Genomic DNA, 136,028 nt, shown 5'->3' on the forward strand with positions numbered 1-136,028 from the left:
TCCATCCTTCCATCCCTCCATCCCTCCATCCTCCATCCCTCCACCCCTCCACCCCTCCACCCCTCCATCCCTCCATCCTCCATCCCTCCACCCCTCCACCCCTCCATCCCTCCATCCTCCATCCTCCATCCGTCCATTGCCCCCATCCCTCCACCCCTCCATCCCTCCACCCCTCCATTGCCCCCAACCCTCCATCCCTCGACCCCTCCATCCTCCATCCCTCCACCCCTCCATCCCTCCACCCCTCCATTGCCCCCACCCCGCCATACCTCCACCCCTCCATCCCTCCATCCACAAACACACACACAACCAGATGTGAGGATTTGACAGGTGAAGCTATGAAGCTTTTGTGTGTGTGTGTGTGTGTGTGTGTGTGTGTGTGTGTGTGTGGCCCAGACCCCACAGCCAGTGTGTTTTTGGGTGTGGGAGTTGAGTTAATAACCCGCGACGTATAAATAAAGGCTCTTCTCTGCTTTCCATCACAGATTGCTACAGCAGAATAAACCCCTCCATGAACGCTTTTATGTCTGCTCTTCCAAACACCTGGGGCTCTATCGCTGTGAATCAGTGGCGCGGCGCAGGATGACGGGGTGCGGCGGGTGATTTGTGGTAATTTTGGTGGCCTGAGGAGCAGTGTAACTGCTGCGGCGCTGCAAACAGCGTGGGATTAGTCAGAATACATTAACAGCTGGTGAGCTGATGACCAGTCCCCCCCCCCCGTCCCCCGCTGTAAAAGCAGGGCTCTCTGGGAGGAGCGGCCACGTGTCGGATACTTGGCAGCGTGGAGAGTCGGTGTCCTTGTGCAGATTTGCCACGACACTTTAAATGAATTATCTTTTGATGAGACAATGCATCTAGCTGGCGTTACAGTGTAGTCACCGAGAGCCGCCGCTAAACGCAGCAAATGGGGATTAATTGAGGATGAGGTCAGTGTTTGAGCGCCGCTGCATTACAGCACAGCCTGGCAGGAGCTCCATCCGCCTGACTGCTGTCGGGCGTAGATCTAGCTCCATCCGTCTCTCTGTGCACTGAGGAATCCCCTCTTCAGCTCCACGGAGTGAATGCCTGAAAACCCTTGGCCACGCAGTCAGGGTGACATGAGGAATCGAACCGCCAGCCTTCCCCATGCTATTAGCGCCCCAGAGAGGGGCCCGTCCTGCCTCAGTCCGGAGCACTCCAACATGTCATGAACCACTGATATTCCAGCCTTCATGTCACATTTCTGTGAGTGTGTGTGTGTGTGTGTGTGTGTGTGTGTGTGTGAAGCTGGTGAGGTGTTCAGTGCTCTATTCCACAGCTGGCATTATTACCTCCACTCAGAAGAAACTCTCCAAGCCTGCTTATCTCTGTGACCGCGGTGTCTCTCGTTCTTTGACTGTTATCTCCAACACACATATTTCTCACACACGGCCAGCGTTCGAGTCCGCAGACAGAACGCTGTTTGACCTGAGCGCCGTGTGCTTTGGCAGCTGGTTCCTCCCCACCACACACAGGGTGTGTGTTCCTCTGCCCCACAGCCCCACGTCGGCTCCTCAGAGCTTCAGGTTCCTCCAGCGCTGCTTGTCTCTCTGGCTCCGCTCACATTTTACGGTGATCAGCTGTTTTCTGGAGCTCAGGATTCCTCCTCCAGTCTCCTGCCGGGACTCCTGCTCCTGCCACTGGAAACATCAGCCTCCATCAGCTGCTCCTGCTCCAAACACGACATCCTGTCTTCATTACAGCCCATCATGTGACTGAACTCAGCCCGGACTCTGAAGAGGCCACATGATATCTGAACTAAAGCCACAGGAAGAGACTGACTCCTCAGAAGTAACGAAACTGTTGCAAAGTGAACAGTCAGAGTGTTCAGCCTGAATGTGGCCACATCAGCTCAGTCTCCTGCAGTGTTGGGAGGGTTACTTTTATAATGTATTCCCCTACAGATTACTGGTTATATGTTCTCAAATGTAATCTATAGCATATTCCCCCTGGATTACTCAAGTAAAGTAATATTCTAAATAATTTTGGATTACTTTGAGCTTAATTCACATTAGTCTAGTGTGGTGGTTCCAATCGGTTTGTGTCAAAGGAAGATCAGAGGACCAGTAGGAATCTTAAGACACACTTTATGCCAAACAGCCTTTAACACCTGTTGTCACTCGTATCATGTAAAATATCTGTGAACTTGCAAGTGACTGACTAATGCCAACTAAAATCTGACAAAGACAACTATATTACTCATGAAGCATTTATTAATGAGATATTTTAAAATTTTAATCAGACCATCACCAAAGCAGCAACTGCAGCATTGAAACACAACCGGTCATTAAATTAACAAAGGCAAAGAAAATTCAGCACAAACCGCCGTCAGCGCAGGGAACCTGCACTGTCCATGGTCCTGAACTGCAAACTGTCAAGGGAACGTTTTGGAGCAGCAATGAAACTTGTGCTATTGTGAATATTTTCTCTGATTCATTTTTTTTTCTAACCAAATACAATTATTTTTCCGTGACTGTTTAGTGTAAACCCTCTAATGAGGAGACATCCTGAAGTCCAAGTGGAAGAGTCCCCTGTAGACAGTGTCTTTTTAGAGGGACAGGCTGTGAGGACTAAATGGAGGACATGTTTAAAACGCAAGAGTCGGAGCTCATTGCTGAAAATGGTCAAAATCCCAGTGGAGACATGAAACAAGCTGCTCAGTGATCAGAGGAAGAGTTTGATTGCTGTAATAGCTGAAGCCTTTTCTATTAATTATTGATAAGGGTGCAAATAATTCTGGACGTTCCACTTTTTGTTTAAATGTAAACAGAATAGAAATATTTTTTCCACAATGGTGCATCTTGTACATCATCTTTTTAGTTTTTGGTAAATACCTGTATCATATCTGGTAAATAAAATTAAGAAAAAGAAAAAGCCTTTTGTTTGAATAAAAGTAACTTTGATTCCTAAATTTGCCTGGAGTAGGAATCATTTGGAGCCTCAGTGTGTCTGCCTCCACAGGACATCATGAAAGCTCATATGCCAGGCCTTTAGGTGGCGCTGTAGCTCTGTAACTCTGCTAAAATACACCAGAGAAGAAGACCTGGAGCTGAGTTCACTCTGCTGCAGGCAGAGCCAGAAGCCGTCGCTGTGTTCAGCCCGTCAGGAGCTCCACTGCACTCTGGCAGACGGACTTGAAACGCTCCCGTCTTTGGCTGCGTTTGGCTCGGTTTACTGCCGTAAAGTAATCCCTAACAGTAATCCCTCTTTGGGGAAGTAACTGTTACAGTTACTCTTTCTTTGCATTCTGTATACGTGACGCCGTTACATGTAATCCGATACTTCCCAGTCCTGGTCTCATGTCTCTGAACCAAACTGTGTGAAACACACTGCCACGCTCCGAGGACGCTCATTTGACCTTTCACCTCTTCAGCAGTGTTTTCAGTCAGAACTCTGTTCACTGGCCGTTTCCTCATCTCTGCTTCGGGTCTCAGACCAGGGCCAGGGCTGGGGCCGGGGCCGGGGCCGGGGCCGGGGCCGGGGCCGGGCCCGGGGCCAGGGCCGGGGCCGGGGCCGGGGCCGGGGCCGGGGCCGGGGCCGGGGCCGGGGCCGGGGTCGGGGTCGGGGTCGGGGCCGGGGCCCGGGCCGGGGCCGGGGCCGGGGCCGGGGCCGGGGCCGGGGCCGGGGCCGGGGTCGGGGTCGGGGCCGGGGCCGGGGCCGGGGCCGGGGCCGGGGTCGGGGCCGGGGCCGGGGTCGGGGCCGGGGCCGGGGTCGGGGCCGGGGTCGGGGTCGGGGCCGGGGCCGGGGCCGGGGCCGCAAACCTCCATCCCGTTCGGTTCATTCACACCACAACCACTGCAGAGCCACTTTTTAAAAAACAGTCTGAAACTTCTGCAACGCTGCTCCTGGTCCTGGTCTTGGTCCTGGTCCAGAGTCTCCTGGTCTTTGTAGTTCTAGGGGTGACAGTCACCACAATAACAATCCAACCTTTAAACACAAAACTCTTCTGAAGCGCCAGACTGCAGCGCTGTGGTGTGGAATGCAGTGTGAACGGGACTGAAGACTGTCAGCTGAAAGTTTCATTGGTCTTAACAGACTGAATCAAAACACCTGCATGGACTGAACTTAACAAACCTGCTCCCACATTCTTATGATGAAGGAAATAATTTGTTCTTTAAAAGTGACAAAATCCTCCATTTAAAAAAAAAATAAATAAATAAAGTGTTTTAAGAAAGAGTGAATTAATGTGACCGATCAGAAGTCCCTACAAGTACAGGAACATCTCCACACTGCTGCCAGTGTGTGTGTGTGTGTGTGTGTGTGTGTGTGTGTGTGTGTGTGTGTGTGTGTGTGTGTGTGTGTGTGTGTGTGTGTGTGTGTGTGTGTGTGTGTGTTTGTTTTCCTTTGTGCCAACATGAAATGAGTTTTTCGATATGAGTGTGTTTCCATCAGTCCCACACTGACAGGCTCTATTAAAAACACCCTTGGACTCATTCTCGTCACAGTGTGACAGGAGTAATTCCCTCTGCAGGCAGGATGACGAGCTGGAGAGCAGACAGGAGTTAACACAGATCCAATTTTAATGTCCTTCTCCCTTAGCTTGATTTGTTTAGTACATGTGTCCGGCCCGGCCGTGGAGTGTGGAGCTGCAGGACCGGGCCTCCCTGCTCTGACTCGTCCCCCTCAGCTGGACGCAGAGACGCTGAGGGGGACGCTGGATCGCCCCCCTCAGCGTCTCGCTGCATCAGGCCGTTTGTTGAGCTGCAATCTGTCCTGTACTTAAAACCGGCGCCTGAAGGAAAATCAATCTGCCTGTAAAGTCGATTCAAATTACAACAACAGCGCATGTCGCTGGCGTGCGTGGTTATGTATGTGCATGCTGATGAGCGCCGCCATATGCGCCGCCGCGCAGGTTTCAGTCTGCTGGCAGCGGTCTGATCAATGCAGCCTTCTGCAGACGCACGCCGGTGTTGTCTCCGCCGCCGTCCGTCTGCATGCGCCGCGTGAGGCCTCACATGTTCCCAGCAACAGTTAGCGGAGCTGCCACTCGTCACTCTGACGGCGTTCAGCACAATCACCCCGGATCTGCCAGCTTCTGGAGAAACAGAGAAACGGGCTGTGACGATCCGGAAGACGCTCTCCAGACATCAAGTTGCCTTCAGTGCTCATAAAAAGCAATGAAAGCAGCAGGATTTAGCGCCGTGGCCTGTTGTGCAGTATTTATTGACACACACTCTCAATTAACAGACTTCTGGTGGCGTCGGGACAGCTATTATCTCTGAACGAAGAAACAACATTAAAGCAAAGAGAAGAATCTGAGTTGGCGGCTCTCTGATCTGTTTTCTACTGCAGCTATTCTAACGTTCAACCGAGGAAGCGAGTCTAATTGTAGCTTTAACTCCATCAGCAGTGATGATTATTTAAACCTCCTGTAAACACACACATCCCATTTTGACCTGATTATGATGATTGTTTAATCAGAAACAGTGAATTCTTTCAAGGAGCTCACAAACAATGACGGATGGTATTAATGGACACCGTCCTCATTAAAACTAATGTCTCATTCATCACATTTATTGTTCCTATGCTCAGTAACAACACAGAATGGACTGTTTGGCACTGATGGGGAAATCCAGTAGTTCTCTTGAATACCAGGCGGAGCCAGCTTTGACGCACATCTCTTACAAATGCGTTAAAATTTATGGATGAATGGGCCGATGTGGAGCCAGGCATCAGGATGGCACGTGCTCATCCAACACATCCAACTGCTGCTCCATTGAATTGATTTTGGTGAACTTGGAGGTCATAGTCTCAAACTGGTTAGTGTGTGTCTTGAGTTATTTCGGTTGGTTGGATGCTTCATCCTGTGGGAAAAAAATCCATCCTTTATTTTATTTATTTATTTAAATTTATTTAATATTTATTCAAACAGATAATAAATGAGCAGCAATGTGGCCGAAAGTAAGATTATTATACACCACTACACACAATGAAGATCAAAAAGTTCACCTGAAGAATGTACTTCAAAGCATCTTTGTTTTGTTTTCCACAATGCAGTGGTCTATGTGGTTCTTCAGCCAGTCTGTAGCGACTCTACATCTCTATAGTGGCTCTACATCTCTATAATGACTCTACATCTCTATAGCGACTCTACATCTCTATTGTGACTCTACATCTCTATAGTGACTCTACATCTCTATAATGACTCTACATCTCTATAGCGACTCTACATCTCTATAGTGACTCTACATCTCTATAATGACTCTACATCTCTATAGCGACTCTACATCTCTATAGTGACTCTACATCTCTATAGTGACTCTACATCTCTATAATGACTCTACATCTCTATAGCGACTCTACATCTCTATTGTGACTCTACATCTCTATAATGACTCTACATCTCTATAGCGACTCTACATCTCTATAGTGACTCTACATCTCCTCTATAGTGACTCTACATTTCCTCTATAGTGACTCTAGATCAGGGGTCTCCAAACCGGTCCAGAAAGGGCCGGTGTGGCTGCTGGTTCTTGCTCCAACCAAACAGGAACACATCAGACTCCACCCATTTCCTCAAGTGAGTCCACCTGTAGACTTGGTGAAATAAGTGGAGTCTAGCGGCCCTTTCTGGACCAGTTTGGAGACTCCTGCTCTTGATGAATCAAAAGGGTCCAGAACAGCTAAAAGCAGCTAAAAACAAAGAAAAAAAAATCAATAAAATGTCACTTTTAGAATATAGATCACATCTGGGCCTTCCTTATCTCCATTGGTAAAAAACTTTGTCTCCCAGTGAGAGGGGTGCAGGTTTGAGTCCCCACCTCCACCAGTCCACATGTCTGCAGCACCCTGCAGAGCAGCAGAGTGTGTGGATGTGAAGGTCTTCACACTCTGACCGGAGGAGTGATCCTTCAGAGCGGAGCTGCTCCCTCCCCTGCTCTGGTCCTCTGGTCCTGGTCCTCTGGTCCTCTGGTCCTCTGGTCCTCTGATCCTCTGGTCCTGGTCCTCTGGTCCTCTGGTCCTCTGATCCTGGTCCTCTGGTCCTCTGATCCTGGTCCTCTGGTCCTCTGGTCCTCTGATCCTGGTCCTCTGGTCCTCTGATCCTGGTCCTCTGGTCCTCTGATCCTGGTCCTCTGGTCCTCTGGTCCTCTGATCCTGGTCCTCTGGTCCTCTGATCCTGGTCCTCTGGTCCTCTGATCCTGGTCCTCTGGTCCTCTGGTCCTCTGGTCCTCTGGTGGTGGCCCAGACCCAGGATCAGCATCCTGCCTGGTCTGCAGCTCACAGCCTGAAGCTCGGAGAACTGATCTGTCGCTCACTGCTTGACTTTTGATGAGCACTGACCACTGCAGACCGTCTCGCCATCAGTTTTTCAATTTCCTCTTTCTTTCAGGTACACAAAATACAAACTGATTCAGCAAAGGAAAACAGATAAACAAGGACAAACATTTACAAATAATATCAGATAAAATAAAATAAATGTTGAAGTTTCGCCCAGCAGGTTGGAGCCAAAGCAGCGCTCCCTCCTGCTCTCCTCAACCCAAACCCTGAGACGCCGTTCAGTCCTCGTGGTCTTCAGGTCTGGTTCAGAGAACTCACAGCATTGTCCAGGCTGTGCTGAAGGGTCCATGTGCTCCTGGAGGAGGCTGGTCTCCCTCTGGACTGAAGGATTATGGATCCTGCTGTGGCCTCAAGACGTCAGGGACCATCAGGTCTACTGACACAATGTTCTCCTGCTCTTTAAATACTCCACCCGTGAGACAGAAGACAATTAAAAAGTGACTTTCTTTAACATGCTGTAAAAAGATTTCTCCTCTCTTGCTCATTGTCAAAACCTGCATGATTCTTCCAGCTAAATACAAAAAAGCCAAAAGTAAAGAAAAAGAAGGAACGTTAAAGTGTTTTGAACCAGAAAACCTTCAGGCTCAGTTCGCTGCTAATCACTCAGATCCAGTCATCCTATTTAGAAACTTCTGCTTTTCTCCTCTTCATTTTCTCCCTTCATGTCAATCATGTAGTAGATTAAAATGTTAAAAAGCTTCGGTTTGCTCCAGAAAAGTTTTATTTTTCTTCCTTCTAACGTGTTCAACTTTCAACTCGTGACATCTTTTTACAGATAAATGTCATGCAGGGTTTCAAACATACAGTATTATTCATTTCATTATACTGTCAGACGCTTCCTCGCAGACTGGACGAGTCCAGACAGACAGAGACGTTTACCTGGTCTTCTGTCCACATTGCCTCAGCAACATGGAGGTGGCATCATCATTAATGAAGGGCTGCTGGAGACTGAGGGACCTGAGGGGTCTGGGATCAGCTGAGTGGCTGTGAGCTGAGGGTCCTTCAGGAAGGGTTTGAATCCGTGGCTCAGCACTCAGTCAGTCCACTGGTGCACAGCAGGGGTGACTGATGCTCCACTTCACATGACAAATGCTCTTCCTCCACTGCTGTTTGTACTTTCAGCCACGAACAAGGCTCAGGAAGAACATGCAGCCAGACTGCAGAGCAGCTGAGCAGACCCTGAGGCTGTGTGGCTCTGCAGGACGGCGGCGGCCTGAACACATCAGACTGACTCCTCCTTCAAACCAAACAGTTTATTCAAAGCTTTACTCCTGAGATGACAAGTTGAACAGGATTTTTCAAACTATCCCAAAGCAGAAACCTGCTTGATGTCTGAGTGAAGATGGCTGTTTGCTTCCAGGTACTCGTTTCATATGTGCTGCATTCGGTCATTAAAATCTGTCGCTCCGACTTGTCAGATGTTTTTATTGCAGACTTTTTGATACATGGGCAATATGCTCTTGAAATATAGGCCTGTTTTTTACTCCCCTCCCTTCAATTCCTAATGCCTCATAACTCTAAAATTTGGATTTGCGTCAGACATGCACCTCTTTGCTCTGAAATCACATTAACTTGAGTGTCATATTTTAAAATTGTGCAGAGCTGCTGTGATTCATCTGGAAGGTATAGAGCTTCAAAGCATGAAACAGTTTCCCCTTTCTGTAGTTTTTAGCACGGCATAACGTAGCAAATATGCAACCAATTTAAAAGTTAAAGACGTGAGCGAGTGGAGAACAATCCCTGAAAATCCTAAATATCCAGCACGAAAAAAATAAAGTCCAAAGCAATCACTCACACAGCCGAGACATTTCTCAGCAGCACAGCTTTAATGTTCCCTTCTTAAAGCCTCCATATATCAGAGAGTAAAGAACATGCAAGAGCTGAACACCATCCATCCATCCATCCATCCATCCATTTTCTACTGTTTATCCAGGACCGGGTTGCGGGGCCTCAGCAGGGATTCCCAGACTTCCTGTCTCCAGACTCTTCCTCCAGCTCTTCCAGGAGGATCCCAAGGCGTTCCCAGGCCAGTCCAGAGATATAGTCTCTCCACATAGTCTCTCCAGCGTGTCCTAGGTCTTCCCCGGGGTCTCCTCCCGGTGGGACATGCCTGGAACTCCTCCCCAGGGAGGTGTCCAGGAGGCGTCCTAAAGAGGAGCTGAGCCTCCTCACTGCTCCTCTGGATGTGGAGGAGTAGCGGCTCTACTCCGAGCTCCTCCCTGGTGACTGAGCTCCTCCCCCTGTCTCTGAAGCCCATTTCAAACTGGCCAAAAAGCCCGTTTAAACCCGCTAATAATTAGCTCCTCATGGCAGTGTGAAAGGGTTTGAACGGCATTTGGATCCGGGTCATTCAACCCTGCAATCGACCCGGGTTTTTAATCGACTCGGCTTTTAGTGGGAGGGACACATCCGGGATGATGCCAATGCAGCGTGGCTACGTTAGCACGCTAGTCGTTGTTTCTGGACACAGCGTGAGATTTCCTTCGTCAACATGACCCAGCATTGGCAGGATAGCGAGACCGGATGATGTCATCAATGTGGAACACCATCAGCGTGGGAAAACACAGCCTGCAGGTGTTTAAGACCCAGGTCTGCAGGCAGCAGTGGGCAAGGACTCAAATGCTGATTGTTAGCGGGTCGACCCCTGTTAAAACACACGGGTCAACACGTTGGGTGCCGTGGGAAAGGGGTATAAGGGAGCGCCCAGCCACCCTACGAGGAAGCTCATTTCAGCCACTTGTATCCAGATCCTGTCCTTTCGGTCATGACCCAAAGCTCATGACCATAGGTGAGGGTGGGAATGTAGACTGACCGGTAAATCGAGAGCTTCGCCTTTCACCACGATGGCCCGATACAATGACCACATCACTGCAGCCGCTGCACCGATCCGCCTGTCAATCTCACCTCCATCCGTCCCTCACTCGTGAACAAGACCCCAAGATACTTAAACTCCTCCACTTGGGCCAGAGTCTCTCCACCAACCTGGAGAGGGCAAGCCACCTTCTTCCGATCGAGGACCATGGCCTCAGATTTGGAGGTGCTGATCCTGATCCCTGTCGCTTCACACTTGGCTGCGAACCACCCCAGTGCATGCTGTAGGTCCAGGTTCGATGAAGCCAACAGGACAACATCATCTGCAAAAAGCAGAGATGAAATCCTGTGGTCCCCGAACCGGACCCCCTCCGGCCCCTGTATGCACCTAGAAATTCTGTCCATAAAAATGATGAACAGAACCGGTGACAAAGGGCAGCCCTGTCGGAGTCCAACATGCACCGGGAACAGGTCCGACTTACTGCCAGCAATGTGGACCAGACTCCTACTCCGGTCATACAAAGACCGGACGGCCCTTAACAAGGGGCCCCGGACTCTGTATTCCCGGAGCACCCCCCCACAAGACACCACGGGGGACGCGATCGAACACCTTCTCCAAATCCACAAAACACGTAAACTGGTTGGGTGAACTCCCACGAACCCTCGAGCCCCTATGGAGGGTCAAGAGCTGGTCCACCGTTCCACGACCAGGACGAAAACCGCATTGTTCCTCCTGAATCCGAGGTTCGGCTATCGGTGGAATCCTCCTCTCCAGTACCCTGGAATAGACTTTCCCAGGGAGGCTGAGGAGTGTGATCCCCCTATAGTTGGAGCACACCCTCCGGTCCCCCTTTTTAAACAGAGGGACCACCACCCCGGTCTGCCAATCCAGAGGCACCATCCCCGACCGCCATGCGATGTTGCAGAGACGTGTCAACCAAGACAGTCCCTGCACATCCAGAGACTTAAGGTACTCGGGGCGAATCTCGTCCACCCCCGGTGCCTTGCCACCGAGGAGCTTGCCAACCACCTCGGCGACTTCAGCTTGGGTGATGGACGAGTCCACCTCTGAGACCTCAGTCTCTGCTTCCTCCACGGAAGACGTGGCGAAGACGTGTTGAACACCGATTAATGAATTATACCAATCAGAACAGGGCCGGTCACCTGGGAGGCGACAGCAGGAAGGCTCTGGTGCTCAGACTGACCAGGAAAATACCTTGCTCTGACAGACCCAGCCACCAAGTGCATCATGGGAGACTTTCTGCTTCATGAGACGTTGTTGTCTTGCTTTTAGTGTTTCATGATAATTAGCTGGAATGTGTCCGGGCCCTTCAGTTCCTCTTATGCAATAACAAGATGCCCTCATAATTTATGCTTTGTTTAAACTTTAAAATGCAGTTTTGTCGACTTCCCCTGCTCTTATTCATGTGAACTGGTCCATAATGTAGTACTCTTCTGATTAATAAAGCTCTTCCAATGGCAAAGCCTTCCAAAACTGAACTTTCCAGGAGAGCCTTCCAGAGGATTTAGTGCTTCCTCCGCCCTGTGCAGCGTGGGCAGCAGGAACATCAAATAAAACCCGCAGTGACACTTTAACCTCAGCGGTTCACTCCAAGTCCAATACTTACAGTTCTGGAACAAAAAGATATGCAAATCTGCGGCGAGCCATCAGAGAAGAACAGACACGGTGGAAGTCGCTTTAAGGAAATGTCAGCTTGTACATTTATTTTATTATTCACAGGAGAACACAGCAGAGGCATGGAGTTTCTCATAACCCCTCGGGGCACATTCAGCGGGGCAAAACGTCACCGAATGATCAGAAATAGAAATAGATTTCATGCGGGGCCACATGTATGCCCCCCAGAGATATTTATGTTTTTCACCAATACAGTTTAGAACCAATCAACCACTGATCTCTACGGCCTGGACTCAATGATCACTTCTTCATGTTGTTTTTTTATTTTTTTTTCCTTGTGTGCAGGAGGTTCAACAAACCAACAGTCAGGACAGGAAGGAAAGCGGGGGAGCGAGGAGGAGCGTCGTGATGGAGCAACACACTGGAATGGGAGATCAGGGAGGAACACCTCCAGCAGTGAAGCCCCTCCGTCAAGGTTCTGCCACTGTACACCGCACGCCTCACCCTGGGGGGCGGGGAGGGAAGCGCTTCCCAGAGACGCTCCATCGCTCTCAGCCGCGGCGGAGTCGGTCCTGCGCTCTGAAAACCCGCCTCCTTCCCCCGTCTGCGGCGGTGAGCGCCATCGCCTCAATCTCCATGGCGATGACGGCCCCATTCAGCCGGGCAGCCACCCACCGGGAGGGGCGGAGGCTCAGTCAGTCAGTCAAGCAACAGGCGGAGGAGGGGGCGGGGGCGGGGGGGGGGGGGGGGGGGGGGGGGGGCAGCAAGAAGAAAAAAGCAAGGGAATAAAAATGGCTGCCTTGTGGTGGCCAGGTGTCGGCGTTCTGAAAGGGAATCCAGACTTCCGCAGATCATTCAGCTCCATTTACCTTTTGGAGCCACCCAGGGCGCAGCAGCCCGAGGTGAGACCGGCGTTACCGTGGCAACGCATTTACCCACTGTGACGAGATTGAGCACATCTGTTGCCGACTCGTTGACGGATGAAAAGAAAAAAAAAAAACAAGACACTGAACTGAAGAGACTGAAACACTTATCAGGAACACTTTTCAAAGATCAGCTCATGTGCAGAGCAGGAACCGGGTCCGTCAGAGTCCAGGAGGTTCCCGCTGGTCCATGAGGGCTGTCTGGAGGTCCACAGTGTCCCGAACACTTGGTTTACCACGTATTTACCCGAACAGCGACGATCCCAGGCAGAGTACAGGAGAGACAGGCAGGCGACTGGGAGCTCAATCAGCAGCAGGAATGTTCTCATGAAGGGAACCAGAACAACACAGAACGACGCTAATGAGCCGTCACACCTGCAGCACGGCTCAGATCCCCCGTCACACACACCGTGACGTCTCCCATCAGCCCACAGCAGGGTGAGGAGGAGGAGGAGCCGTCCCGCCTCTACAGAACAGCTCCACGGCCTTCTGCTGGTTTGGCTAGCTGGACTCCACATTAGCATCTCTTCCTCAACCGCCTCAGAGATGTTTACTTGGAGGAGGCTAATCGGTTTAATCATTTACTGCAGACAGAAGAATTAAACCGACACTACCACCAGCTCCTGGACACCACTGCTGAAGCCTTCTTATGGTCATTTAGTTACATTTCAAGTGGAATCGGACTCTTATGGCTAAAAGCTGCAGTACCACTGGCAGCCACGGGGGGCAGGGTTCAGATACGAAGCAAATACATGGTGTGATGGAGCCATTTTCTCTCTTCCTGTCTCCACCAGCACAGTGATGGCTGACTTCTGGTCAGGGTGTGATAGAGTGACAGATGTTGAACACATCGGACTGTTTAAAGCTCATGTACAGCTCACACAGCATGAAGCAGGATTAATGAGAAATAAAGCAGTTTTTAAAATCTGATTTATCAGCACCACACCACAGTTCCCCCTGAAGTCTGAACTTGTTGCCCTTTGTCCAGAAACTCTTCCCGGCAGTGAGCCTGGACTCGTCTGCCGGCTCCACCGCAGAGCGCCGGACTCATTGACCTTCAGCTGACGTGACGGAGGGGAGCCGTCCGTCCCACAGTGACGTTACCCGGAGCTGCTGGTGGAGATAACACAGCTCACACACTCTGTACAGTCAGACACACCGGACACATGTTGAACGTGTCCAGCGCTGAAGCCAGCTCAGACGGCTGCTGTCTGTCGTCTTATCTATCATTCTAAAGAGCCACTTCGGGACTGCTCTGGCTCTGTGTGTGAGAAACAGCCATGTGTTTATGGTGCATGCTGAAAGCTGTAATGTTCTGCTGGAACACAGAGAGGGGAAGTTCCTCTGGAGGAGAGAGGGGCCGATGGACGGATCAGTCCACAGACCAAGCCAGGATCCGTCTGAGGACCAGAGTGAAGCACAGCACACCGCCAGCGCTGGACGGCCCGCAGCGCCACACTCAGCAGAGCTCTTAAAACATTTAAACATGTGGTTTGAGGGCCAACGGTGGCCCCACAAATGGTCCAGTTAGAAAAAATAATGAGGGAGCAATTCATTTGTTGCATTTTTACCTGCAGCAAAACTGAAAACTAAGATAAAACTTTGAAAAACTGAAGCTGCTGTGAAGGAAAACTTCATGTTCCACAAGTCTTCGAATGTTCCACAAACTCCGAGTGATGGAGGTGTCGCAGCGGTCACTGTGTGTGTGTGTGTGTGTGTGTGTGTGTGTGTGTGTGTGTGTGTGTGTTTGTTTGTTGTGACTGAAGCTTGAGACTCCCTGCTCCATTTCACACTCTGTAGGCCCCGACATGTCCATGCTCTCTCTCTCTCTCTCTCTCTCTCTCTCTCTCTCTCTCTCTCACACACGCAAACACACACACACACACACACACACACACACACACTCACTGGGTTCTCAGCCCATCACTTGCACCTCAGCCTGTTTCTTCATTTCTCTCCCTCCCTCCCTCTATCTCTGGTCTCTGCTCCGTTCTGCTGCTTTATCTGGGCGGATAAAGCTCTCCCTGCTGCGGAGTGTGTTTTCGCGGCTCGGCCTTTATCTGCCGTCTGGATGCCGTGTGTGTGCAGCGGCTCGGAGAGAGAGACGTCGGCGGCGGGAGACAGCTTCCCCGTGTCAGGCCAATGATGGATTAGAATACTAAAATACTGGAGAGAGAAAGCAGACGCACGAGATGCTCAAATCTGACATGGTGCGTGTGTGTGTGTGTGTGTGTGTGTGTGTGTGTGTGTGTGTGCGTGCACGTGAGTGCTGGGTAATAGAACAATAAAAGAAGCACACACATCCAGCTCCTCACCCTGAAGGCTCCTCTCTCTCCGACTTGATTTAACGCATGACTTCCCGGCTTGTTTATTCCGGTCCGTATTAATGTAAATCACCGGAGTCCGGTCTCTGGCCTCCGTCCGCCTCCGTCCGCCTCCGTCCCTCCATCCCTCCGTCCCCCTCCATCCCCCTCCTTCCCTCCGTCCCCCTCCTTCCCTCCTTCCCTCCATCCCCCTCCTGCCCTCCGTCCCCCTCCGTCCCTCCGTCCATCCCTCTTGTCGTCCTGCCACCGGGCGTCGGCCCCGGCGACAAACGGCCCAGACAACAATTAAAAAGAACAACGGGCCCGGCAGTAAAGCGCCGCCGCCCGGGCCCCCGCCGCCATGTCAATCAGACGCCGCCCTCCCCCCGCTGATCTCAATTAACCCCCGCCACCGGCCGGCGGAGGGGGGGCGGAGGAGGACCGGCCTCATCCTGGGTGGGGTGGAGGGGGGCGGAGGGAGCCATCGGCAGGTCACAGCGAATCGCTCCGGCTGATTCCAGCAGCTCGCTCCCCACCCGCTCTCGCTTTGTCAGATTCAAAGGAAGAACTCGGACCTGTGCGATCCCCGACGGCAGTCTGCCCCTGAGCAAGGCAGCCATGCTCACATGCAGCGTGTAGTGTCACTTCACTGCCTTGGTACATCCTGCAGCACTGAGCAACTCAGACACTTCTGTCTGTTGCTCCTGCAAGTGAAGACCCTGTCCAGGACACAGTCCAAACAAACAAACAAACAAACAAACAAACAACCAGCCAACTAAACCAACCAGCCGACCAACTAAGGGACCTCCTCAGGCTGACCCATGGTGTCATGGCGTTCAGACTGCTGCCATGAGAGACCGTCTCCGGCTCACCTGCAGGTGTCTCAGCTGGAGACCCTGACCTGGTGCTGAACCTGGATCATCTGTGTCTCCGGAGTTTCTGGATCAGCTCTGCTGGATTCATCAGAATCCTGAACTCAGTTTGGAAATGTTCTCAGCAGGAATCAAAACGCTCACATGAGAGGCTACATTTCACAGCTACGTCACACTGGTCCGTTCACACACACACACACACACACACACACACACACACACACACACACCGTGGCGAGCTGGGGGAAGGCTGATGGAGACATCAGCAGTCTGGGCAGCGGCCGGCGTCTCATTGTAATCAGAGTCCTCTCTCAGGTCCTGATTGCTGTTTATGAGAGTGACTTCCCGCTGCCGCCGCCGCCGCCGCCGCCGGCTCCGCGGCTCCGCGGCTCCGGATCAGGTGAGCCGCTCTTATCTGGCCGGCTGAGTGACGGGCGCTTTGTGTGAGGGGTGTGTTGCTCCGACAGCCTCTCACTCCGACTGCAGCCCTGTCACCTCTCTCCTCTCATCCCCTTCACCCCCGCGCCTCACTCTCTGCCCTCCGCCACGGCGGGCGCCCCTGCAGACGGAAGTTAATTTTACACGTTTCCAAGAAATGGGAAAAGAAAAAAAAATTAGTGTCAGCAAAAGATTTATAAGACACAGAAAATCAGGAGCCGGCGATTCTCTGCTGTTTGTGCTTCAGGGTTCTTCCTGCTCCGCTATGGCAAACTATTTCTATCACACACACACACACACACACACACACACACACACACACACACACACACACACACTCCAGGAGCCTGTCAGATGATAAAGAGATGTTGTGAGGGACTGATTATCAGCGTCCCAACTAAAAACAAGTAAAACATCAAACAGTCACAGACCACACCGGGACCTGGCCTTATTTCTTTCTTAATTTCTCCTCCTCCCTCCCCCTCCCCCTCGTCCTCCCCCTCTGCTCCTCATTTTGTCTGTCTGTGTCAGGAGTAGCATGTCTCTCTCTCTCTCTCTCTCTCTCTCTCTCTCCGCCTGCCGGGGAGCTGTTTGATTTGTTCTGCCGTTTTAGAGCTCATATTGTTTCTGGAGTCTTGTTTTTATTATGACGGCTTTATTCATATCGGAGCCTGTGGCGCTCGGTCCCAGTCCTGAGTCACGAGGGGAGGGGGGGGGGCAGCAAAGCAAGAAAGAGCTGCATCGGCTCAGTGTGTGTGTGTGTGTGTGTGTGTGTGTGTGTGTGTGTGTGTGAGGCCGTGCTGACGTGGGTGGGAACGATGGAGTGCAAGATTAGAAATTACAACAAAAAGCGCGATTATTTCACCCGATCTGCACACATCTCACACTCGGCACTTTCCCCTCGCCGGGCGAAGAGGGACGAGGCTCTGAGTGAGGACGAGGACGGCTGTCCCCTCCATCCGTCGGCCGTCAGGACGGCAGGACGGGAGTCCCGGTGGGGACGCTCCTGCTGTCCTGTCTCTTCACTCTCTCATGACTGACAAACTGGCAGCCTCCAGGCAGACCCGCCGCTGTCTTTATCTTCCTTCAGTTATCAGCAGAATATCTGTTAATTCTTCAAAAAATAAGTCATATTCTGGCAGAAGAGTTGATGTGTCTGGAGTGACGATGGTCCGGGAGTTCACTGAAGAGCTGAACTGAAGCTCTTCTTCCTCGGTTTGGCTCCGTCTGAAGCGACAGTGTGGCGGAGGAGCAGGGAGAGGTTAACTTGTGCTTTGTAAAGTCCTGTTCATCCTCCACTGCTCTGTAATTCTGAGGATACTCGTGGTAACTAGTTACCAGAGCTCAGATGATTACTCTCTTCCTGGCCGTTAGAAAGGCCACTGGTCGGCTCTGCGGTGGGTTTGTGCATCATGAAGGGAATACCGGCCGGATCCGCAGCACAGCGTGTTCAAATAAAATGGCCTGAAGAACGAAAACAGATGAATGCTGCCTGCTAATGGCAGACCATCACAATGAACCGTTTAGGGAGGCTCTGTTAAATCTGGACTTTGTAAAATACACACTATTAATCAAAAAGAACATCTGAATGTATAATGCTATGCCTGCTAATTCATCACATCCTTTTTAGAGATGTTAGTTAAATTAGTTGTGTTGTCTTGTCAGAAAACACCATTTATGCAGTGTAGTTATTCAGGGAAGCTAGCTGGCTACAGCAGTGGACATTTTTAATATTTCATGTCATTCCTGTTAAGGAGCCGGGAACAGTGGCGCCGTACAGGATATTAAAGTGTAGCTCCTCTGATTCTCAGGATTCCTGCTTTAACATTTTGTATATTTTTCAGAAGAGGTTTTCATTCTGTTCCAGACTCTAATCCAAGGCTGTTTTCATGATGCCACCTGTTCCGAGCCGTATGTAAGACTAATCCCATACGACAGTAAAGAGTTGACCTTTGGTGAAGCCCCGCCCCCAAAAGCAGTCGAACCAATAGCATTCAACTACCGGCTGCTCAAACTAGCAAGAACATTCTGAGTGGAGACCATCGGCGCTGACGGCTCCGTTTCTCTATGAATGGCTTCCCGGGGCCGAGCCAGAGGTCAAGGGTCAGTGGCGTGAAGGAAAAGAAACCCGCCATGTTGAAAGCAATCTAGTGGAAAGATGAGGTGATTCTCCGTGTGTCCGCTGAGGTGCGGACTGGATGCAGCGTCAGACGCCGTCTCCCCGATGTGTCCGAGCTGAGCTGAATGAGGACACACTGTCCAAACGCCAGACCGCTGTGTGGACCGAGGACAGGGACGGAGTGAGCTCCACCCACCTCACCACACCGGGGGGACGGGGGACGGGGGACGGGGGACGGGGGACGGAGCAGGGACAGGGGACAGCAGTCCCGGGATGGACGGATGCTACTGACAACAGGAAGTCCAGTTCTTCACTGCGCGTCTCTTCATCTGACACCGATCAGTCCAGGAGTGTTAGAAGGTCCACTATATGCAACTGAGTGTGAGTGTGTGTGTGTGTGTGTGTGTGTGTGTGTGTGTGTGTGTGTGTGTGTGTGTGTCCTAGCCCCAGGCGGCGGCCAGCAGCAGCAGCAGCAGCAGCAGGGGTCGGGCGGGGCGGGCGTTGAGGGCGCAGGCCCCCCCGGTTCCAGTGGAGCCCAGGTTGGAGACGGTGGCCCTCTCGGAGTACAGCGAGATGACGTCGAACTGGTCGCTCTCGCTGTCCTCCAGCCCCACCTCCGTCTGAGCCCCGTGGTCCTCCTCCTCCTCCTCGCTCTCCACCACCTGCAGGGACGAGACAGTCCGTCAGGGAGGGGGGGAGGGGGGGCGTCCAACACCTGATGACCTTTAACCTTCTGATGAATTCAGGTGACTATCAGAGTTTTAGTCACGAGGAATGAAGAAGAGGAAAACTCAACCTGCAAATCACCACACAGCGTCTGAAGAGAGACATTCAGCCTGTCACCGCGGCCACAAGACACCCAACACCGAGCACAGGCTTCAGGATGGAGGGATGAAGGCAGACAATGGAGCGGCGTGTCCAGAGCGGTGGCTGGGTCCGGCGTTGGGACTGGTTCTGGTGGAGACCGGTCCGCAGCGTCCCGGTCGGTTCTGCAGACCGGTCCAGCTGCTGGTCTCCAGTGAGGGGGTCTAACATCTGGAGCGGGCCGGGCCCGGCAGGCTGCTGAGCCGATGCTGAGAGCCGGCCTCTTACCGGGCGTCGCCGGGCTCATTTGGAACTTTTCCCGGAGGGGTGCGACGGCGGCGGCGGCGGCGGGGGTAAACGGCGCCGTTAACCCGGGGTGGCGGGAACGCTTCACAGCCAGGCTCAGGAGGGAACGGCCCAGACGTGTGAGGGAAGCCAGCCGAGGAGACAGGGAAGCGTCTGCTGTCCTCCTGCTGTCCTCCTGCTGTCCTCCTGCTGAGCGCTGGACGTCCTCCTTCCCGCCGCTCCGCTCCAGCTGGGCGGCGAGGGACAGAAAGCGCCCGGAGAACATTCTTCATTTTTCGTTGAAGATAATCGAAGTGCAGGCTTCTTTCATGAGGACCTCCGTCCGTCCAGCTCTGCAGCGGTGCTCTCAGGAGGACGGATTCCCACAGCTGAGGAGTTTCTGGACAGAGGCTGTCCTCAGCAGACACAGCGGACACAGCCGTGACCTCCAGGAGGTCAGCGCCGGCGGCAGAAGGTCAGGAGGTCGTTGCTGCCTGCGTCCTCTAACAGTAACAGTCAAATCTGTCTTCCGCCACTGGCGGCCCAGAGGTCGGAGAAGTGGACTTGAGATCTGAGGTTTGCCGGTTTGAATCCCACCGTCTGGCTCAATGAATGAATTCCTCGGGTGGGATCGATGAAGCGGTGAATTCCTGCTGAACATGACTGCCACTGCTCACGCTGTAACACTGAAGCGAGGTTCCAGCTGGGCGCTGATAAAACTTCACGTGGCGGCGTGTGTTCAAACCCCGCCCCGCCACACGTTCCACTGCCCGTCTGTGGAACGGGAACGTTTAAAACAAAGAGCAGTCATCTGCGCCTCTGAATGGGATGTTTCTCTTTCTGCTCCTGCCGGCGCCGATACTCCGCTGTTTGAAGTGAAACCTTTCAAACTGCGGAAAAATCACTTTAGAGAAACAAGCGAGAGCTCGGCGGAGAGGCGAGCGAGCGGCTGAGTGACAGCCGGATGAGATGAGGAGCAGGTATGGATTTGGGGCTGGGTGGGGCGATGGAGCGAGGACAGAACAGAAAGACAAGGATGAAGACGTGGAAGAAAACAAAGAGGGATGGAGGAAGTGAGGAAAGGACAGAGGGATAAAGAAGAGCGAGAGAGAGAGGAGGGGGGATTTGGGGGAAGAGAGAGAGAGACGGGGGGAGACATATGGGCATGAATAAATTCATAGTAATGAAGCCTGACTGATGCACTGCTTCCAACCAACACCTCATCTAATCCGCTCACTGGGAGAGAGACTCAGACGGACACAGAGGAGAGCGAGCAGCGAGCGGAGGAGGGCAGCTGAAGATGAGAGCGAGCGACAGAGAGAGAGAGAGAGTTGGAATCCCCTCTTGTCTGCCGGCCCAGATTATCTCTGGCAGCGAGGCATGCTGGGAGGCGGGAGCCGCACACTGTGGTCCGGCCAGGGTTCCAGTTAGCCAGGACCGCGATCCGATTGGACCGCGCTTAACGGCCGGCGCCGGGCAAGGGCGGCCAGGAGCCGGCGCTCCCAAACATATGTGTTTCCAGCACATTTCAGCATGTCTGTGAGTGTGTGTGTGTGTGTGTGTGTGTGTGTGTGTGTGTGTGTGTGTGTGTGTGTGTGTGTGTGCACATTACTGGGCTGGCACACTGAGACAGGATCCAACAGGACTGAAATGAAAAGACTTGGGGCCAGGACTTGTCAGAGTGCCACACACTGTGTGAGGGCTGATTGGCTGGGAGAGAGGAATTAAAGGGCCGCCGTCAGGACGCCATCAGGACGCCGTCAGGACGCCGCGGGGCTTTTGTTGGTGTGCAGCGGAGGTCTGATCCTGATGGCTTCACCTTCCACCTGATAGCTGCGGAGCAGGACACGTGTTGATTAGGAACTCAGGGAGCACTCCACCGTCGCCGCCTTGATTATTTCCACCGTGTGCCGGGAACGCTTTAATCCAGCAGTGTGGAACGCCGCCGCCTCGGAGGAGAATCACTGATTCAGTCACCTGAAGGTTTATTTCACATCGACTGTCATCAGTGAAGGAACGCTACAGCCAAGACACTGGAGAGGCAGACGACTGAGTCCCACCCATCCTCTATCATTAATCCATCCATCATCCATCCATCCATCATCCATCCATCCAACCATCCAACCATCATCCATCCATCCATCATCCATCCATCATCCATCCATCCATCATCCATCCATCCATCCAACCATCAATCCATCATCCATCCTCTATCATTAATCCATCCATCATCCATCCATCCATCATCCATCCATCATCCATCCATCCATCCATCCAACCATCAATCCATCATCCATCCTCTATCATTAATCCATCCATCATCCATCATCCATCCATCCATCCAACCATCAATCCATCCATCCATCCTCTATCATTAATCCATCCATCATCCATCCATCCATCAATCCAACCATCAATCCATCCATCCATCCTCTATCATTAATCCATCCATCATCCATCCATCATCCATCCATCCATCCAACCATCAATCCATCCATCCATCCTCTATCATTAATCCATCCATCATCCATCCATCATCCATCCATCATCCATCCATCCATCCTCTATCATTAATTCATCTATCATCCATCCGTCCATCATCCATCCATCCATCCAACCATCCATCCATCCATCCATCCTCTATCATTAATCCATCCATCCATCCATCCATCAATCCATCATCCATCATCCATCCATCATCCATCCATCCATCATTCATCCATCATCCATGCATCCATCATCCATCCATCCATCATCCATCCATGCATTCAAAATAGCTCTGTTACTTTTGTTACATCCATCGACCACGCTGTACTTTTCACCAATTTAAAGTATGCAGTGGTCTCGACCCCAAACCTTGCTTATTTTACACACACACACACACACACACACACACACACACACACACACACACACACACACACACAAATATATACCAAAAGACTGCTTCACAAGAAAGCAAGAAAGATAAAAACACAAAGAGGTAAAACAAAAAGAAGCCAGTAAACGTAGTCGAACATTAAACTCTATGCTGGACAGTTGAACAGAGGTGTTTTCAAGCGGGGTTTGAGTGTGTGCAGGTCAAGGCGGAGTCGGACGGGGATGAAGTCTCACAACTTTTCTCTGAATGTCTCCACTATTGTTACACTGATCTCCAGACAGCGACAGATTGCTCCGTCGCCTCCAAGCGAGTTACGGCAGTCTGGTCTCTGAACTTGATGAAACCACTGAGTCCACAGGTTACTGGTGGAAGGTGGAGAGCAGAGACTCATCCTGAGCCCGGAGCAAAGTAACCTTCACTTCATCTCGTCTGCTGTTTGCATCAGCTCTGTTCCTGTCCCTGATCTGCCAGAGCCTTACAGTGAAGCCAAACGCCGGAGCACAGACTGACTTCCACCAGCATACATATGTAGGAGCCGTCAAAATCACGTCTCTGGAGTTCCTCCAGCGGCGTCCCAGAGCCTCCAGGGGAACTGCTGCTCCACACCCGGTTCTGCCTCTGAGCAGAAGGCAGGCTAAAGTATCCCGATCACAGACGGGCTGCTCAATCATCCATTCATCCTCAGGAACGCGGTGGAGTCACCGGCACGTCTCGGCATTGTGGGAGGAAGCAGGAGCACCTGGCAGGTTCAGGATGGAACATCAAACGTAACAATCTGCGTGCTCTCTGATATTCTCTTTAATATCAGGTGTGCTTACATTTTAATGCCTTGCTCATCTGTCAGCAGTGAAAAAACAGTTCACAACTTGTCATCTGCTGTCAGGTCTGCACTCATCCTATCCTCAGGTTGGGGTGATGAATAAATAAATGATGGCGGTTCTTTGGTAAAGACACCTACTCATAACAGCTTCATGCATCTGGCAACGCAGCCGCAGAGCTCAGCGCTTCAGAGCATAAAACTCTCTAAACAGCCCACCAGTGAGGAGGAGAACTTCATGTGGGTAGATTTCATGCTCTGAAGCATCAGTCCAAACTTCTGTCCATCTCTGTGAGTTTTTCAGTGCTGCTGTGCGACGGTCAGGGCGTCTTATCTGTGATTGGACAGTTCTGCTATGGAAGTCAAAATGAATGAATTGTAAATGAACACGTTTGCTTGGACTAGTTACTGTTCAGAGAAGAAGCCAACGTCTTGTCCTGGATCTCAGAGTAGAAGTTCAATAAGACCAGAGGGTCTCCAGTGAGAGGTGGGGGGTCAAGGTCTGAGCTCACCTGGACTGGAGTCTGGTTCTGCAGGAAGTCTCCTCTGAGCCTGGTTCTACAGAAAGTCTCTGAGCCTGGTTCTACAGGAAGTCTCCTCTGAGTCTGGTTCTGCAGGAAGTCTCCTCTGGGTCTGGTTCTGCAGGTTTCTCTGTTAGAGGCAGTGTCTCCTCTACTTGCTTGTGTTGAACTGTTGGTTCTGTCTCAGTCTCAGCCAGTCTTCAGATCACTGTCGTATTTGAAGCAATAGAAATAAAACTGGACTGAATGCAGAAGTCGAGTCTCTCTCGCGCCAGAAAACGACTCCTGTTGGGTTTGTGGTTTGTCATACTTCAGTCTTTGTGCAAGTCCTGGTTGCATCAGTAGCCAGTGTGTGCTGTTGCTCTGCCCTGATTGCTGCCACCTGTGTTCAGTGTTCTTCCCTCCCTGATGTGCTGCTCAGCATCCCGGAGCCTTCTTGTGTCTGACCCGGCTCTGTCTCTCCCCTGCTTTTGCTTGTGTGATTTTTGGTGACAATAGTCAAACCTGCTTGTTCAGATCTTACATCAGTTTCTACACTGTTATTGGAACAAACAGAACCTGTTGCTGCTCTACGGTCAGCACCGTTATAAATCACACTGTCATAATTAACAGACCAGGAACTCTGGCGGTGGCTGCTGTATCAGTCATTTCAGATGGAAGATGTTCAGTCGTAGTGATATCTGCTCCTGTGGCTTTAAATCTGTGTGACGGCTCATAAACTTCCCCACACACCAACAAGCTGGAAACACCAGCCAGGATGGAGCAGTCAAAGGTCAAACCACACACACTGACAGGGTGTAACTGAGGTGACACACTGAATGAAGCGTTTTGGGATTCTGAAAGAGTTCAGCTTCACTCAGTCATATCAGATGGCATCATTCGGTTCTGACTCCACGTGACGCCATGACAGTTACTGAACTGGAGTATTGATGAATGGCACAGCCAGCCTCACTGTGTGTTTCAGAACCAATGGATCAGTCAGCAAGGACACTCTGCAGTGGTCAGTGTGTTGTGACCAGGCCAGCTGACAGTTTTGCCTGGGTCCGGGACAAGATCGTGTTAGATGGGAACCCCACTTAATGCCTTAATTTAAGGAGGGCCTGGTACCTCAGTGTGAATGTGAGTGTGTGTCGTCGTCTGTGTGTTTGTGCTGAGATGGACCAGACACTGGGATGGTTTGACATGATTTAAACTCCGTAACGCCTGTCCAGGGAGGACCCCGTCCTCCCCTGTCCTCTCCTGTCCTCTCCTGTCCTCTCCTGTCCTCTCCCGTCCTCTCCTGTCCTCTCCCGTCCTCTCCTGTCCTCTCCTGTCCATAAATGATTTTCTCTCTATCTGAAAAGAGAGAACCCAGAACCCAGATCAGGGATGGAGCTGGGACGTCTGGTTCTCCTGGATGAATGAATCCTACTTCAGAGCCACAGACTCCTGGTCTGGTGCCCTGGGCCTGTGTGTGTCAGTCTATCACCATCGGCATCGTTAAGCTTTTACAAAATACAATACATTGATTTCTTCAGTATGTTGTTGTAGTTTATTTATTTGTGACCATATTGACTCATACTGTCTGGTCCTGATGTTTCCTCCGTGTCATAAACTGGCCCCTGAGCTAAATGGACCCAGTTCTGCACAGCTCCAGGAGCTGGTTCCACTGCACCGCCAGTGGAACCAGAGTTCTCAAGGTAGCATTTCCAGCGGCTCGGAGCTCCGTTGTGGTGGAACCCAACCCCTAAAACACAATGAAGGTTTCCTGTTTTCACTGGAAGCGGTTGTGGTGCGGACGGCCCGCTGCTCCGGTTCTGGTCCAGAATGCACCCAGCAGAACTTTCAGGCTCAGGCTGTCTCACTGCCGGTTCAGAGGCTGGTTTTTAGCTTAATGTGATATCACCAAAATCACCAGCTCCCCGTCTGGACGTCATTAGGCTGCAGCAGGAGGAAATCCTGCGCCGCTTGTTGAAAGTGCAGCTTGCAGGATGGAGCCTGAGCCCTGCGGAGGTCTCTGATGCTGCTCTTCCTGAGCACATCCAGCGCTATCGCAGCCCCACATCTGTCTGCAGCTGGGAGGAGTCCGCCTGCCTCATCACCTGGAGTTCAGGCTGAAAACACGCCGCGCCTGTTGATCACACACTCCGGAGAGTCTTTTGAAGGCTTGCCAGGGTGCTTTGATGCGTTTTGCCCCGGAGCCGCTGCTCTGATCTTCACATCATGCTGACTCACTGCTGTGTTTCAGCGGCGGAGCGGCCGGCGGGGCTCTGACCTTCCCCTGAGGACGGCCGGCCGACGGCTTCACCTGCCAGGTGGAGGCGTGGCCTGTGGGAGCTGCCCGGACCCGAGAACCGACTCAGTGAACAGCTGGGATCCTCTTTATTAATGTGTGATTAACCAGAGTAAAAGTCTCTCATGTTTCCCTCAAACTGCCACTTAGCATGCGACTGAAGTCTGTTCATGTGGCGGGAATATTCCTCAGAGAGCTTCTCCGCCAGGAGTGAGAGTAAACTGATCATGAGATTGGATTTTATTAAGTTACAGGCTAAATGAGCTGCTTTTCTAAGCCCTTCTGTTTGGGAACCGCGGAACAAAATGACTTCAATCCACTGCTTCTGTTACTCAGAGAGCAATTCCATTGATGTCATTTTTAAAAATTCTTTAAAGTAAAAGTGTTCCACAAAATTCCATAAAGGACTGTAGGAGACAAAGTGAGCAACGAGCCGCCAAAACACTGCTCCCAAAACTGCCAAAAGAATCCAACCCATGCCATGGATGAGCTGTAGAAATCATAAACTCTATTAAAATATCTTTTTCAAGTTTCCGTCCTGTTTCCTCCACACTGTCATCAATGTTCAGAAATGATTTCAGCAGTATCCTCTATAAAAAATAACAGAGTTCAGAGCAAGAACAGCTCACATCATTCCAATCAGTTTTAGATTCATTCAAATTCAAAATGAGTTTTAAGGTAAATTCTGCTGCAGATACAATGCAGTGGAGTCATATTCACAAAAAGACAAAATGGACAAAATATATCATTCAACATACAATAAGAGATAATATTGGCAAGACGAAGACTACAACAAGATTTTAACAAAGAAGGTCAAAAATCGAATAGACCAATTTGGTGATTGTTATTTATTTATATTCCTGATTTAACCAGCTTAAAAAAATCCTCTGATTGAAAATGTATTTTCCAAGAGGGAACCGGCATGACAGCGGCAGGCAAATGAATATTAATATTTAATACATTTAATATCTAGCTCTTTCTATCTATCTATCTATTTCTCTCTCTCTCTAATATACATATATATATATATATATATATATATATAAATTTAGTAATTGAAGGCTGTGAGTGTTTTGTGACTGTAAGCTGCTACCACATTGTGTTTTTCACCTCAAGCAAATCATTAAAAAAAACACTGCAAATACATAAATGCATGAATTTATTCTTTAATAACTATGTTTCTGTTGAAGATCAGTTCAGTATCATTTATTTATGTATTTATTCATTTATTTAATTTTAATTACTATTTACTGGCCCTCTGCTCTCTGAAATACTTTGCTTTATATTTCCTGAAGTACCATCACTGAAGCAGGCTCAAATTCATGTTTTAATTAATCAAAGTGATTAAATTGTCCATGTAACCAGAATCCAAATGTTGTCAAAACCAACAATTATATAAAAAAAGGATTTTTTTTCTGATAAATGAAAGAAAAGTAGATTTTTTTTTAATTCAGTTCACAAAATTGAAAGGTTTTATTTAAGTTTGAAATATTTGAATCTGAAATTACTTCATAGCAGGTGACAAAAACCAGAAGCAGAAAAATTGCAAAAAAAACCTAACAAACAAATAGTGAAGAAACTGCTTCGAGGGAAACTTGTGCGGTGATGTAGAGTGATGTGGTTTGATGTGGGGTCGGGTGATGTGAGGTGATGTAGAGTGACGTGGGGTGATGTAGAGTGATGTGGGGTGATGTAGAGTGATGTGGGGTGATACAGGGTGATGTGGAGTGATGTAGAGTGATGCGGGGTGATGTGGAGTGATGTGGGGTGATGTGGAGTGATGTAGAGTGATGTGGGGTGATGTGGGGTGATACATGGTGATGTGGGGTGATACAGGGTGATATGGGGAGATACAGGGTGATGTGGGGTGATGTAGAGTGACGTGGGGTGATACAGGGTGATGTGGAGTGATGTGGGGTGATACATGGTGATGTGGGGTGATACAGGGTGATATGGGGAGATACAGGGTGATGTGGGGTGATGTAGAGTGATGTGGGGTGATGTGGAGTGATGTGGGGTGATACATGGTGATGTGGGGTGATACATGGTGATATGGGTTGATACAGGGTGATGTGGGGTGATGCAGAGTGACGTGGGGTGATACAGGGTGATACGGGGTGATGTGGGGTGATGTAGAGTAATGTACAGTGATGTGGGGTGATACAGGGTGATACGGGGTGATACAGGGTGATACGGGGTGATGTGTTGTGATGTAGAGTGATGTGTTGTGATGTAGAGTGATGTGGGGTGATGTAGAGTGATGTGGGGTGATACAGGGTGATGTGGGGTGATACAGGGTGATGTGGGGTGATGTGGGGTGATGTAGAGTGATGTGGGGTGATACAGGGTGATACAGGGTGATACAGGGTGCTGTGGGGTGATGTGGGGATCAGCGTCATGTTTGCAGGCTGTAGTCTGAGAATCAAAACGAGCCGCAGCAGATAAATAAACACAACCGGACAAAGATACTGGAACGAGCCTCAGGATGGAGGCAAGACTGGAGGCCCTGTGTGTGTGTGTGTGTGTGTGCGTGTGTGTGTGTGTGTGTGTGTGTGTGTGTGTGTGTGTGCGTGCACTCACGATGTTGTTGTGCTCGGGCAGGTGGTTGCTGCTCAGCAGGTGGTCCTCCTGGACCAGCGGGGACGGCCGGGGAGCCGGGGGCTGGGTGATGTCTGCAGGCAGGGAGGCGGGGCTTCCCATCCAGCTGATGGAGTTACCTGCAGGAGACACAGCCTCATCACTGCCGTGCGTGTGTATGAGTGTGTGTGTGTGTGTGTGTGTGTGTGTGTGTGTGTGTGTGTGTGTGTGTGTGTGTGTGTGTGTGTGTGTGTGTGTGTGTGTGTGTGTGTGTGAACCAGCAGATCTATCTGGCAGTTTTATTGTGGGCGCTGTCGGCAGCCTGATAAATCAGGCGGGTTTATGGGAAGAGCGCTGACGCATCGATCAGGGCTTTAGTGTTTGGACATACAGGCGGCGGCCATATTGACAGCTGCTGTGATTGAGCGACAGCTTGAGGGCTCCGCCCTCCTCCTCCTCCTCTCCTGGAGGCGTGCACGGCGTGCACGGCGGGCCGTGCGGGTCGCCGCCGTGTGAGGAGGCAGAGCTGGCTTCCTGCTGTGAGCGCCGCGGCGGGGGGCGGCCACCCAGACAGCAGTGACACCTTCCCTCCATCTCTGCCCTGCCATCCCTGATGGTCTACAGAAATCTGGTACATTATTTAAAACAGGCTTTAAAAAAAACTCAATCACTCCTTTAACTGTGACTGTGTGGCCCTCACTCAAGAACGACTTGACCGGAGAGTCGAGGGACAAAGACCAAGTGGAGCAACATGGAGACGAGCGGCGGACCGCAGCGAGAAATCAGACTTTACCAAGAATTTAACAATGAAACATGACTGTAGCAGGAAAACGTTTGACACTGTGAGATCCTGAACCACACTGAAGGGAAACCTTTAAAAACCTGGGCCCACTGAACAACAGCCCAGAGGAACGCCGCGGTGGAGCCGGTCACTCACGCAGGCAGGCGTTGTGGGTGAAGAGGCGCTGCAGCCGCTGGCAGTCCTGCCACTGGTTCCCGCTGCCCTCGCAGCTGCACCACAGCGACACGTCTGCGGAGCTGTTGCTGACGTAGTTGGGGGTCATGATGGTTCCTGCAGACCGGGGGAGACGGGGTCGGTCAGGTGGGAGGAAGTTCTGCTCCTCGATTGGACAGAGTCCTCAACGTGAGAAAGTTATCAAACACTTCAACGTTACAGATGATAAAAGATGCTGTTTAGGAGGCGATGGGTCAGAAAGCTTGAGGAACAGCGGAGAAAACAACTTCGTAAAGTCTACAAGTAAAAACGACAGCGAGCCAGCGGAGAGCAGAGCTCCAGCCCCTCTCTGCAGAGCGCTGTGGTGTGGCGCTGTGGAGTTTCAGCCTTGAAGCCATTTCTCAGCGGGATGAGCTGTTCCTCGGTCTTTGTGGTGGGCTGCCGAGCCGTCTGAACGGTCTGACTCGCTCTGCTGCCCTGGCCATGAACAACAAACATAAATGAGGAGAAGACAGACTTCTGGAGTCGTGTGCAGTTTCAGATCAGGGGAGTGATCAGGAGAGTTTAAGACCTGGACGATGAGCAGAGCAGCTGAGGGACAAACGTCCTTCACTGCAACACGAGTGGACCAGCAGGAAGAGGTTTCGGGCTGCGTGTCTGTCCTGGTGTGAAGGCGTCCTGCTCACAGAGGCTTAACGTCCGACTCAGCATCGTCCATCACTGCCACTGAGAGACACTCGGCACGTCTCTGCTGTCTCCTGTCAGCCGTCCTCTGTCCTCGTCCCGGAGCTTCCTCTGCTCTGACACTCTCTCGTCGCTTCACTGCTCTTACTCTTCCCCCGATGGATCTCTTAAAGTGTAAACTGATACTGATCACACAGCCGTCTGAGTCCTGCTGCAGCTGGTGGGGTGGACGTCCTGAACACACACCCGAGACAGACTCAGAGGAGATGGCAGGACCTGTTACACAAACCCAAGATCAGGGTGCTGGGATGGCCTCAGCTCCTCCAGGGTTAGAGGGTTTACCCACTGAGGGAGAGGAGAGGCTTCCTCCTCTTCTGAGGCCTCATCCCAGCTGTGGGGACGCAGGTTCAGAAACCACCAGAAAGAGAATTCCGGACCTTTGGAGCCTGCTGGCCAACATTTACAGTCTCACATCGGGACGCCCCGATTCCACCTGCTGCTCATGCTTAAAGACAGACCCATGTTTCTGTGGTGGGGGGTGTGGCCAGGCCTGGATGCATGGCAGAGCGGGGGAGAGAGGAGGTGCTGGAGCAACTGGAGGAGGAGAGCAGGGGCAGGCGATGGCTCTCAGGGGTGGGGAGTTGGTCATCTCTCCCTACTCACTCATGACGCTATTCTCAAGAAGACACCTGCAACATCCTGATGTGTTGAGGACACTTACAGACCGAGGTCAGCTCTCAGGAGCAACTTTTCACAGCAAATTCTACGATTTCTAGATTAAATACAGAAAGTCTATAAGTTTTTAGATAAAAGATATCAGCTGAATGTCTGATAAATCAGAGGAATCATTCACAGCGTGGCTATAAGTCCTGAAGTGGTGCACGTGTCCCCGGAACAACAACCACTGCACCGATTCTGTCTGGACGGGGCTGAAAGCAGGCTCAGAGCGAAGAGACAGGCTGTGATCGGATGAGAGGATGGCTCTAGAGGGGTCTGCTGGTACCTATGAGTCCGGCGTAGGCCCGCAGGCAGAGGCCGGCCGAGTCCTTCAGACAGCCGCTGGCCGTCACGTGGGAGGGCTGGCAGTTGTTGAGGAAATCAGCCAGTCTGGACCTGCAGGACACACACACACACACACACAGCTCAACACCAACAGCCGGCACGCACGTGTGTGTGTGTGTGTGTGTGTGTGTGTGTGTGTGTGTGTGTGTGTGTGTGTGCGTTCTTGTATTTCTATCCTTGTCGGGGCCAAATGTCCCCACAAGGATAGCAAAACGTGGAACGACGTGCCTTGTGGGGACCTTTTTCCGGTCCTAAGTAGGAGAAACAGTGTTTTCTTGACCATGTTGTTGTTACTGAAAAAAGTAAAAGTGCAAAAACATTTCTTTAGGGTTAGGCTTTGTTGTGGTGTGGGTTAGGGTTAGGGTAAGGGTCAGGGTTAGGGGCTAGACATGAATGGGAGTCAATGGACGGTCCCCACAAGGATAGAAATACAAGACTGAGCGTGTGTGTGTGTGTGTGTGTGTGTGTACTCGTTCTCTCATTTTTAATCGCAGCTCTGATGTTTTTAATTCATCTTCTTGATATTTTCAATTTGCTTCTTTCAGGTCAGGATTGAATTTCTGCCAGTTTTTTTCTTCATTTACTGAATTCATCATTATCAAATGGAAAAAGTGTCTTTAGTGACACACACACACTCACACACACACAGTCAGAGAGTGAATCCCGTGAAGCTGGTCTGAAGTCATGTTCCTTCCTTCATAAAGTTATGTAACCTTGCCGGCAAGCTGAATTCTCACACACCACAAGAATCCATCTTGGACCGCTCGGGCCGATGTGCTCCGGCTCAGATTTTTTTCGGTCGGACCAATCATGCGTCGTTTCGGGCGGGACATGAAGCTTTGACGGAAGCAGGAAGTGATGGACTGCTAATAATACTAGCATGGCTAGCGAAAACAGTGGATGTCCCGACAGCGATTAAATCTGTTTTGGATGAATCCTCTACTGCGTCCTTGAAAAACGATCAGCAAGAGGTTTTTTGTTTGCAGTGATTGGCTGAAGCCAAACATGGTCAGGCGGCGCACTGTGTCCTTCCGTCCAATGAACGCAAAGAGTTCTACAGCAAGTCCCTCCTTCCCCGAATGGATTCACCGAGTGAAATCCCAGATGGACATGTGAAGCAGTTCGTTGCTGCTCATGTCAACATGGTTTTTGTCAGGTTAAAAGTTATGATCCCATCTGGGGAAATAGTCCTATAAAAACAATCATTTCGCCCTGAAAACACCTGAATTTGCTCCAACCACAAGCCGACCCGAGCCCCCCCGTGGCCGCCGCCTCACCTGCAGAGGCGGTGGCTCACCTGCAGAGCCGGTGGCTCACCTGCAGAGGCGGTGGCTCACCTGCAGAGGCGGTGGCTCACCTGCAGAGGCGGTGGCTCACCTGCAGAGGCGGTGGCTCACCTGCAGAGGTCGTCGCGGCGGCAGAAGCTCTGCTGGTGGAGGCAGTTGGGCGGCAGGCCGTCCGGGTCGCGGTAGGAGCAGGACGGCACGATGGTCTTCCTGCGCCGCTCGCCGCACAGCGTGTTGCTGCAGGGGCAGAACAGCACGCCCAGGCTGTACTCCTCCGGCACCCGCTCCAGGAAGCGGCGCAGGGCGCGGTGGCACTTGTGCTGGTTGCACCGGGCGGTCCCGGCCACCCGCTTGGTGCAGGCCAGGACGTACTCCGACCGCAGCGAGCCGCACTTCTCGTACAGGCCGCAGTCCTGCGCCGCCTTCAGGCACTGGTTCTCTCCGTCCAGCTGCATGAAGGACGAGGCTGGAAGGTCAGAGGGCACAGGGGGTCAGAGGGGTCAGAGGGGTCAGAGGTCACCCCGGTCCAGTCACGTCACTGGAGAGCTGGAGGAGGACGAATCAACAGGAAGCGGCTGTGAAGGCAGCGGTAGGAAGAACACAGCGGCGAGAGAAATAGCACTGATTCTGATAGGACATTCCAAAGCAGTGTGTGTGTGTGTGTGTGTGTGTGTGTGTGTGTGTGTGTGTGTGTGTGTGTTACCTGCCACTAAAGAGGCCATGCGAGTGTCCAGTGTGTCGTCATACGGAGAGATTTCCATCTCGTCGTCCTCTGGAGAAGGAAGCAAACAGACGTCATCGTTCCGGTCAGACGGGAGGAGACGTCACAGGGCCGAGGACGGCGTCCCAGGAAGAGCAACATGGCCTCCACAACCTCACCGGGCAATGAGTACTGAATGCCCAGAAACTACAGGAACTACAACATCAAGGCTTTTTACAGTGTGAATGTCAAACGTCACTCATTCTAATAAATACATGTTTTAGTCAAGATGAAAATAATCCGCTCTCCAGTCAGAAGCAAACCCTGAGGAACGCCACAACATCTCCTGAGACGTCACAGCTCAGATTAATGTCAGCCGAGCGTGGAGCGAAGAACTTCCTCATCATCAGACGGAAGCCGTACAATGTGACTTGATGTTCATAACATCTGATGTGGCGCGGCGGCCATGTTGACACCCATCGGATTTATGTCCACATCCCAGAGAGGCCCGTGTCTCTCAGCATGCTGGACGTCTCCTGCTCACACCGTCCCAAAGCGTCTGACTCACAGAAATCCCAACTGGGTTACCAGGTGCTAATGGAAAAACAGGAAAACTCCACAATCACTCAGAATCTGATAAAGAAGAAGTGAGGAAGAAGCAGGAGTAGAAAATACTTGACTGATCGGAGGGACACTCCTCCTCTCAGCACACTGCTCCACACCAACATCAATCCTTATACAGCATTAAAGTAACAGTGAAAACACGGGTGAAGAAGCAGGCACGACTCAGAATACACACAGTCACAGCAATGCTAACGCTAATGCTAACGCTAATGCTAATGCTAATGCAGGTTTCATGCTGCTATCAGAAGGAACGAGTGAATTCAGGAGTCTCTTTTTTTCTTTGCCACCACTGGTGTGTGAATGTGTGTGTGAATGGGTGAATGTGATAATGCAGTGTAAAGCGCTCTGGGCTCTGTCAGTGCAGGGTAAAAGTGCTATATGAGTGTAGTCCATTTACCATTTACCATTCAACAGACCATAACACGAACACAGAGAGACAGCAGCTCTTTCCTTGTTGTGAAAAGTTTCCACTGCGTCACTGATTTGATCAAAGTGGTCGGTCGCGACCGCCTCGCCGCCTCGCTGCATTATTCCCAGTTTCCATCCCCCGGTCCTGCCTGGAGGAGTTACCGTTCAGTAATGCTAATGAAGTCATGAATGAGAGTTCAATTCCACTGGATCTGAAAACATGAACTAATTTCTAAACAGATTATTATCACAGCAGCAGATGGATCCCAGCAGCAAACTAAAGCTGAAAAAACACCTTTTATGTGAATGTGAATCAATGAACCGGTCGCTTCCGTACAAATCTCTAATCCAGGTAATCAGGTGGGATCGTGACGTTATACTATAATTTAATAATCAGTATCTGTTTTTGACAATAAATTTGAATTTATTTAGGAAAAAAACTCAAATAAATTGTTAGTAAAAAATTAAGAAATTAAAAAATGAGGAATTTTAAAAAAAGATTAAATAGCAAAACGACAACTGAAGACAAAAAATAAATAAAGTGTAACATCAACCAGTGAACAAGATGTGAAGTGTGTGAGAAAGCTTTGGTTTATTGACTCAGACAGTAAAATGTAGAATAAAGAGGAAATAAACAAGATGCAGACAATGAAAACAACTTCTCCAACACATCGTATGGAACGAGGAACTGTTTGGACGATTCTAAAGAGCGGTTCACAAGCGTGAAAGTGAATAATGAGACTGGATGAAGGTGTAATCCTGTCAGAAGCGGTTTAGAGGAGGAAGCTGAAGTTCAGCTTCAGCTTTAATCTGCCGGCGGGTGTCCTTCATCCTGCGGCTTCAGAGCAGCACACGGGGCTGAGGCTGGCTTTATTGGCGGCGATAACACACTTCCTTTGTTTGGTCTCCATTGCTACAGACGGGTAATCTTTATGATTCCTGTAATGTGCATCCAGCCACCTCGGAGGAGGCGCGAGCGCGAGAACAGGAAGAGCTGCAACAAGGCTCCAAATGAATGGAAAGTTCCACGGCAGATAATGAGGCAGCAGTTATCAGCCAATAACACATCCCTCCGTCATTCAACTCTCATTACGGTGGACAAAACGCAGGATAAGATAAGAGGAGACGCAGCTTTTGTCCGATTGTGGAAGCCATTAGCGGCGCTCTGATTGACTCGCGGGCCGCACGTTTGTTCCTGCAAATTATTTAAGCACACTCCAAAGTACAAACTCAATCAAGAATGTAATGGCATGTAAAGTGTTTATGTATGTAAATCCTATTCCGGGCTATATATTTATGGTAATGACACGCTAGAGCAGCCTAGCAGCGGCGGGACTGAAGAGTGTGTAATTACACTAATGCTCCACTGACTAATAGGCCACAGGGGAGGAGGAGCCGTCCGCTGGCTACTGCCAGGGCGCGCGCGCGCGCGCGCGTGTGTGTGTGTGTGTGTGTGTGTGTGTGTGTGTGTGTGTGTGTGTGTGTGTGTGTGTGTGTGTGTGAGACAGGACTGCTGCTGCATGTGACTGATTTGGGATTCTGAACCAGGACTGTGATGTGTGTTCAAACAGCTCCTTCCTGGTTGATTGTTACATTCTTCAGACACTTCTACCTACCAGTTGCTTTTGCAGATAGAATGTTAAACACACAACATGTGATCAGTTGGTAAAACATCTTTATCGCCACCATTAGAGGAGAAACAATCCCATCTGCTCTCTGCGTGGCGTCCAGCGCAGCAAGACTGCTGCATCAGGAGCAACACAACTTTAAATACTCTCCAGAGCCTCCACAGCCAGGCCGGCAACCTACTGCTGCTGCTTCTACTGCTTCTACTGCTTCTACCACTTCTACCGCTTTACTGCTTCTACAGCTTCCACGGCTTCTAACGCTTCTACCGCTTTGCCGCTTCTACCGCTTCTACTGTTCTAACCCTGCATTCAATGTGTTCACTGCTTCTAGTGTTCTCGCTGATTTCAGTTTTTACTGCTTTCAGTGCGTTCACTGTGTTCACTGCTTTCACTGCTGCCACTGCATATTAATCATTAAAGAGCCCGACTAACTCATGATACCATCTTGTGGTAATAGGTGGTACTGCACGTGAAGCCGGGCTCAGTAGGAACAACAGGGAGGATCAAAGAGACTGACTCATCGTCTCTATGTCTCTGTTGAGAGTGAAACGTCTTCACAATGACAGCTGTTGTCGCAGGGCGAATCCTGAAGCTCCTCATTAGTCCGATCATCTGGACTGAGGCCCGGACCATGATGTGTCTGCTAGGAGCTCTGAACTGGCTGGCTCTTCTGAGTGGCTCCATCCCTGAAGACACTGGAGAACATGGACGTGAGGCTTCACTGTCCCTGAGTCATGGATGGAAGGCTGTCTTTTACCAGCAGACTCTAATGAGGTGGGAGTGAATCCGACGCCACAGTTTGACCAAACATAAACTAGTATTTTTACTTTCTCAGCACATCAACATTAAAAAATCTCAGAGCTGGAGACCACTGAAACCCTGACGTCTCCGGGGGGAAAACTGTATTTGATCTATTCTTTTGAAAAATTCATCACTAAAAACTTAATCAGAATATTTTTATTGTGATTTTTTTTTATGTTTGCTTTAAGTCCTCAGAAAGTAAACCATTTCTGATTATTGTTAAAAACCATTTCAAAGCAGCGTTTTCTCAGTTTAAACACTCATTGGCCGGGCATGAGGGGGCGGGGCTTGAGTCAGTTCTGCTCATGCTCAGTAGAGGAACAGCCAGAACAGGGTTTTCCTCCAGAGTGCCAGGAGTCCCAGTCCAGGTTCTCCTGGTCCTGGTCCATATTGTCCTGTCCTGGTCCTAGTCCTAGTCCTGGTCTTGGTAGTTTTAGAGTTGACAGTCTCTGTAATAACAGTCGTCCTTGTTGGTGTGTGGTGACGGAAATGACGACAATAAGATAAACGGCGTTATTGTTTCCAGTCGCAGGTAATAATTAACACTTCCATCATGAGAACGAAACGACCTGCAGCATGGAGAGTCCACGGCATTCAGAGCTCAAGGCGGCAGCATGGCCACGGCTTCAACGTCCACATGGAGTGTATCGGTGTATTTTGGTGGAAAAGGTTTGAACACATGTTGAGTATATTTCATAACAAGTTTTGAGCTCTTGTAAAAGCCACATTTGTAGCTGTGTAACATGATTTCTTTTCTCTTCACAAATAAAACACCAAACTTACTCATTCACGAATCCTTCATACAGGTGTTCAAATCCCATTTTACAAGTCACAGACTGAAAAACTTACTGACTCACATTTTTTCTGCCATTGCTGCAGTAAATTTGGTGAAAAAAAACCCTTTTGGGCTCCTGAATCAATGTGTTTGTCTATAAACAAACTGAGACCACCACTATAGACACACTGAGACCACCTCTCTCACACACACACACACACACACACACACACACACACACACACACACGCGCTGACCTGGCAGCAGGCGGACCCTCCAGTAGATGCGCAGACACTGCTCCTCCCGGCGGAAGCCGCGGTGACACTTGCAGGCCAGCAGGGCGGGGTGCTTGCTGAGCAGGGCGTCCCTCCTCTCCAGGCACTCGGACGCCGCCTGCTCGCCCAGCGGGGCGGCCGCCGCCTCGGCCGCGCACAGCTCCAGGCCGCGGTACAGCGCCTCGCACTGGGAGTCGGTGGAGCAGTCGCGGTGGGCCTCCACGCAGTCGGCGGGGGCCGGAGGGAAGGGGAAGATGGAGGCGGATGGACACACCCCTGAGAGGACGACATGGAGGACAGGACGGCAGAATGAAACCATCACCAGCTGGCCAGGTCTGAGAAACCAGCTGGTGGATTTTAACCAGTTACAAACCGAATCTGGTAACTTTTCTCTCAGTTTCATCCAAACCAGTCATAGCAAAAAGAATCCAGAAATAACTGGTTCATTTCCAGTTTGAAGTCATTTTGATTCCTTTTAAAAGCAGGCGACGTCTACAGTCAAGGCCGGAGGTCAGATTTTATTTCATCTCACATTTTATGTTCGGTAACAGTCTATATTTTGGGATAAGCTCAATAAATCAGTCCAACAAGCTGTTCTTATTTCTGACTGCCTTCAGATTCTCCCAAGCAGCCTGCAGCAGAACTCTGATTATCGATGGCTGATCAGACTGTAATGTCAGCCCCCAACACGTTCCCGGATCCTTATCTTTCCATTGTTTCAGTACACACTGCTCTCTCTGAGTTTAAACGGCTTTAAATAAAACAAGAAAAAGAAAAAATACCACTGGACTAGTTTGAATTTAAAATTCTACACCTTCTTATTTCATTATTTCACCTTAAATCTCAAAATATTTACAAACAAGAGGTGTAAATCTGTGAAAGCCTGGAAAGAGGAGCCGGGCTGTCTCTCTGAGCAGTGCCTCGTCCCGGAGCTCTCATTGATTCTGGGTTTTGTCGCTGTGCACTGATTGAAGGCTCTCTTGTTTCCTGTGTGAGAACGCTGTTGAGCTGCGGTTCTCTCTGAATGAAACCAGGGTGAGGGTTGTGGTGAACACATTAACCCTGATCCTCTGACTGGGCTTTGTCCTGCCGGAGGGCAGTCATGAACACCTGCAGGTCAGAGACTGATCCACACTGGGGGGTATCATCAGGCCCCGCTCCAGGACTCATCCATTCCCAACAATCAACAGGAGAAATGTATTTCCAATATTACCATATTTTCAGAATTAAATGTGATGTGAGTGTGATAAAGCAGGGGAGACCGGTCGATACATGAAGAGCCACTCGGTGAATTCCCATTTTAAGGAGGCAGGTTAATCTGTTCAACTGTTCAGACCCCAGGCAGCTCACAGTGCTTCACAAGGCCAGTGAAATACAGGAAATCACAATAAAATCACAGCAATGAAACAAACACGATATTAAGAAAATAAAAGCACATTTAAAACACCGAAGGCAGTTCAAACTGGAGAACATATAGATAAGAATTAAAAAAGAAGCTGAGGAAGTTTGTTTCAAAGTGAGGAGCATAAAAACTAGCAGCTGCTTGGCTTTGTTTGGTTCTGGCTCTGGTTCTGGCTCTGGTTCTGGCTCTGGTTCTGGTTCTGGCAGTAGACCTGTCCCAGATCACCTGAGACCTCTAAAGAGCCATTTTGCAATCATGTGGATTATTACTGATGGATTCCAACAATGAATTAGGAGGGTTTCCCTTCCCTGACTGGATGTTCCTCTGCTGCACGATCAATGAATCTGAAAGCGGAACGCTGACCAGAGCACATCCTAGACCTAGAGGACGTCCCAGAGGACATCCCAGAGGAAGTCCCAGAGGAAGTTTCAGAGGAAGTCCCAGAGGAAGTTTCAGAGGAAGTCCCAGAGGAAGTCTCAGAGGAAGTCCCAGAGGAAGTTTCAGAGGAAGTCTCAGAGGAAGTCTCAGAGGAAGTCTCAGAGGAAGTCTCAGAGGAAGTTTCAGAGGAAGTCCCAGAGGAAGTCTCAGAGGAAGTTTCAGAGGAAGTCTCAGAGGAAGTCTCAGAGGAAGTCTCAGAGGAAGTCTCAGAGGAAGTAGCACTATTTCCTGTGTTAACTGATTTGTAAAACATCACAGAAGGAAACAGAGCAGAATGTGAGCTAATAGAAAATGGATTTCACTTAAAACCACTGATTTATCAGCTCATAAATCTTCATTCACCCACTGACAGCCGCCATGCCAGGAGCTCACACGTCCATTGACAGCAGTTCAGTGTCTTGCTCAAAAACACCAGACAGATAACTGAACCTGCAACCTTCCGACTGCGAGACGACATACAGCTACTTTAACCATCAGCCTTCCACAGAGCCAGAGCAGACGTCCCTGGAGTTTAACTCCAGCTTCTCCACAGATGATATCAGCAGCATCCCTCCAGCCCCCCGTGGGCGGCTCTCCTCACTGGGGGGCCGGTGGTCCAAACCCAGCCGGACTCAGGACCCTCACAACATCCTGGCAGCCTCACCGTTTCAACACGAGGCAGAAATCGAACCGCCTGACTCCCTCAGCGATGGTCGTCTGCGGCCGGATGTTCAAACGCCGTCCCTGTCACGTCAGGTTGCCGTTAGAGCAGTGAGCATATCGACTGTGAGCCGTCCAGAGGCCAGTGCAGGGAATGGAAGAGACTGCTGAGATCCGGCCTTTAATGGAGGAGCTGAAGCTTCTCTGACCGAACACTTGACACCTGGGAGGGCGTGACACTGGCCTGGACTTCTCCACATGCCTGGAACAAATACTGTCATTGTACAGAGAACTACTGTGAAGAACGTTCTGCTCCAAAGTCTTTATTTCCAGACATGTTGAGGTTTGAAAATTATTCACAGTTTAGTAAAAGAAAAAAAAAAAAGTGCTGTTTAAATATATATTCCAACAGTTAAACCTTCAACTATTAACAGAGAAGTTTTTCAAAGTTTGTGCTGAGTTCATGTGGAACAGAGGAGCTTTGGTGAACACTGTCAGAAAGAAGGTCCATAAATCGCCTCTGTTTGAGTCCAACGCTCGCTCTGGGCGGCCATCATCTACATGATGGAGGAATTATTACATTCTGACTTAAAACCAGAATAAACCAGCCACTTTATTCAGAATTAAGTTTAATTAAGTAAAGTAATTTTCCTTCAAGATAAAATCTTTAGACAGCAGTAAAGGGTTAAATAAAACTCATGTAGAAGTGGAAGCTCAGCCCCCTCATGTTTACATGCGAGCAAATATCATTCAGTCTGAGTTTTCTGTGCTATGATACCTTGATGATTGCCCAGATGGTTGTTTCATGTGATGAAATAACAACAATTCCACTTTTATGAACTTTTCTCCACATCTTAATGTGATGGGAAGGAACCAGCCATCAGTACCTCAAACTGTGGTGGACTCTCAGAAAGCAGCAGCTCCAGGACGCTGCAGACTTTATGGAAGTGGCTGTGTAGCTCAATGTTGTAACATCCTTACACTAATACTCTGTAAATGTGCTCACATAAAAAAGTCCATAAAAAGTCCCCATTCCGCGGTGTGTTTCAGAGGGCCTGGACGGGAGCGCTGCCTCGGCAGATTGACTGCGAACATCATGGTGTTTTATCGGAATGACTGTGCTGCCGGCGACTTCCCTCGTTTGAACCTTTACAGCTTCTTCAGAGGGAAGCATTGCCGTGCGACTGGTCCGTTCAGTCTCACTGCGCCTCGACGTCTCCACCCAGAGAGCGACTTCATTATGTCAAAATTCCGCCGCAGTTAGAGCCAACGCACAGAGACGAGGAGGAAGTACAACTGAAGAACACTTCAGCACAACATGAGAGTCACCTCCTGACTGAGGGTTTATTTAGAGTGGTTTTAAAAATTCAAGTGTTTTAATGAACAACTTTATAGGTTGATCCAGAGACAATCAGCAATGGCTTCTGAAATGTCCACCATGGTTTGACTTCTTCCACCTATATAAGCTCTGAGACCACCTCTACAGACTCTGAGACCACCTCTACAGACTCTGAGACCACCTCTATAGACTCTGAGACCACCTCTACAGACTCTGAGACCACCTCTAAAGTTCAAGTGAGTTCTAAAGAGTTCAGGTGAGTTCTTTTTCATCCCTACTGCTCTGAAGTACTGAATGTTCCCTTCGTGCATGCACAGTTTGAGTATGCTGTGGCGTCTCTGGCTGAGGGATTTGTTCTTAGCCTCCTGACAGATGTAAGGTTGCTGAATCTCTTCTCTTTGAGACAGCAGCCTTGCTCTCCTCCTCCAGCAGAGGAGACGCCGCTCATGTGCCCATCATTTAGCTTATTGATACCATCCTGGCTGTTTAGCAGCACGACTAGTGTTTGCTTAGCCATTGCTTGTGAAGCCATGTTGTGCTGTTTCCCCCGGCTTCCTGGGCCCCACTGTAGCCGTTAACCTCGTGACCACAACCATCTCCTGGCTTATTGGTACCAAGCCCGACCGTTAGCGACACAGTTTGTGATAGCTCTAGCCTTTGTTGGTAAAGATTGTGTTGTGCACTTCTCGAGTTTGTTGAAGCCAACTGCGACTGTTAGCTGCACGGCTCCTGTTAGCTTAGCCGCTGTTGATGACGGCTGATGGACGCTCCCTTCTTCCGGCTTATTGATGCCAAACCTGTGTGTTGGTGACACGGTTAGCGATACTTTGTGACCAGTGAAGGCTGCGGTGGCGCCGGCGCTCCCGGCACGTGGCGTCTCTGGCGAAAGGGCAAGAGGAAGAGCCGCCATGCAGCTGTTTGCTCTCCTGAGCGTAGCTCCACCTAGACCTTATGGGTCCTGTGGTCTTACGTCTGCCGAGTAGGCAGCAAATGCTTCCCTCCTTCAGCTTATCGCACCGACAAGGGAACATTCAGTGCTTGTAGCAACCGGCTTCTGGCAGTCATCCAGATTCATAGAACCGTAGTTACATTTGTAACTATGGTTTTAAAGAGTCCAGGTGAGTTTTCATGTCGAGCTGCTCCAGGCTTTAAACTTAAGTGACTGTGTTCACAGCTATTCTACAGATATCCGGAGCAGAAAAGAGCATGGTGATGAGTAACTCTGCCCCTGTGGCAGATCAACAGCAGTCACGTTGACATGTAGTTAATCTGGATGATTTCAAATCTGAAGCATCTCTTCCTCTGTTAGAGCCTGTCAGACACAAGCCTCACATTGGCTGCATGTATAAGCAATGAAATGATCAAAAACTGTACAAAACGAGGGAATTTGTCTATATTTTTGGAGTGCTATCACTCCACAGTTGTATCTTTCCCCCTTGAGTTGCCAATAGCAGATGGTGAGGCTGCTTTTATTTGATGTTATGTTCACATATCACTTATTGACTAAGAAAGCAAAGCCTTCAAAAGGAAAAACAATGTGCCGTTCCAATGGTTTGCTCTATACTGAATTCATTTCATGCATCAGAACAACAGTAAGCGACAGCATCATACCCCAAAACTACCAGAAGCTCTCAAAACTTTTCCTTTGTGCAAAATAAAAAGTTCATATATAATCTTTACACAGCGAAATACCTACAAATTCAGTTTTCTTTTAGTGCTAAAGCTGTTTAAGACTTTTTACAAGTCAGTATAAAAGACAATATATTAAATATTAAATCACCAAATGCACAAAAAATATGACCAAATTAATTGAATCAAATTCCCACTGAAATCCTAAGAAAGCCATTCAGACTGAGTTTTCTTCTTGTATGCAGCTCACTACTAGTGTCCTAAAATGCAGAAATGTTTCATCATTGTCAATAAATCAGAAAGATTAACTGAAAAGAAAAAAGGAAATTGACCACTGGTCGTTACTTGCACCCTCCGGGGCTAATTCAGTCCCACCTGTACAGTGTGGTCACAGTGATGGAGTTAGAAACACACTGCCTCTGCAGCTTTGCAATGTGTTGATACACAAACTCAAAGAATGGCTTCTATGTAGATGCTCGTTCTTTAGCAACGGTCAGCTCACTGCATGGTTCATTTTAGTGTTTCTTCTACAACTCCAGAAACGGTGGCCCCCCCAGTGGAGGAACCCAGAACAGCAGGTACTTCAGTCTTTTACTGGTAAGCCACTGCGCTGAGTTCGTGGCAGGCTGTGATACGTGGTGGCCTGCCCATTGGTCCTGGACCTCAGGTTGAGAACCATGGACTCCTGTAACTGTCTGAAAGCCACGGAGCTTCCTCCGTTACATTCCCTCCAGGTTGAAGATGACGTGATGAAGATGTGTGCATTAGCAGCTCCTCAGGTGGAGCCTCTGGTCACTGAGACCTGAAATCAGTCGACTTTTGAAGGTTCGAGACTCGACTCGGACTCGGAAGGTAAAGACTGGGACTGGACATGACTTGAGACACGATGACTTGAATTGTTGAGTGCTGTTGATGTCATGTTTTCAGTTTTGTGATAAATATAAATTCAACATCAAATATCATCCAATGTGAGCACAGCCTGAGGACGGTGTTGGCAGTGGTGGGGCAAGGGTCCCTGGGGGCTCCAAGCAAGAAATTCATCGGGCCCCCACCCCATCCGTGCACACCGAAAAAAATAGTTTTTTGCACACAATTTGCACCTAGCGGGGGCCCTATGAGCCGGGCCCCAGGCAAATGCCTGGTTTGCCTGTTGGCAAGCCCCGCCTCTGCGTGTTGGTTCAATTGGATTAATACCCCACAGCCAATCAGAGGAGAGCAGCTTTAGTCCATCAAGGGAGAGAGAAATTAGCAACAGCTTGTTTTGAAAATGTCAGCACATCCACAATATCTGAAAAGGAGCATCCCTATAGGATAGAATCCCTGACGTAAACACAGAGGACAGCTTTAGATGAGGCCCACAGGATCACCTCAACAGCTGGAACTCTCCTCAAGCCTCCACGGAGCGAGCAGCAGTCCATCTTCTGCCTTGGTTTCCCATCAGACGTCGGCTTGTGTGCAAGCAGCCTCCGTCCATCGGATTGCAGCAATCAGGCTTTTTACCAAATCACCTTCATTGTCAGAGTTGTCCAAGAGACGGCGGCTCGGAGCGCTTTACCTGAACCGTGGTGAGGCTGGGAGCAGCAGCAGCAGCAGGGCATCGCCATGAAGTCCTGACCCTCTCTTATCCCAGTGGGTTGAGCTGCAGCTGGGAGGAGAGCCACTCCACCACCCTGAGGAACACAGCAGCCGTCTACAGAGCACAATCGGCCCTGTGACCTCTGACCTTTCACTCCTCTGTTGGCATTTTGGTTCAGGTGGTGGTTCTGACCTTTGCTGGAGCAAACAGCAGATCTGCACATGCTCAGTAGAAAGACATCCAATGTCATGAGTCCCAGTCCAGACTCTCCTGGTCCTGGTCCCGGTCCAGACTCTCCTGGTCCTGGTCCCGGTCCAGACTCTCCTGGTCCTGGTCCCGGTCCAGACTCTCCTGGTCCTGGTCCCGGTCCAGACTCTCCTGGTCCTGGTCCCAGTCCAGACTCTCCTGGGCCTGGTCCCTGTCCAGATTCTCCTGGTCCTGGTCCCAGTCCAGACTCTCCTGGGCCTGGTCCCTGTCCAGATTCTCCTGGTCCTGGTCCTTATCCCAGTCTACTCTCTCCTGGTCCTGGTCCTGGTCCTTGGCCTGGTTCCAATCCAGATTCTCCTGGACTTTGTAGTTTAGAGTTGACAGTCACAGTACTAACAATCCACTCCATCATTTTTAAGCGTTTCCATGGAAGACGACATTGTTTCCAAAATGTTGCCCTGTAACTTTGGAACTTCTTGAGAAATGAAACTCAAAAATTATGTTTTTTTTCCTTTCCTTGAGCCATCTCCATGTTGAAAGGGGTCTTAGTTCATTTCTGAATTCTGAGTTTTGGATTTTTTTTCCATCAAAAACTCTCTTCAAGAAATATTTTTAAAATCAATGAAGGTTTTATTGATGCGTGTTACTGATTTAAAGTATCTCTGTTAATGTTGCTTCCATTTCTTAAGCTTTCAGATCTCTGGACAACCTCAAATTTACTTCACTTTCCCATTTTGCCACAACATTGGAAGACTTCACTTCACAGCCCGGGAATGACCCCTGCCACCCTGCCTCTGAGTGGCCCGTCAGCCCTCATGCTCCCAGTAAACATCATCAACCAATCACATCAGTGATGCAGCCAGCACGAGCCATCGGAGGCAGAGTGGGACGGTCACGTCTTCATCGGCCGTCACGGGGGATTAGGACGTGACTGTACCGATCGCCTCTCCACCTCTTCCACCCCAGCTGTGTGCTGCGGCTCAGACTGTCTAAAGCATGTTGAATGTTGTTAACTTGACATCTGTGTTATTTATTTTTCATTTATTTAGCCAGGAAATTCCCATTGAGATTAAAAACCTCTTTTTCAAGGAAGTCCTGAGGGAAGTTAAAGTACACAATCTAATACTCCAAAACGTAGTAATCCTACACCTCATGAATTCCACTTTACTGCTGTTTTGTGTCTGCAAACCAGCATTTCACTGTAATGACAATAAACTGGTCTGTAATCTAATAATCTCAGAAAAAATACATTGTATTATACATGCATCGCAGATAACATGCATCAAGTGCATTTTTACATCTTTTTCCAGGAAGAGATCATTATTACGTTGATGTTTTTCTCTTTTTGTGCATACATGTTTAAAGGTAAATGGTAACTTAACGGTTTCTTCTGTCGGTGGACGTGACTCCCCAATGGACGGGGACAGTTTCCAGAACCATTTCAGGAGGAATACTCTCACCTATGAATGTCTTCATACCAGTAACAGTGGAGTCACGGGACGCCAAACTCAGCTCACGTGAGTGAGAAGTAAGAAAAACCTTCATCTTTTCCCAGAAAACATCGTGTTAGAGCACTTCATGAGCCGCCGTTGGTCTGGATCACGGTTCAGATCAATGAATTCAACGTCTGCAAATGATAATTAAAGGAACTGCTCTAAATTCTTCTAAGACTTTTGACTGTGTCACACCGTGCTCATCTGACTTCATTTCAATCATTATCCCATGTTGGCGCTCCGGCGCAGTTCAGAAAACACGGATTCTGCTGGTTCCTGTCAGTTCCTGTCGGTTCCTGTCGGGTTCTGTCAGTTCCTACCGGTTCCTAGCGGTCCTGTCAGTTGGTACTCCTTCCTGCCGGTTAGTGCCGGTCCCTGCTGTGTGTAAAGCGTTCATCTGGACGCTGCTGCAGAGGCTCGGCCTCCTTCAGACAAACCGGCCTGATGACTGAAGCGGCGCTCGGCTCCGACGGCGCGTCAGGCGGCGGCAGACTGAGCCTGCCGAGGCGCTCCTGTTCAAGGATTCTCTGTGAGGCTGTGTGGTCCACATCAGTGGGCCAGGCGGCCCGCCAGCTGTCAGAGACCAGCCACACAGGCTGCTTCCACTCATCCAACTTTCAATGGGCGGCTCTGCGGCGCCGCCGTCCGCCGGCTCGGCCTCTCTTCTCTCTCCTCTGTGGAGCCGGCTACAGAAGACGCTCTTCACTGCGGATATTCACAGCTGGCAGGCACTGATGATGTTCTGAGCCACTTTCCATTCATGTCTTATTTCCAGGCAGAGTTGGGATTGCGTGAAACCAACAACCTTCTCCAAGAGGAGCTGCTGTTTGTCTGTAGTGCGGCTGCTTCGATTTGCAAAGGAGAGGCTCCCCTGGTAAAATCCAATCGCTGCCGCGCACGAGGGAAGAGCAGAGAAGCTGTCTGAGGACAGCAGAAATGTCATACGGGGAGGAGAAATAGGGGAACGGATAGATAGATGGAAAAAGGGAGAGGTGGGAGCGGCGGAGAGGGCGAGCGAGGTAGAGGCAGAGTGAGAGAGCGAGCGGGCCAATGTGGACCTTGATGGGTTGGACACGCGCACAGTATGAAGCACAATCAGCATGCACCGCCGAAAATGATGTTCTTAGAATCACACAAAGACACACACCCACACCCACACCCACACACCACACACACACCACACCACATGCTGTCACAGGGAAAGACAACACAGAGACGCGTGCACGCATGGCCGCGCTCAGAAGGACCCTTTAATGTGTGTGTCCTGCTGGGAGGGAGACTGGGAGGCACAGAACCCATCATTATTACCACAACACAATACTGCACAGCCGCGGGGGGGGGGGGGCAAAGCAATCTGTCCACGACACACACACACACACACACACACACACACACACACTCCTCCAGTGTCAGAATGAAGTGGCTGAGAGAGCATAAACAGCTTAACATTCAGTGCCGGATCAGTAGACAGTATGTAAATTGAATACTGAGCGTGCTGATGAAAGACTAACCACATACATAAAACATTGCAGGTTGAACAAACAGCCTTTGTGGAGCCGCGCTTCCCCCGACGCCCCCGCAACGCACTCTGTCCACACGCCGGCCTCCATCAGTGGACTGGGGGCGCCTCCGCCCTGCACCTCCACTTCCTGCTGCTGGAGCGGTGAAACACCCGGAGCTCCCCAGGGTCACGGAGCTGCTCTGGTTAATCTACGCTACGATTTCATAACTTGCAGCAACGTCGGAGGCTGAAAAGCTTTTATAATAGTCAGTCTTTTTTCAGATTTTGGAAAAGCTTACCTAAGTAGCTCTGACAATAAGTCAAAGGAAACTATTAAAACAGTATTCCAGTCCTCTGAATCTGCTCTGCCCTCACTCGCCTGCTGTGGAGACTCAGAGGCGTCCACAACAGAAAAGGGTGAAACCGGCATTCACCTCAAACCAGGAGCTGTGAGCGGGAGCACTGAGAGGGACCGTCCCCCCAGGACAGCAGCTGAAGTGTCCTGTTCAGCCTCAGGCTGCATTACAAATGCAGTCCAGGTGTCAGTTCGTTCTCTTTTCTGATGCTCCAGACTGAAGAGGAGTAAAACGCATTTCCACAGCTCAGTCCCAAATCTCACCGCTATACTTTGGGACCAAAATAAGAAAACAGATGGCGAGCTGGCTGCTTCCAACACATATGCAAAATGAAACTCTCACACGTCCGTCAGTCTGCGCAGTGCTGGATTAGACAGTCCGAGCTCCGGAGCCCATCTTCCTGAGGCTCAGCAGCAGCAGCAGAGGCTCTGGAACCCGACACGTCTGGCCATCGGTCCGTCAGCTTCCACACTCCAAACTGAAACACGCTTCATATGGAGGGCTGCTCATGTCTGCTGCACACCAACTTCAGTCCAGGCTTCAGTCAAGACTTCAGTCCAGACTTCAGTCAAGACTTCAGTCAAGACTTCAGTCCAGACTTCAGACCAGGTTTCAGTCCAGACTTCAGTCCAGGTTTCAGTCCAGACTTCAGTCCAGGCTTCAGACCAGGTTTCAGTCCAGGCTTAAGACCAGGCTTCAGTCAAGACTTCAGTCAAGACTTCAGTCCAGGCTTCAGACCAGGTTTCAGTCCAGACTTCAGTCCAGGCTTCAGTCCAGGCTTCAGTCCAGACTTCAGTCCAGGCTTCAGTCCAGGCTTAAGACCAGGCTTCAGTCAAGACTTCAGTCCAGACTTCAGTCCAGGCTTCAGTGAAGACTTCAGTCCAGACTTCAGTCCAGACTTCAGTCCAGGCTTCAGACCAGACTTCAGTCCAGGCTTCAGTCCAGACTTCAGTCCAGGCTTCAGACCAGGCTTCAGTCAAGACTTCAGACCAGGTTTCAGTCCAGGCTTCAGTATAATAAAGTGAGAAGAAAGTCGCTTCACATTCACGTCTCTGGTTTACAGCTCCAAGCCTTCAGAGAATTCTGAAAACAAATCCAAAGGTGGGACTTGTTGAAAACACTCCAAGCCCATCTCTGTGAAAATAGTCCTGGTCCTGGTCCCAGTCCAGATTCTTCTGGTCCTGGTCCTGGTCCCAGTCCAGATTCTTCTGGTCCTGGTCCTGGTTCCAGTCCAGATTCTCCTGGACTTGGTAGCTTTAGAGTTGACAGTCTCTATAATATCCAACTTGGTGGTCTGTCCAAACGAATGTCTGTGGACCAGCATGACAGCAGCACTGTTTTCAGTTTCTATGGAAACAAAAGGGACCAGTGGACTTGGTGGACTGGACCGAGACACTTGGTGGACTGGACTAAATCATGTGACGTGTTCTACATTCATCTGCAGCTCCAGCAGAATCCTATTCAGATCTTAAGATTCCTTTAATGACCTTGAGTGGCTCCAGCTCGCCAGCATGATGCTGCCTCCGCCGTGCTTTAAGCTTGTCTTTCTGCCTAAACAAACTGAGGTACCGTCCTGTATTCAGCTGTGAAGAGGAAACTCTGAACGGCTTGATGACGGTGAAACCGCCGCGGCTTCAGTCCAGGTGAGTCTGCTTTCAACATGAATCTTATCAGCAGCAGCTTTTATGACGTATTTTACTCAACAGAACAGCTGTGGGAGGACAGCACTTCCCGATCTTTGAATCATTTAATATAATTAGAAAGAAATACTTTAACCAGTGCAAAACTGATTTATTTGCATTGCTTTGTGAGATTAAAATGATTAAAGTGAAGGGAAGAGGACTCTACTGATGTTATATTAACAAACTTCCACCAGATGTGGCGTCCACACAGCCAGCAGTGGAAAAACAAAGCAGCAACTGAAAACTGCATTTCTGGCACTCAGATAAGAAGATAAGAACCCGGGCCGCAAAAAAAGAGATTATGCAATCTTTTCTTTTTTTCTTTATCGTGACTCAACTGGAAAAGGCTTTATGCAGGCAGAGCTCTCCACTTCACAAACCTGTCTGCTGCCCTTTACTTCAAACACGCCCAGGAAACTGCTGAAGGTTCCCGCTTCGCCACACGGAGCAACGCTGAAACGGGGAGCTCAGCTTCAGCCTGGCCCTGGTCCTGGACCTGGTCCTGGTCCTGGCCCTGGACCTGGACCTGGTCCTGGACCTGGCCCTGGCCCTGGACCTGGTCCTGGACCTGGTCCTGGCCCTGGCCCTGGTCCTGGACCTGGTCCTGGCCCTGGCCCTGGCCCTGGTCCTGGCCCGGGCCCTGGTCCTGGTCCTGGCCCTGGTCCTGGTCCTGGTCCTGGCCCTGGTCCTGGTCCTGGTCCTGGCCCTGGCCCTGGTCCTGGTCTTGGCCCTGGCCCTGGTCCTGGTCCTGGTCCTGGCCCTGGTCCTGGTCCTGGTCCTGGCCCTGGTCCTGGTCCTGGGCCTGGCTCTAGACCTGGCCCTGGTCCTGGCCCTAACCCTGGTCCTGGCCCTGGCCCTGGCCCTGGCCCTGGTCCTGGCCCTGGCCCTGGTCCTGGCCCTGGCCCTGGTCCTGGTCCTGGCCCTGGTCCTAGCCCTGGCCCTGGTCCTGGCCCTGTGGCCCTGTCCTGGTCCTGGCCCTGGTCCTAGCCCTGGCCCTGGTCCTGGCCCTGCCTGACTCAGGTGTGTGTGTGGAGTGTGTGAGCCGCTGGCCCCCTGCGGAGCGGCCCGCCGGCGGCGGCAGCAGAGCCGAGAGCAGCAGCAGCTCCAGCTGTGAAAGATAATGTGGAAAACAGGAGCAACATGACGGAACGCAGCGTGTGTGTGTGGTGTGGTGTGTGTGTTTGTGTGGTGTGTGTGTGTGTGTGTGTTGTGTGTGTGTGTGTGTGTGTGTGTGTGTGTGTGCAGGAGCAGCTCCTCTCTGGTGGATGTGGGGGGTTTGTGGAGAAGCTCCTTCAGCTCTGCCCGCCATTCCTTCCTGCTTCACTTCAAGTTCAGCATTTTTTTCAAACGACTGTTTCCAGCTCTGGTGCAGGACAGCAGAGAGCAGCGAGGCGGCCCCGTCCAGCAGACCACACTCAGCCCCACACCGAGCTCTGGCCTCGGGACAGCAGCCGGTCAGGCCTCATCAGCCTTTCTGATCAGCACTAAGTTCATTTTCACTTCCTTTGAGGAGAGAAAATACTCTGTGTGTGTGTGTGTGTGTGTGTGTGTGTGTGTGTGTGTGTGTGTGTGTGTGTGTGTGTTGTTGGTTGTTCGTCATACACAGCGTTCAGATGGTTTAGTAACTGAAGCTACATCAGCAGGTTTTCTACTAACAGGTCACTATCCTTCTGAAAAGGAAATAAAAATATAATAAAAATAAAATATACACCCTCCCTAAAAAGAAGTTTGAAAACCAACTATGGATTAGTAAACCTCTGCAGGTTAATCATAAACTGGGGCCGTCTGAGCTAATGACATTAACTGTGATTGATCAATTAATGCAGGTCTGTCAGAAGATTATTTTTTAATCATAAAACCTGAGACGTTTTTTTCAATTTCAAAACTGTATTTGCAGCAGACACGGTATTAAGTTGGTCTGCATGGAACTTTATTCTGAAAGAAAATACAAAAAGAACAAAAGAAATTTGATTCCTAACTATAAAACACTCTGGAAGCTGCAAAGCTTTACTCTAAACGTGTCCAGCCCTGGTGACCTCTGCCTGACCTCTGCCTGACCTCTGCCTGACCTCTGCCTGACCTCTGCCTGACCTCTGCCTGACCTTGCAGTTCTGTCAGCTGGTGGTGATGGACAGAGACAGCACTGCAGCTTCCTGCTGGACAGATGAATGAATGCTTTATATTACTGGATTCAAACTGCCCTGAAATTCAAAACAGCCGAATTTAAAACATTCAATTCAAAGTGTGATTAATTCTGATTAACTATGGAAGCCATGTGATTAATCACAATTAGGGAAAATAATCTTCTGGCAGCTCTAATGTAAATATAATTAAAACAGAAATAAACAGGAAAACACTGACAGAAGGAGAAAAGATCAAATGTAAACACACAAGTATAAAATGATCATTTATGAGTGGCCTGCTGTGATCGACTGATCACATTGAGGATCACTACTGAAGCCTGATCAGGAGGCTGGAGGGCGGGACGCTCTGCAGAGCCGCTCGGAACACACACCGAGTTGTGAGCACAGCTTCTGAAATGACAGCGACGGTTCCTCAGTGACGGTTCCGCTGCAGCAGAACCAGGCTCTGATCATCACTGCAGTGGAGAGCACCGCCGCCTCACCGCCACATGATCCCGGTGCCTCTCGCTCAGAACCATCAGACACGCTCTTATTTTGACGGGATCATTGTGGATTTAAAGGTAAACAGCAGGCTACGCTAAGCTGGGCTGTGAGCGAGCAGCAGCTAGCCTCTGAGGACCGTCCACACCGCTCCCTAATGTCCGCCTGCTGGGCGGCTCCAAGCTCCGGTTCGGCTCCGGCTATGGCTCGGGCTCGGGCTCGGGCTCGGGCTCGGGCTCGGGCTCCGCTCCGGCTCGGCTCCGGCTCCGGCTCCGGCTCCGGGCTCCGGGCTCCGGGCTCCGGCTCCGGCTCCGGCTCCGGCTGGTCCTCAGTCGTTTCCCACACTGCGCAGTGGATCGCTGTGGGCTGGGTTCCCTCCTGCTTAGCATGCAGCGCTATTGTCCGGCCGTCTCAATGGGCCACAGTAGAACATTGAAGTGCAGGAGTTTCCTGTTCCCAGAGTCCAAAGCTTCATGCGGTGCCAGAGGAGAGCAGCCGGGGGCGAGCCCCCCAGGCCGCTGCTGTTACCCCGGAGAGCGTCCGCTCACAGCAGCAGGACCACTCAGAGCCCAGCATGAGGGGCATCAGGGGACTGCCAGGGGCAGACAGCAGAGGACCGGACCAGCAGCGCTGCGTCACACCTGCTGGACCTCAGGACTGATTCCCCCTGATAACACTCAACATGCCGTCTGCTCAGAGTCTGGAGGGTCTGCGTTCAGAAAGGCCTGGTTCAGACGCCCTGGCTCAGACCGGCCCGACCCGGCAGACAGCGACTCCTCATGGTTTACGAGCCACACCCAGGAGGAATGGCGTTCCAGCTGGAGCCCCATCAACTGGCCTGAGAGGGCGGGTCAGCCAGCCAATGATGTCCCGTCATTCTTTACTGAAGCCACTCACAGATCATCATCTCCATCCTCCCTGACTGACGTCATGCTACACAGACACTGGACCCCCCTCCGCCCCCCAGTCCCCCCCCTCCTCCTCATCCTGAGGTGTCCTTGGCCCGCCGTCCGGCAGCCGGGCCTCGGGACCCCAGTGTGTCCCGCATCACGGCGGGCCGAACGTCTGACCTACAGCCTGAGTTTAAAGACTTGACTCGCACCGTCCTGAAGGAAAACCCAGAGCAGTGTCACCCTGAGCCGCTGCAGGACTCAGACCGGAATACTCTGTGAAGGGTCAGCAGTCCGGCTGACGCTCTGACATTTCATTAGAATACATCAGCTGAACACAGTCTCTCCTATTTCCTGGTTCAAACTTGAAAAGTGAGTCCAAGAGGGAAGTTTCTACCTCTCAGTCAGAATGATGAGCTGTTGATAATCAGGCCACTGAACAGATCCATCACTACTTCGTCTGTTATCACATTTTCAAAACAAAAGCTGTGAAAAGCTGAAATAATCACTGATTTTGCAGGCAGAGGGAAACAAAGCAAAACATGTGAGGATGTATGAAAAGCAGAACCATCATAAAAACATGATCACACACGTTCCACCACCAGTCACTGAGAACTGTTTACTAAAGGACACTCTGATACACAGGACAGGACTGGAGGCTCCGTCTGCACCATCTGAAGGAAAAACCAAACCTCGGAGGGGAAATGTTGCTATGTGTAAACTAGAAGTAGCTACTGGACCGTTATTATCAATCAGTCAAGCAGACAAACAGTAATCATAGCTTATTTTAATTTTTTAACTGTTTTTTTTTTTTCTTTCTTAGCAAGAAAGGGAGTGACAGTAGCTCAGATGGTAGCGGGTCATCTCATAATCGGGAGGTTGGCGGTTCGATCCCCGCTTCCGCAGGCTTAAAACTGTCGGTGTCCTTGGGCAAGGCACTTCACCCACCTGCCTAAGTATGAAAGTTGTGAGAGTGAATGGTTGGTGGTGGTCGAGGGGCCGATGGCGTCAGTCTGCCCAGGACAGCTGTGGCTACAGCAGTAGCTTACCACCACCCAGTATGGAGAGAATGAAGAATGCAATGTAAAGTGTCTTTGAGTGTCCAGAAAAGCGCTATAAAACCAATGCATTATTACCTCCACCAGGAGGTTATGTTTGTTAGCAAGATTACGGAAAAAGTAATGGACAGATTGCAATGAAACTTAGTGGAAAGGTGGGTCTTGGGCTAACTTAGAATCCATTAAATTTTGGTGATGATCCGGTCACTGTCTGGATCCAGGAATGTTTTAAAGGATTCTTATCATTGAGAGATAGGGAGTCTTTCACATGGTTGGGCAGGCCCGCCGACAGGGGGGACAAACGCCTGGTTCACAGGACGCCGCTTCCGACGTGGAGGCGGAAGCGCCGCGCACCGACTGTCAGCTCAGCGCCCCTGTTAACCCTGTTAACCTCTCTGACGGTTCATACAGGAGGCGTAGCGGCTCGCGCTGTGGACCGCCAACTGTAAAGCTGGACAGAGCAGATCGCACCACACAGGAAGTCGGGAACGGAAAATACAAGAGAATCCGGTCAATTTTCAAATTAAAATGAAGTAAAATAACATAAATTATGTTGCTTTTCAGTTTTCCTTTTCAGATAAACACACACACACACACCACACACACACACACACCACACACACACCACACACACACACAGGGAGAGAGGGGCGACAGAGAGAGGCACCGTACGCTGCAGCGCTCTGCTCCGATCACACCCCGATCACAATGTTGTTTTATCATATACGGTGTTCTTCTGGTTGTTGGTGACCGATGTGAGCTGTGGCGGAGGTCTGCCTCTCTGAGTGCCAAATCCTAGTTACTATTAACATCCATACATGTAAACAAACATATAAACAGTGTTGTCTGGCTAAATGTACAACTATGAACATCAAGACATTTGACTTGATCCAGTGGTTTGATGATTCCAGTCCTTTAGTTCTCCATCCAGTTAGTACTCTTATTCTGAAAGCATTTTGCAGCAGAAGCAGCTCAAGCGAGTCGGACTCTCCTGATTTCTTCCCCACTGATGAGAATCTGGTGAAGTGTTCCTGCTGATCAACCACACGTCTTCAGTATTTTAATTTGTAGTAATTTTAATCAGCCGTTTGCTTTTCCAGTGACTGAATCGGTTTTCAGCGGCTCCGGTAACGTCAGGGTGTGACCGGAACGAGAGCACACTCCAGACGCTCGGCGTTCTCTCTTGAAAAGGCAGTGGTGTCCAGCTGTCTGCATTGAGACGATGTGTGACACACACAGGGCGGATCGATGAGCCCTGAAGTGGGAGGAATGACCGGGGCCACTCCACCTCTCCAGGTAGCCGTTCGACCTGCCTTTTAATAATGATGCCCGTCAGCATCAATAAATCGTTAGCGCATCGGTTCCCAGCTGTAATATTTACCAGGAGCAAACAGCAGCGGCTGCCGTGGCCTTTACTCTCCCGTCTCCACGCCGAGCCGCCGGCTCCCGTCCAGCCCGAGACAACATTACTGCAGCTCGTCAGCCACCTGATTCACCTGTTACCAGCAGCCGGGCCAGCCGGACCTGGACCTGGACCAGGTACCCAGCCGGCTGACCGGACCTGGACCTGGACCCTGGTACCCAGCCGGCTGACCGGACCTGGACCTGGACCCTGGTACCCAGCCGGCTGACGGACCTGGACCTGGACCCTGGTACCCAGCCGGCTGACCGGACCTGGACCTGGACCCTGGTACCCAGCCGGCTGACCGGACCTGGACCTGGACCCTGGTACCGCCGCCAGCCGGACTCCGATCGCGGCGTCAGCCTGTTCACTGGACTCAGATCTGCCTCATGCTCAGCACAAACGCAGAGGAGGGGCCGGAGGGAAGAAAGTGTTTCTCTGGGTGAAAGTATTCCCACCACTGTGATGAGAAGTGGAAGTGATGCGTTTCACATTTCGGGTTTGTTGGAACAGAGAGGAGTGAGTGGTTGGTTAGGAGGAGAAGTGATGAGACCACAGTCCAATGAGCAGACCGAGAGAAGACAGCCATCCATAAACCCTCCACATCCCAGAAATAAACACCGCCGCTGACCACGGCGGAAAATAGAGCGGAGGACGCTCGCCCGCCATCAGAAATAAACATAATCCCATTGATTCTCACTTAAATGCCATGTCAGTTTCAGATGAGTGGAAGCAGCGTTTCACACAGGCAGGCAATCAGCCGCCGGGCGGGAGGCCCTGTCTGCAGGAGGCCCACCCAGGGACGCCTCGGCAGCTCCGAACTGTCCACCAGGAACACACCGTCTGGACCATGGCGGTCTGCAGAGCGCTGGTCACCCAGACCCCGCTCGTCTCCAGCTGACTGGCGGCTGCCCTTCATTTGGTCGTCTCTCTATCAGTGGACGAAAAATCACAAAGATCCTCACAACGACACAACACACAACACAACAACAACGTCCACATCTGCATCTGATTCATCGCTGCTGGACAGAGGACCGCGGTCCAGAAGGACCGGGGTCCAGGAGGAGGACCGGGATCCAGGAGGAGGACCGGGGTCCAGGAGGAGGACCGGGGTCCAGGAGGAGGACCGGGGTCCAGGAGGAGGACCGGGATCCAGGAGGAGGACCGGGGTCCAGGAGGAGGACCGGGGTCCAGTAGGAGGACCGGGTCCAGGAGGAGGACCGGGGTCCAGGAGGAGGACCGGGTCCAGGAGGAGGACCGGGGTCCAGGAGGACCGTGGTGCAGAAAAAACTAAAACACTAAATGATCAGAGCAGATCTCCTCACGACAGAACTGAACACAATCAACCCGTCCAGGAACAAGAGCTGCAGACCACATGGATCCTAACAGATCCCAATGGAACCCAAAAGATCCCAGTGGAGCCCAACAGATCCAAATGGATCATAACTGATCTATAGGGATCTCAACAGAACCCAAAAGATCCCAGTGGATTCAAACAGATCCCAACAGATCCGAATTGATCACAACTGATGCAAACAGATTCCAGCTGGACCCAACAGATCTGGACGGATTCCAAAGGAACGCTATTTATCTGGACGGATCCCAGTCAATCCTATTGGAACCTAACATAATCCAACTGATCCCAACAAATCCCCAACAGATCCAAACTAATCCCAATGGAACCCACAGATCCATCTCCAGTACAGACCTCAGTTCTTCTCAGAGTCAGTCTGAAATGAATTTAACTCTTTGGCTTCCAGCTGAACAACATATTTTAAAAAGTGCCTGAGTATCAGTATCAGGATCAGTATCAGGATCAGGATCAGTATCAGGATCAGGATCAGGATCAGGATCAGGATTCAGTTCTTCTCCTGGGCTCTGCTCACCAGAACTGTTCCCCCTCTGGACCCGACAGGAAGCTGACTCAGCACTCCCCAGACCTCCACCGGTCAGATCCCCCTCAGCAGCACTTTGACACGTTTACAGATCGACTGCAGCAAATCTGAACCTCCTCCTCCTGCTCAGAGCTCCAGGTGAGGCTTCCTGTTCTGAAAGTTCAGGTGAATTTTATCTGCCAGCAGAAGGAAGCTGGATTCAGTTTGAGCAGAGGTAGTGTGAGTGTCGTCGTGTGGTGAGAGAGCGCTGCAGATGAAGGGGAGCCGTGCTGGCTGGTTCAGCAGGACCATCTGAACTCCCTCCACCTTTCAGGACGGACAGATGAAGCCCGGGGCGGTCTGCAGACTGCAGAGCAAGGAGAACCCGCTTCAGACCCGGCTCGGCCTCTTCAAGGAGGGCGTAAACATTCACACACACGGCTGAACATTCACACACCCAGCCAATAGTCTCAAAAAGCCAATCACATAAACTTCAGGGAAATAAGATGTTTGATCATTTATCATATCAGCGTTTTGTCAATAACCTCTCAGTTACGAGGTTAAAGCAGCTTCTAAAATGTAGGAACTGCAGCCAGTAAAGTCGAATTTAGAAACACCGCCTGCGGTTCAAAAGCAACTGTCACTCATCCTCACAAACATCAAGCAACGCTCGCTCCCAAACTACTGTTCTACTGTTATATTCCATTAATGGCAGCTATCACATGACTGGCCTCATTACATTCATTACATTCAGGTGGTTATCAGGTCTGGTGGTTATCAGGTCCTGGTGGTTACCAGTCTGGTGGTTACCAGGTCTGGTGGTTATCAGGTCTGGTGGTTATCAGATCTGGTGGTTATCAGGTTACTGGTGGTTATCAGGTCTGGTGGTTATCAGGTCTGGTGGTTATCAGGTCTGGTGGTTACCACACATGCTCTGAGAAGTAAAGACAGCACGGTCCAGCAGGCTACCACAACATAAAGCCGTCACTAGAAAACCGCAACACAGCCACTTTATTAACCAGCAGCTGGACAGAACAAAGCTGAATCCTGCAGGAAAATAGTGAAATAAAGTGGAACACATTCAATAAAAGATCAGTTGTGGGGTTTGTTCAGACCAGTGAAATGACAACATAATAATGTACAAACAGCCCAAAATCCAAAGCTTTAGTGCAAATTAATAGAACACATGCATAAAAATGTCATATGTTCAGACTCGGTTCTACTGAAACTCTGCATGCCGCAGCAGCATCCAGTGAAGACTCTCTTTCAATCCTGCTGCAACGAGGAACCCAATCTGGTCCAAACCCGTGTCTGTGGAGGAATCAGAGCAGCAGCGTTTCAGGGAAGCTGCATTTTGTTCTGTCTCCATGGAGACGGAGTGCGAGCGTTTCCAGAAAGTGGCGTTTTGAGCGGCTCAGCCCTGCGGTCACGTAGACCAGGTCTGAAAAGCACAGGAGCAGCTCAGCTGTCCCCCGTCCTGCTGCGGTTCAGAGGACGGCGGCGGCCTGTGGTCGCCGTCCCAGCCTGCTTCCGGCTCTCTCTGTGTACAGACCATTATGCTCTGTTTGAACAGCAAATTGCAGCCAATGAAGGGTTTCCAGAAAACAACCTCATTTTACTGCTTTACATAAATTTGGCGGCGTGATTTCAGACACTCTCAAATTGAAAGCACGCACCAGCAGAGCAGATTCCCTCCTGCCAGGAGAGGCTGGCGGCGCCCGCCCGGCGGACAGGCCGGCGGTGATTAGAGGGACATCTAACGACGGCGGATTGGACTCCGGCTCCCCGCTCGCCGCTTCCTTAGTGAGAGCTTAGGTTGAGCGCCAGTAATTGGAGTCTGAGTGACCTTTTAACAGAGCAAAAACTTCATCATATTGGTAAAATTAGTTCTGCAGCACCAGGGTAGGTCAACCAATCTGAGAATGAAAAAGAGTGGAGCCCGAGCATGTGGGGTTTGCAGGAAACTGCTTTGGTTCCTCTTTCCGCCAATTTACGGCCACAACCCGGCGCTCCCCCGCTCCAGACGCAGGATAATTCACACAGGAGTCAGTGTGTCACCTGCAAACTTCTAATCACATTTCACACACACTCTCACCCGATCTTTAGCCTCCACTTTCTTATTCCCCTCACTTTCCTGTTTATGAAAACCTGCGGCGGGAGAGGAGCCGTAATGAGTGTAATTATGATCAGAGAGCAGAAGAATGGATAATGTTTGGACGGCTGTAAAGGTCTCAGACAGTGATGAATGCCTCCCATTTCCCGCTGCATTCTGCAGGAGAGGTCCCGCCGCGGCTTTGTGCGGAGGCCGACCCGCCGCCTCCACCTCCTGTTTGGGCAAAGTGGGATGTCGACCGGTCCGTGGGCTTCACAAGAGAAAGGGAAGCGGCGGCGGGGGGCGGGGGGATAACTGCAGGAGGAGGGGGGTCCGCGGCGTCCGCCGCTCCCACACATTCAGCCCCGGACAGTGGAGGCGCCGCAGGACGCCAATCCTGCTGAATGCCGCCTCCAGAGGCCGGCTAACGAGGGACCAGAGCCGGGGGGCGGGGTCAGGACACCTCCCACCTGCTCCCACCTGCTGGGCTCAGGCCCACCGAGGGACACACACACACACACACACACACACACACACACACACACACACACACACACACACACCTTCCAACATTTGCTTCATTTCCTTGCATAATCTACTGAGTTAAAGTCCAGATTAGAGAGCAGAGGCGGACCCAGCAGACACACCGCTGGACTTTCACACAGAAGACACCTGGCCAGCCAAACTGCCAAACTGCTGAATGAATCTGACCTGCAGTCTGGAAAATAACACAGGTCTGCTTCAAAAGTGTTCGGAAGTCAGAGCCTTTATCCTTCAATTTCAGTTTCAATTTTCTGTCTATAACTCCAAACAAACACAGACAGTTCCAAACGCTTCCAGAGAGGAAAGCATGAGGAGGAGGAGGAGACGGAGGAACGCAAAAACTAACTTTAACAGCAAGAGACCTGCAGAACCAGGCTCAGGAGACTTCTGGTTCCCTCTGAGCTGACGTACCGTAGCGGCTGGCGTTGAAGAGGTCGCTCTGATGTGGACATTAGTGTCATTCAGAGCCGACTGCAGGAACATGCAAACTCCGGACAGGACTGAGGGCAGTGTGAGTTCACGGCAGGCCGGTTTGGAAGGTTCCACAGTGACCCCGTCACGCCTGGGCCCGCCGCCGATCTGATGGTGAACCATGCCTGGTGAATGTTTCTACGCTCAGCGCTGCCTGGTCCGCCAGGCCTCTGTGAAGGGCTGATCCAGGGTCAGCGGCCTGCAGCTCCAGGGCCAACGTGGCTCTGCACTGACTCCACTGAAACTCCTGAAAATTACATGAAGGAAAAGTTTCATCCTATCATCTGTTTTAAATTTAGTTTGCATGCCGGGTTTATTTGCAAAGAGGTTATCTGTCCTAAATAGCTAAACGTTTTAAACTGCTAACAGTTGAACTTAATTGCAAATTGGCTTTTTTAATATTCCAAATGTTCGAAAAGGACAGAAGGATGGATCAAAACCAGGGGAATGAACAAACAGCTCAAATGTAGCACTGCCAATAGATTCAAACATTTTACCTAATTAATCACAACTCAGATCACAATTAATTGTGATTAACTGCATCATTTCTGAACTTGAAATCAACACAGTAAATCACCCATTTGATGCACAAACATGTCTTCATCTGAATCTGTTACCTGAAGTGGAGCACTTTCTCATCAGAAACACTAAGGCGGGATTTGAACCATCAACATTTTGAGGTTGAGTTGCTCAAAGGAATGTCAGTCCCATATGCTCTCTCGGTGTGGAACAGTCCAGAACATGGACGCCACAGGATGTTTGGAACCTTCCCAAGCTTCAGATGGAGAACCTGACCGCCGTGGTTCAGCTGAAGGGATCGGGAGGAGCGCTGAAGCCTCGCCACAGCAGAAGGACTTCTCTCTCCTCTTCCTTTCTTTGAACCAACTGCTAACCCCAACCCTAATTCTGCATCAATCTGTATTTAAAAGGCTGAGAGACGATGTTTCTGGTCCTGCGCCGGCTTCTCTCCCTGCCTCTGATCGTCTCATATCGTGTTTTCGCTGCAGCTCCACGGCTTTTCTTTAGTCTCATTCCAGAGAATCTGTGAGGAGAAAATGCTGAAAACCCCTGAGTTCAGGCTGCCTGCCGGTTCTGAAGCCGCGTGTTAATATTTATCATCTCTCACGGTGCTTCCCAGAGCCCAGACAGGGAGGACTGCAGTAACAGCGGACCAGGCGTCGTTAGAGAGTCCAGTTCAGAGCAAGAGGTCAAGGACCAGTCCTCCAGTTAAAGGACACTTGTCCTCCATTCAACAGCTTAATGATTTAAAACCAACTATACACCATGCCACTGTCCCCTGTCCCTGTCCCCTGTCCCCGTCCGCTGTCCGCTGTCCGCTGTCCACTGTCTGGACCTGCATTCAGTCTTTCTGCCATAAAATCAGCTGAGCAGAGATGAGAGCAGCAGTTTGCAGTGATGTTTTTCCACTGAGAAGATTCTTGTTTCCCTGCAGTGTCAGAGTCCTGGTCCCGATGCCTGTTCTAGTCAGGGGAGCTCTTTGAAGCTCTGCATCCTTTTTCCACCGATAAATAGATGTTCAGTTGTTTTACTCCTGCCAGTGTGAGACGTGTGCAGGTTCAGGGGGTTCAGGGGGTTCAGGGGGTCCCGGGGGGTCCAGGGGGGTCCAGGGGGTTCAGGGGGTTCAGGGGTTCAGGGGGTCCAGGGGGGTCCAGGGGGGTCCAGGGGTTCAGGGGGGTCCAGGGGGTCTGGGGGGGTCCATGGGGTCTGGGGGGGGGGGGGGGGGTCCAGGGGGGTCCAGGGTCGGGGGGGGTCCAGGGAGTCCAGGGGGGTCTGGGGGGTCCAGGGAGTCCAGGGGGGTCCGGGGGGGGGGGGGGGGGGGGGGGGGGGGTCGGGGTGGGGGGTCCAGGGAGTCCGTCCACAGCTCTGCCCCGTCTCTGACACATCTGTCCTCAGGACAGCAGATGGGCCTGAGGTCGGCGGGGATCTGCCCAGAGCAGCGCTACCTTCAGGGACCGCTGCCTCCTGTCCCCGCCCGGTTAGAGTGAGGACACACACACACACACACACACACACACACACACACACACACACAGCACTCTATCTACTGCTTGCTCACACACACTCACTCAGCCAAGGCAGCAGAAGCCAACACACCATCTGCCGGCCCTGTGTTTGAGTTCCAAATCCTAGTTATCAACAAAACACACAGAAGACCTCCAAACTACCCCCTGGATACACCATTCCCTCTGAGAGGAGCACACCACACACACACACACACCCACACACACACACACACACGCACGGCTCTGCTCCCAGATCAGATGGAGGCAGGTGGATGGAGGTTAGGTAAGTTGCTCATTTTCATTAAATGCAACAGAAGAGGAAGATGGATTTCCTCCCCTCTTTCACCCAGTTGATTCACCTCACCCTTCCTAATCCCCCCCCCCCCCCCCCCCCCGACCCCCCCCCCCCCCCCCCCCCCCCCCCCCCCCCCCCAGCCCCCCTCCCTCTCTCTGCTCTCCGGTTATCATCACAGCAGCTTTATGAAGCGGCGTTCTGTGGCCTCATTGCTTTTCATAGACGTCATCGTCTGTCACTGCAGATCAATAGAGATAAGGTGAGGCCCCCCCCCCCCCCTCCCCCTCCCCCCTCCCCTCCGTTGTCAGCACTGCGGAGTTATCGCACAGCTCACAAACACCTGACACCTGTGTGCTTCATGCACTCCAAGAGAAAAAGACGCAGCTCGACTGGAGGAAGAAAGAGGAAGAGAGGATCCGGATTTGGCTGGATCTGCCTGAAGGAAGGGAGGGTCCCTCAAGGGGGGGGGGGGGGGGGGGGGGGGGACTGCCTGAATGAAATAAATAAATACATCAAATAATGACTTACATGTCGTTCATTCATTAAAATCAGAATTAAATATGCGAATATGTCATCATGTCATTAAAATACCAATTCAGCTTGTTTAAAATGTGTATGAAGTATTTCTCTGTTTGATCACTTATTTCATGGTCAAACTGATGGATCAGTCAGTGGGCGGGGCTAATCTCATGGCGCCTGCGTTAGTGGACGGTCTGCCGGAGCCTTCCAGGGAGCTGCAGAGGTTTAGAGTCTAAACGTCTCTCAGCTGAGCGTTGAACCAGCAGCACTGAGTCCTCCTGGTTCTCATCAGGGTCTAGCAGAGTCTGAATCCAGACCACCGTGGAGGCGTGCGGCATGAGGTCAGGTACTGCTCAGGCCTGATATCCCGTTAAAGTCAGCGCAGCCTCCAGGGGGCGCAATTCACCTTCAGTATTAAGACTAGTTATTTTGGCAGGAGGTCTTACAATGAGAAAGCTAAAAATACTACAAATGAAGATATCAGAGGATGAGGGTGAGGATGAGGATGAAGGACGGTCTGAGCAGGACTCAGTCCGACTCATGCTCTGTGAAAAGTGAAGTGAATCACCCTGCTGCACCGCGCCCGGCCCACGGTTTGATTCCTCAGGTGGAGTCAGGTGAGCGTGAAGCTGCAGGGCAGTGGAGGGGAACTTCCTGTGTCCTCGCCGGTCCTGCCTCCACTCGAACTGGAGGTGAGCTCATGCAGAGCGAGGCGTGGCATTAGCATTCAGCAGAGCTGATGGTGATGGAGCCAGCTGCTCCGCCCTAATGACGGCTCATCACCACTGGGACCGCCTTGCTCATGAGCAGCGGTGTCTGACATCAGAGAACCACGGCCTGGCCCAGGAGCAGATGGAGAACAGGAGGATCACTGAGAGACGGAGACGCCCCGTCCTTCAGTCCAGCCAGTGGAGACACGCCGCTGCTCCTCCACGCCGCTCTGTCCCACGCTTCTTCAAAACCACCAACCAGACTTTTTCCATCAGCGATCCAGAATCCAGTGAGCGGAAGGCTCAGCTTCTCAGCCTCCTCCATGTTCTTCAGCTCAGGCCTGCAGCAGTCGCTGCAGACGCTCCTGCCGTCACAGCTGTCGGCCAGACTGCACAGGAGAACATGCAGCCCCTGAGCCGGGGCTGCTGTGTGTGGGCGGTAGGGTTGGCCAATACTGACTAAAAAAATGATCCCGATAATTTCTGGCATTTATCCCGATAATGTTGCGATTTAAAAAATGAGTAATTGAACTCCACCTCTTGGACTGTTGTTCTGTCACCACCTCAGTCTGTGGAGCCCCAAAAACACTGCTAGAAAATAATAATAATCACTACTCTACGATACCAGTCAAGTTTTAGTTTCATTAGTACACCAGTACTGCAAAACTGTAACGACTCAAATCAAACGTGATTCAAAATCAAACGTGAATGTGAGAACAGACCGAACGTTTACTGGAACTCTTCGGCACAAATAGAAGGACGGTGAAGAAATACGCTCCTCGTTGTTAGTTTAGTGTTTTAATCAAAACGATGAGGGAGCCCTGCGAACAATATACACAGTGTGAGCAGATGCTAACTAATACAAACAATAAGCAACCAGCTATCACTAGCAATTCTAAGACAAGAATAAGTCACAGAAATAATATGCTGGACTAGCTAGGCTTGATTGAGTATACTACTAACAAACTTGAAATACTTACAACAGTAATATATATCAACATATATAGTTCTGGAGAAGTGAGAACGTTCACAGAGCGGGACTCTCTCAAGACAACAACATTGACCCACTCAGGACTCTTTTCCACCAACCGGTTCCCGGGCCAAATCGGGGCCGGCACCCAAATTGAACTGGTTCTTCTGTTCGCACCAACCGCGGCCCGGGCCCAGTTCCCAAAAGTCAGGGCTTTCAGGAACCACTTTCTTCCTGGTCCAGATCAGGCCCGATCAGGCCCCTGCCACTCACTGACTAAGCCTGGCCCTGGGGGCGGAGTTACGGCGACAGCTGATCTCCGAACACACTCCGGCTGGGCGGGGGTGGGGTGGGGGGGCGGGGTGGGGGGGGGCAATTGTGAAAAGGCACGGGGCTCGCAGCAGGTGGGGGGGGCGATTGCAATGCAGCGCGGGGCTCGCGTGGGGGGGGGGGGGGGTAGTGCACAGTCTAGCATCGGAGTGCCAGCTCAATCAATTGAGCGCAGCTTCTAATCAGCCGCAAGCTCGAAGCCATTATTATTGTTATTATTATATTTTTTTCATCCTCTCCGTTGTCCGGGCGCTGCAGAATTTAGCACGGGCGGGCGCCCGGACTGAAAAGGTCTGGCGGAAACCTGCGTACTAACGTTCTGTAATGACGCGATGACGTCGCTCCCCCCCCCCCCCCCCAACCGTGGCCGCAGTGCGGTGGAAACCAAAGCGGGGCTTTTCAGGCCCTGGATTTGAACCAGGTTGGCCCCAGGCCCCGGTTCGGCCCGGGAACCAGTTTGGTGGAAAAGAGGCGTAAGACAGGCGGAACATGGAAGTAGCTTAATACTAGCGCTGCACTGCCACCTAGTGGACGGTGGTAAACTCTGCAGACAGTACTGCAAGTAGCAGAAGTAACTTTGCCTCTGAGGTTTTCTTTGCTTATGAAATCACAAACTACAAACAACTGAACAAATCCAGGGATGTAAACGTTTTTATCCCCTTATATATCATATGACACGTTTTCTGTGCTTATTCTGTTTCTCAGTATTTCCGGGGCACATGCAGGGGTCCTAATGTTTATGTTTTTGTGTTCAGGCATTTTCCGGGCAGCTAAGGGGCCTCATAGAAAGTGGGGGAGCTAGCACATAGATATCTTATAGAACACTAGATGCCTTATGGCAGACTCCACGCCGTCCGCAGAGGTCGGCCATCTTAGCTGTCAGAGTTTCTGTGGAACAAGGTGAGGCTGGTGATCTGAGCAGACGTTTCTACTCTTATTTAGCTGAAATGGTTCAATGGAACATCTTAAAGCACCATAAGGTCATTGCTGTTGTGACTCTGAGTTATATAAAAATTGACTGATCAAGAGATTCACTCAGTTGCCTTTTATTCATTTTCTTAATTATATTGACTGTAATTCCATGACTTCACTTGAGACTTTCTGAGCTCCTTTATAAATTTTTTCAAAGCCTAATTCAATATTTTTAACAGTGTTTTCTGGTGCACTATTTCATGTTTAAATAATCTATGGGGGACATTATATATTCACAATAGATTTAATAATGTGGAAGGTTACTGTTTAATTTATGTATTAATAGATATAATATTATAATATATGCAATATCATGGGGTTCAGATTTAAGTATTCTGAAGTTCAGGTGGGTAAATTTTTTATCTTCCGCCTCCACTGCAGCCCTGCCACGTCTTAAAATGTTTTCATACAAACTAAAAATATGGACATGTATGGTTTGTCTAAATTATCATAAGTGCTATAAATATATCTCAGTGTAAGGATTTGAACATGGAGCCTAATATGAAGAATATTATGAATATTCAGGATATGATATATATTATTAGATATATTTAGGGCCTGCCATGCTCATCAAACATCTGTCATGTCATTAACAGAGATTTGATGTTTTTACAAACCAAACTGTTTGAAAATCGTTTGAAATTTGAGCAGGTTATAGCTTGTTAAAGAGTTCATGTCTCATCAACACAATGTTGAGCGAGCCAGATTCCCGTACAAAGATGGCCGACCTCTGCGGACGTCCGACTTCATTGGCCATCAGCGTGACGAGGCGTCTAGTGTTCTATAAGATATCTATGAGCTAGCAAGGCTCAGCTAATGTTGATGTTGCTGATTCAAAGTCTCTTCAAAAGTTCCTTCATTACATCAGTCCCCATGTTTCACGTCTCCCAGCAGCCCCCTGCTGGTCAGACGGCGGCACAGCGCCGAACCGCTGCGGGGCAGCCGTTCTGACAAGAATCCACGTCGTCCTGAAGCGGCTGTGGCGCGGCGCAGACCACTGCAGCGCCAAATCTCCGTCACAACGGGAGTTTATCGTATTTATCGAGACACTTCAAATCTTTAGCGGGAACTTTTTGTGACCCGGGTAAACTAGGTAACGATAAATGATGGAGTCTGTCTGTGGCGGGATTCTGACGCCGCCGCTTCCTTCTCAGGACCTTTAATTGAAGCGGGTCAGTGTTGGTGTGGGCCGAGCCCGCCCCCCCCCCCCTCCGCCCGGGGAAGGGCACACAACACGCACACCTGCCCGCGCGCCGATAAGCGTCAGCCGCCGCCGCCGCTCCAAATGTGTTTGCTCACCGGCGCCGGTTGGCTGCACTTCCTCAGCGAGCGGCTCGCAATTTATTCCCAATCCGAGAGCCAATTTAGATTGAGATGGAAAAAAGAGAAGAATCAGACAGGAGCGCAAGGCCCGGGGGTGGGGGGGGGGGGGGGGGGGCTGTCAGGGGGGAGAACCGGGGAAACCAGAGGAAACCGGGGGAACAGGAGCAACGGAGGGCCAGGCACCCAGAACAGTGGAGCAGAGCTGATCTGATCCTGGAGCCTCCAGACTCTGCAGGGAAATTCAATTTGTTCTTTCCAATCTTTCTGTTAACACTTCTACTGTTGGATTACCATAAAGTCACCACACACACACACACCCTGTCGCAGGAGGAGGAGGAGGGGCTGATCCTACAACCACAGATTAAAGTGAGGGTCACAGGAAGGGCCCAGCAGTGGTGCAGTGGTTAGCCACTGCCCTCACACTGAGGGAGCTCTGGGTTTGAGTCTAGTCGTGTCCGCAGCGCACCGCTGACGCACACGCCACTCCGCTCACGCTGCGTGGTGAGAAGGACCGCTCACGTGCACGGCCGTCACACTCCTGCAGCGGCAGGTACGAGCGGCGCCTTGACCGGCGCTCCGTGCGCTGGTGCAGGTGTGACGGAGAGGCCACGTTCAGTGGAGCACACAAGCCCTGAACACACGTCTGACCCCGGGCCTGCAGTGGATGGTCCTCAGGTCACATGGACCACGGAGGACCGGGGGACATGCAGAGACCACTGTCTGTGAACACTGTCTGATCCACGGCCTGCTAACAGCTCTTCAAGCCATTGTCGGTGGACACTGGGCCACTGAGCATGAAGGTGAAAACAGTGTAGTTTCACTGTGAAATGTAACGTTTCAGGATATTGCATGTTCATTCTGACCGGCGTTCCATCTGGTTCTGAACAACATTCCGTCTGGTTCTGACCGGCGTTCCGCCTGGTTCTGAACGGCGTTCCGTCTGGTTCTGAACAGCATTCCGTCTGGTTCTGAACGGCGTTCCGTCTGGTTCTGAACGGTGTTCCGCCTGGTTCTGAACAGCATTCCGTCTGGTTCTGAACGGCGTTCCGTCTGGTTCTGAACGGCGTTCCGCCTGGTTCTGAGCGGCGTTCCGTCTGGTTCTGAACGGCGTTCCGTCTGGTTCTGAACGGCGTTCCGCCTGGTTCTGAACAGCATTCCGTCTGGTTCTGAACGGCGTTCCGTCTGGTTCTGAACGGCGTTCCGTCTGGTTCTGAACGGCGTTCCGCCTGGTTCTGAACAGCATTCCGTCTGGTTCTGAACGGCGTTCCGTCTGGTTCTGAACAGCGTTCCGCCTGGTTCTGAACGGCGTTCCGCCTGGTTCTGAACGGCGTTCCGTCTGGTTCTGACCGGCGTTCCGTCTGGTTCTGAGCGGCGCTCCGTCTGGTTCTGACCGGCGTTCCGTCTGGTTCTGACCGGCGTTCCCTCTGGTTCTGAGCAGCGTTCCGCCTGGTTCTGAAAATCAGACTGATGTCAGACTGAATCGCGCTGACGCAGCAGGACTGTTGTCTAGATCTTTCCTTGACGCTCCAGAATGGGAGCGGCTGTAGAAAGTGATGAGTGGACGTTCCGAGCTCCCAGCTCCTCCGTGTGGACGGAGGGTTCCTCCACCCGAGTCCAGGCCTGGACTGGATCAGTCTCTGGTTCCTCACCGGCCCGTCAGAACCCTGCTGGAGGAACTGCTGACGTTCTGCAGCGCGTTCTTCAGGAACCGCTCTGAATCGGACCCTCGGCTGTTTCACAGCTTCAAACCAGTCAGCTCTATTTCAGCCATAAAAAGTCTGAACGTATAAAAGAGTTTTTATGTCCCGGCGTTTATCGGATTAAACACAGAACGTTCAGAACCGGAGTAAACCTTCCAGACTGCAGACTGCAGCGGCACCGCGTCGGCTTGAAACCAACACACGCCCAGACATCAGAGCACACACACTTTACCCTCGGTGGTGGACAATCTGGGTGTGTCCAGTCTGCTTTCAGCTGAACCGGGTCCGGTCTGGGCTCGGATCCGGTCTGGACTCAGGAGTTTATTTGCTTATGTGTTTGAAGCTTCTGTATTTACTCTGTGATTGTTTAATCTCATCTACAGACTGCAAAGGTGAGGAGACCCCAACCCCAAACGTGACCCCCGACCCGACCGACCCGACCCGACCCGACCCGACCCGACCGACCCGACCCTACCTGGGCCCTTCAGCCTCATGTTTCCTACACATCCGCAGTAAACAGCATTTAAAACCAGCAGAAAGCGTCAAGGAGAGCTGGAGGGAAGCTGAGCTCTCCGGTCTTCATAAAGCCTTCGAAGGACTGTAAAACGCCTGTCCCTGTCTCTTCCCTGTCCCTGTTCCCTGTCCCTGTCCCTGTCCCTGTCCCTGTTCCTGTCCATGTCTCTGTCCCTGTCCCTGTCCCTGTACCTGTCTCTGTCTCTGTCTCTGTCCCTGTCCCTGTCCCTGTCCCTGTCCTGTCTCTGTCTCTGTCTCTGTCTCTGTCTCGTCTCTGTCCCTGTCAAGCCTCCGATGCAGCCCTCCCAGCAGCAGGCCGGGCCCGCTCACCCCGACACTCAACACACAAAGAAACAAAAGAAATCAAGTTGAGGTGGACCCGGGTCCAACCCCCCATCAGGACACCAACACACACCGGCAGGACACCACACACCCACCAGCAGGACACCAACAACACCGGCGCAGGACACCACACACACACCAGCTTTGTCTGATCAGGTAAATCATCTCTTTGGAAGAAGAAGAAAAATCAAAGGAAGCCTTCTGTAATGGGTGCAGGGGGGAAATTAGAAATTGATTAGAAAACAAAGGGAGAAGGAACAAATATCAGAGGTCTGAAGGTTAGAGGGCTGCAGAAAAACCACCACTCTTCATAATACAGTAAAATATAAAGCAGCTTGAGGAGTAATGAGGGGCTGTAAACTGGGCACAATGGAAAACAGAACGTTCTTTAATTATTACTCCTTTGATTTTCCTCATGTCGATAATCTGTCAGATGAACTGAGCTGAGATCAGACGGGCTGAAATATCTGAGAATAAACTGAAGTCTCTGTGTTGAAGAAATAAAATGACTTATTTCTTCAAATAGTTAAGAAATTAAATCCTTTGAATCACCTGCTTTTCATTTACAGACAATTTTTTTTTTTGGCCAAATTTTGAAATATTAAATAGAAAATAAAAATTATAAAAGAAATTCAAGAGTTAAATGAAAAACATTTAACTCAAAGGTTGTTCGGATGTGTTTTCTGTGATTTCTGTGATTTAGAAGTTGTTAAAAAAAGCTTAAAAGGTTTTGTGGAGCGTTAAAGCCCGAAAACGCAGCAGCAGCCCAGAGTCCCGCAGGGAGCCAGGAGTCAGGGCAGGACCGGGACTCGGACCGGGACTCCGCGGATGCGTGTGAACTTTGCGCCGCGCGCCTCAAGGGCGGAACCGGGCGGCGCGGACGGCCCGGTCACGTCTCCAGAACCATCCAGCAGCCAGCAGACCTGACAGGACTGTCTGTAGAGGAAGGACTCGGAATCTCCGCTCCACACATTTTCACTCTGCTGAAAAGTTGAAGGAAACCCTCCTCCGCCACACGGAGCGACCGAGCCCGAGGAGCCGCTGCTCGGGACGGAGGCGCGGAGCGCGGCGGCCCGCGCCCTCTCCGTCCTCACCTCCGTTAAGTTTGGAGTCAGAGCAGCTGGACAGACGGTGCGCCAGCGCCTCGCGCGCACGCCGCACCGGACACTTCCCTCCACAGCGAAGACAAATCGAACCTACCTGAGAAGAAGAGCGCGAGCACGGTCCCGAGGAGGATCATGTTGGCCGCGTGCGGGACCCTCGGTGCGCTGGAGGAGGAGGAGGATGGGAGTCGGTGCGTCCCGGTGCGTCCCGGTGCGTCCCGCTGTGCGCCCCGCAGACAGAGCCCCGGTCCGCCGCTACATTCACACGACACTCTGCGCCGCGCGGTCCGCCTTCCGCTCGCTGCCTGCGCCGGTAAAAGTCCCGAAGAGTCAAACCCGACTGCAGAGAGCAGGAGCCCGGAGGAGAGAGGGGGGCGGGGGCGGGGGGGCTGGGGGAGCGGGGCGCACCGGAGAGGGAGGCAGCCCCGGCTGGACCGAGCGCGCCTGTGCCAAAGCTCCGCGGGAATCGAACCACAGCACGAGGAGTGTCTGGGGTGTCCGGGGGTGTCCGGGGTGTCCGAGGTGTCAGTCGTCAGCGGGGGGGCTGCTGCTGCTGCTGTGCCGCGGACGGTCGGTCATCACGGCGCGGCTCCGCTGCTGCAGGGGTCCCGGAGCATCCTGCGATCATGGCACCGACAGGCAGAGGGGGCTGGGGGTTATTAACCGGAGTACCACCCCCCCCCCCTCTTCCTCCTCCCCCTCAGATCATCACCAGCAGCATCATCATCCTCTCCTGTGAGGACACCCCCTCACTGTCAGGTCCCCCCCCCACACGTTTTCACTTTATGTTTTACAGAAGACATTTTTATGTGCTTTGTTTGTGCAAATAAAAGTAAAAATAATAATAATAATAATTTAAAAAAAAACAGGTTTTGTTCCAGTTTGGAAAATGATGTAATCCAGATTCTGAACTTCTTTATCTGAAGATCATATCAAATAATCAATATAAACTCAAAACAGCGCCAAGCTGTCAAACTGATGACTGAACTATTCCAGAAAGAGCATCTGCTCCGCCTCCCCTCAAACTGAGGAATGGAGTACATGGAAACAACATGAATAATGACACTGTAACCTGTTGCAGGAATTAAAGGCGCAACAAGTAAGAAATTTACAGAAAATAATAAAAAGCATTCCATTTTCCACCTGCTGAGGAACAATCCCTGAAACAGTCCGTCTCGTAGTATCACATAAGAAAAACTGGAAGTATCACTGCTTTCCTCCAACAGAGTTTCTATTGTATTGTTGTCTTTTGTTAATTAAAAAAAAAAAAATCTTGGTCAACTTCAGTGGGCGGGGCTAAAGCGTCACACTTCCGGGTTCGGCCAGTCAGAGCATGTCAGTTGAAGCATCATGAGATACAATGTCACTTATCACACCTCTGAACAGGGATTACTGAGGGGGGCCGGTCGCCACGGCTTTCACCACCTGCTGGACCTCTGCCTCCAGCTGTGAAGCTGTCCTCAGCGTCTCACCTGGAGACACGTCCACCGGGGACACACACCTGAACTCCAGACAGTCTGACCTCACCCTGCTGAGCGGGAAACATCTGCAGGAGGGAGGGAGGGATGACCTCTGACCTCCAGATAATGACACACCCGAGAACAGCGCCTACTGTGGTAACTCAGAGCACTGCAGCTGGTCTCTGTCCGTCCGGCTTGCTGAGCGGCCTCTTTGTTGGTCCAGAGTCTTCACTGAGTCATTAGAGCAGAAACAGTCATGTTGAAATGGATTCAGTGTTTCTTCTGCCTGATCGTCTCTCTGACAGGAAACCCCCGTCAGACGCGCACACACACCCACACCACAACACACACCCACACACACACACAACACACACACACACACCAACCCTGCTGCCACTCAGAGGACGACCCTGCTTTACAGTCTTCATCTCGCTCAAAGTTCAAATGACGAGACGGCTCTGGGGTCAAAAACTACAGACAGCAGAAGAACATCTCTAGAAGCCACACAACCCGGCCATAAAACATGGTGGAGAGACGAGAGGAGGGGTGAAAGGTCAGCGCTGAACAGCAGCGCGCCGCACCACATGGCTTCCTGAATCACCGGAAGAACGCTTTTCTGTTCCACACTGGAAATACGAGAATGAGGCTCTGAGCCTCATTTCTTTCACCACATTTTCCCAAGCAGTGAACGGCTCGGACACTCCCAAGAGATGAGGAACTGTCCAGCAGCCGTGTCTGGAACCATCCTCCAGCCACGACCCAGATCAGGCCCTGAGTCCAGGACCCTCTGCTCTGTGGGCTGGTTGAGAACAATCTGAGGACACTTTTCCAACATCTCACATTTACAGCGATTTGATGGCATTTTTAGCAGATGTATCCACTTCTAGAGTTTTGTCCTCTTTCTATTTCATGGATTTTTCTATTTAGCTCTTTTATGAATTTCAGTTATTTTTCCAGTTATGGACAGCTGCTGTGCTTTTCCCCACAGTTCAACCAGTTTCAGCTCAACACCTATTTTTACTCTCTTTTTCTGTTTGCCCTTCTTTTCCTCCCCAAACTGCTGAGGCATTTTTACGAATCTTGCTATTCTTAATCTTAATATTATATTATTATTATTATTATCATTATATTATTATTACTATTATTATTATTATTGTTATTATTATTAGTATCATTGAGTAGTTTTAGATGTTGAATCTTTTTGTATGTGTTTTTGGTGTGATCTGCAGATAAAAAGCAGATTTTTAGACCAGTTCTGTTTTCCAGGTTTACACAGTGTTGCAGGGTTTGGCTCTGAATCCTCACATCATGCATTGCTCCCGTCCTGGTGTTCAACAGGTGTTCCGCAGCCTGTTTCCTCCTCTGGCTCTCGCGGCGGCGCCTCGATGACTCCGGGGAGTCAGCCTCAGCCAAACGACGGCCTTCATCTCATTTCATCAGCCAGCAACAATAAGACGCTATAAACGGGAGCAATTCGAGGGGGATTATGCAACATTACAATAATGGGCCACTTTCCCCCCACGCAGTCCTCAGACTTGTTTGCGGAGAAAGTGGTGGATTACAAAGCGGGGTGGTTTGCAGGGCTGCGGGGCTCCACCTGTTAAACTTCCATTTCCTCTGCACATCAGGCCACAGCACGGCCATAACAGAACGCAGACGCCCGCCGTGTCAGACGACCCTGTCTGTCTGCCGAGCCGCCCGCTCGTCCTCAGACCCGCCAGCACCAGAGAAACGGTCCTGAGCGCCACGAAGCGTCTCACCGAGAGGCGCTCTGGACTGATGTGAGCACGTCTGAACCTGAAGCTCCGCAGCAGCCCAGACCTGCTGATCCCCAGATCATGGTCCACATGGGTCCGCTCTGGAGAGGACTCAACCCTCTCAGGGTCTCACATGCTGGAGAGTCCCGGGTTCAGGTAACACACACCGTCCCGGTCAGAAACACACACACTTCATTTATGAACAGTGGTCAAATACTCAACAAGCAGAAACTGAGAAAAAAGGTTTGTTAAAGCAACAAGTGACTGGAAGACTGGAACAGAAACAATGAGCTGACGTTAGGCTAAGCCCCGCCCCCTTGGTTACTCTGTTAACTGGCTGCGTGATCCCAGTGTCAGTGCTAGCGTCAGTGTTGACCAGGCAAGCTAGGTCGCTAGCAGGCTCACACTCTGCCATGGAGGCCATCCAGATCCCCCCCCCCTCCACAGACGGGGGACCTTCAGACGGCCGAGAGCCCCGGCGGACTGAACCAGCCGGGTTCTCCGTGTTCTGCCGCACAGCTCGTCGGGAGACGTTTGTCCAGGGTTGCGCTCTGCTGTTTGTCCGGTCAGGATCGCTGGTACTGCTGCTCCAGCGGCTCCGGGAGCTGCCGGAGCTCCGGGAGCTCAGACTGACCCGTTCTAACATCCTCAACAGAACAGAACAGAACAGGAACCAGCAGCTCCGAGGTTCTCTGAGGAGGCCCACTCACAGTCCAGGCTGGGGGGCTGAAGGCTGTGGCTCGTATGCCTTTGGGGGCGGAGCTTAGCCAAAGAGACACGCGTGTGGGAGTGTGTGTGTGTGTGTGTTGTGTGTGTGTGTGTGTGTGAGGAGAACTTTTTAAATTACTGCTGAATGTGTTTCTGCAAATCTGAAGACATTCAGACTTTATTGCTCACAGCTTGTGGTTTTTTTCTGTTTGTCCCCCCACTGCTGTCAGTGCTGGAGGTGTCCACCGTGTGTGTGTGTGTGTGTGTGTGTGTGTGTGTGTGTGTGTGCACTGCGAGCAGTTTAGCGCGCTGCTGGACTGGATGACTGGCTAAATGGAGGAGAGAGGAGCTGGAGGAGACACTTTTATGGCCGGCCGACCGTAAATAGCAGCGACACGGGGCGAACGCTCACACACTCCCAACACACACCGGCCGCCGCGCACGCGGGCCGCCTCGCCGCCGTGCGCGCTTCAATGTCCTCGTGTCCAATTCTGATAATTGAGAACGGGAGCGGCTGAGACGGGACCCGGTGGTTTCTGGGCGAGCGCCCGCAAAATGCTAATGCTAGCATCACAGATCAGCTCCCTGACACCAGCAGCCAGGATGGGCTCTGACGCCTGGCGGTGGACGGGGAACCGGGGGGGCCGGGGGGGCAGGGGGGCCAGGGGAGGACTGGAGGACAATAGCGACGTTCTTCTTTGTTCCGTGTGTTAACAGCCTCATTTGCAAATTACAAACTGCAATCAGCCAGAGCGCTTCATCAGCACAGACTCAGGAGCCACAGTCCCTCGCCATCAGGCAAATTGCAGGCGCCTCTCTGCAGCCCAGAGGTCACGGCCCCCGGGGCCCATTGGACAGCAAGCTGTCCGGCCTAATCAGCAGAGAGCCTCTCCTCTCGGGAACCGCTATAGGAGACACCACAGCTGCGACTGCAGAGAGAGCCTGGCAGAGGCCGGAAAGCCCCCCCATGGACACAGCTGGAACCCGGACGCCAAGGGGCCCGGAGGCCTGGAGGCCCAGGGGCCTGGAGGCCTGGAGGCCCGGGGGCTCGGAGGCTCGGAGGCCTGGAGGCCCGGGGGCCCAGACACTCGGGGGCCCGGGGCTCTGCCTCCAACCTCACCCCCAGTCACGCTCTGCACTGCATTGCTGGCAGGTGGATGGTTCGATCCCCGTTAACCTCACATCGATCACACGTGGTCGTCTGTGACTGACGGCGTGAAGCCAGACGAGGCTGCTGCAGCGGCGAGCAGAGGCCCGTCAGGGAGCTCCTCACAGCAGAGGACACACAGCTCAGCCTCTGACAGTAAAACTGTTTTCTGTGGAACTGAGATGGAAAACGCTCCTCGAGATGAAGAAAGCAAATCCTGAAACAGGTTATGGGATGTGGGACGTCTGTCTGACCGGTCCTCCTCCTTCAGGACCATCCAGATGACCGTGTGTCTCTTTAACAGGACTGGTGATGTCCGCAGCGTGGGGAGTGTCTCACATGTGTTCATCTTGTTGTTTTTGTTCACTTGTGGATGCAGACAGGTCCACTGAGGTACCGTGAGCCGCTCGCCGCTCGTCTCTCACTCTCTGCAGCTGGAACTGCTCACGCTGTTGTGGTTTATTTATAGTGTGGTCTAATAGATGAGCTCAGACAAACCTTTGTTCGTGAGAGACAGCAGTGACGGATATCAGCGTCTGATCAGCGCTGCTCCTCTCTCTCCTGTTTGTGTCAATAAGAAGTGGATGCAGCTCTGAGGTGAAGGTCGACCTCGCTGCTCCACATCAACTTTCATTCAGTCGTTCAGGCTCCAGGTGACGAAGAGGAGGAAGTCAGGTGGATGCCTCTTCAGTCCTTTGATGAAAACAGTCATTAACATGTCAAATCTTAGAGTAATGAGGACGACCGAAAGCTCAGAGCTGGATGAAAACCCGATCGTCCCAGCAGGCCTTGCTTCAGTTCCAGTGCCTTCAACAGTAACAATAATAATAATGTAAATAGCATGATGGTGGCCCCGGAGGTCAGAGAAGAGGGTGTTTCAGGGTCAAATCCCACAACAAGACCCTCACCAGCTCCCTGGGGTGCCATTAATGTGACCGAACGAACCCCACCCCTTCCAGAAAGAAAGTGGGTCAGTGGGGGAAGAGGATTCTGCCAAGAGGATCGAATAAAGGATGATTAGTTCGTCTTTGTCACTTCTGTAGCGCAGCAATAAGTCAAGAGTCAGTGTATATCTAGCCAAATGCGACATGGTCCTGAGACGGAGCCTCCTGACTCCAGGACTGGCCCGATGCGTTCAGGGACTCTGAGCTGAACACACTCCAGCTGGTGTGTGTTCCGGTCTTCTATTATTCGATTCTTTTCTACTGTTTTCAATACAGGAACAAGAAGAAGTGAACAACTTTCTTATTGGAACACTTTGGTTTCTCTTGGGTTTTTCAGAGTTGTAGAAAGGCAGGAGAAGCACAGCAGAGACCAGCAGGTTCCCCAGAGTTCTGCCTTTTGTGTCAGTGGTTCAGCGTCTCGCTAAGCAGTCAGTCTGACTCAGTCCTGCTGATGAGCAGGAGCCAGAAAAGAAAAGCCTTGGATGATTCCAGCGTGTTTTCCCACTCGTGTTTCTAAACTGCTAACTGAATGTGAGCGCGAGCCGCCGGTGCAGAAACCCCGTCAGCCTAATCAGCCCAGCGTCGCCGGGTTAGCTCATGCTAATGGGCCGCGCCCGGCCGGCCGCCGCTGACACAACGCTCGCAATCATCCGCAATCATTTTAATGCAATTATTGAGACGGATTGGTTCATATTTATAAATGCTGATGATGTTGATGTCCCCCCACAAATGAAGGCTATATTTAGCTGCAGAGGAAGCCTGCAGTAAACAGCTGTGACCGCACGGCGTTGTCTGGAGCGCCGGAACGCGTTAGGCTACAGTCTGACTGATGTTCAACACTGAGTGAAGCGAGCTTCAGCGTGTTCTGGGAGAGCAGCAACACGACAATACCTCAATACAGCGCTTCTGATCCTGCTTTAAACACACCTGCGGAGCAGTTTGGGCTGCTTGAATAAAGGGCTGAAATACATGTTTTTATAAGTACTCTTCAAACTCTGAAAATATGATGAATCAACAGTATTTCAGTATTTCTGAGGTCAAACCGGAGACTGCTGTCTCCTCTGAGTCTCTCACTCACCTGCTCCTTCACCTGTGGCCCCTGGCAGGCTTTAATCTATTTTAATTTTAAACTTTTGAAAAATAAAACCGCAAACAGGAAGTAGGAAACAAACAGGAAGTAGAAAAGCACTCTTGCTAATCCTTCAATGCTAATACTTCATGAACAGACTCAGGAATGTCTTCAAACATCTTCTCGATAAAACCTCAGGAAGCGGTTTCCTCTGCTGAAGGAAGTTTCCTTCAGTGTGTGTGTTGTGTGTGTGTTCAGAGTGTGTGAAGCGTTGTTTAACGCCCGTAGCGTCTCTGATTAATGTGCTTCAGGAACAGCAGTTAATGAACCCGGCTAGTGTCTTTAATGAACTTTACCTCTGCCGTTCATCAGCGCGGACCTCCTCTCCAACAGCAGCACGGCCGCATTTCAATAATTAGCATCCTGCAATCAAACATGGAGGAGGCTGATTGAGTCCCGGGTTGGACGAGACACTGTCTCTGGAGAGACGGCGGCGATGGCGGGCGGGCAGCGGGCGGATTCCGGCGGCCCATGATTAAAGCAGAAAGGTGAGCGGCGAACGCTAGCGGCGGCCTCCGTCACGCTTCAATTAACTGATCATCACCTGCTGCATGGCTGCATGTCCCTCGACGGAACATCACGACGCCGGATCAGCGCGTCAGGAAGAGGAACCCACACACTGCTCCAGGATCTGAGCCAGGATCCACCGCTGGTCTCCTCTGAGAGGACGGTTTGCTAGAGGAGCTGGAAGCAAGAAAATGCAGGGTGGAGCTTGACCTCTGTCAAGGTCACGCCCTCTCCACACCACTGCCCTGTAAGAGTGATCAAAAGCACTTCAGCAGACAACACACACCAGAAACACACTTCTGAGGGACGGTGAGGCTGGTGTCAAGAGGCATCGCAGCGATTTGACATTCACTCTCAGGAAAGATCCGCATTCACATGGAAACCATGCAGTTCTCAGGCTGGGCCACTAGTTGGTGCTGTGGTTGTTTCAGTCCTGAAACCACAGAGAACAACACACTCTGAACATTAACAACAGAGAACACGGAGAACAACTCTCAACTGTAAAACTACCGAGTCCAGGAGAACCAGGACCAGAACCGGGACCAGGACAGTCCTGGACTGGGAGTCTTGACTCTGGAGGAGAACACTGTTCTGTAGTGTCTCTACTGAGCATGTGCAGAACCCACCGGGCAGCAGCAGGCTTTTCCTCAGAGTGTTTCCAAGTGTTCTACCTTGGGAGAACTTTCCACACGTTGTATTTTTAGTGTCTCTGTTCTCCATTATCTGTTTAATTCCAAAACACCCAAAACCTAACTTTTTGGAAAGTTTTCGGTTTATATTGAAGATGTTGTCTAAATGAGCCGTAGGCTCTGAACAGCCAGCAGCTCACTGATTTGTTTTCTAACCTGCACCGCTGATTAACATCATGATACTTTCTGTTTACATCAGAGCTCAAACTGCAGGGACTGTCTTTTCAGTCCACACAGCTTCTTCTCCCATCATGCCTTTCTGCTGTCTTTTCAGTCCACCAGCTTCTTCTCCATCATGCATTTCTGCTGTCTTTCCAGGCCTCCAGGTTCTTCTCCCATCATGCATTTCTGCTGTCTTTCCAGGCCTCCAGGTTCCTCTCTCCTGTTCCTCTGAGCAGGAACCAAGCAGGAAAAGCTTTAAATGTGGACCTGTTTCACTGTGGAGTTACTGTCCTGTTCTCACTGTTTAATATGGGGAACCGCAGGCCACTGAGAGGCTCAGGGACGTTCGTCCCATCCACCCACGGCGCACCGCGCTGTTTCTGACGCTACAGCCGTCCTGAGCTCCAGCTAAAGGCCGCATGGCTTCATGCAGGCTGAAGGAAGAATCTGAGGAACACAGGAACAAACACAGGACTGAAGAGCTGGGGTGTCTGACCTACTGACTACTCCTGAATCAGTCGGGATATTATCACCCCTGACTTATTATGTGGTGAGAATTCCTGTTTTTCTGCAAAGAGAGCCCTGACCCCTGGACCCCTGACCCCTGACCTCCCCTGCCAGGCGCTGTGAAGGCATTCTGATGCTCTGCCCGGCCTGCAGCCTTTCTGCTCCACACACACTAACACTCTGCGTTCTGACGCCGTCTCATCAGTACCGGCATTAACTTCTGTTAGATCAGAGCTCAGAGCTTTCAATCCCAGCATGCACCAGTGATGCCCTGATGGCCCTGTCCCCGGTCCGCTGGGTTCCCTCTGCTGGGCAGCTTTACTGGAGCTGGCGTCTAACTTATTCAAATCAGCACACATGGACGTTTTTAACGAAATGCTTTGTAGGAGCTCCCAGAACAGACGGAGCAGAAACATCCGTCCTCCATGATCCAGTGAAAACAAGATTCCTTCACAGCTGATCACACCCACACAGATTCCAACTACTTCAGTGACTCCGGCAGAAACCTGGCCATGATGGAAACATCATATGTAATCTCACAGATATAACACCTGCACAAAACACAGTTTGGCCTGTAGTTTAGAGAACAACACACACACACACACACACACACACCACACACACCCCTCGCTCTGCTGATCAAGGGTGGCCAATAAGTCTGTCTGTCGGAGTGTGAGCTAACAACATCACAGAAAGAAATATGAACAACCTGAAGAGTGAATCAGTCAGTCAGTCAGTCAATGAGCGGGGAACACAGAGCCCAGACACGACGAGCCGATCGTTGAACCCAAGCGTCTGAATGAGAACACAAACATGAGACTTTAGTTCCTGTTTAAATCCAAATAAAGTCTAATTCTGCTCTAAAATGACCATGAAAACACCCAAAAACTTTCCTCAGAATTAATTTTAAATCCGAAGAGACCGGCCGGTTATTCTCCTTTGGAAGCGGAATTATATCCTTATTAGGCGACTTCATTCCCGTCGTTCTGCTCGTCCGTTGCCATGATGCAATATTCCAAGATGGCGGCCCGCGGTTCGACTTGTAGAGAGACTGTTGATTTAACGGGAGCTTCAGAACAAATGGATATAATGAACAGAGCAGATGGACGGGAGCAGAACAACGAGGACATTTTCAAAGCTGCAGCATCAAAGTTAATCCAGAAAGAAAGAGAGAGAAATCACCGCCGACAGGCTTTGTTTACTTCCTGTAGACGTCACTATATCATGGCGTCCCGTCCAATCAGAACGCCTCACAGCCCCCAGCCTGAAAGAGGATTAAATCCTTCATTTTTCCCATGTAAACACCAATATCAGGAATAGAATTCTGAAGTGGTTAGTTCAGAACAGACCCGTTCAGATTCAAAAACAGCAGCGACCCACGCTGACTCCCACCACTCCCATCAGCCCCCTGTTCTGTAAATCACACTCAGATGAGAACACGTTATTTATTGATGGCTCTACACTGAACCCATTCTGTTCATGGTTAACCTGTAAAACCAGCAGGACAGTCGCCATAGCGCAGAATCAGGGTTTGCTCAGTGGTCACCTGGAAGAAGCGGGATTCAAACCTGCAGCTCCCCTACAGAAGCTCTCTCTGCTCTGTGTTTGTAGAGATCCTGACTGAGTTATTACCAGTCTGGAGCTCCGGGACGCTGCAGACCAGGTTTACCTCAGCTGTCAAGCGGCCGCCGCTCTGACTGAAGTTTTCCAACACAAACAGGCCCGGTGTCAGCGTGACGAGCCGGAACGCCGCGGAACGCCGTGGAAAGACCGCGGGCCGATCTGACGGGAGCAGGAGCTATTATCCAGACCCCAGCTCCAAGCCCTAGGTGAGCCGAGCGCTGAAACGTTCCGCGAACAAACCGCACGCCCGGCGCATTCATTACAATAATTGACTTGCATTTGGACGCCGGTGTAAGACAGCTCGGCATTGTGGCGAACCTTCCTGCTGCTCAGTCACCTCGGGTCACGGCGGCTCGGCGGTGACAGAGCTGGCAGCGCAGGCACAAACAGAAAGCGAGCCGTATCTCAAAGCTGCTCAGCGGGCAGACAGGCCTAATTGTGGCTGTGTGACGTGAACACGGCGTGACACTTTGTTCCGGAACCGCTGGAGCAGCTGCTTCAAGCCACGTTTGCTCTTTATTCTTTGTTCCAATCTTTCACACTGTTTGAAATGTGCGTCTTTTTGTTTTTTTTTTCAAGCTTCAAATCACAGAAGATCAGTTTGCAGCAGATATTACGGCACTTCAGCCCAAGAAACTCCTTCAGGAAACACAAGTTTCGCCTTGGAACTGTGGGCGCCTCAACGCAGTTCACTTCACTTCGCTTTGGTTCCCGTTCAGCTTCTGTTCAGTCCTTAGCTCGGGGTCAAACATCAGGCCCGTGGGCTCAAAACTGGCCTGCAAGAGGCTGTAATCCGGACAAACCACCATGCTTCACACATTTCCTCAGAGTAGCAGACACAAAGAGCCGAGCTGAGATTTCACTGACGCTGCCATGGCAGCTAGCTAACTAGCATTAGCCTTAGCGCCACACTGTCAGGGGAAAACACCCACAATTCAGCAGGAGAAGGTTAGAGGACACTTCACTAGATTTGGAGCTGAAGGTTTCAGGAAAAATGGCTTATTTTTTGTACTAGTTCTTTGTTTGTTGTGAAAATATCGACATTTTCATGACATACACACATCTACAGTACAATGAAGCAACACAAAACTTCCAGTTCAAAGCTTATTATGCTCTTTTGCCATTCAGGGACGAAACCACAGACTGTGATTAAAGTGGACACAACATGTGACAGAAAACATGAAGCCTACCGGAAGTGTCAAAAACTTGCAATATCACAGTGTCCACCAGGGGGGGCTCCAAAATGCTGTGACTCCATAGACTCGAATTCAAAATGAAACATCAATAAAACTGGATCGGCTGAGTTTCTACAGTTCAGAGTTGTTGTTTTTTTCATTGCATTTCATCGTCTGAAGAGAGATCAGGTGGTCCATCTGAAAATATATAATTATTGAATTTTCTATAGAGCGTTAAAGTTTTCATAATGAGGGGCGTGGCTACTTGATTGACAGGTCTGCTCTGGAATGATTGACAGATCCTTCTAGCAGCTTCCAGCAGGTTTACATTAAGGAGTCTGATTATGTTCTCCTCTAATTGTTATTTTCCAAAGTGACTCAGTTTGTTGACTAGTTTTAGTTAGTTGTTGATTCATGCAACCATGACTGGATTAACTACTCAAAAAGACCCTCAAAGGATTTATAATCAGTTTTTTTCTGTAATTTCTGCATTTATCTATAGTATTAACAGTAAATATGATGTATTGTGTTCACCAAAACAATAATTTTTTCTGAGGGGTTGTGTTTTGAACATGAAGTTTAGAAAACTTTAAGCAGCACCGGGTTTGTTTTCCTGACTCTCGTCGGTGCTGCTTCGTTTTGGAGCCAGGTTGCTTCATCCTAACCTGACACGCCAGATGGACAGTTTCATCTGTCCGCCACGGAAATATTTCAAAGTCCATCTGGGTAGCCGCTCTTCCAATTTGATTTCAGTGGTGGCGATTGGATGATCGTTCAAACCAAGAAGAAGACGATGGACGACCATTCTGATTGACACGCGACACACTCACCACAGACCAATCCACGTCGAGTCGCGGTGTGACGTATCTTATGTGCGCTGCTGCTGAGAAGCAGTAGACATCGTTTCTTGACAGAAAGACTTGAAGTGATGTTCTGTGCTCCTCTTTCAAAGAAGAAACTGAGTCACTTTCATAAAACTGCAGATATTGCCGTGTCCACGGAGATCGCTCCGCATGCCGAAATTGTTTTCGAACTTTCATGCACTTCCCGCTGTCGTCACGTCTTCTCGTCACTTCCGCCCTCCCACAGCCCGCCTCTTTTCCCGGATTGGGCCGTTGAAATTTTAACCAAGTGAAACCATTGGTCAATGGAGCGCTACAGATGGAATCTGCAGGCTTCAGGAACTGAATCAGCCAGGCCCATCTTCTATGCAGTCAGGCTTGGGCTTCGCTCGCTAACCACAGCCGAGCCGCCGCGTCACGGCTCGGTCGAAAATCCACTGGCTTGAGGAGTTTGGCGAGAAAACCCAGATGGAGGGGAGCTCCGCCGCTGGCTGAGTGCCGGCGGCGGCGCTGGGGGAAACACCACGGACGGCCGGGTAGCTAGCGGGTAGCTGGCGCTGCTAGCTTGGGACAAACACCACGAACAGCCATGGAGAAAGTACTGCTACCCGTGAGAAACAGCACAAGCGGCGGTGGGGGGGAGCAATCATTGGGGCTGGCTGGCCGTGCTGGCCCGCCGGGGACAGAGCGCCGCTTGCGGCTGCTGTCAGTGCTGAGCGGCGGCCCGGCACCGCTTCCTCCATGAACCCTCCAGCCTGTGAATCCCCGAAGAGAGCCAAGACACTGCTAGCTGCCGCAACGGTGGGGCGGCGGACGTTCCGGTGTTTGCTTTGGGATTCGGGTCAAATGCATAAACACTGTAAACGTTATTATTGACAAGTAAACGATCTGAAACACCATGCCAGCAGTTCACAGCAGAACTTCACATTGTCACACAACACCACAGTCCTGGGCTCTGTCAGCCCCGCCCCTTGTCGCTCTCCGGCCCCCGCCCCCTCACTGTCTTTTGTCGTCTGTGGCTATAAATTTCCAACATGTCAGCCTCCGATGAGCCTCATTTGATGATAATAGAAACAACGAGGGACGTCACGAATGGTACGTACTTGGACTGAAACTGAACCATGTTGGATGCTCCTCCACTTCTTTCTGAGTGAAGTCACAGTAAAAATGTGTGATAACACACACTCCAGACACACACCTCACCTCCTTAAAGGCTCTATAGAGGTCTGTCCTGACTGACCCACACCTGTTTGCCTGGTGGTGTCGCCGCTGGACTTTAACATACATCACCACCACGTTCATCAACCATTCTCAGCCTGTGAGTGAAGTGAACCCTTTACTACACTCTCTCACACAAAACAGCATCCATGCCTTTAATCGACTGTCATGCATCTGTTTTTCATTTTTATAGCTCTCATTGCAAACATCTCCCTCGTCGTGCCATCGCAGCACCACGTCACAGCTGAAGGAGACGACGCTCGTCTTTACAGCTTTTCCACTTCTTTATTAGTTCTCTAAGCTGAGCCTGCGGTCATGAAGTCCTTTCATTGGAAAAATTTTCCTCTGATGAAGTTGTCTTCCCTATTTTATAGCTCAGAAAACAACTCTGCATCAGATGTGGTGTTTCTATGGTCACTCTGATCCGAGTGTCCCCATCCAGCGATCAGACTGTCCATCTACACCAAAGACTCCCATTCGCTCAGTGGATCAATCCCATAATGCTTTGGGACAAGATCACATGGTCCACATGCAGCCTTTAGCAGGAAGTGTGACTGACATAAAGGCACAGAGCTGACCGAGGGAAACAACCCCAGTTTTCCTGAACTCAGATCATGACGGAGGCTGCAGCATCTCTCCCGAACGATGGAGGCTCCACGTCTCCAAACCAATGGAGGTTAAACTGTCTCTAGGACTATCCATCCATCCTCCATCCATCCATTTTCCACCGCTTATCCAGGACCGGGTTGCAGGGCAGCAGTCTCAGCAGAGATGCCCAGACTTCCTGTCCTGAGACTCCTCTTCCAGCTTCTTCCAGAAGGATCTCAAGGCGTTCCCAGTCCAGTTCAAAGACATAGTCTCTGCAGCGTGTCCTGGGTCTTCCCCTGGGTCTCCTCCCAGTGGGACATGCCAGGAACTACTCCCCAGGGAGGCGTCCAGGAGGCATCCTAAAGAGGAGCTGAGCCTCCTCAGCTGCTCCTCTCCATGTGGAGGAGTAGCGGCTCTACTTCCGAGCTCCTCCCTGGTGACTGAGCTCCTCCCCCTGTCTCTAAGGGAGCAGCCCAGCCACCCTACGGAGGAAGCTCATTTCAGCCGCTTGTATCCCGGGATCTTGTCCTGTTGGTCATGACCCAAAGTTCATGACCATAGATGAGGGTGGGAACGTAGATTGACCAGTAAATCGAGAGCTTCGCCTTTCGGCTCAGCTCCTTCTTCCCCACTAACGGACCGATACAACGACCGCATCACTGTCAGCGCCTGCACCGATCCGCCTGTCAATCTCACGCTCCATCCGTCCCCCACTGTGAACAAAATCCCAAGATACTTAAACTCCTCCACTTGGCTAGGGTCTCTCCACCGACTGGAGAGGGCAAGCCACCTTCTTCCAGTCGAGGACCATGGCCTCGGATTTGGAGGTGCTGGTCCTCATCCCAGTCGCTTCACACTCGGCCTGCAAACCGCCACAGTGCATGATGGTCCAAGTTCGATGGAGCCTAACGGGACACACATCATCTGCAAAAAAGCAGAGATGAAATCCTGTGGTTCCGAACCGGACCCCCCTTCTGGCCCCTGGCTGCACCTAGAATTCTGTCCATAAAGTATAGACAGAACCGGGACAAAGGGCAGCCCTGCCGGAGTCCAACATGCACCGGGAACAGGTCCGACTTACTGCCGGCAATGCGGACCAGACTCCTAATCCCCTCCCCCAGACTCTGTATTACGGAGCACCCCCCACAAGACACCACGAGGGACACGGTCAACAACTTCTCCAAGTCCACAAAACACATGTGGACTGGTTGGGCAAACTCCCATGAGCCCTCGAGCACCCTATGGAGGGTCTAGAGCTGGTCCACTGTTCCGCGACCAGGACGAAAACCGCATTGTTCCTCCTGAATCGAGGTTCGGCCATCGGTCGAATCCTCCTCTCCAGTACCCTGGAATAGACTTTCCCAGGGCTGAGGAGTGTGATCCTCCTATAGTCGGAGCACACCCTCCGGTCCCCCTTTTTAAACAGGGGGACCACCACCCCAGTCCTGCCAATCCAGAGGCACCGTCCCTGACCGCCATGGCGATGGTTGCAGAGACGTGTCAACCAAGACAGTCCTGAACATCCAGAGACTTATAGGTACTCGGGGCTGCAAACCAAGGAGCGGACCGACCACCTCGTGTGACTTCAGCTTGGGTGATGACGAGTCCACAGTCACTAGACCGATGGAGGTTAAACCGTCTCCAGACCGATGGAGGCTCCTCTGAGACAGGTTCAATCTGTCTGCTTTCAAATGTCTCCATAAAATCAGTGACTGTTTTGTTTTGAACTGAAAGAAAATTCCTGAAATAAAGTCTGCCACAGATTTTCTTGTTCAGATCCTAATTCACACTTAACCTCTCATCCTATCAAGAAAATGAAAATGTTGTTAAATTGACATATACAGGGATATATGGAAGGGATGCATGATGATAAAAGCACAACATTGAAATCAATCCGATCAGTCAAGACTAAAACATTTAATGTCAGCATCAACATGAAATGTTCAGTTGTACTGTAGATTTCTTTTTCTATTTCTAATAAAAATAAGGTGTTCATTTACTGAATCTGTCTGACTCTGGGTTTTGGTTCCACTACAGCGAGTCTGGACCTGCCAGGATCTATGTCATGCAAATGAGCTCATGGAAACTACACAGCAACACAATGCATCGTACCCAGCGCATGTCGGACCCTGGGACACGTTACCATCAGGGAAGCTGCGTCTTGCTGGTACGCCATCTTAATCTGCCATGTGAGTCCTCCAGAGACACCGCTATCTGCAGTAATCTGTTTTAAAAATATCAGATCTATATCTCTAATATGAACACACGTTGTGGCTGTACTTTACTGTATTTTGTGTCCAAACATTTCAAGGGAGCAAATGACTTTTCAGAAAGATCGTCCAGGCATGGGTGACTTTGTCAGACAGGTGGCACCGCTCGCTGGCTCCTCTGCTAACAGAGCTAACTGTTAGCATCAGAGATGAGGCCGGATGTCGTCGGGCCGAGGGCGGACGGCTCGGCGGCGGCGCTGATCCGGCAGAAGGAGACGGCTGAGAGACAGCTCGCCGTGTGCTGCTGGCAGCCTAATGAACACCTCTCACGTGCACGGCGCTCGCAGTCTGACGGCGGCGTGGAGCTTCAGAGAGGAAGTCACCGACAGCGGGCAGGGAGCAGCCGACGCTCTGGTGGAAAATCTAGCACCTTGTTATGCCAAGTTTTCTCCTGGAAGAAACAAAGCAGAGCTTGTGGTGGCGCTGTGTGGCTGAGCAGGACTCCTCACGTCCTGGACGGACTCAGGCTGTTAGGACGGACTCCAGCTGCTCCAGCCGGCCGGCTCACACCGCAGAGACACCTCCATCAGCTGGATGTGGCAGCAGCTGAGAGACGGAAAGACGGAGCAGGAGTATAGAGATGTCGTTTGCTTGTCTGTCTGTCTGTTGTTTGTTTTTGTCTGTCTGTCTGTCTGTCTGTCTGTCTGTTTTTGTTTTTCTGTCTGTCTGTCTGTCTGTTGTGGTGAAATATGCCTGAATGAACCAGATGCTCTGGAGCCAACAAGAACCTCCCCTAGAAGCAGTCTGGATGTGAAGATGTTAAACCGTTTCTGGAGAACAGGAACAGGAGTCTTCTTCTAAATGTGAGCAATGGTTGTCTTTTAAGATTTCATAGAGATTTAAAGGTGCAGGAGTTTTTCAACGTTAAAATACTTATTTTACACCAAAATATGTTACAAATATTCAATAATGTGTACAATGTGCCCTGACATATTCATTGCTAGTACCGCTAACAGCGCTAAATTGTCACTTGAAAGTTGCAGTGCCGGTCCAGAACCAGAGTTTTTTTGTGGAGAATTTGAGAGGATGTGACATAATGCGCCTCTCGCTGGCCTGTTATCCTTAAGTTTCGTTTTGTCCGCCATGTGTCCAGTGACATAATGATGTCTGCCGATTCGGGCAGTTGCACCGTCCTAGTTCTCTTGGATCTGTCCTCAGCGTTTGACACTGTTGACCACCAGGTCCTTATGTAGACTGAGGGACCATGTGGGACTGTCGGGGTCGGTTCTCCAGTGGTTCACTTCATATCTGTCTGGACGCAGCTTTTGTGTGTCTATAAACCAGGTTAAATCAGAGTCCATGAATCTGGCAAGTGGGGTGCCTCAGGGCTCCGTCCTGGGCCCTATTTTATTTCTATTGTATCTGCTCCCCCTGGGTAACATAATCCAAAGGTTTAAGGATGTCTCTTACCACTTGTACGCTGATGACATCCAGCTCTACTGCTCTTTCAAGCCAGATGGGATACAGAAGCTGGATTCCTTTTTCCACTGCTTGGCAGAAATAAAACAATGGCTCAGCGAAAATTCTCTCCAACTTAACGCAGACAAAACTGAAACACTCATCTTCCCCTGATGTCTCAATTCCAGGGATCAAACAGTACCTTGGTGACCTCGGGCAGTCTGCAAATCCAGTCTTAGAAACCTGGGTGTTTTCTTTGATAAAGACATGTCTCTGGCGGAGCACTGCAAGCAGCTGACGAGAAACTGTTTCTTTCAATTGAGAAAAATCTCTAAACTTAGGAAAATGGTCTCATTCAATGATTTAGAGCTCATCATTCATGCTTTTGTCTCTTCGCGCTTAGACTACTGCAACAGCTTGTTCTCATGCCTGAATAAGAAGGAGCTTTCGAGGCTGCAACTTGTGCAAAACTCTGCAGCAAGAATCTGACCCGCACAAACAGATGGACCCGCATTTCTCCCATTTTGAAGGAGCTTCATTGGCTGCCAGTCTTATAGAGTTAACTTTAAGATTTTGGTTTTAACCTTTCGGGCCTTGCACGACCAAGCTCCCTCTTATATTCGCGATCTGCTCCAGCCTTACTCCCCTGTGAGGGCTTTAAGGTCTGCGGACCAGAATCTCTTAAAGGTGCCGCGTACCCGCTTTAAGACCAGAGGAGCCCGATCATTCCAGGCCGTTGCTCCCAGGCTCTGGAACGATCTCCCGCTCTCTCTTCGATCAGTTGTGACTGTTGACACTTTTAAGTCACAACTTAAAACTTTTTATTCTCTCAAGCATTTGCTTAGTTTTTCGGGCCTGTTTTGATCACATTTTTAGTGCTGCTTATTTATGTATGTGTATTTAATTGTTGTCTTATTTATGTATGCTGTGAAGCACCTTGTGGCTTTGTGTCTGTGAAAGGTGCTATATAAATAAACTTTTTACTTTACTTACTTACGTACCATTACTCTGCCAGATGCTTAAGGAGCAACAATGAGCAGTATGAGGATGGATCTTCCAGAAAGTAAGAACAGACCGGCTTCTAGCACTGCACAGCTCCAGCACAGACCCACCAGGCAGAAGAAACTTAAATTTTACTCGAGCGCTGCTAAAAGAGCGAGGAAGGAGTCCCCCTCTTCCATGCACGCGAGCACAGGCATGAGTTTTCACTAAGCTGCATTACGCTCAAGGCCTGCAGGGGGCGCTGTTCATAAAACGTGCAAACTCTTTAATGCACCTTTAAGTTTGGTCGACTTTATTAACAAAAAAATAAATAAATAAAAAAATCAGCTGGCTTTTTTGGGGGGTAACATTAATATATTCTGTAGTATTTATGATAAATGAAGTTTCAGCAATTTTGTCACATTTCTTGTTTTGTTTTCAGTTAATTTGGAGCCATTAAAAGAAATGAGAAAAAATAAATACAACCACAGTATTCATGTGGTTGTTCTTTTCTGTCATTGTGTTTTCCAAAAGATTGATGATCCAAGATAAAATGATCAAAATGAATTCCCTTCCTTCTGCCAACTGGGAGCTGTAGAGCAATGTCTCTGTCCTGTCTGTCCTCTGTCCTCTTCCTCTGTCCTCTGTCCTCAGGCAGACTGTGGCACCATCTGACTGCTTGGGTCCCTGAAGGGACCACTTCCTGGGGGTCTGGCAGCTCCAGAGTTCTATTCAGCAGCAGCACCGTGACAGGCTTCAAAAACCAAAGCAGTGAGTTCTACATGGAGGACGGAGCTGCCAGGAGAGCAGTGGAAGGTGGACTGCGTGTCCTGCTGGTCTGGACCCGCAGACGGAGGCAGACCGGGTCCTTCACTCAGGGACCCTGATGTCCTCTGTGCTTCTGTCTTCAGTGATCCTCTCCTGCTCAGACAGGCAGCCGCTGGTCTGGTCTTCATGGTCTAACCCTTCTCAAAGGAACGTGGTCTGGTCCTCACCCAGCTGGACCCGGACCTCCAGTTCCCTCGTTCATGTTCACCAAGCCTGACTTTCCCGAGGCTGCTGGGAGCCGCCTGGGCGCTCGCTGTCATTCAGCTTCAGCTGCATGCTGAGATAGAGGCCACGAGGTGAGACGGCTCTGAATCACAACCCAGGTCTTATTTAGAGGAAAACATAGACATAATAAAGAGTAGACCCCGCTCGGGGCGCTGCGCAACGAGAAATACGCCGCCATCTTGGTCCGGTCCAGAGGCGCAGACGCTCCAGTCACTGGTGGGATTCAGCTGGAGCTGCTGTGACTCCTGTGTGGGACGGCAGCGAGCAGGGCTCAAGGAATCACTTTTCACAGATTAAACGTTTTTTCAACATCACACTGACTGGAGAGTCATTTGTAACAGCTCTCTTATTAACAATTATAGGAACTGTTAGGAACAGATTTGCATTAAGTTGAGAAATGAGAATGAGAGGTTCTAAGAAACTTTAAGGAATAAAATAGAACGAAAAGGAAGAAAGTGAACTCTTTTATGATGATTTTGTGTTGATCTCCTGTTTCATTTTGATATTTCCTAAAGACAGAAATGTGAGGAAGAAGTGGAGATCGCTCTGAGGAGGGAGAATTTCCCAGCAAGAGACTCGTCTGTGCTGTATAGTGAGACTTCAGAGAGCAGGACGTCCACAGGACAGGACAGGTTGTCCCTTAGAGATGGCGTTATTCCATCCATCTTTTTTTTTTTTGTACATATAGTCAAAACAATATGTATGTGCATAGGAACGGAAAAAAAAGCCAAAAAGCTTGTCAAATGCTGCTCCTGCACAAATTCAAAGTGAAAAAAAGAAATGACCATGTAAAGGCGTACATAAGAAGATGACATAAAATCCAGCACAAAAATAGAAAAAGAAAAATAAAGAGAAAGAAAAGAAAAAAAGAGAAATCTTACAAAAATAAACAAAGAATAAAAGAAAACAGACAATCTAAAGCAATCCCATGTATCTCATGTATCTCTCATTGTGTTTGGATCAGGTCAGATATTGCGAGATTAAATTTCTTTAAGTTGCTTTTGTAGTTGAACATAGACGCAGCAGGGACAGGCACAGGAATATCTAGATTTTCCCCCATTGGTGAAGAGAAATAACTGATTCCAGCGTTCAACGATCATGATAGAGAGAATCTGTCCAAACAGATGACCCCCCCCCCCACCCCCAAAAAACAAAAACAAAAAGACATAAAATGATAGAAAAAAGCAAAAAAACACAACAAAAGAAAAGAAAGGGAAAAACAAGCAAAAGACAACACGGAAAACATGCTTTAAGTGTGTTCTAAGTCTTTAAGTTTCCAGATCTCCTCCAGAGAGCAGGAGCATCACAGTAAGGCTGTTAGCGTTGATGAAGGGATCATTCTATTGATTACAGGGCAGAAATTACTTCTCATTGTGATTCTCTCTCCTCTCTCTCTCTCCACCTATCTATCTATCTATATCTACGTACGGACGTAAGTCTGTCTTCTGTCTTCATTTTAAACTACCAGTGCTTCTATAGACATTATACTATATTTTGACATGTGATATAAATAGATAAAAATACAGTATATATAATTAAACTAAACAAAATAAATAAAAATATTAAATTAGCCTATTAAAACCGCCAGTTATTAATAATTATTGAGATAGCAGGAACCTAGCTCTAAACCTGGATATATCCTGATAATTATTATACTCTGGCATTGCAGCTCTGCCGGCTTCTTCTAAAATATTATTTTATTCATTATAAACATTTGAAAACGCAAAAATGTGGCCTCTATCATGCCTCTTTGAATGACGTATGCAGATTAAAATAAAGCGTAGTATTGAGCGAACTATGATTCATTTAGGCTGAATCCCATTTCCCCCTTAGCCCTCCCTTGGCCCTACCCCTTAGCCCTCCCCCTATAAACGGAGGTGCTAAGGGGTAGGGAGAAAGTCAACCCCTCCGAATTGGGACACCCCTCCGACAATCGCGTACGTCATCAGTAGTCGCCGCTGCCGATGACGTAGGCAGATGCGACAATTATCTGCCGAAGAAGAATGTTTTTCTTACATTTTAAGACTTTATTAATTGACAAAATACTGACATTTATGAACGTCTTTCGTTGCGGACGCCGCCATCTTGCCGATCTTGGAAGGCTTTCTGAGAAATCTGTCATCCAGTGGGCCGGTGGCGAGGGGCGCTTGTTTTGTTCGCCTGGACCGTCAGTGGCGGGTGGGGTTAGTTCACTTCCGCATTGGCGGGGGCGCTCGTTTCCCACCCGCGCATTTCAGGCGGGCCGTGTTGAAGAAACCAGTTTATTGAAAATAATCGTCTATCTGTTGTGTTTGGAATGCGTCTGGAATGCGCGGGTGTGGAAACGATCACTCCCGTCAATGCGGAAGTGAACTAACCCCACCCGCCAGGCATGACCTAGGCTGAAAGAACAAGCGCCCCTCGCCATCGGCCGATACCCTCCGTTTGGAGTGTGCCTCGAGAATCTCCTTTTGGAGGGGTGACTGGCCCTCTTTCTTGGCCCTACCCCTCCGTCATAATGACAATTGGGACACTCCTACCCTACATGTGAACGCGCAAAACGAGGGGTAGGGCCAAGGGGAAGGGCTAAGGGGTGAAATGGGATTCAGCCTTAATGCGCTGAGACTTCACCGGAGCAGACGACCGGGCCAAGATGGCGGCTGCATTTCTCGACAGCGCCCATCCGCGGTCGCGGCTAATGCGGGGTCCACTCTTTATTATGTCTGTGAGGAGAAACAGTGGCCTCAGGAAGAAGAGGGACTTTTCCCAGCATGCCTTCGGACACACCACCCAGCTAGAATTCATTGCAGAGACTGTCAGCAGTGTTGTCAACTCCCCAGTAAGAAAAGTCTAAAAGCCAGAAGTCGCTAGATGACGTCATCGCCTAATTTGCATAATTGTCCATTTGCATGTAATTGTAATGGACGCTGTAGGAGAGAGGAATGACGTCGTGGGAGAAGCAAAAAGTGAGCTAAAAACACCCTAAATATGTTTAGAACTACAAATGAACTGACAAAAGTGTGACAGTGAAGAAACATTAACATGTCCGTCCCGCTCTGTGACCCAGGGCGCGAGCAGCGGCGGATCTACGCACGCTGGATTCATTTGAAGTGTGGAGGAGTGGTGGGTCTGCTCTCTGCTCTGCCTGCAGCGGGGCGCTGCTGAGACTGACCGCTGTGAGTGCTTTGGGACGGGGGAGGGGCTCACGCAGCACCGCTGCTCATTGAGGACAGCGGAGACGTCCTGTCACGTCTCCACAGCTCCAGGAAAAGTCGCTAAATTTGTTGCTAGTCGCTTTTTAAAAAAAAGTCGCTAGAGGGGTCTGAAACTCGCTAAATTAGCGGACAATGCACTAAGTTGACAACACGGACTGTCAGCTGTGGGACCAGCACCAGGACAGGACCAGGAGAATCTGGACTGGAACCAGGACAGGACCAGGACCAGGAGAATCTGGACTGGAACCAGGACCAGGACCAGGACCAGGAGAACTCTGGACTGGAACCGGACCCGGACCAGGACCAGGAGAATCTGGACTAGAAACCAGGACCAGGACAGGACCAGGAGAATCTGGACTAGAACCAGGACCAGGACCAGGACCAGCACCAGGACACAGGACCAGGAGAATCTGGACTGGAACCAGGGGACCAGGAGAGGTTCAACAGTTTCCGTCTTCTCCGAGGAGCAGGAGCCCGGACAGCTGCGTTTTTTCCTGGGTTTTTCAGCTGGAGCTGCTCAGCAGGTTTTCTGGGTCTCCAGTGGCTCCACAGTGCCGTTGCCGTGGGAACGGCCCCAGACCTCAGAGTTTTCATTTCTCACCTGGAAACATCTGTCAGGAGATGAGCCTGAAGGTCTTCAGTTCTGTTTTCACTCAAGACTTTCTTTTTGCAGTACCGATGTTGTATCTCTAGGACAGACACTGTGATGGATGGAGCACCTCCCGTGTGGCGTGTATTAGTGACTCACAGCTGACAGGTCAAAGGTCAAAGCCAGGGTGTGCTCAGAGCAGAAGCAGACAGTGAGCTGCTCACCCAGACGGCGGAGCTGATAGAGTTAAGCTGCTGTGATGAGACAGCAGGGAGGTGTCGGCCCCCCGCCCCCCGCCGCTCGCTGATCCTCCGCCGACCGCCGCGAGCAAACCTGGAGCTGAGCCTGCTGACAGGGCGTGGGAGGGAACACACACCGCAGGAAAACACACACACACAGCAGCGAGGTGGAGACCAGTCCTCAGTGGAGCTACCTGACCAGTGACCTGCTCTCCTGGAGCTACCTGATCATGTGACCTGGTCTCCTGGAGCTACCTGACCATGTGACCTGCTCTCCTGGAGCTACCTGATCATGTGACTGCTCTCTGGAGCTACCTGATCATGTGACCTGCTCTCCTGGAGCTACCTGATCATGTGACCTGGTCTCTGTCCTTCATATCGTCCACCTGTTGCTGCTGGACTCTGAGTCTGGATCGGTCCGGCTCTCAGAGGCCGTCAGGCTCTGGACCTCACAGGTGGTTCCTGGAGGAAATGCTGAAACTGCTCTGACCTTTTCATGAGTCGAGACAGTGGGGGGGGGGGGGGGGGGGGGGGGGGGGGGGGGCACATCCCCACAAGCATGAAATAAGCAGGTACTGTTACTAAATCTCTCGATACACTTGAGCTTATCCCACTCGTTCTCCTCTTATCGCTCTACACCTCCATTTCCTCACGTCGCCTTTGTCTATCCCATCCATATCACCTCCTCCCCTCACTCTCTCCGTCTCTCTCTCTCCCTCTCTCTCTCTCTCTCTCTCTCTCTCTCCCTCTCTCTCTCGGGTCGGCCCCCGCCTCCCTCGTCTTCCTCTCGTTACCGTTTTATAGCTGTTAGTTCCACTTGAAATGCCAAATGACAAACAATCTAAACCCAGTGAGCCGCTGCCTCGCTGCCCTCGTAGAGCTGCAGAGTCTAATACAACAGGATATGAGCTGAAAACGCTCACACAGCCCCCCCACCCCCCCACCCCCCACCCCCCCCCCCCCCCCCCCCACCCCCCCAACAACACCTCAAATCCTCATATAGGATTTGGACACTTTAACACACACGAGGTGTAACGACTAACACTAATTCTTTTTTTTTGCTTTTGAGAGGCAGTGTGGAGCGTTGGGGGGGGGGTTTGGAGGATGGGGGTGGGGGGTACAGCCACCTGCTCAGCTCTCATCGAGTCTTTCTGGATCAAACCTATCAGGAGGAATTATTTGCAGATTTTTGTATTGTTAAGCTTCAGCAGCTCGGGTGGAAACTTCCTCCTTGAAGAGTTCGCTCCGTCTTTCACTCTCTGCTGTTTGAATTGTACTGTCTGCGCCTGTAATTTGACACCAGGATCATTGGTTCAACTTCATTTAACCTTTTAAAGAGTGCTTTAGTAGTAATATTTGGAAGTATGAATATATAACAATGACATTTATTGATGTAAAATACAAGTCTTTAGACTGCTCCTTTTATTCTGACACACACACACACACTCAACACACACACACACACACACACCACACATACACACACACACACACACACACACACACACACACACACACACACACACACACACACACAAACACAAACACGAACAGCTGGTTATGAACAGTTATCACAGCTCCTCCATACTGAGGGACAGAATGATGGAAAAAACACTGAAAGCAGCTCTGATATTCAACAGTAGATGAGAAGCCTTGATTAAAGCGCGCAGGGTGACCGGGACACTGAGGGACACTGAGGGACACTGAGGGACACTGAGGGACACTGAGGGACACTGAGAGGACACTGAGAGGACAGAGACACTGAGAGGACAGAGACGCTGAGAGGACAGAGACGCTGAGAGGACAGAGACGCTGAGAGGACAGAGACGCTGAGAGGACAGAGACACTGAGAGGACAGAGACGCTGAGAGGACAGAGACGCTGAGACGTCCTTCTTCCCCTGAGAGAATTAAATAACCCTCATTATAATGTAATTAATCAAGAGTGCCACACGTGTTCTTTCTGTGTGTTTGAAGCTGGCGTTCAGGGTTTTATTGTACATGACGTGTCGTGTTGTGCTGGATGTGTTTGCATGTCAGAGGAAGGTGTTTCATCTTCGGTCAATAAAGAGGCGAAGCGGAGCTTCTGTCCTTTATCAAACATCTGCTGTCAGTGTGTTCCTGTTGGCTCCGGGCCTGATGACTGACTGCCGCTTGCTGCTATCGCAGCCATCAGCGCCCAGTGTGTGTGTGTGTGTGTGTGTGTGTGTGTGTGTGTGTGTGTGTATGCGTGTGAGCAAACGTGTCCTTTACAGTGCGTGGCTGCAGAGCTAATATTGACCAGCTGGTCAATGAAGCACAGTAGCGAGTGTGTGAGGGCACAAAGAGTGTGTGACACACCTGAAGGCGCCGTATCACCTGTGTGTGGGCCGAGCCTAACAGCCCCCCCCCCCAGACTGGAGCTGCAGCATCTGTTTACTCAGCCTGCTTCCCCCTCACCTGCAGTACAGACAACAGGAGCTGGAAAAACTGGATTATCTTCTTAGCTCCGTCTCATGAAGCTGTTTCCTGGAGCCCAGCGAGCAGCAGAGCAGCTGGAGAGCAGGTCTGGAGCCAGCTCCACCGCCGACCATCAGCCCACCATCAGCCCGCCATCAGCCCGCCATCAGCCCGCCATCAGCCCACCATCAGCCACCATCAGCCCGCCATCAGCCCACCATCAGCACCCATCAGCCCGCCATCAGCCCACCATCAGCCCACCATCAGCCCGCCATCAGCCCACCATCAGCCCCCATCAGCCCGCCATCAGCCCACCATCAGCCCACCATCAGCCCCATCAGCCCGCCATCAGCCCACCATCAGCCCGCCATCAGCCCACCATCAGCCCACCATCAGCCCGCCATCAGCCCACCATCAGCCCGCCATCAGCCCGCCATCAGCCCACCATCAGCCCGCCATCAGCCCACCATCAGCCCGCCATCAGCCCGCCATCAGCCCACCATCAGCCCGCCATCAGCCCGCCATCAGCCCACCATCAGCCCACCATCAGCCCGCCATCAGCCCACCATCAGCCCGCCATCAGCCCGCCATCAGCCCACCATCAGCCCACCATCAGCCCACCATCAGCCCGCCATCAGCCCACCATCAGCCCACCATCACCCCGCCATCAGCCCGCCATCAGCCCACCATCAGCCCACCATCAGCCCGCCATCAGCCCGCCATCAGCCCACCATCAGCCCACCATCAGCCCGCCATCAGCCCGCCATCAGCCCGCCATCAGCCCACCATCAGCCCACCATGAGCCCACATCAGCCCACCATCAGCCCGCCATCAGCCCGACATCAGCCCACCATCAGCACGCCATCAGCCCGCCATCAGCCCGCCATAAGCCCACCATCAGCCCACCATGAGCCCACCATCAGCCCGCCATCAGCCCGCCATCAGCCCACCATCAGCCCACCATCAGCCCGCCATCAGCCCGCCATCAGCCCACCATCAGCCCGCCATCAGCCCACCATCCAGCCCACCATCAGTGCCCACCATCAGCCTCAGAAAGTCACTCTGAAGGACTCAGTCTGCGTTTCAAGCTGTAAGGAGCTTTCAGCTGGTTTTAAGTTTTCTGCTGATAATAAACCACAGAGGAAGAGTTTCCAGATGTTCATCCTGGAGACTGAAGCCAGGATCTCCTGAATAAATGAAATCCATGAGTGTGAGCTCAAAACTCAGGTCAGGGCTTCACTGGAGAACTCTGGAGTTGCTGTAGTGCCCTGGTTAAACACACGTTACTGTGGACTAACAGTGCTCAGCAGCGTTCACAGACAGTGGCTGTACGGCGGCGAGTTAACGGTGGTTAACTGAAGTGTTCACACAGACGTCAGATGTCAATCTGCTCTGTGTGTGTGTGTGTGTGTGTGTGTGTGCGTGTGGTGTCGTGATGAACAGGAAAAACATGAAACTGTCTTTAATACTCCATGACTTCAACAGTGTTATACCAGTTAGCTTTTAAAAAGTAACAACTTAAAGTTACTTGTTACTTCTTCAAACAAGTAGCTGAGTTAGAACTAAGTTTTATTATTGTAAAAGCAACTAATTACTGGGAAAAGTAAGTATTGCATTACTAACAAATACATGCTTAAAAATGTCAGAGAGTCTGGATCCTCTCTTAATGGAACTTTAAGATCATGTTCAATTATTTATGATAAAACTGATCGTATGATTAATGGAATAAATGGACACTTGACAGAATAATTTACAAACAGGAAACACTACATTAATCTAAATTATTCAAATGTTGCTGTGTGATAATCTAATCTGTTTTGTATCTGTAGATAGCATTTCTACATCTACTGACGTACATCTGTTGACATATATCAACAGATGTCTGTGTTTCTCTTTAAAATGATTTAAAAAACTGAATGACCAGGCTGTCCAGGCTGTATCTCTGTCTCGTTGCACCATGGGGTCCTTCTTTCTGGACACTCCATGCTGGGCCGGCTCTGCTGGACTCCGGCTCAGGGAAAACCAGCTGGAAGAGGTCAGTTATAGCCCTTTCCCACTGCAGCTAGCGGGTCAACCCCTGTTTTTGACCCGCTAACAATCGCCTTCTAGACTCCTTTCTGGGGTGGCCATACGTCCGGATTCAGGCCGGACAGTCCGGATTTTAAACGCCTTGTCCGGCGTCCGGCGCAGCCTCGAGCCAGACGCTCATTTGTCCTCCTTTTTAGAGTTGCACCTGAATGCAACACTGCATATCGTCCAATGGTGCAAGACTTTTGGTTAAAAAAAAGAAAAGTGGTTAAAAACGATTGGCTAATAGCAGTGTCACTCAATTCTCTGGTTTCTCATTGGTTGAAAAAATGTAAAGAAGCCGCCCCGTTCCCATGGGCTAGCTGCACTTCTTGTTGAATGTCAACATGCGAAAAGACAGTTGTCATTCAACTCAGAGAGGTCAAAAGAGCCGTATTTATTAGCAAGAGCAGCAAAGGCGATTTACATGCTTACTGCACACTTTGTCAAAGTGGTGTTGACATTAGCGCCCAAGGAAAGGCGGCCATTGAAAAGCACGCCGCAGAGAAGCACCAATGCAGCAGACGGGCTGCAGGTGCCTCCTCCCTCCCACTATTTTTATAACTAATAGAACTAATATTTGTATAAATACAAATATTATGGAGAAAAAAAAAATCACCTCAGGAATATTATTTTGTCCTACGCACATATGCGTGTCGTCCTTTCCGGTGTTGTGGAAATGGCCACCCTACTGCTTTCCACTGCCTCATGATGACATCATCAGCGCGACGGAGCAAAACAAAAGTAAACACTGCAGCGGAACACAGTCCCCGTTACCTGCAGACGAACCTCCTCTTCCCCACGGATCAGGGGAGGCTCTCTGGTCTTCATCCTGAAGGAAACCTCACGCTGTGTCCAGAAACAACAACTAGCGCGCTAACGTAGCCGCGCTGCGTCGACGTCATCATGTAAGTTCCAGGATGTGTCCCTCCCACTAAAAGCCGTGAGAAAGCAGACCCGCTAAAAACCCGGGTTGACTGCAGAGTTTAAAAACCCAGGTCTAAATGCTGATTAAACCCTTTCACACTGCCATGAGGAGCCGATTGTTAGCGGGTTTAAACGGGTTTTTTGGCCAGTCTGAAAGGGGCTTTACAGTCACACCAACACGCAGCGCTTTACTGTCAGTGATGGCAGCAGCAACGCCGTTGTAATGCTGGAAAAAGTCATTAGAGCTCTCACTACTCAACATAATAACTCAGTTAGTGATGCAGCTCATTGTAACGCCGTGACTCCATCACTGATCCTCCGTCCAGCCCCCAGTGGAGACTCTGCTGGTTCCTGGTTCCCTGATTCTTCAGGACCTGGTTCTGTGGTCCATCGGGACCTCATGAGGTGCCAGAATATCAAACATCACTCCATTGGTCAATGCCATATTGTGTAAAACTACAGACCAACATCAAGTCACACACCTTTTCCGGGGTAAACAGCAGGTTTCCCCGCTGGACCGAGACAGAGACTCCTGGCTCCGAGCGCCTGAAGCAGCTCCACGGTGAGGACTGTGTCTTTGCCTCTCTGTAGCAGGGTCCACCAGAGGGGTCTGAAAGCTGAAAATCCTTTGTTAATCCCACACGTCTCTAAGGGCATTACTGTTTTTATTATTCATTCACTCTTTAACCTGTACTGAATCTGCGCTGCTTGTGCTTTATGACATGTTTGAGGCTTGCTTTATACAGTAATTATTTTCACGCTCCGCCACCTCAAATCCACACTGATTCAGACCGGCTACACCATGTCCGACCTGTGGAGAGGTCTGCTCACACCCAACGCTCACGATCATATTGCTGAATGTTGATCCTGTGGTTCATACGGCCGTATGCTGCCGAACATCCCTTTGATAAATGAGGCCCATGTCTTTAAAGGTGCTTTAAGGAGTTTGCACGTTTTATGCAAAACAGCGCCCCCTGCAGGCCTTGGGCGTAATGCAGCTTGGTGAAACACTCGTGCCTGTGGCTTGCGTCCATGTACGTGCACGGAAGAGGGGAACTCCTTCCTGGCTCTTTTAGTCGCGCTGCAGTAACCTTTAAGGTTCTTCTGCCTGGTGGGTCTGTGTGGAGCTGCAGTGCTGGAAGCCGGTCTGTTCTGACTTTCTGGAAGATCCATCCTCATCCTGCTCAGTTGTTGCTGCTCAGCATCTGGAGTAATGGTGGACAAAACGAAAGCCAAGCAAATCAGGCCAGCGGGAGGCGCATTACATCATTCCTCTCAAATTCTCCCCAAAAAAATTCTGGTTCTGGACCGGCACTGCAACTTTCAAGAGACAATTTAGCGCTGTTAGCGGTGCTTACAATGAATATGTCAGGGCACATTGTACACATCATTGAATATTTCTAACATATTTATGGTGGAAAATAAGTACTTTTAAAGTTGAAAAACTACTTAATGCACCTTTAATACTCCGTGTCTTCAGTGTCTGCTGGCCTGTGTTTGCCTGGATTCGTGTTCCTCTGGACTTTCACGTGACAGAAGCCTTCCTTCAGCAGTCACTGAATGTTCTGCAGTTAAATCAAAGCAGAGTTTCTCCAGACAGGACGGGCTGCGGTGTGGTCTCGGCTCCTCAAGCCGGTTATTGTTAGCTTTGGTGTGCTGCCTGGATCTTCACACTGGGACTGAGGTGCTAGCGGCCGTGCACGAGGCTGTGGAGCAGCTATCAGGCTGCGGCTGTTTGAAGCACCCAGTGGAACCGCCGTTACTGCAGAATCACTATAGTCTTAATACGGATAATATACCATAACAGAGCAGTTTAAAACACAGCAAACGCAGTGCTTCCCAGAAATCATAGTGGCCTTATAGAAGAAACGACAGAGAGAGAGAGAGAGAGAGAGAGAGAGAGATCTGCAGCTAAATATAGAATGAAATTGATGTGAGACGGACGTCTGCTACATGTAACACCCTCCTCAAAACAGCATTTCAATGAGCTCTGAAGTCACTCTGAGAGTCAGTGTGGCTCGTCACATGCCAACGCCGTTAGAAGCATGGAGATGCGAGCAGCGGTCCTCATTCACAGCCAGTCCCCGGAGTGGGTTTACCGAGCTTATTATCGCCGCTAATTGAACAGAGCAGCTTCGCAGATATGTGTTTCATACCAGGAGACAAACAAACCAGAGATGTGTGTGTGTCTGTGTGTCGCAGTCTAAATGTGGGGCACCAGAGACCTAATCTGGGGGTCGGGGGAGGGGGCGCCTCTTCACAGCATTTAAATACAGTCTATACTTAATCTATATTTACAGAGACCTGTTCAAACACCAAACACAACCTTGCATAATACTAAATAAAGACAACAAATTGTCTGATTCCGTCATGTTTTCCTTCCCGTTTTAATGGTATAACTGGAATGACCTCTGGATAAGCCCCGCCCCCTGGGTTCCTGCTGGCTGTCAGTGGAGAAACCAGACTGAACCTGGAGCCGTGAAGCCATGGAGGGCGGTGTGCTAAACCTGAAACTGGACGAGGAGGAGAGGGATCGGAGGTCAGAGGCTCAGATCTTCACATCCCAGAGCAAGAGGGCGGAGCTTCCTCTGACCTCCAGCACCACTGATGGTTACCTGTGGTTAGCTACCTGGCTAACTGGAGTAGCTAGCAAACGTCAGTGTTGAAAAGGTAAGCTAGGTGGCTTCAGGACCCTCATCTCTGCTAGAGCTCTATGATTGATGTTAAATGAGAAGATTTCTTAGATTATGCCAAAAATTCAGAATTTTTGGGTTTGGAAAATGAGGTAGAATCTGCTTTTGCTTTCAGGATAAGTCGTACTGTTGTCACCGTGCAGACGTAGTGTAAGTGTGATCATCAAGATGCAGGTTAATGCCAGGTGAGAACTGGGCATCGCATCGTTTGACCAATGTTGCATCTTAAATTACTTAAATAATCCAGAAAACAAAAACATTTCCAGCTCCAGTAGTCATCTACTGAATTTTATACTGAGAATGTCCAAGTCAGCGCATCAAGGCTGTACTCAGTATGAGTCCAGACCGTGAAAGCAGGGCCTCACGATCCTTCTGACTTCTTGGGCAGGAGGTGTCAGAAAAGTTCCCACAGGGAGAACTGGCTTGTGGCGGCCAAGCGTTCATGGCGACGTCGCTTTTTGATCCTTGGATGTCGGCTCTTCCTGTCATTGTGAAGCAGAATTCACCAAGCGTTGGATTGTTCTCCACTAACAGGGAACATGAGCTGGTTAGACCGTGGTCAGACAGGTTAGTTTTACCCTGCTGATGATGTGTTGTTGCAGTAGTAATGCTGGTGGTTCACTGGTACTGGTTTCATGTGGGGGAGGGGCTTAGCAAAAGGCGAATGGTTTTCCTTCTTAAGTGCTGACAAGAAATACACTAAACAACAATGAACTGGAAGGTAAAGACATTGTTCATTCTGTAAATACACACAATTTCCACTGCATTTTGTGTAACTAGCAAAAAATAATAATGATGTAAAGATTAAGAAATTCAGAATTCAGCCATGAGGCTCTCCAAAGAAGACAGAAACAAAGAAATGTTCTCAACATGCTGCTTTTCCAGAGCCTGTATTTACCAGCAGGACAGAGTGAGGACGAACAATCTGGAGAGGCTGATTTATGTTCCACCATCATCGATAAAAGAAGGAAGTAAAAGAGTGAAACACCCAGGTTGTGTTCGCACACACAGCGCTGACATCTAATTGTATTTTAAAAGATTGAACTAATTGCATTACAAAGGAAACAAAAGCCAATTTACCTTTTTCCTGAAACCAAGTGGAGGTTCCTAATTAGATCAGCGAGACGCAGGATTTCAGTGTTGTGTTATTTAAAGCTGAGGGTGATTATCTGCAGCCAGCGCCAGCACCCGTCCACACACCGCACGCATCGGTTCTGCTGTGTGTGTGTGTGTGTGTGTGTGTGTGTGTGTGTGTGTGTGTGCGCGCGCCAACATTTCTTTTTGTCATGAGTCCTTTCACACCGAACACGTTAGTGACTGGAACAAGGTCGGGTCTTTGAAGATTCTGCAGTGTGAACAATCACATCAGCCGCCATGGTTCTGGTTCAGCAGCAAACATCTTCGCAGACACTCTGAGGGCCTCCGGCTTTTTTGTCTTTTATTTACAATGAAAAAAAAGTGGCACAGGGATGACTACATAGCAGAGATGTGACAAAATGCAAACATGAGCAGACCTCAGACAGATTTATCTGCAGGCTAACCGGCGGACTCAGAACCGCAGGTTTCCAGAAGGATCCTTCATGCTTCACGTCGGAGGTTTCAAACCCAGTAGGTCTGCAGCCCTCTTCCGGCTCACTGGAGGCCCAGTCGGGGTCTGAGCAGCACAAAACACACCGCTTCTCAAAATGGGTTTTCTCTGAATTACACAAAACTATGTGTAAGAGCAGACACTTTCACTATTTTTAAATACCTGACAGAAACCTGTCAGTGAACGAAGAAAGAAATGTTATTCTAACTAATCAGTCTTTACTGCGCTGCTTGATGCCAGCAGGCCTTCTCTGATTGGTCCCTGAGTTACTGACACTTCATCAATAGAACACAGTGCCTGACCTTTTTACCAGCTTCATGTTCTGAGAGAGAAAACACTGTTTGTTGCTGCCTGATACATTCTAATACATCCTGATACATCCTGATACATTCTAATACATCCTGATACATCCTGATATATCCTGATACATCCTGATACATCCTGATACATCCTGATACACCCTGATACATCCTGATACATCCTGATACATCCTGATACACCCTGATACATCCTGATACATCCTGATACATCCTGATACATCCTGATACATCCTGATACACCCTGATATATCCTGATATATCCTGATATATCCTGATACATCAGGTTTCTGTTTGGTCTGAAATACAAATCTTTCTTGTTTTGGTTGTTTACTTTGTTTGGTTGTGTGTATTTCTTTAATACACCTCTCTCCCTGTGAGAGCCTGAGTGTTCCACCTCCGATCCCCGTCACTCAGTCCTCTGCTTTGTTTCCCTTCACCTGGTAGTAAAGCCAGTCTGCATGGCGCTCTGCCCAGTGAGGCCGCTCTGTCTCATTCACATCATATCAGTCACCCGAAAACACTCCTCACCTGCAGGACCACACACACACACACACACGCACACGCTCAGTCTTGTATTTCTATCCTTGTGGGGACCGTCCATTGACTCCCATTCATGTCTAGCCCCTAACCCTGACCCTTACCCTAACCCTAACCCACACCACAACAAAGCCTAACCCTAAAGAAATGTTTTTGCACTTTTACTTTTTTCAGTAACAACAACATGGTCAAGAAAACACTGTTTCTCCTACTTAGGACCGGAAAAAGGTCCCCACAAGGCACGTCGTTCCACGTTTTGCTATCCTTGTGGGGACATTTGGCCCCAACAAGGATAGAAATACAAGAACGCACACGCACACGCACACGCACACGCACACGCACACACACACGCACACACACCCCTCCCTTCACATTGTATTGCCGGTTTTGAATCGATCTTCTTGATCTTGGATTCTCTGGGAGTTTTTGCTTCAGGTCAGACGTTTTCCAGTCACCAGCTGATAATTACAATCACAAAAACTCAAAACAGCCAAAAGCAACAAACACAGCGTTAGCTGACTGTGATAAAAGGTGGAGTTAAAAATTACTGTCCCACTTATTTCATTTATTCTCCAGAAATGTCATTTTTAAGCCATGGAAAATAAAGCTTGTTTAACATTAGAAGATCACACATTATGTCCTGATACTTAATTTTTACTCACGACAATAGATTTGTGAAAAATGCTGGAAGCTTTTTGATTTTATAAACAAATGTATCTGTTTCATGTTTTTGGGTTGTTTTTAATTTTTTCTGTAGTGAGTTCTGGAGGGTTCTTCTCCCAGCATAATGCTGTAATTGTAATTTGTTATCAAGTGTATATTGTTCCATTTGTATGTTTGTGATGACTTATTATTTTGGAGAGGGGGATCAATAAGGAGAGTTAACTCTCCACTGAAGTTATTGATTTGTGCTGTTGGTGATATTAGAAATAGAGAAACAATCGCTGTAGCCTGCTCACTCCCCACAGCCCTGAAGAGGTGCCGGACTGAAACACACTCAACTCTGCAATGAGATTCTCATTTTCTGAGATTCACCTGAATTAGCAGAGAATGAACCGAAAGAAGCTTTATTCATTTGATAAAGTTTGATGTGAGGAATCACTGTTTCTCTGAATCAGCAGCCGTCTGGGTTTTTGGAGGTGATGGTGTCCATCGTGTCCCAAAAAATATTCAACTTTAAACTTGAATTATTCACTGCACTGAATGAACTTTGGTCCAGAAATGATGGATCATGTTCTGATACGAGGCACGGGAAGAACTGTGCTCACAGACAGTGGTTTCTGAAGTGTCCAACCATCCATCCATCTTCCACCGCTTATCCGGGGCCGGGTCGCTGGTCAGCAGTCTCAGCAGAGATGCCCAAACTTCCTGTCCCCAGACACTTCCTCCAGCTCCTCTGGGAGGATCCCAAGGCGTTCCCAGGCCAGCCGAGAGACATAGTCTCTCCAGCGTGTCCTGGGTCTTCCCCGGGGTCTCCTCCCAGTGGGACATGCCCGGAACACCTCCTCAGGGAGGCGTCCAGGAGGCGTCCTAACCAGATGCCCGAGCCTCCTCAGCTGGTCCCTCTCGATGTGGAGGAGCAGAATTACTATTGCAACAACACATCATCAGCAGGGTAAAACTAACCTGTCTCACCACGGTCTAAACCAGCTCACGTTCCCTATTAGTGGGAGAACAATCCACCGCTTGGTGAATTCTGCTTCACAGTGACAGGAAGAGCCGACATCCAAGGATCAAAAAAACAACGTCGCTATGAACGCTTGGCCGCCACAAGCCGGTTCTCCCTGTGGGAACTTTTCTGACACCTCCTGCTTAAAACCCAAAAAGTCAGAAGGATCGTCCCCACATGGACAGTCCAGACCAAGACACTGGTCTCAGGTGCTTCAGGTTCATTCGACCCTGAGACACTCCGCTGACCGGGGAGAAGCCGTCCTGCCCGCATCGCCGACTGCTGGGCTGCTGGACCCTGACGGTCCAGAACCAGAACCAGAACTGCCGAGGCTGACGTCCCCCGGTCATTCAGGCCCCGTTTCCACTGAAGACGCCTGGTCTTCAAAAGAAAGACGGCATCAGATCCCACTCACGGTTCGAGCATGCCTCCTGAAATACGACACGTTGCACAAGCTGAGATGTTCTAACCGCCAATTTACCGCCAGACACCCACAATTTCACACGGCACCGACGGCAAAAGAGGCAAAAGGTAATTACAAAAGAAAGAAAGACGGAGGAGACGGAGATCACGCAGGGCCGGGCCCTCCCAGCATCAAGGTCCCCTCATTACCGAGCAGCTGCCGAGCCGCCGCCAGACGACTCGCGTTGACGGGAAAGTCTTTAAAGAGTCGTCGCAGCCGGGCTCCGGGTGTGTGTATCGGAGGGAATGAGGATTGAAGAGTGATGGAGAGTGACAGCCGACAGACTGCGGCGCCCGAGGCTCGGCCTCAGGTGAGACTGGAGAAGACAGATCACCCCGCTGATGTTTAACGGGGAGCACAGCTGTGTGTGTGTGTGTGTGTGTGTGTGTGTTCAGAGAGTGAGCCTACAGTACAGGCACACACACACACACACACACACACACAAGCATATATCTTAAGTGCGTACAAGTCTCATCGTGTGTGTTCCTGACAGCTTTGGCCTGCATGCGCGTGTTTGCACGAGGGTGTGTGTGTGTGTGTGTGTGTGTGTGTGTGTGTGTGTGTGTGTGTGTCAGACAGGGCCCTGCGGCTCAGGATCTGCTGTCGCTAAGCAGCTGACACTTCTTAGCGACAGACTGACAGATTTTCACAAACTAATTTGACTCTGAGGAAGAGACGCTCATGAAACTTTTCACATTCTGCCACAGCAGAATATACGCAGCGCTCAGCATGAGGAGGGACACACACACACACACACCTCCTGCCCCTGCTGTTTGACGCTGCTCCTTGTTGACGGAGAAGGAAACAGGTGACGGAGGCTCCTTTGTCCTGACAGCGCCGCCGCCTGGTCCACTCGTCCACCGTCGCCTCGGCTGGAGCTGCCTCTCTCCATCACAGCCAAACCAAACGGCCTCACGGGGAGCCCTGTCCACCGCTCGGGGCCTGTCCACCGCTCGGGACCTGTCCACCGCTCGGGACCTGTCCACCGCTCGGGACCTGTCCACCGCTCGGGACCTGTCCACCGCTCGGGACCCGTCCACCGCTCGGGACCCGTCCACCGCTCGGGACCCGTCCACCGCTCGGGACCTGTCCACCGCTGGTGTTCGGAGGAGAGCCACATGTTGGAGGCTCTGGGAAAACACAGGTCGTCCTCCAGATGCTGTGTGGGCAGAGACGACCCTCCCAGTGAGACACTCCCAGACGTGTTGCTGGGTGTTTTCCAGGGGACATCTGGAGGACGTTCTCAAGCGGAATTATTGACAGTTACTGCTACTTGTTCTCAGTTGCTGCTTCTTTATGTGAAATATAGCAGAGACCTGCAGAAACGTGAGCAGACAGAAGCTGTTCTTGTCCTGGTTTTGGCTCTGCTGCAGCTGGGTTCGAGCTTTCACCAACACTTCATTCATAAAGTTGGTTGGATTCTACTTTGTGTAAATGAGCTGAGGACAACACACCACAACGCAGGTCGAACACACCGGAGGAGCCCTGTTCACCAGACCTTCTCAGGGGGCTGGGACATCTTTTAATGAAAGATCAAGATTCAGACCATGGACCAGTAAAAAGACTGTTTGTTACATTTTCAGACAGTTTTTGTCATTATTTGATGCACACTAAGCATCGGTTCCGCCCATCACCACAGCTCCTTTTATCAGGAGAACTGAAATAGAAATATAGACACAAGGAGAAACTGAACCTTATCAAATGAAGCAATGCTTGAATCCTTTACTTTAAACATCACTTCAACAGCTGGGCAGGTTTTTCTCAACCCGATAAATTCTTAGTAGAAATTTCAGCTTGTTTCCATGAAGGCTTTATAAAGTGATCAGCTGATCAGAGCAGTACTCCAGCACGTTACATTTACCACATGAGCTCTTTGCTGGTGCTGGTAGTGCCGTACTGCTGACTTTAATGTGAGAAGAGCTCTGAGGAAATGTCCTGAAGAAGATCCTGAACTCCTTTTATCAACAGCTCCTTTTCACTGAAGCTTGAAGACGCTTCCTGGAAGTGAAGCAAGAACAAGCTTCTCCGGCCATCCAGCCTCCCCACTGTAAAACACGGTGGAGGCACCATCATGCTGCAGGGCTGCTCCACTGCCTCTGGAACTGGAAGCATGGAGCCGCTCAGAGTCCTCCGCTGGCTGGGACTGTTCAGTGAACTTTATTCAAACGATCAGCGACGTGGGAGAGGCTGCAGTTCTAACGCCGAGCGCCGCCCCGTCCCGTTAAGCTCAGATAATACGGCGGAATTAAATGATTCCTCCTCAACACTGCCAGGGTGATCACAGGAATAACACCACACACACTTCTTTAAATGTCATTTCTCATCACTTTTAGCAGCACAGATCACATTTTATTAAATCCTGCTCCAGGGCGGCGGAGAAAAGAAGATATCACAAAATCTGTGTCAATAAACCCAGAACTGTCTGTGCCACAGGTGTGTGTGAGCGTGTGTGTGTAATTAGTGTGAGTCCTGTCTTTCAAAGATCTGTAGCACCGAGAATAGCGTGTGTGTGTGTGTGTGTGTGTGTGTGTGTGTGTGTGTGTGTGTGTGTGTGTGTGTGTGTTTGTGTGTATGTGTGTGTGTGTGTGTGTGTGTGTGTGTGTGTGTGTGTGTGTGTGTGTGAAGTAGAGACAGAAGCAGCTCCGGAGCTGAGATCCTGTGATGTGGAGCTGCAAAAGAATCAGCTGGCGAGGAAGACGAGGAGCAGCGGAACGCCACTCCCAGAGGAGACGGGGCCTGAAGGGGGACTCAGCTCAGAGCTCCGGGTTCCAGCTCCGGGTTCCAGCTCCGGGTTCCAGCTCCGGGTTCCAGCTCCGGGTTCCAGCCAGGCCGGGTGTAGAGGCCAGATGCTTGCTCACACCTTCTCACTGGGAAATGCCAACGACAAACGACATTCAGTGGACCCCTGCTTTGTCCTGTGTGTGTGTGTGTGTGTGTGTGTGTGTGTGTGTGTGTGTGTGTGTGTGTGTGTGTGTGTGTGTGTGTGTGTGTGTGTGTGTGTGTGTGTGTGCGTTCTCGTATTTCTATCCTTGTTGGGGCCAAATGTCCCCACAAGGATAGCAAAACGTGGAACGACGTGCCTTGTGGGACCTTTTTCCGGTCCTAAGTAGGAGAAACAGTGTTTTCTTGACCATGTTGTTGTTACTGAAAAAAGTAAAAGTGCAAAAACATTTCTTTAGGGTTAGGCTTTGTTGTGGTGTGGGTTAGGGTTAGGGTAAGGGTCAGGGTTAGGGGCTAGACATGAATGGGAGTCAATGGACGGTCCCCACAAGGATAGAAATACAAGACTGTGCGTGCGTGTGTGTGTGTGTGTGTGTGTGTGTTTGTCTCTCAGAGCAATAAAAACAAGGCTTGATGTGAACCTGTGTCAGAGTAACTTAGCAACGACCTGAAAAGAGCAGGAATTAAATCACACACACACACACACACACACACACACACACACACACAGTGGGCCGTAGATCCCGACCCTGTATTAACTCCGGGGGGACCCTGGCCGCTCAATAACGCCGGCCGGAGACCTTGATGCAGATCTGGATGTCCTGAGGCGGGGCAGGTTGCGGAGGCGGGGGCTGATAGGGGGGTTGGCGGAGGCGGGGGCGGAGGCGGGGGCTGATGGGGGCTGATGGGGGCTGCTGATGGGCGGGGGGCAGATAGCAGCAGTGATTCAGTTAGCAGCAGATCCTTCAGATACATCCTCTGCTGGGAAAACCAGAGACACACCGCCAGGAAACACCGGCTGCCGGCTCTATAGCCTCGCTCCTCTATCAGGACATCGCACTTCCTATCTGTAGACGTCTGAAATACTGACCCCCCCCCCACCTCAAGGACCAGCCCCCCTTCCTCATCCTCCTGCCCCCCGATCCTAAATAAAATAGCAGAAGAAAGAAATCTATAAAGTCATCAGTGCTTCTAGTTTTTCATTTCTGAACCCACTGCTTCAGTGAGACACTTCCACCCTCCTCCTCTTCCTCCTCCTCCTCCTCCTCTTCCTCCCCTCTTCCTCCTCCTCCTCCTCCTCCTCTTCCTCCTCCTCCTCTTCTTCTTCCTCCCCCTTCTCCTCCTTCTCCTCCTCCTCATCTTCCTCCTCCGCCTCTTCTTCTTCCTCCCCCTTCTCCTCCTCCTCCTCCTCTTCCTCCTCCTCCTCCTCCTCCTCTTCCTCCTCCTCTTCCTCCTCCTCCTCCCTTTTTGATGGTGGCCATAAAACACCCCAAAAAAGAGGACAGTTGACTGGTAAAGCTTCCGAGTGATGGCAGCTCACACACACACACACACACACACACACACACACACACACATGTTACACCCCTGTGAAGGGGAATAATAAAGTAAACACACAGACACGCTGTTTCCTCAGTCACATCCCGTGTATTAATGGATTCCTCAAAATCAAACATTGCCAGAAAAATAACGTTGTACTGTTAACAGAAAATATCATTTATAAACACATGAAACACATTTTCCTATCAATCATCTATTATTCAAATGCTTAACATCGCACAGTAAAACTACAAATATGGCTCAGAAATAATGCTATTTACGCCACCATGCAGTGAAAGGAACAACAATGAGTGTCACATCCACTTTCATTTAACTTTTCCTTCACTCCTAAAGTTACTACAGACATCAGTGTTTTACTCCACATGTCTTTCTAACAAACAGAAAACACATATGATCTGACAAATGCATCATCATTATCATTTCTCACCTGTGAAGGGGAATAATAAAGTAAACACACAGACACGCTGTTTCCTCAGTCACATCCCGTGTATTAATGGATGGACGGAAGCAGCGCGTTTCCCTCCACAGGGCTCAGGCATGAGCAATCAAAACCTGATCATAAACAATTCTCAAAGAAATAAACTTGAAGGAGCAAAAACACTGCAGAAAACATTATCAAATAACACACAAATACATATTTCAAAACAATATCAGATATTAATCATGTTTAACACACAGATTAACCCTCTTTGGCTCAACACCGGCTGTCTGCCTGGGAGACCAAAGCAATGGATAACAGATAATTTGATCAACTACTATGAATTTCACTTTAGATCTTTTTTTAACCTTTCATGAATTGTTATTTTTAACCAAATACTTTCATGAATTAAAACATTCTGTCCCTTAGTATTTTAACATATTCACAGCATTTTAACAGAACTCATATTACATTACACAAATTCACATTTGTTTTTAACAGCATTTTAACATAACTTATAACACCATTACACACTCCCCGACAACATAAATGTCGTCCTCGACATTGAACGATTAAGACAGTTGTATAGCATACAGTCCAGATATACCAAAAATGATGTACAAAGACAATCAGCAGATTCAAAGTCCTTGAGTGTGTGCAATGTGATGTGTATAACAGTTCCAAGTTGCTTCAACAGTCCATCATGAGTGTGTATTAACACTTTGCTTTTCAAAAGTCCATGAGTGTATGAGTGTGTGTTTGTATTTGCCACTCTGCTTTCCAAGAGTTCATGAGTGTGTGAGTGTATATGTATCTTTCACTTGGATAATTGTCCATGAAGAAAGTTCAAACATGTGTGAAAGTATGAATGTGCACTCAGCTCCACAAGAGTCCATATGAGTGTGAGTGTGTGTGTGTCAAAGAGTCCATGAAATGTGTGTGGTTACCTGTACAGGAGCACAGGTTGGTACGTGGGGAACTGAGCATAACTTGACCACATAGTCTCTGGTTGGTGGGCTCTGTAGTGTTGCATAGGGTCACACCTATACATGGATCTGGCTGGAAGTCCCATGTTGTAGCAAACTGGATTGCCAAACTCATTATAGGTGAAAACTTTTGGTGGTCTTCGTTCTCTTCTTGGTCGCTCTTGTATTTGGTCGTTGTCACTGTGATGTTCGCATGGTTGAGGTGACAGAGGCGGTGGCACAGGCTCGTTTTCAGGAATTTCCATTACATCCGGTGCCTCATCCCTGTCCAGAAACTCAATCCTGCCTTGATCCTCGATTAGCTGTGGCAGTTTATCCTGTTCCTCTTGCTGCTTGTCATGTGCTCCAGTGGGTTCAGAGTCTGCTGACTGAACAACATGTTCCTCTTCATTACATGCATTTGGTTGTGTATCCTGAGGCAGTACTTGAGGCAGGTAAAAAGGCCAGTCATCCTCAAGATCCTCATCACTGTCATCCTCTTGTTGAGTATTGGTTGTCTCTCCATTTGTCTGTTTTACATTTTTCTTTGGTGATCTGGCAACTTTTAGGGGAACTTCCAAAGGCAGATGATCACACGGAAGCAAGAGATTGCGATGTAATATCCTGCTATCTCTCCCTTTTCCTTGTTCTGGTACAACTTCATAAATTGGAGCATCTTTGTTCACTCTGCGAACAACCTTGTGGATCGTTTCCTCCCAATGACTGCGTAGCTTGCCAGTTCCTCCTCTTGGGGTCAAGTTCCTAACCAGAACGCGATCTCCTGGTTCCAACTCTGAGCTTCTCACTTTGCAATCATGGTTCCTTTTGCCTCTTTCAGCTGACTTTCTTGCATTGTTCTTTGTGATTTCATAGGCTTCTTGCATCCCTTCTCGCCATCGTCGCATATACTCTCTGTGATCAGGTGTACCTGTTTCTGGTGTCAAACGGAAGAGTATGTCGACAGGCAGCCTTGGAGTTCTTCCAAAAAGAAGATAAAAGGGAGAAAAACCGGTGACTTCACATCTTGTACAGTTGTACGCAAAAATCAACTTGTTCAATGAATCTTTCCAGTTTGATTTTTCTTTCTCTGTCAGTGTTCTCAGCATCTGTATGAGTGTACGATTGAAGCGCTCAACTTGTCCATTTCCTTCAGGGTGGTATGGCGTTGTTCGTGAGCCTAACACTCCAGAGGTCTTCTTCAGTTGTGCAAGAAGCTGATTTTGAAATTCACCTCCTTGATCATGATGAATGCGTTGAGGGAATCCAAATTTCAAAGCATAATCATTAAAGAGCTTGTCTGCTACTGTTTTGGCTGACTTATTGGTTGTGGCGTAGGCTTGGGCAAATCTTGAAAAATGATCAATAACAACCAATATGTACTCATACCCGCCTGCACACTTGTCAACATGTAGAAAATCAATGGATACTAGTTCAAAAGGCTGAGTTGTGACAATGTTGGTTAGGGGTGCTCTCACCTCTCGGCTGGGCTTCTTTTGTTTCAAACATGAACAGCTTCTGGTCACATAGTGTTCAATGTCCTGTTGCATATAGGGCCAAAAGAAGCGTTCTCTTACCAGCGAGGTGGTTCGGTCAACTCCTTGGTGTCCCATCTCATCATGCAACTCCTTCAAAATGGTTGCCTTGTACTTTTCTGGCAGAACAAGTTGTGTTCGTGTGGCTGTTTTTCGACGCAGGATGCCATCATCATCTGAGGTAAGTTTTTCCCATTCAGTTATTAGTCTTTTACTCTGCATACTGAATGATTTCAACTGGTTTTTATCAGGTCTCTTATTCAACTGACGACACTCAATCACTGGGCCGATATTTTTATCTTCCTTTTGAGCCCGACAAATCTCTGCAGGTAAGAGAGGCTGATGTTCTGCCTTGTGAATGTGTTTACACTGAGCAGACAGAACCATGGACCACGCTGGATTCGGGTTTTGGTCCTCAACTGACTGTACTACTGCTTGTACTGAGCGGGATGACATTTCTTCAGTACAGTCTTTCAACAAAGTGTCGATACAGACAGGCATTCTTGAGAGACAATCAGCATCAATGTTTTCCTTTCCTGGTCGGTATCGGATGGTGAGGTGAAAATCTGCTAATTCAGCAACCCACCGGCTTCCAGTTGCATTCAATTTTGCTGTGGACAGGACATAGGTGAGTGGATTGTTGTCCGTATACACAGTGCATGATGAGCCAATCAAATAATCCCTGAACTTTTCGCAAACGGCCCATTTAAGAGCGAGGAACTCCAATTTTCCAGAATGAAGATGGTAGTTCTTCTCGGATGCAGTGAGGGTTCGGGACGCGTATGCTATTACACGCAGTTTTCCTTCCTGTTCTTGATACAATACTGCCCCCAGGCCCAGGTTGGAAGCATCTGTGTGTAGAACAAACGGTTTTTTCGAAGTCAGGAAAGGCAAGTATTGGCGGTTCCACTAGATGGTCCAAGAGTTCCTCAAGCAAACGCTGATGCTGTTCTGTCCATACAATGGGCTGGTTGGAGGGTACGCCACTGTGCTTTCTTTTGACTGGTTTCTTTCTTGTATCATGTTTGTCACTCTTTTGCACATCAGCAGGAGCTCTCATGAGGTCGTAGAGAGGGGCAGCGATTCGAGAGAAATCCTGAATGTATTGGCGATAATAGCTCAGGAGGCCCATGATGGCTCTTAATTCTCCCACAGTGGTTGGCTGCTTGTCTTTTAGGGCTCTGACAGCTATGGTGTCAGCAGGGTCAATTTTGCTGCCCTCTGATGAAATAACCCGTCCAAGATAGCGAACCTCTCGTCGAAACATCTCACACTTTGCTGGCTTCAGCTTGATGCCATACTCTCTTAGTCGCCTCAGCACAGTTCGGACATTTTCAACATGGTTTTGAAATGACTGACTGAACACAAGTGTGTCGTCCAGATATGGAATGCAGATCTCATCTCGGATCCCCTCCAGGCATTCTTCCATACATCGCTGGAAGGCGGCTGGTGCGTTCATCAGACCAAAAGGGATTCGAATCCATTCATATAAACCCCAGGGGGTTATGAAAGCAGTGAGGGGACGACTCTTTTCCGCCATGAACCCCTGATGGTAAGCCTTTCCCTGGTCCAAGAGCGAAAACCATGAGTTGCCACCCAGACCATCCATGATGTCTTGCACTCTGGGAATGGGTTGACGGTCTGGTACAGTTTTATGGTTTAGCTCACGATAGTCGATACACAGGCGTAAACTTCCATCTTTTTTGCGAACACACACAACTGGGGATGCGTAGGGGGAGTTAGATTTGCGTACCCAGCCTTGTGCGATGAGATCATGTAAGTAGCTCTTCATCTCTTGATACAATGGTTTCGGTACAGACAGGTATGTTTTGGCCACAGGTTCAGTATCTGTCAATGATATGGAGAGCTGCAGGTTCTCAATACAGCCGATGTCATCATCTGAAGTAGAGAAAGAGCCTGACTCTTCTCTCAACATTTGCTTAACTTTTTCTTTCTCAGGTGAGTTAAGATGACTCAAATCGACTGGGGGATCCCATTCATCACCAGAGGTTTGTTCTTTCCTTGCTTCCACATTACTCACTGTTACTGGAGGGGAGGGGCAGGACCTTCCAAAGATCTCTGATGGGTAGACTGCTTGAACGTGCTGCACTGTCCCAATAACAGTTCTGCCTCTGAGCATTATGTCATGATCTGTTGAGTTTTGCACATCCACCATTATGAATGGTTTTGCCCCTTTTTTCAGTGATACAAGAGTATCGGTGAACTCGAGGCCCTCTGGCCACTGTGGGTCAACATTAGGCTCAAAGATCAGTGTTGTGTCCTCCTGCAAAGGTGCTGTCAAAACACGGCACTCTACTTTTAAAGCTGTGTGTTTGGGGACGAGTACTCGCTCTCTGGTTGTCTTGGCTACATACTCATGGGATCGCCGTTCAGCAGTAACTTGCTTTACAAAAACTTCAGCACGATCCATTCCAAAGCCAGGAAAAGCCGCTTGGACAGTTTTGATAAGCTGTTCTTTATCAGTGGCGTTATTCTGCTGCAGTTCAATATCAAGAATCAGTTCAATAACATTTGAGCCAATAATAGGTTGAGCAAGACTGTTACCTTTAATCACCAGAGTGGGAACAACGACCTCTGTTGTGGGAAGTCCGTTTGCAGCTAATTTAAATGTCACTTCTATCCATCCTGAATATGGTAGCTCTTCCCCATTCGCTGCAGTGAGGTTTAATGTGTCATCAGCATCAATGATTTCAAAAATGTCCCTCAATGTTACATGTGGTAAGTGTTCTCTTTTCCAATGTTCACTCACTACAGTCACTTGTGAGCCGGAGTCCCATAAGGCTCTAACATGCTGGTCTTGAATCTGGCAGTCAATAAGATATTTCTTTCCAACAAGTGGAGCAACTTTGACTTGTTTTCTTTGTCGTGTTTTGGCTCTGACTGCATCACATGTGGTTGTTGAACACTGATCCTTGTGAATTATCCAATGTTCATGTTGACATGCCTTAGAACAGTATAACACACCTTTACATGCTGCGCATTGTTTAAGTTTCACATTTTTTCCATTTACAGCACAGTGTGCACAAAGTTGGGGCGCTTTTGATGAAGCGGTCACTCCCTGCCCCGCTGGGGTAACCCTTGCTCGTTTAAAGCGCTGCCTCTGACTTGATCTGCTCTTCCCATCCTGCAACCGACTGCAAAGTGTTCACTACTGCCACACCTGAAGCAGTGAATGCAGTTTTCTGTATTTTCCTGCTGGCAAGCATAACATCTCCTTCTGAGGCGTGGAGCAGGTGTGTGAAAAGAGCGTTGGTTGCCAAACCTTTGGTTGAATTGAGGATAGCTGTGTTGGACTCCAGGGGGTGGAGCAATCCAGTGTCTGGGTGGTGGGCCATGATGGGCTGGTGCTCGCTGAGGTGGAGTACAGTCTGGTGCAGCTGCTGCATCTGGATACTGCCACGGTAGGTAGGAGGGCTGCTGCATGGACTCTTTGATGGAAGACACTTCAGCTTTAAGATCCTTTAAGAGACACATGTTAGCTCTCATCTCCTGAAGTTCAGAAAGAATATCACTTTGATTCTTACTGTGACTCGGCTGACTCTTTTTCTCCTTTTCAGCAGGTGCATGGTCAGACTGAGCGGAGTGGACGGCTACAGGTCGCTGTGGTGTTGTCATTTTTTTCTTGTTTTGTCTCTCACTTTCATAGGCACATGCAGTATTCAGTTTTTCAAACAAGAGTTCATCAGAAACATCAGCTTGCTCCAAATATGGCTGGAGATCCCGCTTGATATTATCGTTCTGCAAACCAGTCATAACTGAGTGTAGAAACATATTCTGTACTAACACGCGATCGTATCTCAGGCCTGACTCTGACTCTTGTGAAGCAAATAGAATCTTCTGCCTCAGGTCGAGAACACGGATAAGGAAGTTTTGCGGCGTCTCTTTTATGCCCTGAACCTCAGATGACAGCTGCTTGTATAATTCTGTTGCACTCTTTTCTTGGTAATGACAACGGAGCATCCTCCGAAGTGTTGGTAGTGTGAGGTCACTTTTTCCCTCTAAATAACTGCGCAGCTGCATTCCCGGGACAATGGCTCTTATGACAGCATCAACAATCTCAGTCTCAGGAAAACCCTTGAGGAGGCCGTGCTCAATCTGCCGGGCTAAGCTGGAAAATGTGAGGCGATCTTTTTGTCCTGGTTCTCCAATTTGTCCTGCAATTTTGAATTCTTTGTGCCAGGGGGGTGGGACCTGACCTGCACCTGAGGCTGGCGATCTGTGGATGACTGTGGTGACCTGAGCCTTATGTTCACTTCCCGTGTGAGTGCTTCCTGCAAAAGGCGGTGTCTGTAACTGAGGGGAGCTGTTTTCTTGTGGTTTAATGACTTGTGCCATGTCCTCTCCATTTTTCTCTTCATTTTGGGGTGTTTGAGGCTCAGTTGAGTGGTCAGCCATGGTTATCTCAGCTATTTTGTCCTTAAAGAAGAGGAGCTCTGACAGTCCCATATCCTCAAGTTCTTGCAACTCTTCCCTTTGTAGGTGGCTACTTATCATGGTGATTAATGATGCTTTGCTCTTTCCTGTCACATGCTCAAAATCCAATCCGGCAATATTGAGGAAATTACATAATCTCTTTAGATGTTCTGCTGATAGTGTACACAAAAGTCCAAGTATGTCCATCTGTACTGTCTCGACCTCAGTTGATTCCATTGTCCTTGCAGCAAAAACTCAGTGCCAGTCTCAGTAGTAGTTTGTATGCTAAACGTTGGCAATAGCGCTCCTGGTACTTTAAGTTCACCTCAGATTGCTGATGCTCTTTGTCTTTCACACTTAAACACCACCGTACTTGCCACTGGATGCTGCCTGCCTGGGTAAGTTGAAGGGGACTGGATGAGAGTTGGGGACGTCTGTTGCTGGCAGAAGTCAGACCCTGTCTCACCAGATCCCAGCAGTGCCTCCAAGAAAATGTTACACCCCTGTGAAGGGGAATAATAAAGTAAACACACAGACACGCTGTTTCCTCAGTCACATCCCGTGTATTAATGGATTCCTCAAAATCAAACATTGCCAGAAAAATAACGTTGTACTGTTAACAGAAAATATCATTTATAAACACATGAAACACATTTTCCTATCAATCATCTATTATTCAAATGCTTAACATCGCACAGTAAAACTACAAATATGGCTCAGAAATAATGCTATTTACGCCACCATGCAGTGAAAGGAACAACAATGAGTGTCACATCCACTTTCATTTAACTTTTCCTTCACTCCTAAAGTTACTACAGACATCAGTGTTTTACTCCACATGTCTTTCTTAACAAACAGAAAACACATATGATCTGACAAATGCATCATCATTATCATTTCTCACCTGTGAAGGGGAATAATAAAGTAAACACACAGACACGCTGTTTCCTCAGTCACATCCCGTGTATTAATGGATGGACGGAAGCAGCGCGTTTCCCTCCACAGGGCTCAGGCATGAGCAATCAAAACCTGATCATAAACAATTCTCAAAGAAATAAACTTGAAGGAGCAAAAACACTGCAGAAAACATTATCAAATAACACACAAATACATATTTCAAAACAATATCAGATATTAATCATGTTTAACACACAGATTAACCCTCTTTGGCTCAACACCGGCTGTCTGCCTGGGAGACCAAAGCAATGGATAACAGATAATTTGATCAACTACTATGAATTTCACTTTAGATCTTTTTTTAACCTTTCATGAATTGTTATTTTTAACCAAATACTTTCATGAATTAAAACATTCTGTCCCTTAGTATTTTAACATATTCACAGCATTTTAACAGAACTCATATTACATTACACAAATTCACATTTGTTTTTAACAGCATTTTAACATAACTTATAACACCATTACACACACACACACACACACACACACACACATCACCAGCATTGTTTGATCAAAAGGTATTTAGACTCAGTTTTTGGGTGGAAAAAATAGCGAAACCTTTAAGAAAAGGAAGAGAATCAAGTTTTATTTCTAAATGCGTCACAGTCATTTCAAAACTCTCTCATAGAGGAAATCCAACAATTTCGTATCAGCAAAGAGGAGACAAACAGGACAGCAGGAAGAGACCTGCAGAACCAGACCCACAGGAGACTTTCTGTAGAACCAGACCCAGAGGACCTGCAGGCTTTCAGGGCCTGTCCAGGGTCCTCATGGTGACAACAGGCCTTTCAGTGATCCAGGACTCTTCAGGACTTCAGGGTGTTTCCTGTCCTCTGCTCAGAGCAGGCAGACCGGAGAGCAGGTCCGAGCGAGGAAACGCCTGAGAACGTCTGCAGCGCTCAGCCTCCTGTGATAACACTCGTGATCAATGTGATCCTGTGGATTTCATTGTTCCAGATAAAGTCTGGAAGCAGGAGGAAGCAGAGACCCAGGGTCTGTCCACTGGTCCTGCAGGTCCAGGTCCGACTCCGGAGCAGAGGCCCGGATCTGATTTAAAACACTCTCATCTGAGCTGTTGAGCCTCAGTGTCTTTTCTTCTCTTCTGTTTTGAACAATGACAGTGATTTGAGGTTGTGAGTCTGTTTGCACGGCGCCACACTTTGACACAGAAACAAATGAATCAGTGCAATCAAGCCGTACAGACTGCCTCTGTTCTTCATCAATACGCCACAATCAGGATCTGCCACACACCTCCAGCTGCCTCTGCTGTAATAACATCCTCAATGTGACCTTTGACCTTCTGTAGCTGTGAAAAAGATTCCTGCTGGAAATAATTAGCAGTGCTGATTTATAAAAGTCCTTAAATTGAATTATTTTAGCGTACAGCTTTGTGTTTCTAACTTACTGGCTTCTGAATATGTGACTAAAAATAAAACATCTTTTGATTCATCACAACTCAGAAACAACTGATTGTCAACAAACAGATGCATTTCTATAAGAAACCCCAGTGGGTGATCTGTTTATGATGAAGTCCAGGTATCGGTGAGGTCTGGTGAAGAGAGCTGGGCGTTAACCAGCAGCGCCGTCACACAGCCGCTCAGAACTCCTGAGACAGATGGAGTCGGATTAGCTCTGAGCTCCTCCGACAGGAAGAGAATTCCAGCCTGGAGGACGCTGAGGATCCTGCAGACGCTGGAGGAGCCAACACTGACGGCTCCACATGGAGGAGGGTCCTGGAGAGCCTGCCTGGTGTGTGTGTGTGTGTGTGTGTGTGTGTGTGTGTGGTCACTCAGACCAGGGATCAGTGTGCTGACGCTCAGCGCTGGTGGCGGGATGGAGACGGCGTTCTGTTCACGTGGTGGACAGTGGATGACTGGTCTCACTGAGAGGTTTTCAGGCGGTCCTCCATGTGGACTGATCCACACGACCGTCTGCAGAGCAGAACTCTAACCAGGACCAGCCAGTCCACCACAGTCCGCAGCTGCAGGGCTCAATCCCGACGGTCTCAGACAGCTTTGGACGGCGGCGTTCTGATCTCACAAAGCAGCCGGTGAAGCCACGGACCAGCTGAGACCAGCAGCCTCCAGTGGTGCTGGAGGTCAGAGGAAGCTCCGCCCTCTTGTTCTGAGCCTGTTTTGAAGACAGCAGGATGTTAACGGTAAACTGAAGCTCCGCATCTGCCTCAGTGTTTGGTCAGCTTTCACCGCTGGAGGCTCGGCCGCCCTCCACAGTCATTCATTAAAGGACCCTGGCTGGTGAGCACGGTGAGGACAGACGGCAGGGCGGACGCCGCCCACGCACACACACACACACAGTCCGTCCAAACGCTCCCGTCACCGGAGCAGCCGCGGGTCCCGGGGCGCCGTCCTCCTCGAGGCCGCCGACCTGCTCACGTGCTGCAGAAAATCAGCATTCACTCACCGCTCCCTCTGTGCTGAGAAATATCTGCTGCGACTGCTAATGAAAAAAAAAGCTTAACTGAGAAAACTGCCCAACACCGCCAGGAGGCAGCAATCAGGGTGTGAAAGCACAATTTAAAATCTGTGTCTATATCTGCCTGGCTTAACATAAACGCTGCATTACTCCGGAACGCCGCCTCACTCTCAGAGGCATCGCGCTCCAAATGGAGTTTTTAAGAAACCAAGTGACACCGTCATTAGTCATACGATCCCAACGCAAAAGCTTCTCGTGAGATGGGAGAAAATAACCTGCTGATGACTTCGCTTTATACGAGCGAGAGACTGAGAGCGCTCGACGTATACTCCCAGCCCGGACAGATGTCTGCCTGGCAGGCAGGGTTTTATGAACGGCTGCTCCGCCGCACTGAGGTAGTTTCTTCAGCTTTTCAGACTTTATCAGCTGCTGACCTTGAACATTTCCTGACGAGGCGACAACAGATAGACGAGGGACTGCAGTCCTGTTCAGGCCAGGACCGCCAAACCTCCGGACGAGATTCATGCTAATCAGCCGCTGAATCGCAGAAATCATAGAAACTGCTTGACCTGGAAGAAACCTTCAGCTGACCCGGGGGGGGGGGGGGGGGAGGGGGGAGGGGGGGCTCTGGAGACCTCGGCAGGCTCCACAGAGACAGCTGGAGATAAGCGTTCGTCAGTGTTTGATGGAGAAAGGTTCGGTGCAGACGGTGTCGTCTTCCCTCTCAGAGGTGCTGGTCAGACTGGTTCACCTGAAGAAGCTCCACGGGCATCGTGGCTGCGGCCGCCATGTTTCCTTGATCACAGTGGAAACACTTCCTCTGCTCAGTGTGCCTCGTGGTCAGGAAGGGTGGAGGAACTTCTCCGTCATCTGGACCACGGCACTGAGTGCAGCTTCACAGCAGGGAGATGGAGAACAGGAGCAGGCAGATGCAGACCGACCTGTTAAACCACGTGAGAACAGCTCCAGCTAGTGGCCTGACGGGTAAACTGCAGCAGGATCAGTGTTTCCTGCAGGTCACCTGAGACGGAGCTGCTTCCACCTGACAGGATCCTGAATGTTCTGCCTCCAGCAGACCAGCTCTCTGAGGACCAGGCCTTCTTACTGCAGTAAACCTGACTTACTGCAGTAAACCTGACTTACTGCAGTAAACCTGACTTACTGCAGTAAACCTGACTTACTGCAGTAAACCTGACTTACTGTAGTAAACCTGACTTACTGTAGTAAACCTGACTTATTGCAGTAAACCTGACTTACTGCAGTAAACCTGACTTACTGCAGTAAACCTGACTTACTGTAGTAAACCTGACTTATTGCAGTAAACCTGACTTACTGCAGTAAACCTGACTTACTGCAGTAAACCTGACTTACTGCAGTAAACCTGACTTACTGTAGTAAACCTGACTTATTGCAGTAAACCTGACTTACTGCAGTAAACCTGACTTACTGCAGTAAACCTGACTTACTGTAGTAAACCTGACTTATTGCAGTAAACCTGACTTACTGCAGTAAACCTGACTTACTGCAGTAAACCTGACTTACTGTAGTAAACCTGACTTATTGCAGTAAACCTGACTTACTGCAGTAAACCTGACTTACTGCAGTAAACCTGACTTACTGTAGTAAACCTGACTTATTGCAGTAAACCTGACTTACTGCAGTAAACCTGACTTACTGCAGTAAACCTGACTTACTGCAGTAAACCTGACTTACTGCAGTAAACCTGACTTATTGCAGTAAACCTGACTTACTGCAGTAAACCTGACTTTCCCCCGTTTTACTCGGAAGGTGTTCATGTGTGTCGTCCTCTGCAGCAGAGCTTTGCGTCCTCCGCTGGACGTCAGCTGCAGTCTTCACTGAGGACAGACGGCCGGTCCAGCAGGACTCCAGCCGCCGGGAGAAGGCTCTACATTTTTAGCTTCTGCAATAAAAAGCTAATTGTCCATGGTTGAGAAAACCAAAACTAAACAGCTCAACAGTTGGGAGAGGAGACGTGCCGATACAACCGGAAGAAGAGTTTTATTTTGGAGGAGCGGCACCGGTTTTCCATGGCCTCCCAAATCCTGGTCTTTCGTTCCTCAGTCCTCTGTGTCGTTTGCTGTGGAGAAAATGGACTGACTGTCTGTCTTCTGTGGCAGCGTTGTGTCTTTCTGCTGTGAAACTGCATCCAGTGTGAACACAGCCGCTCATTACAATGGAGACTAATGCTAACGGCTAATGCTAACGGCTAACGCTGCGTGCCGCGCCTGGTGACTCACTGCGGTCGACTTGTTCAGGCTAAACTTCACAGGAGACCGATGAGGACTGAGGACACACCAAGCTGGGACAGATGTTCTGTCCTCAGTACCGTCACCGGAGAACTCTGATCGTCTGCAGACTCTCACAGGGCGACTGTGGCGCCACGGTGCTGAGGAACAGTTCCACTGGAGAAAATCCTGGACCATGTCTCAGCGTCAGCGTCTTCTTTACTGTAACAGCATCCAGTCCCCAGCAGAGACACGCTGCAGCCTGTGGACAGTCCTGCCAAGAGCTGAGCTCAGACAGCATGCAGCAGACCAGCTCTCTCCAACCACAGGGTCCGTCCCCCCACAGCTCCGTCCACCGTCCCCCCACAGCTCCGTCCACCGTCCCCCACAGCTCCACCGTCCCCCCACAGCTCCACCGTCCCCCCACAGCTCCGTCCACCATCCCCCAACAGCTCCACCGTCCCCCCACAGCTCCGTCCACTGTCCCCCCACAGCTCCGTCCACCGTCCCTCCACAGCTCCGTCCACCGTCCCCCCACAGCTCCGTCCACCGTCCCTCCACAGCTCCGTCCACCGTCCCTCCACAGCTCCGTCCACCGTCCCCCCACAGCTCCGTCCACCGTCCCTCCACAGCTCCGTCCACTGTCCCCCCACAGCTCCGTCCACCGTCCCTCCACAGCTCCGTCCACCGTCCCCCCACAGCTCCGTCCACCGTCCCCCCACAGCTCCGTCCACCGTCCCTCCCACAGCTCCGTCCACCGTCCCCCACAGCTCCACCGTCCCCCCACAGCTCCGTCCACCGTCCCCCACAGCTCCACCGTCCCCCCACAGCTCCGTCCACCGTCCCCCACAGCTCCACCATCCCCCCACAGCTCCACCGTCCCCCACAGCTCCGTCCACCGTCCCTCCACAGCTCCACCGTCCCTCCACAGCTCCGTCCACTGTCCCCCCACAGCTCCGTCCACCGTCCCCCCACAGCTCCGTCCGTCGTCCTCCAGCTCGGCCTGAGGTCAGTGTGTTGGGCTGAGCTGCTCCGTGTCTCACCGTCCTGTGAAGTGGGACACTCCCTGTCTCTCAGACAGGACGTTCTGTTCTTCATGACCTCCTTTGATGCTGCTGGCTTCTCCACACGCTGAACACAGAACAAACCGTCAACACCCCCCCCCCCCCCGTCGGACTCTCCTTTAAACAGCTTTCAGGACGGTTCGGGTTTTTTGGCATCTTCAAACTAAACTCTTCGGGGAACGAATGAGGACGTCTGTGCTGCTTTCATTTGGTTTTTTGTTTTGAAGGGAGCCAACTGATCCTGCCGTTTGGAGGATTTGTTTTGGAGGTTTGGTAGCATGATAGCTGTAATTATCCCTCTGATCAGCGAGAAACTCATAACCGGATGCATTTGCTGAATTCATGGATATTGACCCAAATAGATGGAAGTTATTAATTCAAGCAAAATAAAGCGTTTTCCCTGCCAGAGAGCCTTCAGTGTCTGAGAGGTTTGTTCACAAGTCCAAGATAGAAACATGTTTTCACAGACAGCTTTAGGCCCGGTGCTGCGTACTGCTACTGCGGTGGGCTGAAGGTGAGGAGTGGCTTCACGGCTGGTTCTGTGTCGGAGGGTCTCAGTCAGCGGAGACCTCACACAGCGTCCGTGGATGGAAATCACTTCTTTATCGGATGTTCATTCGTACTCTGGAAAGTTAACATTTTCACTCCAAGGCTGATCCTGAAAGTTCTTTCAAAACATTTTTTTCTAACTGTCTTTGGTACACATTATGAAAGTGATGAAAAGAATGTTTGGAGTGTTTTTAAGTCTTAAAGTGGAAAAAGTGAATGATAAACGTTTGCAGCCGTTAGCGTCGCAGCATGGCAGAGCAGCACAGACCCGCAGCTGGAGCTGTTTCTGAAGACGAGACGTTTGATCAGCGGCGTTGAGGGAGTGGCTGAGCTCCTGTCGTTCCACGGTGGCGTCCCGCCTCTGGACCGCCGGTCTCCGGCCCTGCTGCTGCTGCTGCTGCTGCTGCTGCTGCTGCTGCTGTGCGTCGCCTTACTTTTTGGCCATAAACTAGAAATGGCCTGTTTATTGCCAGCCACTCTCACGCCACGGCGTACACTCGCAGATTGATCTCTTTACCTTGCAGGCATCCGGCGAAGTGTGAGAGTCTGAGAACATCGACTCTGAGCTTCGAGCAAAACGAGGATGTTCCGCCGGCCGCTTAAACGCCGTCATTATGCCTGATTGTTTGTGAAATTCCTCTCCTGAAGGATGTTCTCTGGCCCCTCCCCTGCATGACTCCTGCTGGACATCTCCTGCTTTTCGCTGCAACACAATGAGTTGAACTGAGGGAGTGTTTGCTCCCTAATGAAGTGTTTGCATCCATTTAAACTCTGATTTAGACCATTGTCGTTGGATAATAATGGCTTTTCGCCACACTTTCACACCCATTCTTACCTCACCCTTGACTGAAATCCTAATGCTAAACTAATTTCACTTTTATCCCCTAATCCCGACTGACAATCCCACGTCTAATCCCGAACTAAACCCTTTAAGAAGTGAGGAGTGTCCGCGCTATCCTCCGCCCGGCCCTCACAAGGGTAGGAAGGCGAGAACGCGCTCACACACGAACCGCCGGGCGCAGACGGCTCTTCCTGAATAAAACATTTCAGACAGGAGTAAACGCACCGCTTCGCCGGCTGCGTGCGCCTTGATGTGCAGATGTGACGGGGAGTTGAATGAGCGGCGGGACGCCTTCGTCTCAGTGCAGGCTCGCAGAAACGGCGGCGGCTTCCAGAGCTTTACCTGGCGGGATGAGAGGACGCACTCCATGTGACCAGACGTCCTCCGCTCGGCTCGGACAGCCACTCGTCTGCTTCCTGTGGCCGTTTCATCCAGGAAATCACCCACTTCTCAGCAGATCAGGGTTTGGATCTGGCTTCACGTCGTGCTCAGCGGAGCGCTCTCACACTCACCTCATCCCCAGGCCTTCAGCTCAGTCAGCAGCTTCTGAGCTGGTTAAACTCAGCTCTGACAAGAACACCTGTGACTGAGGAAGAAGAAGTGACTATAGAGTGGTGTATCAGTCATTAGCGGTAGCATTAGCATTAGCATTAGCAACAGGAAGCAGAAATGTTGATGTTGATGCATCAGATTTAAATCAAGCTGAAGTTCAGTGTTTTTTGTTTTCTGATCAAACTTAAAAGAACTTCTCTTTCTTGGCGATTATCTATTTCAAGATGTGATCAGTTCAGCAGAGCTCTGATTGAAATCACTGATTTATCGTTGGTAAAAAGCCCCCGGCTGGTGTTTGAACCCGGATGTCCTCACTGTGAGGTGAGAAGTGAACCACTGCACCACCGTGAGGACAAACGACTGAAATTTCAATTCATACAGACGAGCCATGCTGAATATATTGAAAAATGAGGAATCCTTGAACAAACCTGGGTTGGTTTTCATTTTTTAAGAGTTATCAGAGCAGGTGGAGCTGGACGCAGCGGCGTCCGACCCCCCGCTGACACACAGCCTCTCCTGAAAGACGCCTGCAGGGTGATGGAAGCAACTCTTCATCAGCAACGAGGTCAGCAACCCTCAGCAATGGCCGTTTATAATAGCCATAAAAAACTTATATTGAGCTGCCCAGATGACAACAGAATAAGGAATGTTTCCAGAGAGGAATGTGTGGCTGCAGAGAATCGCTGTATTTCTGGATCTGTTAACAATCTGCAGCCATTCGAAGACGTGGCTCATCTGTCGTCAGCTCATGTTGCTCTCCTTCAGAGACAGCCATCGCTGCAGTCTGGACAAACTAACCCTGCAGCTCCGCTTGTTTCCCACCTGAACGGAGTCAGGATGGAGCTGCTGAGCGCCGACATCCACATCCTGCTCAGGAAGCATCGGAAGGATTCCACACAGGAAGCATCCTGCTCAGGAAACCTCTGGAAGCATCCTGCACAGGTCAGCACCACAGCTGAACTCAGACAGCTCCATGTCTTCAGGGAAGAAGCCGGAGGTCCCGAAGAAAAGCCACACACCCGCAGACACACCTGCAGTCCGCTGGGACGTGTTCTGTCCAGGACCCCCTGTGGAGAACACTCACCAACAGAGCGCCACTTCCTGCTGGACCGCCTGCCGCTCAGCCATCTCAGCAGGAATCCTGCTCCAGGCCTTCCCCTGAACATCCTGGTGTCTGCGAGTCGCACTGATGAAGTGAGAGTGTGAGAGAAGAGATGAAAGAAACTCTGAAAACCATTAAAACCTTGATTCTGTGAAAGGAGAGGACAACACGCCTGACCTGACGCCACCTCCGGAAACATCCTCACCGTGAAAACGGCATGAGGCTGCAGAGGTCTCTGAGGGGACGGCCAGAGGACGCAGCAGGCCGAGCGGTCATAATAAGCTATAAATGCAGTGCATGCCCAAGCCCTTCAATAAAATAATTGAAAATATTCATCTGTCAGTGTGTTCTATAATGCAATACCTTTGTTCTACTGTTTTGGTCTGAAATTCCTGCCTTATCTGTCCCGTTTTTTTTTTTTTTTTGCGAAAAGCTGGAAAGCTGACAGCTTGTTTCGTGCATGCGCACTGCGATATTGAGTAGTCCCCGCGCTCGGGGCTGTGTTTACTGCACATGAGCATTTTGAATGGCAAAGAAGCTGTCAGTGAAGCAGCTTATCTGCCAACGCGCATGCTCACAACTGGAGGAAAGTGGAGGAAAGAGCGAGAGAGTGTTTGCCCTGAGCTAGCATGGCTAACGCTAGCAACCAGCTAACACTGCTAACACCGCAACACGCTAGTAATATAACGGAACTCACCAGTCTGAAAATGCCGTGAACACACCAACATGTGTCGGGTGACGGCGTTGAAAGTGATGTTTCATCGTGACATACTCGCTCTCCGTGGTGCCGAAGCTTGTAAGTCCTGCTTGCTGCGGGTGTATGTTGTGTAATGATGTTATTATGACTTTTATTGTTTGGATTAAAAGGCCCAGTCATTTGCCCCGCCGCCGGCCCGGTGACACCGGCAACACATGGTCTGATTTGTTCCGCTAGTGGCGTTGAGGGAACGCTTTATTTATCCCGGTCCTTCACTATTATATAGCGTGGAGGGAGCGCTTTATTAACGCGTACCCACACTATGGAAGGCGTGCCCTCGCCTTAATAAAATATTCTGCAGCCTAACACCTCCGGGGCTCCGTAAAAAACATATGACGTGTTTTTATTAATAAATAAATACCCAAAAATTGGGCGCTGGCTGTAGTTGACACTTCAGCATGACCACTGTAACAGGTCACTGCTCGCCACTGGGACGCAGACACAGTGGACAGAGGACACACTGAGGACAGAGGGAGGAGACACTGAGGACAGAGGGAGGACACACTGAGGACACACTGAGGACCGAGGGAGGAGACACAGAGGACAGAGGGAGGACACACAGAGGACAGAGGGGGGACAGCGATGTCTACACAGAGTCAGTCGTTTGGCTTTGATTTGCTCTGAACTGTTTTAAAATGCAGCTTCAAGCTTTTTCTAAATGTTGGTGACGCTGACGAAGCAGAAGTCTGTACCCCACCTGCAGGAGGAGGAGAGACGAGGAGGACGACTGAAGCGACTGAGACAGTCCTGTCTCCAACCTCAGTGTCTGTCACGTCAGTGTTCCAGCTGAACAGCAGTTAGAGTGGTTTTTCAAAATGTGTTCCGGAGTGTTCCGGAGTGTACAGGAGCCTCGCTCATCAAACACTGGAGGATCCATGATAAAGGTTCTCTTCTGCTCACTAGCAGAAAAAGTTTGCACAACAAAACTCCATCTGTTTCTAAAGCCGTGCAGCAGCAGCAGCAGCAGGGTCTCGAGGACTTCACACCTGGAGAGACACTGTACCGACAACGCCACCCAGAGAAGTGATCCTCTATGGAACGCTGTCTCCTGGAGGGTTCCCTCAACAGAGTCACACTAGGAGCACGTGTGGTCACGGCCGGTTCATTAAAATATAAAACCGAATTAATCAAATGAATTCGATATATCGCCCAGCCCTAGAGGAAGGACATCTTAAAGGTATAATGGACGATTTTCTCGAAAGAGTCGAAGCCAAACATCTGTTACCCGCTTTTTGAAAAACGCTCATGCTCCAGACCATCCTACCTGCTCTGCTGCTCCTACGAGCCGCTTGACGGCGTGATGCAAACATTTCTCCAGCGTGATGGACATGTTGGAGGACCAATAGGTGAGACTCACATCATTCACTGGCTAAAACATCGTCCATTATACCTTTTATTTAGACAATCAATTTTTTTTTTCAAAAAAAGGACAAAATAAAGCAGTTGGGCGCTCCAAGGTGTCTGCTAGTGACCTGTGGACCCGCCAAACCAACACAGCTCAAGCAAAAAAAAAAATATATACAAAGAAATCAAACCAGGGGCCACAAGCCACTGAAGGACAGAGCATCCCACTACCCACTGCAGCCCAACGCTATGAGCAAGCTAGCAGGAAGCTAACCCAATGCTAAATAGAAGCAGAACAGACTATCAGACTAAGATGTGGGCTGCCATACACACACACACACACACACACACACACACACGCTCAGTCTTGTATTTCTATCCTTGTGGGGACCGTCCATTGACTCCCATTCATGTCTAGCCCCTAACCCTGACCCTTACCCTAACCCTAACCCACACCACAACAAAGCCTAACCCTAAAGAAATGTTTTTGCACTTTTACTTTTTTCAGTAACAACAACATGGTCAAGAAAACACTGTTTCTCCTACTTAGGACCGGAAAAAGGTCCCCACAAGGCACGTCGTTCCACGTTTTGCTATCCTTGTGGGGACATTTGGCCCCGACAAGGATAGAAATACGAGAACGCACATGCACACACACGCACACACACACACACACACGCGCACATGCACACACACGCACACACACACAAACACACAGAGGCAAAATGCTGAAATGCCATGAGACCAGCAGGGCGATGAGCTTCACAGGAAGAGTCCTAAATGAACACAGAACACACCAGACCCTGTCGTCTCACTCAGGACCCGACCTTAAAGCTCGGGTTGCTGATCTGAATGAGATTCATTTTTTTAAATACTGGTTAAAATGATCTTTATGACCCGATGGGAAGCAATTCATAGCGTGTTTTTAAAGTAGTTTGGAAAATATCCGCTATCTACAGCAGGAGTAAAACGGGAAAAACAGCAACCAATCGTCTTGCCGGGACAGCTTGTTTTAAACCAATTAAATCCCTTCGCCGTTTGACCTGCCCCCTGCACGTACATGTCAATGGCGTGCACTGACCCTGGTTCAGTGCGCGCGTAGAAGGACGGAGCGTCGTTGCAGAATGGTGGAGAAGAATGTTTGGGGCTTTACTTACCGGTGAGTGCGCCATACTTGGCATAGTGCAAATAAAGAAAAACGAAGAAACAAAGTGCTGAGGACAGGTTACGGCAGGAACGCACTGGAGGCGGAAGCGCCGCGAATGTCTCTGCGTCTCCGCTCCCAACGGAGCTCCTCCAATGGGGTGGGAGCTGGTGGGGAGATGCTACATTCGTGCTACATGCTAGTTTTCCAAGATCGCCGACCCTAGCTTTAAGAATAACCCCCCCCCCCCCCCAGCCCCAATACCCCCCCGCCCGCCCCTCTTCATCAGAGGCCAGCAGGCTTTAGCCAGCAGAGGCTATCCAGCGCCAGACTGCAGGACAGACTGGAGGACAGACTGGAGGACAGACTGCAGGACAGACTGCAGGACAGACTGGAGGACAGACTGGAGGACAGACTGCAGGACAGACTGGAGGACAGACTGCAGGACAGACTGGAGGACAGACTGGAGGACAGACTGCAGGACAGACTGCAGGACAGACTGGAGGACAGGGAGGACAGACTGCAGGACAGGGAGGACAGACTGCAGGACAGGGAGGACAGACTGCAGGACAGGGAGGACAGACTGCAGGACAGGGAGGACAGACTGGAGGACAGACTGCAGGACAGACTGGAGGACAGACTGGAGGACAGACTGGAGGACAGACTGGAGGACAGACTGCAGGACAGACTGCAGGACAGACTGGAGGACAGCTGCTGGCTCCAGGTTCTCTGCTCACTGCTCTGTACTGCACTGCCTCAGCCTCTGGAGGGCGCTCCACACCTCTGCTCACAGGCACTGCAGCAGACAGCAGCTCAGGAAGACACAGAGAGGCAGAGGTCAGGGGGCGGAACCTTCAGTTCCCCACCTGAGCCTGGCCCCGCCCCCACACAGCCATGTGACGCTAACCAGACTCCCTGAACACAACACGAGGGGAGCTGGGTAATAACCTCCGGCTACACCCACGTCTGCACCGACCCGTCCCCACAGGCCCGTCTGCCAGGAGGAGTCCTGGTCCTGACACTGTCCCTGAAGAGTCCTGGTCCTGACACTGTCCCTGAAAGGTCCAGGTCCTGACACTGTCCCTGAAGAGTCCTGGTCCTGATACTGTCCCTGAAGAGGCCAGGTCCTGATACTGTCCCTGAAGAGGCCAGGTCCTGACACTGTCCCTGAAGAGTCCTGGTCCTGACACTCTCCTGTCAACAAGTCTCATCTGTCCCCACTGCTCTGTCAGATTCTTCCCTCTCCAGAAAGTTTGTGCTCAAAGTTGAAGAGTGTGTTTTATTCTGACAAGTTTGTTTTAATAAATCCCAGCGTTTGCAGACAAAGTGGTTCGTGCATGTTTCGCCCTGCTCTGTGTGTAAGCAACATTTCTAAATAATATCCGTACCACCTTTTCACGCCTAAACTTATGTAAAGTGTGGTGTTTTACTGTAGAACAGACTTTAGAGTTGAAGTTTTCCGTTGTGATTACGCAGCGTTTAAAGAAGTCCGTTATCAGACTGTCAGTACAGCCAGCTGCTGGATCCTTCTTACACATTTATTCTTACTGAAAATGTGTTGTGACGTGGAGAAGTTTGATTTGGAAAAATAAACTTTTCAATCATATTTCATTTTATCATTTTAATGTAATCACTTTTTACCTCCGCCAGGAGGTCATGGAATCACGTCGGTTTGTTGGTTGGTTGGTTTGTTAGCAAGATCCTGGAAAAAGTAATAGACGGATGGCAATGAAACTTAGTGGAAAGGTGGGTCTTGGGCTAACTTAGAATCCATTACATTTTGGTGATGATCCGGATCACTGTCTGGATCCAGGAATGTTTTAAAGCATTCTTTATCATTGAGAGATAGGGAGTCTTTCACATGGTTGGCCAGGCCCGCCGACAGGGGGGACAAACACCTGGTGCACAGGACGCACTGCGCATGGAGGCGGAAGCGCCGAGCACCGACTGTCAGATCGGCGCCTCTGTTAACCTCTCTGACGGTTCATACAGGAGGCGTAGCGGCTCGCGCTGTGGACCGCCAGTTAAAGCTGGACAGAGCAGATCACACCACACAGGAAGTCGGGAACGGAAAATACGAGAGAATCCGGTCAATTTTCAAATTAAAATGAAGTAAAATATCATAAATTATGTTGCTTTTCAGTTTTCCTTTTCAGATAAACACACACACACACACACACACACACACACACACAGGGAGAGAGGGCGAGAGACAGAGGTACTGCACGCTGCAGCGCTCTGCTCCGATCACACCCCGATCACAATGTTGTTTTATTATATCTGGTGTTCTTCTGGTTGTTGGTGACTGATGTGAGCTGTGGCGGAGGTCTGCGCTCTGAGAGCCACATTCTAGTTTTACTTTTAAGCTTTATTTATTTAATTTCGTGTTCCTGACATTCAATCTGTTTTTACTCACTCCCTTTTCTTTGTCTCTTCAGTTTACTAGTATATGCTTTTTATCATATATTTATTTATTTATTTATTTATTTATTTATCACTTCACCGCTCTTTCAGCAGCAGTGTGTTTGTCTCATCAGTGTGTTCGGAATGAGGAAGTCTGTCTGAAGTTAAATCGTTTAACCTGGAAAACGCAGACTGCTCCCCATGCCACTCCGCCACTATCACTCTTTTAAAGGTCTTTCTCTGGTAGAATCCTCCCACACTGATCATCAGATGACTGTAGTTTTATTGAATCGTTTTAACTGAAATGTTTCGCGATTGGTCTTCGTTCTCCCGTTTCAGGAATCAGTCATTT

The 136,028-nt window shown here is 50.1% G+C and overlaps 1 protein-coding gene across 1 annotated transcript; it reads right to left on the reverse strand.

The window, feature by feature from the left end:
• Positions 1-18,838: 18,838 nt before the first annotated feature.
• On the reverse strand, positions 18,839-71,918 carry LOC115404045 (GDNF family receptor alpha-4-like). Its single transcript, XM_030113186.1, has 8 exons — positions 71,868-71,918; positions 37,736-38,029; positions 33,246-33,314; positions 32,654-33,008; positions 31,198-31,307; positions 29,493-29,627; positions 28,559-28,695; positions 18,839-19,060 (listed from the first exon to the last, which is right to left on the reverse strand). Exons 1-8 carry the CDS (start codon positions 71,905-71,907, stop codon positions 18,839-18,841), a joined length of 1,362 nt encoding a protein of 453 aa, XP_029969046.1. The 5' UTR covers positions 71,908-71,918.
• Between the last annotated feature and the right edge of the window lie 64,110 nt (positions 71,919-136,028).

The sequence above is a fragment of the Salarias fasciatus genome, chromosome 2, assembly GCF_902148845.1.
Source record: "Salarias fasciatus chromosome 2, fSalaFa1.1, whole genome shotgun sequence".
Classification (NCBI taxonomy): domain Eukaryota; kingdom Metazoa; phylum Chordata; class Actinopteri; order Blenniiformes; family Blenniidae; genus Salarias; species Salarias fasciatus.

Coding starts and splice junctions, on each gene's coding strand:
- LOC115404045 (XM_030113186.1), bottom strand. CDS start 71,907: ATGATCCTCCTCGGGACCGTGCTCGCGCTCTTCTTCTCAG. Junction 31,308..32,653: donor CGCCGCGACGACCTCTGCAG/GTGAGCCACCGC, acceptor TGTGTCCTGCAG/GTCCAGACTGGCTGATTTCC. Junction 29,628..31,197: donor GGCCTACGCCGGACTCATAG/GTACCAGCAGAC, acceptor CCCGGTCTGCAG/GAACCATCATGACCCCCAAC.